The sequence below is a fragment of the Nelumbo lutea genome, chromosome 7 (assembly GCF_056320005.1).
Source record: "Nelumbo lutea isolate HS-2025 chromosome 7, American lotus-T2T, whole genome shotgun sequence".
NCBI lineage: Eukaryota > Viridiplantae > Streptophyta > Magnoliopsida > Proteales > Nelumbonaceae > Nelumbo > Nelumbo lutea.
Window position 1 is genome coordinate 56,854,718 of NC_142690.1, and position 144,179 is coordinate 56,998,896.

The 144,179-nt window shown below is 37.1% G+C and overlaps 2 protein-coding genes, 1 long non-coding RNA gene and 2 pseudogenes across 9 annotated transcripts in view; 3 read left to right on the forward strand and 2 right to left on the reverse strand.

Annotated features, from left to right (window-relative positions):
* Window positions 1–18,072: 18,072 nt before the first annotated feature.
* On the forward strand, window positions 18,073–80,708 carry OVA1 (methionyl-tRNA synthetase / methionine-tRNA ligase / MetRS (cpMetRS)). 6 transcript variants are annotated; one of them, XM_088954783.1, is made up of 14 exons: window positions 18,073–18,487; window positions 19,732–20,319; window positions 21,055–21,198; window positions 21,414–21,563; window positions 22,260–22,427; window positions 24,379–24,503; window positions 39,250–39,343; window positions 45,996–46,094; window positions 56,000–56,180; window positions 58,211–58,326; window positions 59,717–59,842; window positions 79,525–79,680; window positions 80,134–80,262; window positions 80,350–80,708. In XM_088954783.1, the coding sequence occupies exons 2-14, from the start codon at window positions 20,011–20,013 to the stop codon at window positions 80,515–80,517; spliced, it is 1,965 nt and encodes a 654-aa protein (XP_088810909.1). In that variant the 5' UTR covers window positions 18,073–18,487; window positions 19,732–20,010; the 3' UTR covers window positions 80,518–80,708. The 6 variants fall into 6 exon arrangements, with proteins under 6 accessions (XP_088810909.1, XP_088810911.1, XP_088810915.1 ...); XM_088954784.1 differs by having other exon boundaries at window positions 18,184–18,487; window positions 19,943–20,319; XM_088954787.1 differs by having other exon boundaries at window positions 18,184–18,487; window positions 20,166–20,319.
* Window positions 54,748–55,131, forward strand: LOC148846514 (nuclear transport factor 2B pseudogene; annotated as a pseudogene).
* Window positions 80,709–88,041: 7,333 nt separating the features above from the next.
* On the reverse strand, window positions 88,042–103,816 carry LOC148846515 (uncharacterized; annotated as a pseudogene). The gene is made up of 7 exons (XR_016101730.1): window positions 103,676–103,816; window positions 103,010–103,540; window positions 98,967–99,116; window positions 90,052–90,129; window positions 89,834–89,881; window positions 89,289–89,731; window positions 88,042–88,910 (listed from the first exon to the last, which is right to left on the reverse strand). The product of XR_016101730.1 is annotated as an uncharacterized LOC148846515 (transcript).
* Window positions 103,817–117,686: 13,870 nt separating this feature from the next.
* LOC148846516 (uncharacterized) lies at window positions 117,687–119,110 on the reverse strand. Its single transcript, XR_016101731.1, has 2 exons — window positions 118,784–119,110; window positions 117,687–118,087 (listed from the first exon to the last, which is right to left on the reverse strand). It is a non-coding gene; the product is annotated as an uncharacterized LOC148846516 (long non-coding RNA).
* Window positions 119,111–134,055: 14,945 nt separating this feature from the next.
* Window positions 134,056–144,179, forward strand: part of RH36 (RNA helicase 36) — an 11,757-nt gene continuing 1,633 nt past the window's right edge. Inside the window, exons 1-5 of the mRNA XM_088955517.1 lie at window positions 134,056–134,899; window positions 135,005–135,327; window positions 136,979–137,182; window positions 137,269–137,350; window positions 137,577–137,675. Of these exons, the coding sequence (XP_088811643.1) occupies window positions 134,291–134,899; window positions 135,005–135,327; window positions 136,979–137,182; window positions 137,269–137,350; window positions 137,577–137,675 (1,317 nt within the window). The 5' untranslated portion in view covers window positions 134,056–134,290. The remainder of the gene's footprint in view (window positions 134,900–135,004; window positions 135,328–136,978; window positions 137,183–137,268; window positions 137,351–137,576; window positions 137,676–144,179) is intronic.

Here is a 144,179-nt window from a genome sequence, read left to right on the forward strand (position 1 = left end):
ATCTAAACCCCATCAAAACCTCCTGATCAATGATCCATCACATTTCAGACCCTAAAATGACCATTTTACCCTTAGCTTAAAAAGATTTCAAATGGACCATCCTCATCGCCCGATACACCCCAAATTCAAGATCCATCACCATACATCATCTAACACCTCCAAACCCCATCAAAACCTCTTGATCATCGATCCGTTAAACCTCAAGCCTTAAAATTACCATTTTACCCTTCATCTATAAAGATTCCAAATCGATGACTCTCATTGGCCATTGCTCTCCTATTTCCAGATCGGCATTCTAGTACACCCTCCGATACACCTAGACCACATCATCATCTTCCTAGACACCGAATAAACCCTCCTCCATCTTTAGACCCAAAATTACCATTTTACCCTTCTATCAAGAAAAATCCTGATTTGACGACCCACATTGCTCAACACACTCCAAATCATGATTTCTCACTCTGATACACCTCTCAAGGCCATTAAACCCCATCATTTCCCTTTTCAGACACCTTAAAACCCCATTGGAAAATTTCATTACAAAATTTCCCATTTTACCCCTCCATCTACAAAGATTCCAATTCGTGTGATCTCGTTGGTTGAGAAAAACCCTAATATCTTGAATTTTAATCTCAGCCCTTGAATCCTCCACATTACACCCCTTGGACTTGCCCTCTCATTACAAAAAATCCCCTTTTTTGTTTTTAACTCAAGTCCCTTCACATTTCTAGAAATGACCCTAAAGCCTTCACTAAACCTAGAATCAATCCTAGACTTAGATTTGAGCCCCCCTTGCTTCTCCACCTTAGGATCGGCCTAACCATCATTTAGCACCCCAAAACCCTAGCCATCTTCCTTAAAAATTCGGCTTAGCCATTTTCAATTCAAAATTTGAAAACTCCCTTCATTCTAAGCATTTAAGGGAAGGAGACAAGGAGGAAAAAATCAAGTGAAGTTGTCTCCTTGCCTTAAATTCGGTCAAAAGACAAGAGATTAATAATGAAAAAAAATATAGGAAGCCACCATCCCTCATATTAGGATTGAACCATCCTAGCCTTCAATCTCTTTTGAAAACCAAGCCCAAAACCCTAACTTCTCACACCTAAACCCTAACCAAACTCTCCAAATTCGGTCCAAGTTTAACCAAACCCCAAACTAAACCCAATTCAGTTCTAATGGAACTAAACCACCCCAAAACCAAACTAGGACCCTTCCCACTTTTTTGAACCAAGAAAATCCAAAGAAAACTAAAAAATTAAAGAAAAAGAGGTCATAAGACCCAAATCCGAACCTAACATGGGGGGGTTTTTTCTGACTCTCTTTGAGACTCTTCTCCTTTCTCTAACACTCCTACCATTCTCCCTTCTCCCTCTCAAGAACCGAACTACACTCTCCTCCTCCTCCTCTCTCTCTCTCTCTCTCTACCTCCTTCCTCCACTACCGAATTCCCTCTCACTCATCTCTTCTCCTTTACACCCAACAACCAAAAACCCTAGCCTCCTCCTTTCTCTCCACCACCAAACTGATCATCACCCTCCATCTTCACCCAAGAAATGAGAGAAGAGGAAGAAAGAGCACCACCATTTAGTCACATGTCCAAGGGAGAAGAAGAAGAAGAGGGAACAAGGGAGAAGTAAGTGGAAGAAGATAGAACCCTCTCCCATTCGGCCAAAGGAAGCAAGGAAGAAGAAGAAGGAAGGAAGAGAAAGCCCTACTCCATTTTGGCCAAGTCAAGGAAGAAAGGAAAGAACAAAACCCCCATTACATCCTATCAAATTCGGACTGTCGTTGTTTTAGCATTTCAGCACCATCAATTTCAGCTCATCCCATCCATCACTAATTGTTTGTCAAAAGGCCACAAAGAGGTGAGCTTCTCATCTCATTCTTTTTTTTTTTTTCTTATTACATTCTTTTTTCTTGAACTTTGTAGGTATCCTAGGCATTCTCTAATTTTAGCATGTAACCCTTTTCTTCTAAGTGGCATTATGTAATTATTTTGAATAGTTTTCATGGTGATAAGATGTAAGAATCATTAGAACATGTTGTTAATCACTTTGAATGAATATGCCTTGTCTTATAGTGTTTATTTTGGGCTGAATTTGAATTTGTTTCAATGCTGAAATCTATTCACTTTCATGGTTTTTCAATTTGATTTAGTCTAGGTTAGTTATTTTTTTTCTTGAACTTTCATAGGGGATTGGAAGGGATTTTCATAGGGGATTGAGTCACTTGTGGAACCTTGGATAAAGAAGGGATTTTCATAGGGGATTGAATCACTTGTGGCTTTCCCTTTCCCATTTGCTTTGTAGGAGCGAGGGGAACCTTGGATAAAGAAAGAGAGTGGCATGTAGTTGCCAACTCCCTTATTCCTTTAAGGGTTTCCCACACCCGAATTGAGAATGAAAGGGTTATGTCATTTGAAAGAAGAATCATCTATGATAATCCCCATCTTTCATGCATAAAATCACTATCATTTTGTATACTTAATTCTTTCTAGTTTTTATTTTTATTTATTTTTTTCTTTTCACTAAATTAAGGGAATGGTACTACTTATCAATTGTGGGAGAGGGGTTCCTAATACCTTCCCTCTCTCCCCTAAAAATTACATAGATTAGCTTTGTTTTTGGGTGTGAGTCATTTCTTGTTGTTTTCTTGAACATGGGAAACCCATCACTTCTATGTTCTTTGCTTTGATGGGTGGCGGCTCCAATCTATTTTCAGCCATGAAGTGAACTTCAAACTCAATATGGATGTTCACACAGAGTGAAACTCTTTTTGGACTAAAATTACCCTTTATTTCTTTATTTGAGAAAAGTTATTTGATTATAGCTTTAATGCCAACTTTAGTGGCTACTAAAATGCTTGTATTTATGTATTTAGTCCACCTCCAATTGTAAGGTTGAAAATGTAACTTCAATTATTACTTTCCTCCTCATTTAGGTGGCATTTGATTGCACTTTCCATATGTTTGAATCTGAAAACGTTGCTTTTCAGACGCCACCAAGCGTTTGGTATACTCTCTTATTAGAGGTCTGAAATTGTATTTCAGATCTTAATTTCTAAGACATAGAGCTATTGCTTAATGGATCAGATGTAATTCATAGGTATTTAAAAAATATAAATAACCTCAAAAAAAATTTAATATTACATGTATTTTGTCCTTCGTGTACCTTGAATCAAACCTCGCTAGTCTGCAACCTAACGAAGCTCCATCGCCTGCCACCACCGCTACAACTTGCAGGGGCGGTTCCTTCTCTCTTTCTCGCACTTTCTCTCTCTCCCCTGCATTCCCGTCATCGCCGCTACAAGTTGCAGCGTGACAATTCCTTCTCTCTCGCTCTCTTTCTCTCCCCTTTGTCTTCTCGTCACTGCCATTGTAAGCGGTTCCTTCTCTCTCTCTATCTCTCTCCCCCATCTCTTGCCGTCACCGTCGTTGCAAGTTGCAACGGTGGTGGTTCTGTAGTTCCTTGTTTCTCTCTCGCTCTCGCTCTTGCTCTTTCTCTTTCTCTTGCCCTCTCTCTCTTTCTCCTATCTTCTCGCCATTGCAGCAGCAGTTCGGTGAATAGTAATAATATTATTATTATTAATTATTAATTATTTTAATATTTTTAATTAAACATTAAATATTTTTATTAATTATTAATATTTAATAATTATTTTTTTATTAAACGTTACTAATTATTAATTATTTTTATTAACTAGTAATTTTAATTATTTCATTAATTTTTATAAATCATTTTAATTTTAATTTTTATAAATTATAAATTATTTTAATATTTTATAGTCATTAATTATTATTTTTTAATTTTAATTGTTTCATTTAATGATTAGTAATTAGTAATTTTTAATTATTAATTTATTATTTTTTATTTGTATTGTTACAACATTATTTTGGGGTTGAAAATTATTTTTTTATGGGATAATGCGAATTGAATTCAACATTTCCAAATAGTATATTCTAGGGGTAAAATAATAGAACCAGTAAATTTCATATGATAAAGGGTTGATTGAATACAAATAAACTTGTGGATTCAGAGCCTCTAAAAAGTAGAAAAGCATCTATGCCTCTTTTCAGTTTTGAGACACTTTTAATATCTTTTTAACTTTTCAGACTTCAAATTTCAGATTTATCAAATGCCACGTTAATTCCCTCTCATTAAATTTGATACTTAAGGTATTAAATCCCATTTTTCTCCTATTAAATCCTATATTTAAGTTATTTTTCACTAATAAATGCTACTAATTAGATCTATGTCAATATTTTTAACAATATAAACCCATATATTTGAAAACTTAACTCAAAAAACAAAATTGTTCTTTATCCAAATCGTGGCTAAGTAATTAAACCATCTAAATCAAATTGATCAATCTATGAAGTCATAGTTAGGTAATAAAAATTTTAAAATAGAAATAAATATAAAAAATTATAAAAACATAGAAAAAATTAGACACATTTATGATACTTTTTATTAATCAAATTAAAAAATAAGTGTGATAAACAAGAATTATTTTTATTAACAATGAAAATGAAATACATAATTTAGAATTGGCTAAAAATGAAATATACAAATTAATAATAAATAGTTCAACTTTTGGGTTGAATGTGTTAACCTTTAATGTACAAATAAATAATAAAAATTAATAAAATATAAAAATGAAAAAATACATAGTTTTTGCAAAAGAAAGCATGCAAGCACATGTATAATATCATATGTTTATCACATTAAAAAAAAAGTAAGTGTGGCATATCATAATTATTTTTACACACAAAAATATAAAAAAATTTGAATACATCTATAATTATATATATACTAATAAAAAAATGAATAAGATTATGGAACTTCCTTTTGACTATAATATTCAATTTTGAATTTAGTCCCTATTTAATTGTAAGGTTTAAATTGCAAATTGAACTACTACTTTTTACCGCATTCAATTCCCTCTATTCATGTTTGGATAGACTTTTAAAAAGTACTTTTATACTTTTGAAAGTATAAAAGTATGAAAAACATGACATAGTGTTTGTATTGTGTGCTTTGTGTTTGGCAACATTACATTTATGTACTTACAAATGACAAAGAAACACATTTTCTTATGCATATTTACATTGATAATAAGATGTAAAAGTACATCAATAAAAAAAGAAGAAGTAAATTTGCATTCATGTGGGCTTTTGATAAAAAATGCAGATGTTTTATTGGAATTTGTGTTTGCATCCATTACAGCTAAAAGTTTGTTTGGTAAGAAGGTAAATGTGTCAATGCAAAATTAACCCAACTTTGCAATTTATATGGACCGATCTACATATTTGCATTTACACTTATTTGCATCGTTTCCTAACGCAGCCAAAAGCACGAAGTCAACTTTTTATACTTTGTGCTTTTGGCGAAATTGTGCTTTCATTTTCGCACACGTGACCACCCTTCAATAAAACTCTTAACCCTACCTCTACTCACCACTACTAGAATTGAACTACCGTTACCAGTCTCAAACCCCAAAACCACAAGAAACTGTCACCAAAAGTACAAATGGGTGATACTTTTGTTTTGGAAAGCATTTCTAAATTTTTTACCCAAATGGTTTTCAAAGCAAAAATACCAAAGGTTGCGTTTGGAAATGATACAAATAGAGTGTGAATGCAAATATGCAGTGTAAAACGGTTCATGCAAACACAACATTGGGTTAGTTTTGCATTGACAAATTTACCTTCTTACCAAACAGGTTTTTAGCTGCAATGGATGCAAACACCCAATAAAGTATATGCCTTTTTTTATCAAAAGCCCACTTCAATGCAAATTGACTTCTTTTTATTCATGTACTTTTACATCTCTTTATCGATGTAAACATGCATTGGAATTGTGTTTTCTATCATTTGTGAATGCATTAATGCATTGTTACCAAACACAGGCAAAATTGAACCAGAGTGTAGATGTACCCTAAACCGGGATTTACACTCCAATATATCATTTCCAAACACAACAAAAGTAAAAGTATTTTATGTACTTTATAGCTTGATAATTTTATAAGTACAAAAGTAAAAGTCTATCCAAACAATGCTAAATCTTATATTTTTTTAACAAATGAGTAAAACAAATTGTCAAATGTTTTCCAAACACAACAAAAGTAAAAGTATTTTATGTACTTTATACCTTGATATTTTTATAAGTACAAAAGTAAAAGTCTATCCAAACAATGCTAAATCTTATATTTTTTTAACAAATGAGTAAAACAAATTGTCAAATGTCCATTTTAACCCCACATATGAAAACTTTTGTCTATCGATGTAATTCAATAAAGAAACAAAATAAAAAATTATTATGATGATTAATAATTAATAATGAATTAATGATTTGATAGTAATCATTAATAATGATTAATTACAAAATCATAAAAATTAATGATAATTATTATAATAATAATAAATTAATTAATTAATAATTAATTTTAAGAATTATTATTGATTAATAATTACAAATAATCACCATAATAGCGAATAATTTATAATAATTATTATAATCATTAACAATTAATTAATCATCAATGATAATGAATAATTCTTATAATAATTATTAGTAACAAATAGTGAATTACCGATTCATTAGTAATTAATAATTCATACTAATTATTCTAAATAAATATTATTTATTAATTATGTAAAAGCTAATAGTTTTATAATGACTAATAATTAATTATTACCAATTAATAATTGACCAATTTTATATTACAATAATTATCATTAAATATAAATAATATTGTTGTTCTTAATTAAGAACAATTATATTATTATATTAGTTGTGAATACTAATATTATATTATAATACTATATTAATATTATATTATAATATTGATTAATATTTTCTTATTTTCTAAATATTAGAACATTAATTATCACAATATTAATATTGAATCATTTTTTTAATTTTATAATATTATATTATGGTCACTATAACAATATTATATTACCTATTATAGTTAATTAATTAATAATAGTATTATATTATTAATACTATTATGCTATAATAAAAAATGTACTATTGTAGCATCATTACTATTTTATTGCTATGATTAATATTATCATATTTAATTGCTATATTATAATATTAATTATTATGACAATATTACTATAATGTTAATACTTTTACAATATTAACTAATTACTAAAATTAATAATATTATTATTATAATTATTAAAAATGATTATTGTAATTGATATTTTAATTATTGAATTTATTAATCAGCACTTAGTTTTTGTGTTAAATTACCATTTTTCAAATAATTCTAACAACTTGATTGTTTCATTAATAGTTAATTGAATATATAGTTATTTCTAAAAGTACATATTTAAAAATTAAAAAAATTCCTAATTAATTACAACTTGTTATGTGTAAAGAGTATTTATTTAAGCAACTACCTACTAATTGTTTGATTATTTCAGAGAGTACCTTTTGCACTACAACATAAATAGTCTCCGATGCAACATTACTTTTTCCCTTAATTGTCTCATTTAAGGAAAATCATTATGATCAACATAAATAAAATGAGGACAATCAATATAAATTGTAACATTAAGCAAAAAAATGATCCAATAAGGTGCCAATTTCCAACAAACTAGTTGGTAAGGTCTTTGGTTAGTCGTAGAGGAGACTTGGAATCGAATCTCGCCTACACCTAAGTTGGCGAGGTTTTGGGTTGGGGGATGTGCTACCTCCTGTTATGTAACCCTTCGAAAAAGAAATTAAAAGAAAAATATTATCTGTGTGAAATCTAATTACCACCCCTTTGGACATTTTGCTTATTGATTTGTGATTGGTATTAAAGACCTCATAGCAATCCACTAAATAAAACCCTATATTTATCAAAAAATTGAAACCATGATTAGTAAGATGAAGAAGCACACGGATGTTCCTATTTTTAAAGAAGCGTAGTTTAGAATACATACAAATTTTATATGTGTGATACAAACTCTATTAAGATAAATATTATTGCACCTCTCATTGTTTAGACATCCAATGAACTTTTCTAGTATTTGGGTTGAATGCATCCCTAGGTGCTTTAATTAAAATCATGCATGTCTAATACTTGTACATCATATAATTATATTAGTGTTTCAACTGCGTTTGTTCTAATTGAACATGAAATTTTTCCTTTACGTGGACAACAACTTGTATCCAAAATTGTTTCCTCATAAATAGATAATGTCTACCATGTATTGTTACCTCTTATATATACTAATCCAAGAAGAATTGTACCGCACCATGGTAATACATAATACCATGATTATCATGTATTGTTACCTCTTATATACATTTGTCTAAGAAGAATTGTACCACACCATGGTTATACATAATACTATGATTACCATTGTTTATTTTTGTCACTCTACGAAAAGCAATAATGATTTAATGAATAAATGACAATAACATAATAGAACAAATAACTTTTAATATCGAATAAAACTAAAACAAAACACGCTTCTATGTCCATCAAGAATAGATCAATACACAATATTTAAGATAACTAATACGAACGAAATGATGGTTTGTTCAAAAAAAGAACAATTATATCAAAGTTTTATCATTGCTCAATATTAATATCCACAAGAAAGACGTAATGCCATATAATATTGGTGCACCATCATACCATCTACTACATTTGTTATTAATATTTTCACTAGGGGTGAACATTTGGTTTATTTAGTTAAAAACCGAACTGAATAAATCAAAATTTTAAAAATTAAACTAAAAAAAAAAAAATCTGAAACCAAAATTTAGAAAAACCAAAATAACTTAAACTAAAATTTTTGGTTCGATTTTTTGTTATTTTGGTTAAAATCAAATTTTAATAATATGTACTCTATTATATATATTATAACATATAATAGATATTATATATTATAAAATATATATTATGAAACAAAATTTCAGTATATTTTATATTAGTATATAATTATATTATATGTTACATATTATATATTATATATTATATGTTGCATATAATAACTGAATCCGAAATTCGAATTAACTAAAAGTCGAATTAATTGAGTTGATTTAATCAAAACCGAAACCGAAATTTTCGATTCGATTTTTTTGGTTTTAACTAAATAGTGCTCACCCCTAATTTTCATAAGCAGTATAGTATACCAATCTTCGTTAAGTGAAGATTAATTGTCTAGGTGGGAAGGCTTAATTTGTAAACATTACTTTTAAATATTGCAATTGAAGTAGAATGTTAACCAACATAATCCTAACATCTACTGTTAACATCTGTATTTTAAACATATGAGAAAATTGATAACGTGTTGCATGGTAATCACAATACAATTCGAATTGGCCTTGACTATTAATGAAATATAATTTGTTTACATTATTGTTTTAAATTCTGAAAAAACACAAAGGTACATAAGAACACTATTATACTTATATAAGCTAATTATTAAAATAATTAGTAATATTTTGAGATAAGTACTAATATTTTTTAGATAAAATAATTTAAAAGTTACAAGAAAAAAACAAATTCAACAAACACAAATGATAATAGATAAAACTAATGAAAAAAACCCATAAAAATAACCTTCAATCATAGGCATCCCTTATAATATGAAGAGTTTTCCCACCATTTATTGCAACCATGCGAGTTGCACATTTATAGGCACATTCCCATGTAGCCTTATCCATTTCATTTTATATTTCACATTCTCGACAAATAGCATGAATGGTGAAATATACTATGGGTGTGTTTCGAAGACTCCCAATTCCAATAATGCATATATACACTCCGCGACTATGGGTTGTGTTTCAATTTCATTTGGATGTGGGTTGTTTGAATAGGTATAAGAAATGGGGTTTCTGGCATAGGTTTCCTCAAAATATTTATTAAGTTGCTAATAGAATCATTAATGTTTTGGAGATCTTTAAACACTTTAGCAATTCTACTCGTTTAGACTTTTTCGTCTAATCAAAGATGGAGCAGATATAAATTATACTCACTCATCATGATTATCACTGGATTCATTTTTCTCATTCGTACATTCTATTGCCACACTAATATGGAAACCACTATTAGAAGGTGATGTTTTACTGGAAGTACTCTCCAAATTAGATAATGAATCTCATAGCATTAATCCTCATTTCCTTAGACTCCAATAGTCTTATCTAGTGATACAGACACCTCAGAATAATGCCCTACACTCATTAGCCCATTAGAGCCCTGAACGTTTAAACTACTTTGCACATGAGTGACTTTCTATTTATATGGTGTGGAGAATTAGAGAAAATTTTTAATGGATATCAAAATGTGAAAAAGATCAAATAATTATTGCCTATTACCTTTAAATAATCATTTCACTGTTCATCAGACCAATTCATTGTACTAATGACTGGATCAAAACCTTCACCTATCACAAATATTAAAAAAGACAAATTTTTATACTATTTCCTTAAATAATCATATTGGTTTTTGAGTTTTTGTTGTTCTAAAAAAACTTTGTAAACTCTTGTGTTTTTGAGATACACGTGGTTAAGATTGACATACCAGAGTGATTGATAGTGTTGACCTCATTTATACAGGCACCTAAGAATATCTTTACGAGTTTAGGATCTTAATTTGCCCTTACTTTATCGTTTAATGCCATTTATGCACCTATATTAAGAAACATATTGGCAATAATATATACAAAAACTTAACTATACATATTAAATTTGTAACATACTAAATCCAAAATGTTATATATTGACTTTCTAAATATATTAAAAAATTATAATATAAACCAACAAATGTACCGACCAGTCATACATGTAAATGGGTATATATTACATATATTAGTAATATACATACAAATATATACATTAAATGTATTATTATATTATGTTATATTATATTATATTATATTATATATGTAAATAATATATGTCACATTTGTACACATATATGATATTGGGAGAATGACGGTTCAGCCTAGGGTCATAATTTGTAGGCCCAAAGTACTGTTGGGGTAGGTGCCAACTCATAATTGATGCTAATTCACGGGTGGGCATTGGTGCATAGAGTGTGGGTTGTTGTCATTTTGAATGCTTATAGCTCTATAGTGGAAATCAGAAATCTGCATTAGGCCTGTCTGTACCTTTCTGTATAATATATTTATGTAATATATAATTATATATAAACTATTGTTAAAAAGAATAATAAATTAATAAAAGTATAAGAAAAACTAGTAATACAGGCTCTCAAACGAGATGGTTCTATGATAACAAAGAGAACGGATAAGATGGAAACGAACATAAGGTAGATGAAGAAGAAGGGGTATAGTCGAACACATCAGCCTTACGCTTATTTCGTTTTCAGAGGTTAAGGACTCGAGTGAGATTAGGATGGAAAGCAAAACGATGAAAGAGAGAGGAAGAGGAAGAAGCTAAAAATCGGATGAAGATGAATACACGAGGTTGGGAGAATCAACTCAAGGGCAACAACTCGAGGTGGAAGATGGTGAATGCGGAGTTGGTGGAACTCGAGGGTAAGAACTCGAATGATGGGAGGGAGACGGTGAATGTGGAGGAAGATGAAGAAGCTGAAAACAAAAATAAGTTAAGAACTCGAGGGGTATAGTTGGAATAAAAACTACCATTGATCGGAAGTGTTCGAGTTGGTGGAGCGAACGATAATTACATATTTATTAGCGGGAGCCAACACTCAAATAGCAAACCGTATAAGGCCATCGACCATTTTGATTTCTAAGGTGGAGTAATCGATAAAAACCCTTATAAAGTATGATCAAAATAAAATAAATAAATGAATAATCTATAATTTAATAAATTATATAAACATATATTATGTATTGCATATCTCATTATAAATTATATGTAGATAATATATGTGTGTGTATTAAATATGTAAATATATTAAATATTATAGATATATATCATACATATATACACATATAATGTAATATATGGCATTGATAGTCTAATGCTCATCACTTTTTAATAAAGATAAAATTAAGAGATGTCCCTATATCTTTAATTGGAAAATGATTATATTATTAATCATCATAAATACAAAGAAAATAAGAAGGCATCTCCGGTGGATGGGTTTGAATCTAAAATATTCATATTTCGCCTATATATAAAAAGGCCTCTTATTTTCTTAAGAGTGTCAAAAAAATATATTCAAATATGCATTTAGATTGTTAGAGTATTTATAAATTTTTGTTGTAAATAATCGTTTGTTTTATGTAAGAAAGTGTTTGTAAAAACCTTTATTGTTTAAGTTTGTTATTATGATACCCACCATAAGTTTTTCTTTAACATATAATAAAGTGTTTTTATTTACTTTTATAGCTATGTACCTCCAATATATTGTTATGTCTACATTGCATCATTTGGATCCTTAGTTTTAAATCTTATATTTAGAATCATAAAATTAAAAATTTGCTAAAATATAAACATTGATATGTATAGATATATATTTACACATATAATATACTATATAATATATATGTGTGCATACATATGTCTATTATATATTATATATATGTAAATATATTATATATTATACATATATATATATATATATTATTTACATATAATATATAATATAATATAGATGTAAATGTATTATATTTTATACATATAGGTTGCATTTGATTATGATGGAAAATGCTTTGATGTAAAAGTTAACCGATTTGTTTAAAATTCAAATAAATTGTTGAGAGAATTTTGATGTGGAATCGATATAAAAATACATCAATTTTATAATAGGAAAGTTGATTAATTATATGGTTTATATCGATTTTCAATGTAAATTTTATAGTGGGAACAAACGTTTAAAAAAGTGGATTAGGTGTGAAGTTTTACCTTAGTTTGCATTTGCATTGTAAACAAACACATAAATGCGAACTGATAGTGAAGTTTTATGTCGATTCATATTTATATTGCAATCAAACACAACTATATGTGTTTGTCTATATATATATATATATATATATATATATATATATATATATATATAGATATGTAATATGTGTACTATATATTTATGTAATATTTCTAATATTTATATTAGGAAGAGTAGTAGAATTTGCACAAATAAAATAAATAAAGAAATTATTATTTATTTTATCCATTTGTTTATTTTACATTTTTTCTATTATATCTCATATTACCAATTTTTCTAATAATTTTTTATTATTACCTGTTTTAATTTTTTATGTTGGTGTTCTTTTTAACAATAATAAATAAATACAATATTATATTATATGTTATATAATATTATATAATGTATATAATATAATACAATATAATTTATATATATTACAGTCATATATTTTATAATTATTTTAAGTTGAACCCAATAGGTTAAGACTAACTCGATTCAAATATTTGTTGTTTGAACTGAAATAAGTTGAATCAAATAATGTATTCAAATATTATTAAATAATATTTATTTTTTTCTCATTTATTCATAATTTGGTTGAACGGAAATAGGTTTTTTAAACAAACCTATTCAACTAATAATATTTCCCTTTGTATACATGAACCAACCACATCCAATATTACAAACTGGTCCTACTTGGTTCGATTAGAACAAACCATATTCCATCTTAAAAAAACCAAACATCGTCTTAGCACTGAAGAAACAACGGAGGTTGTCTTCAACCTCTTGATGCCCAGCAACCGATAGCTAATATCACACGCCGGCATTGCATCGGTCCAACAATGACCAGAGCAAGAGTTAGAAAAACACTGCTAGCAACCTTGCCACTCCCATTGCTTGAAATCTATTGTTTATTATGCTTTTCCAAAGAAAATGAAGTATATACTTATTTAGAGCAAACTTTGGCCAACTATCTAACGGAGAACACAATGATTTAGAGAAGCAACAATCTTCTTCCAACAACAACAAATCTTTTCCCTTCTGGTGGCAGCTTCAAACACTTTAGCAGTAGGTTAGCAAAAATGCAATGCATAACAATCGAGTGCTTTGTTGTATATTATTGGTTTGTATTTAATGAAGCCAAAGCTTTTACTATTTATCAAAGATTAAGTATTTATAAGTGCATTACTTTGTAATTTGGATTTTGTTTTAGATCCATTTTTCTCATGTTTAATGCATTTCCTACCATCTTATTCTTATGAAGGTTATTTGTCTTTTATTTATATGCTAATTGTTTCATCTTATAGTGATTGTCTAAGAGTTTTTCCTATATGTGTTATCAAATGAATTATTAATCCATTTTTTTATTTGTATTTGGATTTTGTTTTGTTTTTGTTTTTTGTTCTTTTTTATATTTAATGCATTGTCTACCATCTTATTCCCTTTATGGGTAATTATTCGTCAAATTTTAAGCTAATTTTTGAATCTTTTGGCCTTTTTTCTTGCAATAATTCTCTAAAAGTATTCATTATTTATGTTATTAAATAAATTGATACTATGTTTGTGGCTTGAGCCAATGATATTGATATCATTGTTTGCTTTTGCTATTGTTGACGAATATCCATTATTGTTTTAGAAATTCAGAGCTTGTATTGATGATGACATTGCAATGATTGATAGAACATTACAATAATATCGTTTTATTATAGAGTATTATTCTTGCCTATATATACATGGGTCTTGAATGTTTGTGCAAAATTTCTTCCAATTGTTCATTTGTTGGGGTATGCTCTTTAGTCAATGATTGTACTTCTATTTGAGGCAATGTCTCCTTGTGGTTGCAACCAAAGTTATTTTGTTAACATTACAACATTTTCCCTCTTTTGGGATTATTCTTTAAAATTAACTATGCAACCTCTTACAAGTGTGCCTATGATTACTTTTTTCCATACTTATAAACAAACTAATGAAAGTTGGACAATTCCTTGTTTTCCATCATGATATAAAGTTATAGTATTTACACTCATTGTTGCGATGTTGTTGCTTTTTTGAGGTTGATTATTGCATGTGTAATCATTACATTTTTGTTCTTATGTCTATACTAATTTATCTTGCTATATTTTGTTGATCTAATATTGTTGCATATGGTTATGTATGTATTAATGCTAATGGTAGAAATTGAGTGTATATTTGCAATTTTACATTTCAATTCATCAATTGCTTGTCTTTGGAGTATGGATATAAATGGAGCGAATCATGATCTAATCTGATTTAAAATATGATCATATTTTGTCGGATTTAGATATCCCCTTATCGGATTTTTGAATCGGACAGTAGGATATGATTAAAATTCAAATCACCCCCTATCCGATTTGAAAGAACCATGATATCCTATATATGTTATTTATATATTTATAAATATTTTCATGTTGCATTTTTTATTTTTTTTTATAAAAAAGACATGTATATATATGATGAAAATAGTTGAAAAAATACTTTCCTTTTAATAATTTGTTATTTTTTTTCAGAAATTAAATTGAATTGGATAAGATTTAGATATCCAACATCCTTACTAGATTCATATTCGAATCAATGTTTGTTAGATCCATTTGGATATTCGGATCTTATAGGATCTAAGATTTGTATTATCGAGTTAGATTCGGATATACCTCGATTCGAATCCAATATGTTCTGTTTGCATCCTTACCTTGGATGCCTTGTTCGACCACCCCTTACATAATCTTGGTCTTCTCTAGTGGATATTATTGGATTGCACGAGTAAAGAAATAACAATCCTTTTACGTGATATTTCTCTAATAATTAACAAGATAATCAATAATAAATAGTAGTAAGAACCATATGAATCCGTGCATATAGGTAATAAGTGGTTTACCAACTTTTAAGGACAAGAGAAAAATAGTTGGCTTGGATGGCGATGTGTTTCTAACACTCGAATGATGGCTTTATGCCCACAATATAATCACAATTGCCTATAGTCTAGGGGGTCACCAATCACCATGGGGGTATGAGATACGCATTGACCCTTGCATGCTACTTCCCATAACTTAATGCATTAATGTCTTTTTGAACCTAGTTTACAATGCCAAGAAATAAAAAAGTAAAATCTAATTATGCTCTATCACTCCACATGAAATGGATACTAATTATTGATATATAAAATAATACAAGTTTGGTAAAAAAAGTAAGCAAAATAAAAAATGAAAGAGATTAGAAACAAATGTATTAATCGTCTAGCCCATCATACATTTCTCATTTTGTTAGGTTACATAAATTGAAAATCCTTTTCAACCACATTCAACTATTTGAAAGTGAACTGAAGATCTTAATCAATTATTAGCATCGATTTGGAATAAAGTTTGGATCTTGTAAATTCAACAAATTTCATTACTAGTGTAAGAACTCAAGGTAGGGGAGGTGAGAAAAATTTCAATTAAAATGGGTTTGTAAGGGTCAATACTTAGTTACATCCTTTTTTCAACAATTATGGATTAACTAACAAAATAATATATTTATGTGAAAGCTAGAATCTGTGGTATATGTCGGTTATTGATAATATAGTAGAATATTATGTAAAGTCGAGTAAGATTAATAATTGGTAGGCTATGTTTATGACTAAATTGTCTTCATGGACCTAGAAAAAATATAAAAAAAATGGAATTAATCTGTAAAACTGGAAATGGAAATCAATAAAATGTGTGGATGGACAATTAGATTGGCAATAGGGTCCATTTGGTTTGCAGGTAGAACCCGAATTGGAATTAGAATGGTCTATTCCCCCTTCCGGGTTGGTTTAGATAGGAATTGGAATATGCGAGAATGGCATTATCATTCCCAAGGGAGGGGGAGGGAATGACCATTCTCTCAAATGGAAAATGTAATGGGAGTGGGATTCTAATTCTGCCCAAACGAATGGATTCTGATTATAGACCCTATTCCCATGAACTAAATAACCCATTAATTTGGTGGGATAAAATGCTGAAAAAAATGAATTGAAATTTCCTTTGCTATAGGAAAGAGTTAACTATAAAATGTGGTACCTTTGAAAAAATAGAAATGAAAAAACTTTTAAAAAATAAAATGTATAATCTGCAAGAGATTAAGGGCTTTCTTGTTTGCTTTGACAGTTGACATTTAAAAGTGCAATACTTACATTGAGAGGTATATTGGTATTGATGAACTTTTCTTTCCTTTGAACTCTAAGTGCAAAGAATGTTGTTCTGAATTTTGAAAATTGTCAAATGTCCATTTTAACCCCAATATGAGATATTTTGTTTGTCTATATAATCCAATAAAAATAATTAAAAATTATTATAATAATTAATAATTAATTAATAAAAATTATTATTTATTAAGAAATAATTTGTGTTAATTATTAATTAAATATAATAATTATTAATTAATATAATAGTTTATAATTAATTAACAACTAATAATTAATTTATTACTAATACTAATTATTATAATTATTAATTAATTAGTAGTAAATAATAATAATAATAATAATAATTAATTAATTATTATTTTTGTTGTAATTCAATAAATAAATAATATTAAAAATGTTATAATGATTAATAATTAATAATATTTAATAATAATGATTGTAATAATTAATAAATAATAAATAATTATTAATTATTAAAATAATACTAATTAATAATTATTAAAAACTAATAGTTAATAATTAATAATTAATTAAAATTTATGTTATAACTAATACTAATTATTATAATAATTAATATTTGTGAACTAATAATAATTATTAGATATTAATCTTCAATTCTGAATAATTAATTGTAATAATTGTTAATAATTAATAGTTAATAATAAATATTAACTAATGACTATTATTAATTAATTAATAATAGTTTGTAAGTATTAATTATTATTATTGCATATGAGGCCCTTTAGTTATAAGGAGGAAGAACTGTTTTGGGTGTTGGGAGTATCATTGAAAAACAAAAAAAAAAATATAAGATTTTCCTTTAAGAGATCAGTGATAAGAGAAAACAAACAATCCTTTTCCTCTTAAAGTTGCAAGATTCCTGATAAGGATTAGAGAGGAAACGGATAGACCCAAAGTTGCTCCATCAGCCTTAAAAGAGTAAACCTGTTCATGTGCTGGGCCCGGTTGAGCTTTTGCTAAAATTTGGATAGGCCTGGCCCAAAGATTGAACTCGAAACAGTGTAAAATGTTGTCTACTGCTTCTGTAGAGGCCCAGGCCCAGGCCCACAAGCTAGCTGCTCAGCAGGTCAGGTTCAGAATGCCTACATAACGATTGAAGGAGATTCCCTGATGATGATAAAAGCTCTGTTCGATGGTCGAAGAGTGTCAACGAATAGCTCAAAGGCTTCCTCAAAAGGATCAAGTTGGTTCACGTCCACCGGGAAGCGGGAAGGAAACTCTGCCACTGACTGGTTGGCGAACAAAGGACAACCTCAAGAGGAGAGCTACCTCCATGAGGTTCCCTGTGATTTAAGATTCATAGCTTTCTTGGATATGGCGGGGAGGGCTATGTCGCGCCTCTGTTAAGCTCTCTTCCATTGTATCAAAGAAAGAAAGCTCGAAGTCTGAACTGCTGTTGGTGATTACAACGAACTGGTGAGTCCTAATTCTTCTTATTCTTCTTCAGATTGGCGAACACTAGCACTGGCTGTGATTTATTTTCAACTTTCAAAGATTAGAGTTGGATTACGAACTTCTTGAATGTGAGAACCCCCCCTCCCCCAAATATCGTTTAGTTTTTGGAACCAACAGGATACGATGTCAAACACAAATCATTGGTTACGATGTTTTTCTTCTACGGTAGTTGGCTCTGGTTTGGATTTGTGTTGCACTATTGTTTGAAGTTTCTATGGACAAATTTGATATGTTTCTGCCTTTTCTTTTCAGTATAGGTTGGAAATGGATTCTTCTATTTTGTAGAAAATTCTATGAAAAGTGAACAGAAGGATAATTCCTGCTTGTGAACTTCACTTTGTCTTTTTAACATGTTATGCTTGCTTAACGTTTGATTTATCCAACCATTTCTCCGTTTCTATCCACGTTCCTTGTCATTTCAAGATTTTTTCCTTTTATTTTTAAATTTTTTTTGGTCGTTTATTTTTATTATCATAATTTGGAACATTGGTTCTGTTTTGTTGTCTATTTATATGGTCAATTTCAATATCCTTGATTGACTGGAGAATAAAGTGGTAGTAAACATGGAAATTCTATTTGTGTTTTGATAGATTTCACTTGCTACGAAGTTCCCTATATTAGCTTGGTTGAAAACATGGAAATTCTATTTATGTTTTGATAGATTTCACTTGTCACAAAGTCCCCTATATTAGCTTGGTTGTAAACATGGAAATTCTATTTATTTGTGTTTTGATATTTCACTTGTTACAAAGCCCCCTATATTAGCTTGGTTGTAAACATGGAAATTCTATTTGTGTTTCGATAGATTTCACTTGTTGCAAAGTTCCCTATATTAGCTTGGTTGTAAACATGGAAATTCATTGCATAAACGGATCTCTTCACCTCCCTGATCCCCGGGTTTGCATGAGAGTTGATTGGTTCAACTGCCCATTTTCTTTGTTTTTTGAATAGTGATTAGTGAACTGATCAATTAATCATGAATAGCAAATACCATTTTCCATTTAATTGATTATATTTCTTCAACAAAAAAAAATTCTGTTTTTTCATCTCTGTACTTTATTTTATCATTATGGTAGCATCTCTCCATGAATTTTATCATCTGAATTCTGTTTTATCAAAATGAAAAGGACTTTGCTTTATTTTTTTGTTACCTACTTGCCTTACACTGTTTTTTTTTTTTTTTTGTTTATCTTTGTGTTGCATAGGAACTCAAATTCAAGTCTTCAACCACAGGAACAATCAACAAGTCTTGTTATTAGACCTTTAATATATTAAATAAACCATACATAGTTACATAAAATTTCAGTTATTTGTTTTTTAATGTTATCATTATTTATGGATATGTCCATAATTTTTTAATTTTTTTTTTAAATTTGGGGCTGACACCTTGCCTCCCATCTGCCTTTACCCTTTTAGAACCTTGGTTCTAAGTGAATGATACTGTGAGAGGGAGAGAAATCTACCAAATTGAACAGGTGAAAAAAATGGCGGGGAGAGTACTCTTCTCGTTGCAGAATGGTGTCTGGTTATTCTCTCCTTTATCTTCTATGAATTCTAAAGGCAAACATCTCAGAAATCGGCTCCATTTCCATCAAAGTCCATTTTCTTCGCCATCATCCAAGTCAGTAATGTTTTGCAGTTGTAGAAGCCATCTTCAGAGCCAGAGTGGTGGAGAAGAACCCATTACTATTGAACCTTTCGTGCTCACCACCCCACTTTACTACGTAAACGCTCCTCCCCACATGGGAAGCGCTTATACCACCATCGCTGCTGATGCAATTGCTCGATTTCAGGTACTTTTGATCCTCCTTCCCATAAAGAGGAAGTTTGTTGGTTTGGATTGTGTCTGTCACAAATGTTTCTATGGTAGTCCTTGTTTAGTTCAAATGTGGTAGCAGTTTCAAATACAGATTGGAATGAAATCGATGATTGTAAAGAGTTATTGCAAATCATATTATCTCACTGGAGCAGTTATTAATTAAGAAGACAGAAGGAAAAGAACTTTAACATTTCTTCATTTTGAATACATTGTTTTTTATATTTATAACTATATTAGTGTGGATTGAAGCTTATAGATGGAATAATATGATTAGCGTTGTTTAACTACTTCTTTGATTCTTAGGATGGAATAATATGAAGTTCTTTCTTTTGAAACATGGTATGATTGTAGCTTTAAGTTAGTGTAAAATGTTCTCATTTTCCAAATTAGCTTTCATTTTGGGTATTCTCTTTGAAATTCTCTCATTTATATCTGGAGCAAAATGAATGTGGACTTAACATGGATTCAACTGGGAGTATATGCTCCATGAGTAATTTCTTAGTTCTTAACTCATTTGAATTTAGTAGTATCACTATGAGGTGTGAACATAGATATCCAATATTTTCACTTAACCTGCTTACGGAAGTGGATAAAATGAATACAAAACCCATAAAAAAATGCTGATAATTCCAAAATTTGATAGTTTTTGCATTCACTGTGTACAATATCTATTTTGTTTATTTTATTTTATTTTGATTTCTTATGCCAGAGACTGTTGGGGAAGAAGGTTATATTTGTTACTGGCACGGATGAACACGGTGAGAAAATTGCTACTGCCGCCACTGCCTGTGGTGCCAGCCCAAGTGAACACTGTGATACCATTTCTCATGCTTACAAGATGCTTTGGAAGGATGTACATCTCCTACTATAGAAACTTTTGTCTCAATTCATATCATTTTTTAAGGCTGTGTTTGGTTTGAAAGAAAAAGGTAGGGAAACCTCTACAAGGTTTGTATAGGTTTCCCTACCTTTCCCTTCCTTACCTTTTCTTCAAACCAAGCACAGGTTAAAGCTCAACTTCTATGCCAGTATACAATGGAAGTATGATTTATTTCCTTTTGGTTGTAGCTAGACGTATCTTATGACAAGTTCATTCGAACAACTGATCCAAGTCATGAAGCAATTGTCAAGGAATTTTACTCTAGAGTCCTCGGCAATGGTGACATTTACCGAGCTGATTACGAGGGCCTTTATTGTATCAACTGTGAGGAGTATAAGGTGGATGGTACCTTTTAATTGAACATAAGAATTTTAATTGCGATTCATCAATCTCTTGAATCCAAATGCATTTCATGACCATGCTGATGATCTAGCATAGAATAGAAGTTCATGCGAAGGTGAATCCATCATTCAATGCATTCTATTCAGGAATTCTGCTAAGGAAAAAGAGATGTTGACCTCATCAATGATTTTAACTGTCTTTTTTCTCTTCCTGAATCGTATTGCTATGAAACTTTTGAGTTGTGTGGAAGAATGTTTTGGATTGGTAGGTAAGAAAAAAAACCATCGAATAAAAATGGTAAGAAAACTATCGTATTAGTTGGATATTTATGGAGATATCATTTGTGGGGGGCTAATCAAATACTGAATTTCATATATTGATAACAAGTGTCGAGTTTCACCTCTTGTCTGCCTTCTGTAAGTGCTGAGATGTACTTGGTTATAACTGCCTTTATGGTAAATCTGCCATTGATAGTTGCATTTTCATGCACTCCCTACTCATTTTTATCATTTCATCGTGCATTCCCTCTAACTGTTTCTAGTTATTTTCAAAGAAATTAACTTTTTATAATTACAAGAACTTGGTAATCTACTTCATTATTTTTATTGGAGGATGGAGTTCTGTTTATATTTGCATTGTGGTAATCATCATCATTATTTACAATTTTCCTTTGCTATGGTTAAAACTGTTAGGATGAGAAGGAACTACTTGATAACAACTGTTGCCCAATACACCTCAAGCCTTGTGTTCAACGAAAGGAGGACAATTATTTTTTTGCTTTGTCAAAGTACCAAAAGTCATTGGAAGAGGTTTTGGCACACAACCCAGACTTCGTACAGCCTTCTTTTCGCTTGAATGAGGTGAGGCTGCAGGTTCCACCTTTTATCTATTATATTTTGTGTTTTTTCAATTTAATTCTAGAGTAACTGCTAAAAGAGAAATTATGAGTTTTATTTTGGGGTTATATTAGGGGCCATTACTTGGTGTAATGGTGAAATCTCGGGCTGTCAAGCATGAGAATATGGGTTCGAGTAATTTCTTAATGGTAAACTCCTGGGCCCAGTTTTAACAGGGTGATGGGATTCTTATTGTATTGGGTTTTAGTTTTAAAAACCTCTTGTTGCAATTTCTTTCTCTTTTAATTTTAATAAAAATTTTGTGTTGCTGATAAAAAAAGGAACATGGCTTCGAGTCTGAGTGGCAACTTTGTGCAAAAAATGCCAGAGGTTAGGACTGTATCCAGTCCACCCCTCCCAAGACCCCAGATAACTAGGACCAACATTGGGTAATGGCCTTTTTTATTTTTATTTTGGGACTATATTCTATAAGATCTAGGTAGCATCATCACTTATTATAATTATTGCAGAAACTGAAATATTGAGCCAATATTTAATTCTGCTATATGGTCGATAGATCCATATCTTATGAGTCAGTCCTTTCAAGGTTGACCTCATGTCTGCTTATTTGAATTTGTTTTTGAGAAAAATTTACCATCGAAGTTTACCTTGATGATCTAGGCCACTTCATAATAGGCTTTTGAGCAAACTCCTTTAGATGGTTAGCATTCTATGATGTTAGATTAACTTCAACTTGCATACAGCCAAGGATAAATTTCCTCGTATATAATTTACTCTTAAGTCTGATACCAAGTTCCAATATATATTTTTTCTATATCTTCATAAATTATAATAACCTGGTTATATATTTTTGATCTGCTTCCATTAACAGTTTTGAATAAGTATAATGCATTCACAACCATTACATGCCATAATCTATGAGCTTGTTTTGTTGAGTCTTGTCCAAGGTTTTAATAAACAAGCTTCTATGTTCTTTTTTGGCCATAATGAGAAAATATTAACTAAATTTTTGGATACCACCTTATTCTGTTTGTCATGCCAAAACGTATATTCTACTCAACTCAACCCAGTCTTAATCTGAAGTAATTGGTGCTATCAACATGAATCCTGTCCCACCATTGTGCCCTATCAAGAATCATGCTTTCTGGCAAATTATAAGTCCTTAAATCATTTTTTTGTATCATATAGACAATGCATTTTGTATTTGATAATTATACATGTAAAATCTTAATCTTTTTTCAAAATCTTGCTCTTTCTTTCAATAACCTTTACAAGATTGCATATAACAAATGAAGGCATATTTTCCATTTCCTTTCCTTTTTTCTTGATTAAGTTTTATCTGGAATCTATCTATAATCAGGATGAGGCTTTGGAATTTTGTCTAAAGTGAAGCCATCTTGGTATTGTTCTCCTCAAACAGAAGATGTTTTTGAAAACTTATGAAAATTTGACAGAGTTTTTGTTATTAAAGTTAGAAGTTTCAGTAGTTTGGAGGATCAATTGTGTAACTGTTTAAAAGGAAAAAAAATCTTCTAGAGAGTGATTTGTCACTAACACTGCCATTTTCAGAGACCTGATAGAGGAAGGGCAAGAAAACATTAGCCCTAGAAATTGTTGAAATTTGACACCTTGAATTGGGGAGTGGGGTTTACCCACTAAAAGAAGGTACAGGGTAAAATAGTTGTCCCATCCCAAAAAGGTTGGACTTCACTTGATAGATTCAAAGAAACCTGACTGTTCCCCTCGAAATGAAATTGTCTTTTCACTTTATTTACAAGAAAGCTGAAAACCTTCTCTAGCTATGGCATGATGATATGTTCTGAACATTAATTCATCCACAGAAATCATTTTTGTCTGAACTTAATTAATATCTTCCATGCATATATGAATGCAAATGCATCCTTAGAAACTATTCTCTTCCAAGGTTTCTTTTCTGATGCAAACAGTTCTTCAGGTGCAAAGTTGGGTTAGAAGTGGTCTGAGAGATTTCTCCATTTCCCGGGCATCTGTGGATTGGGGCATTCCTGTACCTAATGATAATAAGCAGACTATATATGTTTGGTTTGATGCTTTACTGGGGTACAGTCTTTCTTGCAGTTACCTTCAAATATTCCTCAACCCTTCGATATTACCTATTTATGGAAATTGTTTTTGTAATCTTTTCTTTAGTAAATATGTTGTAGGAACATGCTTTTGTATGAATGCTATTGGTCACTATGTCTGCAGGGTTTTCTTTCATTTCCTTTCATTCTTTAAAGAAGCAATAACAAGAAATCTCATAGAGGTGTATATTTGTATGTCATTGTCCATATGTCTGCACTTTTTTTACATGATGAATGCATTCTTCCATGTGAAGCATCTGTCTTGTGTACAATTTTGTTCTTTCATCTGGTTATTTGGATGTACAAACAGGTGATGTAGAATAAGGTGAGGTTTCTACAAATTTAATGGTGGGCTTTTTGGGGTGAAGGAGGGGCTTTGGGTGATTCAGGATGAAGAATAGGGATGGAGAAGCATGTGAACAGCTTGTTATCCACAAAAGAATGAACCAAAATTAGAAATGAAGATAAGAGCTCTTGCTGTGATGACAAACAACAAAGAGACAGCCACTTGGAGAATAAATAGTTGAGACAGAAGAAAAAGAAAAAAAAAAATTCCTGGAAACAACCGTAATTCACTAAACCAAACTTTATTTACTCTATTTATGAACTCATCATAAGAATTCGGATGTCCCTTCAGGCTCCAATTTGAACTCAAAAGTTGACCCAAGACAATTTTCAGTGCTTTAGAACAAAACAAACCCATGGGTAACCCATAAGGACACTCAAATAAGGACTCTTAACTCTTAAAGTAACTCTAATAATGCATTCCTAATCCAACTAAAACTAACTTAATGTAAAGAAACACGAAATTACTACAAATGGTAGATCACAATTATACTAATAGTAAGAACAGGACAGGTTCATGGAATATAAATATACAGTGGTCAGTGAGGTGAGGGAAATTGGAGGCTTGACAGAAGAACTGAGATCTATCTATAAATGAGCTCCAGTATTGGCCAATGGGCTGGCAGATAATCTAGCTAGACAAAGTGCCAATGGGAATTAGTTGTACCAGGGTTTGATGCTGTTAGTGTCGACAGTACAGGGGTATTTTAGTCTTTTGGTTTATCTAGTTGAAAGTGAAAGTTCTTCTTTATTCAGGTTAAAGTTATGTGTCCCATCACTTATTAGGGACAATACTGTCTTTTTGTAAATACAAAGTGGGTCGGCTAGAGTGATTTAACTTTTCCTTTACTGCCGAACCCTTCTTTTCTTCTTCTTCTTCTTCTTCTTCTTCATACTTCAAATCTGAACTGAATAAGATTGTTTTTTATATAGTATTGGAGCGAATATAACAAGTTCAGATCTGCTCATTTTTTTTTTTCTGATTTACCCAGTTTTTTTTTTTTTTTTTCTTTTTTCATCCTTTTCTCTAGGGTTTCACAGATTTCTCAAGAACCACTAGGAGATTAACGGAAAGGCTGCAAAGGAGTGATCGTTTTTCTTTGTAGGAGGCCTTCATGCCTCCGGTTTGTGGTGCGGTGGTTGTTTGTGGTGATTGGTAGGAAGCTCTCTATTTGATGGTATGAAGAGAGCAGGTTCGGGTGGAGAAGTGTTTAGTTGAGTACAGGTTGGTTCTGTAGTGTGCAGTATAGGTGTTTGATGTGATGGCTGATTGATTACAGCCCTTGTATTAGGTGTGTGATGTGTATTTGAAGAAGTCGGTGGTGCTGAAAATGAGTTGGGGTTTTGTGGTGGTGTGTGGAGTTGTGCTGAATAGTTGAAGGTGAATACTTTGTTTATAACAGTATTTGTTTTTGTTAAGTGAGGTGAATTAGTTAAGATGGCATCAACTGGAGATGGGAATGATAGTAAAACAGGTGTTATGATTTCTCCAAATTACCTAAATGTTCAAATGACATATATTAAGTTGAATGGTGAGAATTATGTGCCGTGGGCCAAATATGTGGAGGTGTTTTTAAAGGCCAAGAAAAAGGTAAAACATGTGAGAGAGGAGAAACCCTCCTCTGATTCTCTAGGGTTCAGTGATTGGGAACAGAAGGATGCACAAATCATGACCTGATTGTGGAATAGCATGGAACCTAAAATCAGTGTGAATTTTATGTTCCTAGATACATATCAGTTGTACCAAGAGTACTTTAATCTGAAGCAAGGTAACCAAAGCTTGGAGGAATACTATGCAAGCATGAGGAATATTAGAAATGAGCTTAATGTATATCATCCTCTGACTCCGGATGTTCAGGTTCAACAACAACAATGAGAGCAACTTGATGTGACAAGGTTCCTAATGGGTCTGAAGGTTGAATATGAACCTGTTCGGGCACAAATATTGGTGGGGTCAGCTCTTCCCTCACTTGAAGAAGTGTTTGCCCGCCTTCGGAGGACATCTGTTGAGTCTACAGAGTCTTCTTCTCTCCTAGACAGATCTGGTTTTGTGGTGACTAGAGGGGGAAGTCGCGAAAATAGAGGTGGAGGTGGTGGCTGTGGGTTTCCAGGAAACCGAGGTGGTTCTATGTTTAATTGTTCTAGTGGCCATAGTGGTGGTCGAGAGTCAGGGGGAGGTCGTGGTAGAGGAAGGAGTAATGCACCTAGAAAATGCACATACTGTGGATTAGAGGGGCACATTGTTAATTTCTGCTATGATTTACATGGTCCACCCAACACTTGGGCTAATCATGCTGTGATTGGTGGTAGTGGTACAGTTAGTGGAAATCAACAAACTGATCAGACTCCCTCCACGTCTACTTGTGCTTCTAGGAAGGAGATGGTGAGTATACCACATGAGGTATATGAGAAGTTCCTTCAGACATCCTCTCAGTAGAACACAACTACTCTTGCCCATTCAGGTATGGCTTGCTTGGCTTCCAAACCTTTACACTGGATCATTGACTCTAGAGCCTCGGATCATATGTCTGGGACTCCAAACGTGTTTTCTTCTCTTTCTCAGTCTTCCACATCCCAAACAGTTACCCTTATCTCTATCATCTATTTTATATGTTCCCAAATTCCCATTTAACCTTATGTCTGTTAGTAGATTAACTAAGTCACTTAATTGATTTATAACCTTTTATCCCTCTTCTTGTGTGTTTCAGGATCTCAAGACGGGGATGAAGATTGGTGGAGGGAATGAGGCAGGTGGGTTGCATTACCTTGATGATGGTGGCCAGCTAGTAGCATTTCAGTCGTCTCTTATTCCTCTCCAATGGCGCTACAAACTTGGTCATCCATATCTCAAGGCTCTAAAGTTGCTGGTTCCGTCCTTAAGTTATCTTTCGTCGTTGGATTGTGAATCGTGTTAGCTTGGGAAACACCATAGAATCTCTTTTAGTCCAAGAGTCGATAGTCGTGTCTTGAGTCATTTTTCTTTAGTTCATTCTGATGTTTGGGGTCCAAATAGAGTAGTGTCCTACAATGGTTATAAGTATTTTGTAATTTTTGTTGATGATTTTTCAAGGATGACATGGCTATATCTTATGAAAGATTGCAGTGAATTGTTCTCCATTTTAAAAAAAAATTTATGCTGAAATTCGTAATCAATTTGGAGTTCATATTAAAATTCTTCGCTCCAATAATGCAAAAGAGTACACCTCAACACCATTTCAGCAATGTTTAGAGCACCATGGAATAATTCCTCAAACTTCTTGTTCCTACACCCCACAACAAAACGGTGTGGCTGAATGCAAAAACCAACATCTACTTGAAACTGCTCAGTCCATTATGCTTAATATGAATGTTCCAAAGTGTTTTTGGAGTGATGCTGTCTTAACCTCATGTTTCCTCATCAATCGGATGCCCATGTCTATCCTTGGAAGTCAATCCCCCTTCTCAGTTTTGTTTCCCACTTTATCTCCATTTCCTCTTGTTCCAAGAATCTTTTGATGCATTTGTTTTGTTCAAAATTTGGGGCCTGGTTTAAACAAGTTAGATGCACGTGCTATTAAATGCATCTTCCTTGGATGTTTCAAGACTTAAAAATGGTATAAATGTTATAACCCTACCTCTCAGAAGTCATTTGTGTGTTCGGATGTCACTTTCTTTAAATCAGTCCCATTTTTCTTGAGTATTTAGGTCCCTCCTCCTTCCCCCATGGTCCCTCTTCCTGTTCCTTTTGAGGACCCCCTCCCCATGGTTTCTGTTCCAATGGTAGATGCCCCTCCTTCGGTTCCCGTTCCTTCATCTTCCTCTCCCATACAGGTTACTACTGAGCGGCCACCAATCCGACAAGTGTATACTCACAAAAGAGCACCGGCCTTGCCTCCAATTCAGTCCTCGTTGATAGATCCTGTGGTTGCACCTTCTCCTTCAGATCTTGGTCTTCCGATTGCTTTGCGGAAAGGTAAACGTAGTTGTACATCTCATCCCATCTCTCACTATGTTTCAGTTGCTCACCTTTTTGCTTCCCATTGCCATTTTATATCCTTGCTGTCCTCTGTTTCCACTCCCAAAACTGTCCAAGAAGCTCTTACCTCTCTAGGGTGGTGACTAGCTATGGAAGAGGAATTGTCTGCTTTACAGCACAATAACACGTGGGAACTTACTACTCTCCCTCCTGGTAAGCATGTTGTTGGATGTAAGTGGGTCTACATAGTGAAGTATCTTCCAGATGGCAGTGTGGAACGATTAAAGGCCGGGTTAGTGGCCAAGGGCTACTCTCAATTGTATGGTGTGGACTATATGGAGACATTTTCTCTTGTGGCTAAAGTTGGCTCAGTTTGGATATTGATTTCATTAGCAACAATGTATGGCTGGCCTCTCTTGCAACTTGACATAAAAAATGCTTTCCTGCATGGTAATCTAGTTGATGAGGTATATATGGAGCAACCACCGGGGTTTGTTGCTCAAGGGGAGGATGGTAAGGTTTGTCGACTTAAAAAGGCAATTTATGGGCTGAAATAATCTCCACGTACATGGTTTGGTAGATTCAATGAAGTAGTGAAGAATTTTGGGATGAAACAATGTTAGGTAGATCATTCCATGTTCATCCATGACTCAAAAGATGGGAAAATCTTGCTAGTGGTGTATGTGGATGATATTGTCATTACTAGGAGTGACAGTAATGGGATTGACAGGTTGAAGAACTTCCTTCAGGATCACTTCAACACAAAAGGTCTGGGTAAGCTGAAGTACTTCTTGGGAATAGAAGTTGCAAGGTCAAGGCATGGAATTAATCTATGTCAAAGGAAATGTCATTGACCTACTTGATGAAACAGGGCTGTTAGGTGCTAAACCAACCGAGACACCTATGGAACCAAATGATAAGTTGAGTGTGGATGCAGGTGAGGAATTTGATGATCCTAGAAGGTACATGAGGTTGGTGGAAAAGCTAAACTATATGACCATCACATAGCCATATATATCATTTGCTGTAAGTATGGTGAGTCAGTTTATGCAACATTCTCGGATTCCTCATTGGGAAGCAGTTCTAAGAATTGTTAGGTATCTGAAGGGTGCTCCAAGTCGTGGTCTACTATACAAGAGTGGAGGAACTCTTGAGATAGAAGGATATACATATGCTGATTGGGCTGGTTTTGTATCAGACAGGAGATCAACTACAGGATATTGTACTTTTCTTGGTGGCAATCTAGTAATTTGGAAGAGCAAGAAACAAACAGTGGTGGCAAGGAGCAATGCTGAAGTTGAGTACAGGGCTATGGCTCATACTACACGTGAACTAGTATGGTTGAATAACTTGATACAATAGATGGGATTCTCAGTTGACAAACCCATGAGATTATACTGTGATAATCAAACTGCTGTACACATCTTTTCTAATCTAGTCTTCCATGATAGAACAAAGCATATTGAAGTTGATTGCCACTTTGTAAGAGAAAAAGTGATTAGTGGAGTGATAACTACATCTCATGTGAGCTCAGGAAACCAGTGGGCAGATCTCTTTACAAAGGGACTGTCTTGGGGCAGAGTAGATTACATATGTGACAAGTTGGGACTATATGACATATACTCTTCGGATTGAGTGCCTTTTTGTAACTCAATCTATTCACTATAAATACAAAGTGGGTTGGCTAGAGTGATTAATTTTTCCTCTACTGCCGAACCCTTCTTCTTCTTCTTCTTCTTCTTCTTCTCATACTTTAAATCTGAACTGAATAAGATTGTTTTTACAGATGCCTCAAGAAAGCATGCCTTAAGGACCACAACTCATGGATTGTTGTTTTTGCTTTTTTTGATCAGTAAAAGAGAATTTCATTAAGGTGAGAAAAGAATACAGGTTATGAATTATAGATTATGAGTAGCCTCGGCTACCCCACTAAAACTTAAGATGCCACCTATCACTTTTGGTTTTTCATCCTTACAACTGAGCCCCAAAACACTGATCCCTGTTTGCCCGTTGTTTTGCCAGCTGATCTGCAAATCCATTTTCCACTCTCGGAGTCCACTGAAATAATAACAGCATGTCCTTGCCTCCTTGAAGAGGCTTTTAACCTTCTTGATATGATTTTGTAAACATGGATTATTGGCTGATGAAGGTGAAAGTGTTTATTTCTTGATCTTTAGCATGCCAGTTTTCTAGAACCCAAAGCAAGGTCCAACTTCCTGCAATGTGCATGTGGTTCAGCTGGGGAGAGAGTGATGGGGAGAGAGATCTTCATGGAATCAAGCGAAGGTGCTCTTGAGAGGGTGAGATGGGTCAGATCTGAGTGGAGCTTAAAAGAAGATGTTCAGGTGAGAAAGTTAAATGCAGGTTTCTTTCTTTTTATTTTCAGCAGTAAGGAAGAGGCAGATGAAGTCCTGGATCGAGAAACAACTAAGATTAGAATGCCAAATCTCAGGCTGGGTAGATGGAATCTGCTAGTGGAGGCAATACGAGAAGTGGGGAGTAAGAGCCTTGTTTGGATTAATGTCTTTGGGATTCTTCTCCATGCCTGGAATTTGAATATGTTTTGTGCCGTGGGAAACACTTGTGGTAGCTTCAGAAGAATTGATGCCCACACATACAAGTTAATGAATCTGGTTGCAGCAAGAATCCTGGTTGAAGTTGAGAACATACACTTGGTTCCTATGAGCCTGGCGTTAAACTTTGTAGGAGAGTGGTATGACTTGAGGTTGGTGATTGAAGGTTGCATACATACTGCTACATTGGCTTGAGGAGGATTTGGTGGTTATGCCAAATTTGAAGGGATGAGAGATCCATCCCATGGACACCCAAAGATTGCGGAATAAGGGGCGAATTTCAAAAATTTTTCTCTCCCTTCAACTGGGAATCACATTCCCTATTTAGAAAATCATATTTTTAAGGATCAATCTTGAACCTTAAACTGAACCAGATCTGAACCAAAAGGAATATGAGAGAATTATACCTGATACAGAAAAGTAATATCTCCCAACGAAGGTGTTCACGCCCAAGGAAGGATCCAAAGACTGCTCCCACTGAAGATGGCATAGTGCAGGATGGAGCAGAATCAGCAGTGTTCTTCCCCAAGAACTCTGTCCTTCGCAAGAATCAGTAGAATGGTACGTGAGCACAACTTCCTCTTCAATCCTTTCTCAAAGAACTGATGTCAAGATCCAATCTTGACTTCTCCCACAACTGGAGATCGAACTGGCAAACAGGGCGACAAGAACAGGGAGGCGGCAAGAGAGTATTCGCAGGGTGCAAAATTCTCTCTTCTTGATTTCAGCACTAAAGAGGATCCGATGTGTGTCTCTTCTCAAGGCTGCCGCCCCCTCCTTCTTTTTGTTAACTTAAAAGATCAGCTCCTAATCCCATTAGGAGGTGCTTATCCAAATCATATTTGGATCAGCCTTCTCTTCTAGTGATAAGGTTAAACCCTTATCTTATCTACAGATTAGATCAGCTTTCTCCTAATCCCATTAGGAGGTTTCTAGATCTGAATCACATTCAGATCTGGACTCTCTGAGTGGATAGGATTAAGACCCTATCCTATCTGCTAATCCATCTCAAAATTCGCCCCTTTAATTAACTAAATAAATAGCCCAGTTCGAAATGGGCTTTAGGCCCATTAAGCTTATGTGCTCACTCAACCTTCCTAACTACTGCCCAGTTGGGCTTCCTTGTATGGCGTGTGACCCAAGCATTGATCTACACATCAGCCACATGGGTTCGGCCCAGCCTTTGTTACAAGGCCTGGTTGAATACACTGTTAAAGACAGTGCACCCCCTGAAACCCATCAAATGGGCTCTATGGGCCCAACACTTACCCTAAGTGGTCCCTGGGCCAAGCCACCTTGTAACACCTAGGGACTGTGGGCAGATGCAAGATTAGCCCATCAGGTATTATCCTCAATGGTCTTACACTTAACCTCTCAGCCCTTAATGATCATACACTGCCCGACAAGAGAGGACCTCTCCCTCGGCTGCAAGGAACAGTGTTGCACTCTCTACTTATATGGATCCTGGGAATTAAAACCCTTTTGCAAACATTTTAGAAACCATAATATATACACTTTTATATCTCATATAAAATATACTTTGCAAAACAAATCTCAACGGTTGAAATCGGCTGCCGGCAGTCTTGGTTTCCAACAGTGAGAGTGCATCCCCGATCATTACCTTTGTCCGACAAAGGGGCTGATCCTGTCACTATGATCACCCACTCAGATGAATTCTCGGATTGTCCCAACATACCCAGGTTTTGACCCCCGCTAAGGATCTCACTGATTGGTACATCAAAGACATCCCGATCCGACACCTAGTGCAGTATCATAATCGAGTCTAGGGGTCGGGTGTAAGTTTCCAGTTTTGTCCATCAATCTCCAAGGTCCAGGGCAATACTGGAAATCTAGTCCAGTTCAAAGATTCAATTAATCCCACACTGTATGTGCCTAGGGTCTCACCCCGGTGGCTGAGACAAGCCACCCCAATCGACTTGGTGGCACCACAGTGTCAGCCTTGTCAGGATAGGTCTCCCCAGACCGACCCACTGGCTGTGAACATTCTAAACTAACACGAGTTTCAATAAGTGTCCAGTTTAAGGGTATTACACAGAAACATACCAAGGGAACATGAATCAAATATGCACTTTTATTCATTTACAATAAACTCATAAAGTACATCAATTTTGATTGAAGCTAAGGGCATACAAAACTGTCTAACAAAATTGAACTCAGGGGTTTGATTGTTTTGAAGAGGAAAAGGGGGAGTCATCTGAGTAGGAGACCAGGAGTCTGGAGGAGGAAAACAATGGGGTGTCGGATAGTATGAGAGGTCTTTAGTTGAGGAGGGACATGTGGTGGGAGATTTTAAGAAGGGGGCTGATTTCTAAAAGGTTAAAAACACCTTTTCAAGAATGAATTTGGAGCAGTTTAAGAGTGGGGCCCATGTGGTTCGAAGGTAAATGGTTTTGCCTTTGGGCAGTTTCCAAGTGGCAATAAAGAGGTCTTCGTATTTTAAAGGCAAGGCTTTAGGAGTGAAATATTAGGCCCATGTTAAAGGCGTGATGAAAGGTAAAGGGGGAGATTTGAGAGAAGAAAAAGAGGAGTTGGGCGGGTTTTAGATTTCATTGGAAGAACGTTTTAATTCCTGGCTCCCTGGAGGCTGCTGCTTCCAGTGTTCGAGTAAAAGGGCTTTTCTTGATGATTTGTGAAGCTGAATCGCATCCTAAGGAGCTTCTTCAATGTGAGTTGGGTGAGGTTACGTCCAATGCTCTACAACTTGAACCAGTTGAAGGTATGCAAGGTCAGAGCCCTGCTTCTTTTTCTGAGTTGAGATAGGAGAGTAGGGGTTTTGTTGCTGGTTATTAGGAGGGATTTTCAGAGAGGGAGTCGGGAGAAGGGGCTGTGAGTGAATTTAGGGTGTGGAAGTGGTGGAAGAGGGGGTGAATGATAAGATCAAGGACTGGGAGGAGGGAGGCGATAAGGAAGGAGGCAGCTTAGAAGAAGGTGAAGGTGTGGGTGAGAAGGTGAATGACTCAAAAAATCTAAATCAAGATGCTCTTCTTGGGAATGATTCCAATTATTTGGTATCTGAAGTGGTTGTTGGAAGACTAGGAGTTGATTTGGACTGAAAGGGCAAAGATACTAGTTTGGCTAGAAGCGGTGATGTTTTGGAGACTCCAAAGAAGTCCAGAGCTTCAAGCAAGCTCAATGTTGTTCATGTTATGAAGGTCTTTTCAAGGTTAAAAGATGGTCTGGTGGGAGTTGGGCCGACCAATAAGTATAAAAGGATCTATAAAAGAAGAGGGTTAAAACTCAGAACTCAGAGTCTTGAGAAACCTTGTACAGAATTGTCACTTTTATCCGAAGGGGCTGGAAAGTTACATTCCTCCGGTTGATTCTTAATGGGAGGAGTCGATAAAGTCTGACTTGTCAGAGAAAGCTAGTAGGGATGGAACTGTTTTGGAAGAGGTTTCTGTTGAGGTGATGCTGGAGGAAAGGGAAATGAAGAAAGGAAGAGTGGACTTGAAGACTAGTTGATAAATAGGTGGAAATTGGCAAGTCTTTAGGCTTGTTTTTCTTAGGATGAGAAAGCTTTGCTAGAAGAGCTTTTGAAGTGTTCGAGAGGAAGAGGAAGGAAGAAAACTTGAGAAAGGCTTCTGAAGCATTAGGGGGAGAAATTTGGGATGGAGGCCTGGAAGAGTTTGGTGAGGCGGAAGATTGATTTGAGCCTATTAGTTGCTTTGTTGGCATTGCAGTTGATGTGCAAGAGTGGTTTCATATACTGTTTTCTCTTCCCGTTTTCCCGTTCTAGGCGGTTAGTAGGAGTTGCTGGGTTTGGGGTGTTAACACGTGACCTGCCATTAGGTTGCATTCAGTATTTTCTTTTTTAATAAAATTTTCTTGTTACTTATCAATGTGTATATACATACATACATACATACATATACATACATATATATATATATATATCTCTCTCTCTCTCTCTCTCTATATATATATATATATATAAAATATGTGTGTGTTTGTAAAATAAAATAAAACAAGGCGTGCCATGTCAGCAATCTCAGCTACTACCAAAGCAGTGGAGCTGAAATGGAGCAAAGTGAGCAGAAGTGTGAAGTGCAAAATGATGAGAGATTATTCTGCCTTGCCGCAAGATGGAGAGAGGAAATGGTGATTGAAGCAAAGCTGCTACTGAAGGAAAATACAAAGGACAAATCTCGTTGAAAATCAGGGAAGCAGGAAGATCAAGTATTTACCTAATTGGCGAAGCTACACAATGGCTGAAAGGATTTATCGATGGGGTGGTGCTCTCTGTCAAGAAAATGGCTTGGAAGAGCTCTCTGGAAATGAACAGAAGGAGATACCAGGTCGAGCTGCGATGTAATCAAAAGGGGTGGTTTGTGGCAGTTTCAGAATTTTATGGTAATAATAAGCAGCAACTAGTTTGCTTCCTAGAAGGGAAGAGGGGTCGGGGAAGGATGATGGTGGGGGAAAAGCTAAAGGTTTGAGGCAATGCTGCATAGAATGGAAGGGCTCAAGAATACTCAAAGAAAAGTCGATAGAAATCTTGAGCATCACAGGGACCAGCAAAGAAGGGTCGATGGAAGGCATGCAAGTGGAAAAGGTGCAAGATTTTGCACTAATGAAATCCAACAGAATACAGAAGCTGTTCTAACAGGAAAACAAAGATGGTAAGGAAAAATCTTTGGTATGGAAAGAAGAGATGGGGGTGAATGACTGGGGAGTTATCCTGGAAGAAATTAAGAAGAAACTCAAAGTTGATGTTGAAGTCTCTGTTTTTCCTTTTGATGACAGGTGCACCCTTCTGACTGGCATAGATAAAGCAGTGGACATTTTCACTGTTGAATCTGAACTGGGTGTAACCTTTGTCTTGAGCTGGACTACATCCTGTAATAGCAAGGAATTGAGGGATGGTCCCTTTGCTATCAAATTGGTGGGACTTCCCTTTAATCTCTGGAAGAAGTCCTCGTTTGAGAAGATCACTGCCATGCTTGGAGGTGTTCTTATATCATCTGTTACTTCCAATCTCCGTGTAGTAGAGCTGACGATTGCTGAAGTGTGGGTGTTGACAGAACATGAAGTGTCTCTCTGGAGTGAGAGTTGAAAGGTTGAAGAAGGTGATGAGCTGGCACGAGATGAACCACGTGGCGATAGAAAAGAAGAAAAAATGAATGTGAGTTGTTTGAGCATCAGCTGTGAATACCCCTATGTACAATGGTTTATTGTACATGTTTATTGTCTTTTGTTATTGAAATTATGCTTTACCATTTCTCAAAAATACCAGTATCTCTATTACCAAAGATTTTGAAATTTGTATAGGAATTGGAAAACTGATTTATTTCTCCATGGATTCTTTCCTTTATTTTGTTCTATATCATTCTCCCTTGATTCAAAAGAACTCATACTTGAGTTTTGAAGTGGCAGACAATCAAGAACTGTTTCAAATCATGAGCTCTAAACTTGGTAATAAGAATTGCAAGGATGAAAAAATTAGCAATATAAAAGATCATCTCTTTATCTTTATGAATCACCATATCAGTGTGCTGAAGCCTTGGGAAAAATCAGAGGCAAGGGTGTTCTGTAGATTGACTAGTGATACAAGCAAGCTACTAAGGCAGTTTGAAGAGATTAAAATTGAGAAGTTCTATAGATAAGCAAACAAAGCATCTGACCATATGGAAAATTTGGGTCGCTCCTTCAGAAATGAAACATAGTGGTGGCCGGACGTTCCGGAATCCTTAAGGCAGATCCTGAAAGACAATATGGAAGGCAGATCGTGGCAGCGTGTTGATTGGTATTAGTTGGAGTCTTATTTTTAGTACAAAGGTGGGGGGAGGTAAACTCTCTTAACTCCCTCCAAAAAGATACAACATTACAATATAGCCCAAAGTAACCGATCTCTTCCCACCCCTTGTTTATCAAGTGCATCTGCATATGAATTGGCACATCTTTTGACCCATTGCACTCTCACATCCATACCCTGAGTTAGCCACACGAAGTGTCTTCGTTCATTAATGTATGTCCACAATCCATCATCTTCCTTCCCTAACCAATTTATTACCACCTTAGAATCTCCCTCAATGATCAGCTTGCTAACACTTGGCTCCTTAGCTCTTTTCACACCTTCTATCAAAGCCATAATTTCTGCACGCAATGAGTCCCCCACCCCAGTTGGTCTTGAGAACGCTATGGCAGAACCTTCCTTTGTCCTTAAAACTCCACCATTCCTTGATGGACAAGGGTTACCTTTACTGCTTCCATCAAAGTTTAGCTTAACAAAATCTGCATAAGGTGGAGACCGTAGAGGTAGCAACACTTCTGCTTGGAGCAGATGTTGCCACTTTCCCAGTAGAAAGTCCTTTGTTTCTTTGTACCCTTTGTTAGGTACAACCTGTGTTCTGGGATAGGGATGGAAAAGCAAATATTAGGAAGAAAGAGAACTCTTGCTGCTAGGATAAACTGCAAAGGGATAGATCACTTAGAAGAAGAAACAGGTGAGAAAGAGAAAATTTCCTTGCAAGAACAAGGCTTGACTAAATTAAACTTTATTTCATAAGATCAACTCTTTTTTTGTTATTATTTTTTATTTTTTTGATATCTTCTGAAGGGCTACACAACAGGGGTAGCCCATCCCCCAACCCAGGTGCAGGTGGGATTCGATCCCAAGTCTCCACTATGGCCAGCAGGAGACCTTACCAACCAACTCTTCATTTTTAAATCATGACTCTATTGATATACTTGATATAAGAACTCGGGTGTCCCTTTACAGACTCTAATTTGATCTCAAACACTAATTGAAAACAACTTTTAATTGCTAAAAGACTAAGGCAAACCCATAGGTAAACACATAAGGGCACTCAAGTAACAACTCTAATTCTGCTTACCTAATCCTACTAAAACTAAATGCAAAGAATCCAGAAACTACTAAGGATAGTACAAATCACAATTTTACTATAAATTGTAATTATTGGAATTGCTATAAATAGTAAGTCCAAAATTACCATAAATAACCACAATGATTTACTGATAATAGTAAGTTTCTCAAGACATTTCATAACTTTCTAGAAATCTGGACTATTGAGGGTCTGGACAGCAATGGAAGAATCATCTGGCACCTTCTACCTGCTGCTGTCCTATGATCAATTTAGATGGAGAGGAACTGCAGGGTTTTTGAGAACAAATCCTCTCAAATTGATGAAATTTGATGCAATGTAACTGTAAAGATCATATCTTGGGCTAGCACTTCAGCATAACTGCCGGCTCATTATTTTGTAACTATAATACTTTTGAAGTTTTATGATTCCATATATGATGTACAGTCACTCACTGTATTGGGAGTCTCTCCCATTTATACTCAATAATAGAAGTATACTTTGCATGTACTGAAAAAAAATCTAGAATACTTAATACCTTATTCTTAAAACACCTACAACTAGAAACTAAATTTAAAACTCAATTTTTTTAACTCAGTCTTGAAAATTTTGGGAACAGGAGTATCTAAAACCCTGTAAAAACTGCTTGGTCATGGTTGGAATGATCCAACTGGTAGGTTTGGTCCAGGTTTGAGAACATCATTTATGATGAGTTAAGATATTTCATGTATAAATTGTGGGTTTAGGAGATAGATGATGCTGTACATGATGAGTTGTTTGGATAAAAAAACCCAGATTAATTCTAAAGAGTCGATATTGTTAATTCTAGACATCTAGATTCTAGTAATTCTTTAGGTTTTAGACATGTCTTAGAAAAGTATAAATTAATTTCCTTTAAGTTAAATTATGTCACTCCTGTGTTTATTTATTTATTTATTTTATTTTATGCTTTATTGTGCTTGTGTAGTTATTGTGGTTTCTTTCAACACCTTTTTCTCTTTGTTGCAGATATATATCAGCATTATCAGAGAACAAAGAAAAACCTACTTTACAAGGTGCAGTTTCTTCAGGTTGGCCTGCGTCACTCCACTTAATTGGCAAGGTATGATGTCTTTGGTTCTTTTGCTTTGCATGGAGAATTATGTATGTTTATATTTTCATGATTTTTTGGTGAGATCTGCTCATCTCAGGAACCTGTTCAAGGGGTTCAACCTCCTGAAATGAGAGAGAGGAGAGAGAGAGAGAGAGAGAGAGAGAGAGAGAGTTGAAGGCAAATACTATTTATGTTTCATTATCTGTTGTAGCCCCCTTATATAGATGGTGGGCGGTACAAATATTCTAACTAACTGGCAGAACGGATAGTTGTCCTCAGATATCAGACTGGCTGACGTGGCCTGAGTGTTAACGGATGCATGGACCTGGCTCCTCTTCTTACGACCAAACACCAGCTTGATGGGAGGCTTGGGTCTAGCAGCGAAAGTCTGTAATGGGCCTGGTTCTGATTGGGCCGTTACTGGGTTCTCATCATCTCCCCCTCCTTCAGTACTACCTTGTCCTCGAGGTCGAGAGCAGGGAACTGGTTCTTGAGTTGCCAGTAGGGTCCCAGGTGGCGCGGCTGTGGGTAAACCTGTTCACTCAAACCATCTTTCCTACCTTCACCCATCGAAAGTCAGTGATGCGCGATGGTTGAGTGATGAGCTCACCGTCTTCTGTATTCACGGAGGCTGGGGCTGGTAATGGCCTCAGATCCAATGGCCTTTTTGAGCATAACCACATGAAATACGGGGTGCAATCTGGACGATGCTGTCAGTTCTAGGCAGTACGCGAGAGTGTCGATCATTTCCACTATCTTGAATGGGCCGAAGTATCTGTGGGCGAGCTTGGGCCAGCGTGACCTGCCTGTAGGGCTGAAGCTTGAGGTAAACAAAGTCCCCAACTTGGTATTCCACGAACCTGTGCCTCCTGTCATAGTGTTGTTTCATCCTTCTGCTGCGCCTTGTGGAGATTATCCCGGAGTAACCTTAGGATGTCATCGCGGACTGTCAGTTGGGCTTCGATTGTTGCCACAACAGTGGATCTGGGTTCATAAAGTGGGATGGCTGGGGGATCACGGCCATAGAGGGCCTTAAAGGGGGTCATCCCGGCAGTAGATTGAAAGGTGGAATTATAGTAGTATTCGGCTCAAGGAAGCCAGTCAGCCCACTGCCTTGGTTTTCCACTAGTGAAACACCGGAGATATGTCTCCAAACACCTGTTCACCACCTCCGTTTGACTGTCGGACTGGGGTGGTAGCCGGTAGATTGACTCAGCTTGGTCCCCTGTAGCCGAAAGTACTCCTTCCAGAACTGACTGAGAAAGGTGGGATCTCGATCCAAAACAATTGCCCAGGGGGTCCATGGAGTTTTGCCACCACTCTTACAGTGTGCTTGCCACCATGGCAGCGGTTTAGGGGTGGGGCAGCGTTGATAAATGGGCATATTTGCTCAGATGGTTGACTACGACCAAGATGACAGGCTTTCCCCGTGACTTCGGCAGCCCAGTAATTCTATAGAGGCTTCTTCCCAAACCAGCTCTGGAATTTTTAGGGGCTGCAATAGGCCAGGTGGTGCTTGAGAACTGTATTTGTGCTGCTGACAAATACAGCATGAGGCCACATACTGCTGGACCCTTTTCTTCATACTGGCCCAATAATAGTGAGAGGCGAGCCTCTTGTAGGTCCGCATGACTCTTGAGTGTCCCCCTTGGGCTGAATCATGGAAGAGCTGGAGCAGGGCTGTTATGTGGGCTGAGGTGGATAGGATTACAAACCACCCTTTGAAAAACAAATCTGGGCCCACTAGTTTACATCCATTAGTGTTAACGGGACCCTTCTGGCATTTAATCCTCCATGGCTCTTGCAATTCTGATTCTCGAGCTTCCTTTCTAATGGTCTTGAAGAGGGGGTACATGGGCTGGGAGACTACTAGTTGGTTCATTTCCGCCACCCATGAGAGGGCATCTGTCGCTTTGTTTGTCGGGCTAGGTTTGTGTTCTATAGTGTAATCATAGCCGAGCAATTTAGAGATCCATTTTTGCTGGTCCGTGGTGTGAACCCTCTGTTCTAACAGGTACTTGAGACTTCCCTGATCAGTTCGTATGATGAATCACTGGCCCAGGAGGTAGGCCTGCCATTTCTGAACCGCCAATACAATGGCCATGAGCTCCTTAATATAAGTAGATTGGGCCTGGCCATGGGCTGAAAGTGCCTTGCTGAAATAAGAGATGGGTTGCCCCCTTTGCATCAGTACGACTCCCAATCCTGTCCTGGACATGTCACATTCCAACATGAAGGTATCGTTGAAGTTGGAAAGGGCCAGAACTGGGGGTGTGGATACTGCCTTCTTCAAGGCTTGAAAGGCCTGTTGGGCTTCGGGCGTCGATGTAAAAGAGTCCTTCCTCAATAGCTGTGTGAGTAGGCTTGCTAAGCGGCTGTACCCTGCTATAAACCTCCGGTAATAGCCTGTTAAGCCCAGGATTCCCCTTAGAGCCTTCACTGATTGCGGTGTGGGCCATTCTTGCATGCACCTGATTTTCTTTGGGTCTGCCTTCACTAGCCCTGTAGAAACTATATGTTCGAGATAATGGACCTGGGTTTGTCCAAAGGTGCATTTGGACCTCTTGGCGAAGAACTGGTTTGTCTTGAGGATCTCCAAGGCTGTAGTCACCTGAGATGAGAATCCCAATCCTGGCTGTATGCAAGTATATCGTCAAAGAAGATCAGAATAAACCATCGTAAGTACAGGCAGAATAGATCATTCATAACAGCTTGAAAAGTGGAGGGGGTATTCGTCAACCCGAATGGCACAAACAGTGAACTCATAATGTCCGTCGTGTGTTCGGAAAGCTGTCTTGTGCACATCATCTTGGTGAACTTTTATCTGATGGTAGCTGGACCTCAGGTCCATTTTGGAGAATATCTTGGCCTGGCCCAACTCGTCCAGTAATTCGTCCATCATGGGGATTGGGAACCGATCCTTGACTGTGACTTGGTTCAGGGCCCTATAGTCAACACAGAATCTCCAGGATCCATCCTTTTTATTTACCAAAAGTACTGGGGAAGAAAATGGGCTGGTACTTGGTCGGATCAGCCCTTTTTCCAGAAGTTCCCCCACCATCTTTTCTATTTCGATTTTCTGGTAATGGGGGTAGTGGTAGGGGCATACATTGATTGGGTTACTCCCGGGCAGTAGGGGAATTCAGTGATCCTGGCTTCGGCCTGGGGGCAGCTGAATGGGTTCACCAAAGACTATGGTGTACTGGTCTAGAACCCCCTCAAGGGCTCTCATATCTTCTGGGCCCGACTGCTAGTCACCCTTAGTGGAGAGAGTGGGGTTCATGGGCTGTGGGTCCAATTGGAGCAAAATGGGTTGGGCTACGGTGCTGCACAGCTTTAGGAATGCCCAAGCCCTTTCATTTGTGGGTTCCTTGGGTTTATGGCCCTGTAGATGGCAGAGTTTACCCCCCCCCCCCCCCTCCATATAGAAATCCATTGTCATGGTGGTCCAATCATACAATGCTGGGCCTAACTACCAGGTCTGCCCCACTAAAGTCCAAGGGGTGCAGATCCAAGGTGAAAGTAATGCCCTGTATGTATATTCTTTCATCTTTACAAATGCCATCATAATTTATCTTACTACCATTGGCAACATGAACTGCAAAGGGAGAGGTATATAGGACTGTCATACCTAGTTGGTGAGCAAGCTCATGAGTTATAAAATTGAGGTAGCTCTTGCTGTCTATGAGGATTGATATGGTCCTACCTCTGAGCCTCCCAATGACCCTCATGGACTGAATTGAGGTCCCACCGGTCAGGGCTTGCAGTGATATCTCCAGCACCCCACTGTCAGTGGCCCCTTCCTCCTGCCCCTCTCCAACTGCATCTGCCTCCACTAGATCACCTTCTGGCTCGTCCATGTGAAGTAAAAAGAACTGCTGAGATTTGCACCTATGACCCGGGCCAAATTTTTAGTCACAGTTATAACACAATCCTTTCTCACGTCGGGCCTGCATCTTGGCCCAAGAAAGACGTTTTAAAGGGACATTAGGGCCTTACTGGGTTGTGGGTAGTGGTGGCAATTGGGCGGATTGGGTTTGGTTTGGTTTGGGTTGAGCTTCAACCCAACCCATCTAACCCGCCAACCCATTAATGACCCAATTATATAAAATTAAATGGGTTGGGTTCAACCCAAACCCGCTTTAACCCAATCCAACCCCTCCAAACCCATTAATCTTATATTTATGTACTTAAAAAAGAAACTCTCTCTTAACAAATTAGTTGGTCATAGCTTGGTGGTAATAGTAGTTGCTATTTGCACAAGTGGTGAAGGTTCAAATCACATTACATGCATGTTATTTTTACACAAGCGGCGAAGCCATTTGACTATGTTTGGATTTCGGGTTTGACCGAACCACCTAGGTTCAAACTAGTCAGACCAACTTGAACAATCTAATTGGATTGTCTTTGAGCTAATCTCATCAAGGGTGGTTGAGCTGTTTAGATCTAGATCAGTCCGGTCGGACTAGTTTAGCCAATGGTGGATTGACTTGGACTGGCCCATATCAGGTTTGTGCACGGGTTTGGGACCGGAGCGGGTCAAGAGAAGTAAATCGGGCCGATCCGGATTCGGGTCGGGTTGTGCGAATATTGGTCAGACCGGACGGTCCAAACCGGGCAAAGCAACCGGGTGTCGAACTATCCTGCATTGGCTTGTTTCGGATTCGGGTCGACCTGGATGACATGTACTATGTTGGGTCGGACCACTAACCAACTTGACCGAACCGAACCAAGGTGATCGGGTCTGTTCATATTTAGACCAAGTTGAGCTGGTCCGGACTCGAGTCAAGTTGATTTGGATTTATGTCGAATTGGGCGAAGTGTGTTGATTCGAGACAAAACTAAATTTAGTCAATAATTAATTGAAAATTAATGCATTAATTATAAATTATTTCATTCAAATGAAGAAAATTAAAAAAAAGGCTAAGGAATTAATACTTATTTTTGCAATGGTTAACCCAATGGTTATCCACAACCCTACCCAACCCAACCCATTTAAATGGGCGGGTTGGGTGATCAATCCATTTCCAACCCGCCAAGTAAATGGGTGGGTTCAGCGGGTTGGATGAAAAATTGCCACCCCTAGCTGTGGTCTCGGTGGTGGGTCTGTTCCCACCCGTTTCAGGTGCAGGCTTCGGCAACAACCCATCGGATCTAGGGGGGTCCTCAGGAGAGGTCCACTGGGTCGAATTGCTTTCCTTACCCGGTCCAACCTCTCTTCATGCAACCTTGCCAACCCTATCGCTGCTGTCTATGTCGTCGGGCGTAGGGCCTTCACTTCCAGACGAATATCATCCCTCAACCCATCCATGAAACTTCCAACCAGCGCATTCTCTGGCCACCCAAAAACCCTGGAGGCTAATTTCTTGAACTCTGACTGGTAATCCTGGACTGTGCTGGGTTGTTTTAGCTTCGACAAGACTTCATCACAGTTCTTGTAACCTGTTGGTCCGAAGTGGATGCATAGAGCATCGGTGAAATCAGACCAAGTGATTTGGCGGTGGGTTCAATGAAACCATTGATACCAGAGTATGGCATCACCATCTAAATGAATGGAAGCTATGGCTACGCTTTGGTGCCCCTGCACCTCATGATACTCAAAATACTGCTCAGCCTTGAAGATCCAAGGGATTGGATCTCCCCCAACGTAAGACGGGAAATTGATCTTGGTCGCCTGCGCTGACCATGGCTGTCCCCAATGGTGACTACCCCAACTCGACTTCTCTTGGTCAGCGTTTCTTCCTTCAGCCGCTAACTGTTCCCTCCGGGAGATTAGTACAGCCAGAGCCTCCTTCATCTCCTTCATGTCCGAGGCCATTTGATGAAGGCCAACCTCCAGACTATTCACCCTGTCATCGATGGACACTGAACGAATGTGGGGCATCTCTGCTTGATGACGACCTGGCTCTGATACCACAAATGGTGAGATCTGCTCACTGCAGGAACCTGTTCGAGGGGTTCAACCTCCTGAAATGAGAGAGAGAGAGAGAGAGAGAGAGAGAGTCGAAGGCAAATACTATTTATGTTTCATTGTCTGTTCTAACTAACTGGTAGAATGAACAGTTGTCCTTAGATATCAGATGTGGCTGATGTGGCCTGAGTGTTAACGGCTGCATGGGTGTGGCTCCTCTTCTTACGACCAAACACCAGCTCGATGGGAGGCCTGGGCCTAGCAGTGAAAGTCTGTAATGGGCCTGGTTCTGATTGGGCCGTTACCGGGTTCTCATCAATTTTTTCCTTCTTCCTGGGTTGGGTTTCATGGCTTAATTGCTGTTAGGAAAGAGAACACTAATTATATTTTGCTACTATTATTCTGTAATGCATTTCAACTTGCTAATTGCACTTTTCTATGCATATGTTCTTAGAACTGATGTTTATTTGAAGACTTCAATGCCCTTATGCGTGTAAAAGTTAAAGAAGAACACCAATACGATCATCCTGTTTTCATTTTTTTTTTCTTTTTCATAGAATTGTGCACAATAATCTCATTTTTTTTGTTCTCTTACAATTTATTTAAAATGATCTTGTGACTTGGGTTTAACTTTTCATTTATTTCCTGAAATTTTAGCAGGAGGGTGTCTCAGTTTTTTAAAGAATATTTCCCTATCTCATGTTGTATAGAAATATGCTTATCATTTTTCTTTTTTGTTTTATTCTGCAGGACATCCTACGGTTCCATGCAGTTTACTGGCCAGCTATGCTAATGTCAGCTGGGCTAAGTATTCCTAGGACGGTCTTTGGTCATGGATTTCTGACAAAGGTAGTTAACTCCATAAACGCCACACTGCATCAATGGTAGAGATTGTATTAACTAATTATGATGTATAATCCCTTGGACAGACCCTCTACTTAAAGATAATGTGGTATAATTTCTCATATTTCATGAGGATAATAGAGCTCTGGACCTCTTGGCCAGGTGAGCTCATCACATGATGGTTTTATTATGTGGTCTGTCAGGGCTTCTTTTGTTAGATGTATCGTGGTTTGGGCTTATTCCCTGTTTCATTTGTTACCTTTTACCAACTTAATAAAAAAAAGAAAGATGAACATCTTCAATGAACAGAAATCCAGAATAAGATGATAAAAAATATGGAATCACATTCAAAATGCATCATCTCTCATCATTCTAGGCTGCAAAGTGTAGTTAAAAACTATTGCTGCTAGGCATGGCATATCAACTGGCCTGTTTTTTTGATCTCTCTTAGGATGAAAGATCATTGGAATAATAATATGGAAGGTACTTTAGGCCGTAGGAATGATGTTATACAAAGATTGCACCTAGGGTTGCAATGGTGGGCTTGGGTTCAACAATTGTTAAGATTTGAATGGCTGTGGCCTAAGGGTTGATACAATGTAAATTCTTGGAATTAAGTACCCAACTTGACCTCTAATTTCATCTTGGGATTAGCATACCTACAATCTCTTCTTTAACTATTTATCTTCTACAAAGTTATGAGCACATGATGAAGGGATGAGAGATCCATCGTATGGACGCCCAAATCTTGCGGAATAAAGGGGCGAATTTCAAAAATTTTTCTCTCCCTTCAATTGGGAATCGCATTCCCTATTTAGAAAATCATATTTTTAAGGATCAATCTTGAACCATAAACTGAATCAGATCTGAACCAAAAGGAGTAGGAGAGGATTATACCTGATACGGAGAAATAGTATCTCCCAACGAAGGTGTTCACGCCCAAGGAAGGATCCAAAGACTGCTCCCATTGAAGATGGCGCAGTGTAGGATGGAGAAAAATCAGCAGTGTTCTTCTCTAAGAACTCTGTCCTTCACAAGAAACAGTAGGATGGCACGTGAGCCCAACTTCCTTTCAATTCTTTCATAAAGAAACGATGTCAAGATCGAATCTTGACTTCTCCCACAGAGTTGGAGATCGAATTGGATGTCTGGCGGTTGCAGGAAGGAGGCGGAAAGAAAGATCTTTGCAGGGATTGCAGAAATATTTCTTCTATGATTTCAGCTCTGAAGAGGATGTGAGTATTTCTTCTCTAAAGGCTGTTGCCGCCTCCTTATTTGTAACCCCAAAGGATCAGCTCCTAATCCAATTAGGAGTTGCTGATCCAAATCTTATTTGGATCAAAACATCTCTTTAGGTGATAAGGATAAACCCTTATCTTATCTGCAGATTGGATCAACCTTCTCCTAATCTTATTAGGAGGTTTCTAGATCCAAATCACATTTAGATCTGGACTCTCTTAGTGGATAGGGTTAAGGCCCTATTCTATCTGCTGATCCATCTCAGAATTCACCCATATTTAATTTATTAAATAAGTCCAGTTCGAAATGGGCTTTAGGCCCATTAAGCTTATGTGCTCACTTAGCCTTCCTAACTGTTGCCCAGTTGGGCTTCCTTGTATGGCGTGGGACTCAAGCATTGATCTACACATCAGCCACATGGGTTCAGCCTAGCCTTTGTCACAAGGCTTGGTCGAATACACTGTTATGGACGGTGCACTCCCTGAAACCCATTAAATGGGCTCTATGGTCTTACACTTAACCTCTCAACCCTTAATGATCATACACTGCCCGACAAGAGAGGACCTCTCCCTCGGCTGCAAGGAACAGTGTTGCACTCTCTACTTATATGGATCCCGGGAATTAAAACCCTTTTGCAAACATTTTAGAAATCATAATATATACACTTTTATATCTCATATAAAATATACTTTGCAAAACAAATCTCAACGGTTGAAATCGGCTGCCGGCAGTCTTGGTTTCCAACAGTGAGAGTGCATCCCGGATCATTACCTTTGTCCGACAAAGGGGCTGATCCTGTCACTATGATCACCCACTCAGATGAATTCTCGGATTGTCCCAACATACCCAGGTTTTGACCCCCGCTAAGGATCTCACTGATTGGTACATCAAAGACAACCCAATTCGACACCTTGTGCAGTATCATAATCTAGTCTAGAGGTCGGGTGTAAGTTTCCAGTTTTGTCCATTAATCTCCAAGGTCCAGGGCAATACTGGAAATCTGGTCCAGTTCAAAGATTCAATTAATTCTACACTGTGTGTGCCTAGGGTCTCACCCTGGTAGCTGAGACAGGCCACCCCAACCGACTTGGTGGCACCACAGTGTCAGCCTTATCAGGATAGGTCTCCCCAAACCGACCCACTGGCTGTGAACATTCTAAATTAACATGAGTCTCATTAAGTGTCAAGTTTAAGGGTATTACACAGAAACATACCGAGGGAACATGAATCAAATATGCACTTTTATTCATTTACAATAAACTCATAAAGTACATCATTTTGATTGAAGCTAAGGGCATACAAAACTGTCTAACACATGAATGTGGATTTCTTGGGTGAGTAATGAAAAGTGAGGATGTGGTTTTTCTATTTGCTAGCCACTTCAGTTGGGATGTTGGTGCTTGTGAAGGGGACCTGTCCACATTTTATTGGGTCATAATGGGATCATGTTAGAAATCACCGTATCACTAAAACCTCATCCTTTCATTTTTTGCCATAATTCCTTTTATCTTTTGAAATTTAAACTTGGTCCCTATACTGACCCGACCTGTCACCTTCATTTTCAACCTCTCACTACGACCTTTCCTCTCCCCTATCACCTTGAAAAAGCTTAAAATTTTCGTTAGCCTCATTCCCTTTAACTTTCACCTCTCCAACCTTATCAACTTCTGAGAAATATTGTGCCGCTTCCTGCCACTACAATACATAGTTCAATAACCACACCCAAGTAAATGAGATCTAACTGTCTAGGGATTGACTTGATATCCTCTGTTTCAATGAGGAGCTGTACAAATTGAGTCTGCTCCCATGTCCCATTGTGGTAATCAAAACGTTTGAACCTCCCGCATGCATTGCCTAACGCATTGAACGTCTCGTGCTCCAAGCTTGCAAAGGGACACTATAAGCATCTGTTATGAAACTTATTTATTAGTTCTCTGTTAGTTTGCTGTTAGTATGCTGTCAGCCTAGTCAACCTAGGTGCTGTCAGCTAGTTTTTTCTTTTCTTTCTTGTTATTTGTTTATTGTTAGGATTTGCCGCCCAGGGGCATTATTGTAACTTCTGATCTTCTAATTTTAAGTGAATATAAATAACAAGCTGGTAGCTGCCAGCCCTTGTCTTTGATTCTCAATCGAACCTCTCTCTCTCTCTCTCTCTCTTCTCTTCTCTCTCTCTCTCTCTCAGGAAAGATCGCATGGTATCAGAGCTATAATTCTGGGCTAAATTTCTTTTTTCTCATCTAAATCTCAGTTCTTTTTTTTTCTCTTGATCTCTTGGATGTGGAAAACCAAGAATTCTAATCGGACTGATCAGAGGTTCTTGCAACTGTTGTTCTTTGGGTTCTTCCTTGGTCGTAACACCAAGGAAACCCTAATAGAAGAGGGGCGATGCTGGAATGACTCTTCACTCTTAGTTCGATGCTGTGAAAATTTTTTTCTGGGTTTGCACCTTCGTACAGGTGCTGGACAGGGGTATGTCCCCTTTTTTCTCTGTGATCTATGCTGTGAAGGGCTCTGAAGGCCTTGGTTTTGAGGTTTACACCTTCGTATAGGCGTTGGACAGGGGTACACATTTTTTTTAATCATGTGCTGTGTCGAACTGTTAGTAGGCCTTTGTTAATGACTGCTTGTGGCCGAACTATTGCTGTTAGTAGACTGTTTTCAGTAGCCTGTTAGAAGACTAGTTTCTGGACTGATTATTGGGCTATTCTAAGGGCCAAACAATTGTTGGACTGATTTCAGCAGTATCTTTCTCATTCTGGAAGTGAAAATTCTTGGGAGTTTAGCATTCAGTTTGTGTGTTATCTGGTCTGATATATTTGTGACCCTTTTTTCTCAATGGCAAACTATGATTCATCATCATTTGGAGTTACACCAACTCGTAGTACAACTGGTATGGGGGGGTGAACACATGATGTTTCCTATGCCAATTACCCCTTTAAATGGCCTGAATTACCTGGAATGGGCTAAATGTGTGAAACTTTATGTAACAGCAAGGGAAAAAGCTGGTTATATAAATGGTAGAGTGAAAGAACCCAAGTGTGAGACATCTGAACATGATAGGTGGGACCAAGAAAACAGTATGGTGATGTCTTGGCTCCTTGCAGCCATGGAACCCGATGTTAATAACTTTATGTGGGCAGACACCGCTAGTGAGATTTGGGAACAGGCCAAAACCACCTATTTTGAGCAAAGGCATTATGCCAAGATTTACTAGTTGCAAGCTGAATCCTCAACTTGTAAACAGGGAAATCATAGTTTGTCTGCCTATCATTCAGCCCTGACTTCCGTATGGAAAGAATTGGATCATTATCAGGCTATAGAATGGAAACATGATGATGATGATGCTAAGGCCTATAAGAAGCTGGTTTCTCAGTAGTGGGTGTTTGCTTTCTTGTTGGGACTGAACCCTGCTTATGAACCCTTGAGAAAGTTCAGATCTTAGGAAGCAAAGAGTTGCCTTTGGTTCAAGAGGTATATTCCCTTGTTCAATCTGAAGAAAGTAGGCGGAGTGTGATGGTTACAACTGAGGGGGAGCAACAGGTAGCATTGGTTGCAATGGGTAATAGCAATATGGGGAAGAAAAGTGACTCCAACAAGGCTGATGATAAAGACAAGTTGTTTTGTACCCACTGTCGGCGCTCGTGACATACACGTGACACATGTTGGGAAATTCATGGGAAGCCCAAGTGGGCAGTGAAAAACCAAGAACAAGGTAAAGTGCAAGATCAGAAGAAGCTGAATACAACACATAATGCAACACATGTGGCAACCCAAGATACTTCGGTTGCTGGTACTACTCGAGACCATTTTACTAGTTTTGACCCCAAGGAAGATATCATGAATTCCTTCAGAGATCACTTGGAGTCATATGGTAGGGCTTTGTGACAAATGGATAGTTCAACTATTGGTACTACTTCATTTGCATCTACATCAGGTAATGCGGCTTCTGCATTCCATGTCACTATTACCACTGATTCCCCTTGGATCGTTGACTCAGGGGCCTCTAACCACATGACTGGTAAGCCAAATTTGTTTAAGATTTATAGCCTTTTGTCAGGAAGGGATAAAGTGAGGCTTGCAGATGAATCATTCTCCTCCATTGCAGGCCAAGGATCAATATCCCTTCCCCATGGCCTTAACCTAAATAGTGTGTTGCATGTTCCCCAACTTCTTATAAATTTGCTTTCAATCAGTAGCATCGCAAACTCTTTAAACTGTAGTGTAACATTTTTTCTTGGTTCATGTGTTTTTCAGAATCTAACTTCTGGGAGGATGATTGGTAGAGGAAGCCTAAAGGATGGTCTCTATATTCTCGACAACAAAGCTGGTCTCTCGGTGTCGCCCTCAGAGTCATATAGCAGTCAAATAAGAGTCAAACTTTTTTGTGGCATAGTCGGTTAGGTCATGTTTCATTTGAAATAGTGAAGTCTTTGTTTCCATTTTATTTTAAGTCATGTTCATTGTTCGATTTTCAGTGTCAAACATGTCAATTAAGCAAACAATGTAGACCAACTTTTCATTCAAGTAATAAAAGATCCAGTTTTCCTTTTCATATTGTGTATTTTGATGTATGGGGGCCTACTACTATAATCTCTGAGGGTGGGTATAAGTGCTTTATCACTTTGATTGATGATTTATCCTGCTATACATGGGTATTCCCGATGCGTAGTAGAGATGAAGTTCCAAAGATCGTGAAAGACTTCCAGAGGATGGTGTTTATGCAGTTCCATTTTGAAATACAGATCTTTCAATTAGATAATGCCAATGAATGTTTCCATGGTGAGCTTAATTATTTCTTTGCCTCCCATGGATCTATCCAAAAAGGTTTTGGATGGATGCTATACTTGCAGCTGCTTATGTCATCAATCGCATGCCCTCCAGAGTGCTGAACTACATGGCCCCTCATCAGTTGTTGTTCCCTCAGTCTCCTTTATTTTCCATTCTCATGAGAGTCTTTGGTTGTTGTGCCTTTGTCCATGATTTGTCTCTGTCTCGGGGTAAGTTAGACCCTTGGTCCATTCCTTGTATCTTTCTGGGGTATCTCTCCTCTCAAAAGGGGTATCGGTGCTTTGACCCCGTTAGTCATAATTTTTTTGTCTCTATGGATGTGTCCTTTGAGTCTGAACCGTTCTTCCCTACTTCTCCTTAGGGGGAGAGTAGTGTGGAAGAGGAGAAGCAGGTTCAGGTCTGCCAAGTCTCTCTTCCTTCTATTTCGGACTTGGCTCCCCTTTCGTGTCTTCCAACGTACACGCCGTAGAGATCAGCAATGTGACAAAGATGTGGAACTACCAAACACTAAGCATCCAAGATCGTCAGACTCCCAAGAGGTAAGTTCAAACCCTGCTACACCTATTGACACCCCTACTCCTACTGTGGATGACCTTGATATTCCTATTGCTCAAAGAAAGGGAGTTAGGTCATGCACTACCAAACACCCCATTACCTAGTATGTCTCCTATGATCACATTTCCCCCTCATACCGAGCCTTCCTATCTGCAGTTGATTGCATCCCTGTACCCAGAAAATGTTGCATAAGCCTTAAAATACCCTAAATGGACAGATGCTATGAAGGAGGAGATTAATGCCCTCCATAAAAATCAAACTTGGGAATTGGTGGATCTTTCAAGGGGGAAAGACCCAGTGGGGTGTAAGTGGGTGTTTATAGTTAAACACAAGGTGGACGGGACAATTGAAAGATATAAAGCAAGATTAGTAGCGAAGGGGTAAGCTCAAGTGTACGAAGTTGACTATGATGAGACATTTGCTCTGGTAGCTAAGATGAACTCAATCTGAGTTCTTTTATTATTAGCTGTGAATCTTGATTGGGAATTGAAAATAAGGTGTGTAAGCTAAGAAAGTCTCTCTATGGTTTGAAACAATCTCCTGGGGCTTGGTTCAGTAAGTTTCATATGGCAGTTCAGCAAGTAGGGTTCAAGCAATGTCAATCCAATCACACACTCTTTGTGAAGAGATGTTAGGAACAAGTTGCTGTTTTGATAGTATATGTGGATGATATCATCATTACAGGAAATTGGAGTTCAGAAATACAATAGTTGAAACAATTCCTTGCATCTAAATTTGAAGTGAAGGATCTAGGTCCTCTAAAGTATTTTCCTGGAATTGAAGTTGCCCGCTCAAAAAGGGGTATCTTCATTTCTCAAAGGAAGTACACTCTTGATCTGTTACAAGAGATAGGCAAGTTAGGTGCAAGGCCAGCAGATACTCCTATGGATGTTGATCATAAATTGGGTAACTGTGATGGTGAACCTCTGAAAGATGTAAAACAGTTCCAAAGGTAGTGGGGAAGTTGATTTATTTGTCCATGACTCATCCAGACATTGCCTATTTGGTTGAGGTCCTAAGCCAATTCTGCACTCTCCTAAGAAACCTCATTTGGAGGCAGCAGAGAGAGTTCTTAGATACTTAAAAAGGTATCCAGGAACATGTCTACTATTTAGTAAGCATAATCATCTGAAGGTGGAAGTCTTTACAGATGCTGATTGGGCAGGTGCTGTGGATGACAGAAAGTCTACAAGTGGGTATTGCACATTTGTGGAAGGAAACCTAGTGACATGGAAAAACAAGAAACAAAGTGTGGTAACAAGGTCAAGTGCTAAAGCGGAGTATAGAGTTATGGCACATGAGGTGGCTGGAGTTCTTTGGCTAAAAAATCTTCTAGGGGAGCTTGGATTTTCTGTTCATAATCCTATGTCTCTTTACTGTGACGACAAGAGAGGACCAAGTACATTGAAGTGGACAAACACTTCATAAGGGAAAAATTGGAAAAAAAGGGAAATTCGCATCCCTTATGTCAACTCTAAGGAACAACTTGGTGATGTCCTCACAAAAGAACTTCCATACTCGCGATACAATGAGTTGTGTGACAAGTTGGGCATGATAAACATATAAAACCCAACTTGAGGGGGGAGTGTTGTGAAACTTATTTATTAGTTCTCTGTTAGTATGCTGCCAGCCTAGTCAACCTAGGTGCTGTCAGCTAGTTTTTTCTTTTCTTTCTTGTTATTTGTTTAGTGTTAGGATTTGCCGCCAGGGGCATTATTGTAACTACTGATCTTCTTATTTTAAGTGAATATAAATAACAAGCTGGTAGCCACCAGCCCTTGTCTTTGATTATCAATTGAACCTCTCTCTCTCTCTTCTCTTCTCCTCTTCATTCTCTTCTCCTCTCTCTCTCTTTTATCTTCTCTCTCTCTCTCTCTCTCTCTCTCTCTCAGGAAAGATCACAACATCAATCCAAACATAGTTTTGTCTGCAACCTTTTTGTGCTGGCTGCCCGCAGCTGCAAAACCAAAGCTAAGAGACTATAAGACTATAAGGGAGAGAGAGACGAACAAGAGAGAGAGAGAGAGGGAAGTAAGAAGGTGAGCGGCCGTGGAGTGGATTACGATTAACAGCGAAGATGGATCCGGATTTAGTAGCGAAGGCATTTGTGGAGCACTACTACTCCACATTCGATGCGAACCAGGCAGGGCTGGCTAACTTGTATCAGGAGGGATCAATGCTCACATTCGAGGGCCAGAAGATCCAAGGCACTCAGAATATTGTAATCCACCTCACCGGCCTCCCCTTCCAGCAGTGCCAGCACAGCATCTCCACCAACGACTGCTAGCCCTGTGGCCCTGCTGGTGGCATGCTCCTCTTCGTTAGTGGTAATCTCCAGCTCGCTAGTGAACAACACACTCTCAAATTCAGTCAGATGTTCCATTTGATGCCAACCCCACAGAGAAGCTTTTATGTGCTGAATGACATTTTCTGGTTGAACTATGCTTGAATTTGAGGATGATCACCTGGGAACTGGGGACATGGGGGGATTGGGAGGTGTTTGGTTGGTTGGGATGTTTGGGACTAGAATCAGTTTGTTTGATTCGGTTTAGTTTTTTAGACTTTGTGAGATTATTGGGGAGTTTTCCATGGTTTCTTGCTTGTTCTGTGTTCATTCTTTCCAATATTTTACATTTTGTTATCAGGAACTGTGGCCCTTGGTGTTCTGTTGCAATCGAACCAAATGCCACCAGATTTAATCATTCAAAAAATAAAAAAAAAACAATTCGCTCTAACAATGGCCGATGGCATCTTCCTATCCAACCTTATTTCTGGATTTCTTAAAACCTAATTTCTCTTTCAAGAGCTGTTTCCATATCCTTCTTTCTTCTGAAGCTAAACAGAAACAAACAAGCTCACAACCTTCTAACACAAGAAAAACTAAATCTCCTCCATCCTGAACTTGCCCAGTGCTCCATGTAGGAATTGCAATCTCCCTTTCAACCTCCCCACCTCTTTAACTACTACTCCCTTCAACATTTTCAACTACAATTTCCACCCAAAATCAACTTGAACCAGAAAGTCTATTCTTCAAGGTCTTCAATAAATATTGTGCAACACTTGTAAATCTCTTTGTTAGTTTGGTTTTTCATCCTTGGTGTTTTGATTTATTTTATTTTATTTTTTTTTTTGTGATAAAAAAAGCTTTTAGGGCCATATGCAAGCAAAAATTATGATCATGTTGTCTCTCATCTGTTGTACATTCTACAATGCAATTTGTGTTTACTCAACTTATAATGACATTAAATATCTGAGTGGCAAGTTCTGATATTATATCTTATATATATTTTCATTTCATGTAGCTATGCTTTTCATTTTGAAAATTTTAGGATGGCATGAAGATGGGGAAGTCACTTGGTAACACACTTGATCCAAAGGATTTGGTGAACAGATTTGGATCTGATGCAGTAAGGTATTTCTTCCTCAGGGAAGTGGAATTTGGAAGTGATGGAGACTACTCAGAGGATCGTTTCATCAATATTGTCAATGCACATCTTGCCAATACAATTGGTAGATCTAACTTTATTATTCTTACTTTGATGGTTAAGGTTACTTTTGCTACTGATTGCTCAGATTAATTTTATGCTGTGTTCATTTGCAGACTATTTATTTGCAGTTGTTTGGAAAAGTTCATTATTCTATATTTAGGACCTTGTGTCATGTATGCTAAAGCCCATTAAACACTGTCTGATTTTGCAAAACTAATTAGCCAAGCAAGTCTCTTTAGATTTTATCCTATGTAACGAGTTATGAAAGAAGCAAATTGTAGACCTGGTAGAAACATTGTGAAATATGCAAAATTATAGAACACTATTTTATGTAATGATAAAAGATGCATAGGTAGACCCTTTTAAGTTGTTATCTTGTTCCAAATCCTCAAAATGGCATGATGAAGTTCAAGCATAATTCAAACTCATAGAAATTGCAAATGATTCTAATAGATCAACCGGATAATTTATTATACAATAAAAACTAATATTTAAATTGATGTTTGAAAAGAATTTCAAGCTGGCTCAAAGTTTTGGTCATGTCTATTAGGTGGGCAATAACACTATTACTCTGCATATCTAAAACATTGTTACCAACTGATTTGGTCAGTGTGGGAAGAGGGAAATACCAGAATTTTCCAAGAGAAGGAGAGAAGCCTAGAAGAGCTGAAGGAGTGCATCCTAAATAGGGTGATCTTGTGGCTAAAATCATTGGACCTATTCCATCAATTCTCATTTAATGATATTTGGAGCAATTGGTTAACAGTGGCAAATTGTTCTAGAGTGAGTATGGGTTGGGACCCCTCCCCCCCCTGAAGGCTTCTTGAAGCTGAATTTTGATGGTTGTAGTCTTGGAAATCCAGGTCGGTCAGGGGTGGGAGGGGTACTAAGGAATGAGTTTGGGAATACAACTAGTAGTGCAGATAGGTGTTGATATAGGATCAGCTCAGTTCTAGTCCTTAGAGAATGTTGAATGGTGGGAATCACTCACCATAGCTAGCAAAGGCTGAAGAAAATAAACTTCATTACCGTTGTGTAAAACGTCCATACATATTTATAGACTCTAACTCATAGTAATCCTAGGAGTCAAACTGTTAGACTCAAAAAAGTCTTAGGAGTCAAACTGTTAGACTCAATAATCCTAGTTGGGCTCAAACTAAGCTGTCCTTATCCTATTTCAATTCAAAGAAGATTCAATAACTCTAATGCTACTTATGCAATGACTCTGAAATTTTAAACACAAACAAACTATAACTAGACAATCAAACCCTATTATTAGACCCCACAGAAATTTGCAAAAGTGACAAAAATACCCTTATTGTCCAAAAATACAGAAATACATAAAATATCATATAATTCCAATTTTGAGTCTTCAGCTCCTGCATCAGGTGTGGAACAGTTGCTAATAGAAGGGGACTCCAAAGTGGTAGTGGGTTGGCTACAAAACCCAGATTCTCTAGTGTGGTGCTTTAAGAATGAAATTAAAAAATTCAATTGGCTAATAAGGAGCTTGACAGTGAGAATACAATGGGTGGGGAGATCAGCAAACGCTATGGCTGATGGTCTTGCAAAGAAAGGGGTAAATAGGGAACGATTGTATTGGACTCAACTGTAAACTGAATCTGTTTTCTATTTCTTCCTTTTTTCCTGATGTTAGGTGAGGATGCAGGTTGCGCCTCTCCATGGGAAGCTTGTAACTGCTTTATTCTTCTATTAATGAAATCTTAATTTACTTATCAAAAATATTATCTCTTGTAGTCCACATAGCACTAGTAGCTTTCATTGGGAAATATGTTGTTTCAGTAATATTTTGTGTTGGCACCCATGGAAATGGAAATACACCATGGAAATATTAAGAAATTTATGGACATTTTCAAGTGTATTCTTAAATTTGCGATGCATTGGAACTTCTATAAATGCCAAGTATGCTGCTAGATCAATTGGTTTGTCCTTAACGCTTAATGTCTGTTTTAAGAGGACAAATAATTTTATGTTGTTGTTTTAAGATATGTAGGCATTGCTTTACAACATTCATTGGCTTACGTTTTGCAGGAAATCTTCTTAACCGTACACTTGGGCTTCTTAAGAAGAATTGTCAGTCAACTTTGGCAGTTGATTCAACTATTGCTGCTAAAGGAAATGCATTCAAGGGCACTGTAGAGAAGTTGGTAAAGTTTATACAAACACTTCATTTAATTTCATGAGCCATTAGCAACTTCTATCAATTTAATAGATTTATTTTCTGCATGCAATTGTTAGTGTTATACTAAAGGGAAAAATGGGGTCAACATACATTAGATGTATTTGAGAGTAGTACAACTGCACTGGAGGAATTTCTTATTTAGTTATTGTGAAGTGCTTACTAAAGGTCTTTTGATTCCTTCTGTGCAAGATTTTAAACTTTGGTTCATGTTGAAGTGAACAAAATCATGGAAGTTTATGGCAATGGCACAGAAACATCATAAAAGCATAGAAACCATAAGAGAACTATGAAAATATTGGGATTTACAATATACTTTTAGAGAAGAGATAGAATAAACATCACTACACACTTGGGACCCATTATGCAACTAAATTAACAATTTAAAATAGGAAGATACATGTCTGATATTCATAACATAAAAACAATACTTAAACAAATCAAAGCTGTAACCTTAAGGTAATTCATCTTTTATCACAAAAAATACAAAATCGATTTATGCTTATTTGAGGCATCAAATGCTTTTGTTTTGGCATGTTGGTTTTTCTTAAAGTTTTAAGAGAACCTATTCTTTTTTATTATTTTTTATGCAAGAACTCTTCTTTCTCTACTATGTTTCTTTTTAAATGTTTTAGTTGGTACTCTTTCTTGTTTCAACTGATATTATGTGTAGAGTTAGTTAGCATGTTATTTATGTTGCTGTTAGCATATTATTTATGTTGCTGTTATCATGTTAGTACCGTCAGTAAGTTAGTTATTTCAGTTATTTTTCAGCTGCTGTTTATTTGTGTTAACAGTAGGGGCAATATTGCAAGTTTACTATGTTTTAAGCTATTAATATAAATAGCTGAGTGGGGCGGCAATGTTAGTTGACCCACATTCTTTTCTGAATTCTCCTCTCTTCAATTTCTCTCTCTTCTTCTTCTTCTTCTTCTTCTTCTCCTCTCTCTCTCTCTCTCTCTCTCTCTCTCTCTTCCTCTTCTATTCTCTGAACTTTTCTTATTGAATTCTCATCTAGAGTAGGACTGATTACAGTCTCTACAAGACAAGTTGGTATCAGAGTCAACCTAGGGTTTCCCATGTGAGTCTAATCAGGCCAACTGCATGAGAACTTCCTAGGGTTGGAAGTTTTAGCAAGAATGGTCCATCGGCTGGTTCCTGGAGATTACTGGTAGAGTGCGGCAGCTTTTCAAGGGATTGTAGAGCCTTGGAAAGTCTCTGGTGATCAGGAAGAATTAGAGGGAAGTCTCCTTGTCCTTAGTTTTGCATGTTCCTAAACTTAGTACTAACCTGCTTTTAGTTAGTAGCATCACTAAAAATGTTCAATGACTTTCTTTCTTGATCGGTGTGTTTTTCAGGATCTGGAGACAAGGAAGGTGATTGGGATTGGCCGTAAGACGAATGGAATCTACCTGTTTGGAGGGCATTCACATGGGGAAGATAAAGAAGTGGGGATGCCATTAGTTTCTCAATCTGTGAGCCAGGTTATGCTTTGGCATAATCGGTTAGGTCATTTGTCATTTAGGTCTTTGAAGAGTTTATTTCCCAGTTTTTTTGAGTCAGTTCAAATGTCTAGTTTAAAACGTGAAAGTTGTGAACTTGCAAAGCATTATAGAACAACCTATTCTTTGAGCAATAGAAGTAGTATTCCTTTTGAAATTGTGCATACTGATGTTTGGGGACCATATCACATCACTACTATGGGGGGGATACAGATATTATTTTTGTTGTTTGTTGATGACTACACCAGTGTTTTAAAAGCGCAAGGCGCAAAAAAGGCACAAGGGCCAATTTGCGCTTGAGGTGCAAGGCGCAAGGCGAGGCACACACCTTTTTAAGAAAGGCGCAAAACTACAAAAAAAAAGATAAAAAAAAAGTCAGAAAATTCAAACAAGAATGCTAAAAAAAATTTTAAAATGCAAAAAATTCAAAAAATATTAAACATAGTGTTAATAAAAATTATAAACATAAATTTTAAAATAAATGTTTTAGAAAACCAATTATCTAAAATTAAAATACATAAACATAACATGTAAAGCATATTCAAATGAAATTTAAAAATAAAAGCAAACATATAAAGCATTTTCAAGCATGTAAAACCCACAATCTCTGTTTTTTCCTTAATTGCATTGCTTCAAATTGCTAATGTGATGTAAAACATATAGCACTCTTGATTCTATGAGTCGCCTTTGTACCATGCTCCTTGAGGCAAGCCCGAACAAGTCCATGTTAGGGTCTGAAAATTCTTATTTCTCACATGAAAAATAATGATTTTATAACTTTAATTTTCTTTTAAGAAGGTATCTTATTAGAATGAATGAATGAACAACATTAGCAAATAGGGGGTTCTCGGAACAGTTAATAATGCTACTAACTGAAAGCAGGTTAGTACTAAGTTTAGGAACATGCAAAACTGAGGATAAGGAGATGGCATTAGACAGTCTAATGTCTCCTTTGCCAGAGATGGGAACAAGGGAGCTATCAGCAATAGACACTTTGTCTCTGCCATAAGGGATTGGAATAGGTAATGGAATTTCTGATGAATGTGACCCCATCTCACTACTACTTATTGCTTATCCTCTGGCAGAGACAAAGTGTCTATTTGTTGATAGCTCCCTTGTTCCCATCTCTGGCAAGGGAGACATTAGACTATCTAATGCCATCTCCTTGTCCTCAGTTTTGCATGTTTCTAAACTTAGTACTAACCTGCTTTTAGTTAGTAGCATTACTGAAAAATCAAAACTACTCAATGACTTTCTTTCCTGATCGGTTTGTTTTTTAGGGTCTAGAGACAAGGAAGGTGATTAATATTGGTCGTGAGACGAATGGAATTACCTTCTTGGAGGGCATTCACATGGGGAAGATAAGAAGTGGGGAGGTCATTAGTTTCTCAGTCTGTGAGTCAGGTTATGCTCTGGCATAATCAGTTAGGTCATTTGTCGTTCAGGTCTTTGAAGAGTTTATTTCCTAGTTTGTTTGAGTCAGGCCAAGTGTCTAGTTTAAAGTGTAAAAGTTGTGAACTTTCAAAGCATTGTAGAACAACCTATTCTTTGAGCAATAAAAGTAGTATTCCTTTTTAGATTGTGCATACTGATGTTTGGGGACCATATCACATCACTGCCATGGGGGGATATGGATATTTTCTGCTATTTCTTGATGACTACACTCGTTTCTCATGGGCAAGGTTTAAAGTGTCGGTGTTGATGGAAATGTCGCTTACCAAAATATAGGATATATGTCAGAAATATCAGAAATGTCGAGGGGAAATATTGTAAAATTATTTCACACTAGTAAATAGAAATGCATTTATTATAAATTCTAATATATTGTAAAATTAGAGACGTTGTGGAAATATTATGAAATATGTGGAAATATGCAATGATATTTTGTAAAATTATAAAAGAAGCATTAATACATATTTCTAGACTATTATCTTATTCCCAACCATTATATAAAGCTAAGAAACTGAGATCATTAACATATCAATAAATGACGATTTACTGATTTATTATGCATTTTGATGTTTTTACAAGGTTATCTGATATTTTCTTTTCTTATTTTTAATTCTGGTTTATTATAAATTCTAATATATTTATTTCACACTAGTAAATAGAAATGCATTTATTCTGATTTTTTAAATATTAAAGTTATAATACATTATGTTTTTTTATAAATTTAATAAACTGATTCTCCTTTTTGTAGTATTAACATTATGATAAATTCTGATTTCTTATAAAACTTAATGAATTTATTATGATTTTTAATACTAAACTTATAATAAATTATGATTTAGTATAAAATTTTATAAATTTATTCTATTTTTTATATTAAAGGTAGAATATGATTTATTATAAAATTTAATAAACATTTTCTGGTTTTAATAAATATTTTAAAAAATACTAACTAGTTAATATTTTATTACTTGAAAAATATTTTATGTTTTATATTATAAAGTAATTAATTTATTCTTTTGTTTTTATATTTTGTTAATTCTTCTTTATAAATATTTTATTTGAAATATTAAATAGAAATTGTTAATGGAATAATTTATATTAATATACTGTATTATAATAATATAATATACTAATATATTATATTATTAATGTACATTAGTCGACATCCTTTCGACATAATAGCAAAAACTGTCTTTGTTTTTGGTTATTTGGACCGATTTGGTCAACATTTCTGAAATAGAGGAAATGTCGACCGAAATAATGTAATTTTTATATTACCATCCATTTTCATGTTGGTGAGCCTCGACATCGACATATGTCGGGCGACATTAGTGACATTTCGTGACATTTGAAACCATGCTCATGGATTTGTCTTATGTGCTCTCAAGATGAGGTCCCTACCCTGACTCGGATTTTCCATCAGATGGTTTTGACCCAATTTAGGGTCAAAATAAAAAATTTCAGATCCAATAATGCTAAGAGTATTTTGCAAAATCATTGGCTTCATATTTCCTTGACCATGGGGTTATCCATCAGAGCACCTTCCCCCCTTCCCCCCAATACATCTCAGCAAAATGGGGTTGTTGAGAGGAAAAATAGGCATATATTGGAAGTAGCCGGAAGCATTATGCTAAACTCCAATGTTCCCACACGTTTTTGGAGGGATACTATCCACACTGCTGTGTACCTCATCAACCGAATTCCTTCATGGGTCCTATACATGAAAATTCCATTTAACCTATTATATCCCGATAAGGACCTATTTGTTATTCCCTTTAAGACCTTTGGATGCACTTGCTTTGTTCAAATCCTTGGGCCTCATCGCTCCAAATTTGATCCTAAAGCTTCAAAATGTATTTTTATTGGGTATGCACAAAATCAAAAAGGATATTGCTGCTATGAACCTATTTCTAGGAAACGGTTTGTTTCTATGCATGTCACATTCTTTAAGGATGTACCTTATTATCATAGAGTTTCTTCTCATGGGGAGAGTAGTGAGACGGGGTCTCATTCATTAGAAATTCCATTACTTGCCCCAATCTTTGAAGGGGAATATAGTGAGGAGGGTTGTCAAAGATGCCAAGATTTGAGGGTGTATCACAAGCGGTGGAGGTAGGTTGATTTTGGTCATCAGCAGTCCAGGCCAACTCCAATTTCCTCTACGACTCCAGATCCAAGTACCACAGTTCTTTTATCTCCTACTACAGATGAGATGCCTCCCATTGTTGAGCCTTCTCCTCTAGATAATCTTTATCTTCCAATTGCAGTTCATAAAGAGAAGCATCGTTGTACCTCATCTATAGCACATTGTATTTCCTAGTTTGTCTTATGATCATTTGTCTCCATCCTATAAGTCTTTTTTGGCCTCTATTACTGCTATTTTCATTCCTAGAACAGTGTAGGAAGCCTTGTCAATACTTGAGTGGAAGGATGCAATGTAGGTAGAGATGAATGCTCTTCTAAAGAATAATACATGGGAGTTAGTTGATCAACCTAAAGGAAAGAAACTGGTTGGGTGTAGATGGGTAGTTACAGTGAAACATAATGCTGATGGTTCTATTGAAAAATATAAGGCTAGATTAGTTGCATAGGGGTTTACACAAACATATGGCATAGACTATCTGGAGACTTTTGCACCAGTGGCCAAGATGAATACTATCAGAGTTTTACTATCCATTGCAGCAAATTTCTCATGGCCGTTGTTTCATATGGATGTCAAAAATTCCTTCCTCAGTGGTGATTTGCAAGAAGAGGTGTTTATGGAGTTACCTCCTGGATTCTATAGTATAGAAGCGGGGAAGAAGGTCTGCCAGCCAAATAAAGATTTATAAAGAACAAAACAGTCTCCAAGAACATGGTTTGATGGCCCTTGAAAAATTCGGCTATGTTCAAGCTCAATCAAATCACACCCTTTTCATTAAGAAAAGGGATTCCTCCTCTATTTGTTGTATATGTGGATGATATTGTGGTGACAGGGAGTGATACCCGTGAGATTAACTCTCTTAAAGATGGGATTAAGACCAATAAAAAATAGTAAAAATATTTCAGATTATAGCAGAAGAGGAAGAGAGGAAGAAGACAAGAAGAAGAAGGAAGAATGGAGAAGAAGGGAGAAAGGAGTTCAATAATCTCCTCTTTCTCCACTCTAATCTTTTGTTAATCTTACAAAGATTACATAAATTACAAGTTTGCCCTTAAGTGGGTGTCTACCTCATCAACATACTTAGAAAACATAAAAGGAATTAAAGGCCCATAAAGAACAAATAACAAGAAAGAACTAATCAATAAGATAGTAATGGGCTAGAGCCCATTCAGCCTAATCTCTCTACACTCCTTCTCAAGCTGAGCATAGATATCAATCATGCCCACCTTGCTTATATAGTGAACCTGCTTTCCTTTAGGAACACCTTTTGTCAAAACATCAACCTATTCTTCAAAAGCAATAAATGGCAAACAGACTTCTCCTGAAGCAACTCTCTCCCGTATAAAGTGCCTGTCAACTTCTATGTGCTTAGTTTTTTCATGCTGAACAGGATTATGTGCAATGTTGATAGCGGTCTGGTTGTCACAATATAACATCATTAGCTTCTCACAGTCTATACCCAATTATTCTAAAAGTGATTTCAACCACAAAAGTTCTGAAACTCCATGTGCCATTGCCCCGTACTCTGCATCAATGTATGCTTTCAGCTTCATGTGCCCATGCTTCGCAAACAAGATACCTTTCCTTGGAGTCCCTTTTAGATAGCACAAAACCCTCTCAGTAGTTGCTAAATGCGTATCTCTAGGAGAATGCATGAACTGGATAATTACACTAATTGCATAGGAAATATCTAGTCGATTCATGTAAAGATATAATAACTTCCCAACCAGTCTCTGGAACACTCCCCTATCAGTCAACAGTTCACCATCAATAGCTGACAACTTATGATTAGGTCTATAGGAGTGGAAGCTGGTCGAGCACCTAGTTTTCTAGTCTCTACAAGAAGATCAAGAACATACTTACGTTAAGAAATATAGATACTATCCTTAGACCTGGCAACTTCAATTCCCAAGAAATATCTAAGTTCACCTAAGTCTTTAATCTCAAACTCAGTGTTAAGAAATATTTTGAGATAAGTAAATTCGTAAGTGTCATTACCAGTAACCACAATATCATCAACGTAGATAATCAGAAGGGTCACTAAGGAATCTCTCTTCTTAACAAATAGGGTATGATCTGGCTGAGTCTGTGTGTACCCAAAAATAACAAGGGCAGCTCAAAGTCTGTCAAACCAGGCTCTATGAGGTTGCTTAAGGCCATAAAGGGACTTCTTCAGTTTACAAACCTTCCCTTGCATCTCCTTCCCATACACCCCTGGAGGTAAAGACATATAGACCTCTTCATGTAGGTCCCCATTCAAGAAAGCATTTTTAACATCGAATTGATGAAGTGGCCAATCAAAAGTAGCAGCTAAGATAGCAAAACTTGAACTGAAGTCATTTTGGCCACTGGGGCAAAAGGCTCCAGGTAAACAATACCATACATCTGAGTGTATCTTTTAGCAACCAAACGGCCTTAAATCTTTCAATAGTACTATCTGAATGATACTTGATACTGAACACCCACTTACAGCCAATCGGTTCCTTTCCCTCAGGCAAATCCACAATTTCCTAGGTATTGTTCTTATGCAAAGCATCTAATTCAGTCATCATAGCATCCCTCCATTCTGGTTTGGATAAAGCTTCTGGGACAAATTTGGGAGTCACATGTGTGGAAATAGTGGCAAGAAAGGAATACTAGGAAGGGGAAATAAGGTTGTAGGACAGGTGTTTGGAAATGTAATGAGCTATACATTTCCGTTTGCCTTTGCAAAGAGCAATAGGGAAATCAAGGTTAGGAAAGGTATCAAAAGTGGTAGAAGAGGGCTGACCTGTTACCTCAGTAGTGATGGGAGGTGCAAGAGGCTCATATGAAGGTGTGGAAACAACTTGCACATCCCTGAGTCTTTATCTCCGGTACCACCTTTGGACAATAGGATGGGAAGAAAATGTGGGAGGATGAGCGGGAACATGAGAAGAAGACCCAATAGAAGACTCAATGAGAGGAGACTCAATAGAAGTCTCAATGGGGATTGGAAGAGGGACAGATGGTGACATCACAAACAACTCCTCTGAATGCTCCCCCTCAGGAGAAGTACCAAAGAAAGGAATAAACTCAGCAAATGTGACATCTCTAGAAACAAAGAGAATGCCACGAACTGGACCAAAACAGCAATACCCCTTTTGTGTGGAGGCATATCCCAAGAAGTCACACTTGTGTGCTTTAGGCTCAAACTTATGTCTCTGATGACTGTGAACATGAACATTAACAAGTGCACCCAAACACTCGAAAAGGAAGAGAGAAGAGATCCTCATTTGGAAATAGGAGGCTAAAGGGGGTTTTAAAACTCAGAACTCGGGAAGGCATCCAGTTTATCAGGTATGTAGCTGTATGGACAACATCCCCCCAAAACTTAACAGGAACATGAGAAGCAAAAAGGAGGCTTCTCGCAACCTCAACCACATGTCAGTTCTTCCTTTCCACCACTCCATTTTGTTGTGGAGTGTAGGAACAAGAACTCTGATGAATAACTCCAAAGGTATCAAAGCAAGAGGAAAGGCTCTTCTCAAAATATTCCTTTGCATTATCAGATTGGAATATTTTGATCCGAGTATTAAACTAGGTAAGAATAAGTTCATGAAATTTTTGTACAATATTTGGGACTTCATCCTGGAATCTCATAAGGTAAATCTAGTTGTAACGAGAGAAATCATCAATGAAAAGGATGAAATACTTGTAACCCCCCATAGTAGATAAATTATATGGCCCCCACACATCAGAGTGCATAATATGGAAAGGAGAAACTAATCTTTTATTACTCACTGAGAAAGATTGTCTACAATGTTTTGCAAGTTCACATGACTCACAATGAAGACTCATTAGGGATATTCCCTTAAACATTTCTGGAAACAAATGACAAAGCTAAAAAAAACAAATGACCAAATATCAAATGACATAACATGACTCTATCAATTGACTCTGATGAGATAGACTTCAAAGCTACTACACTAGGTGGTCTAGGACTTCGATCAAAGATATCCAACAAATATATTCCATTCACCTCATGGCCACTCTTAATTGTCCTCTGAGTTTTCTGGTCCTGAAAAACACAATGAGTAGGAAAGAATGTTACATTGCAATTCATTGATTTTGTTAAGCTACTAACAGATAAAAGGTTAGTGCTAAGTTTGGGAACATGAAGGATAGAGGACAAAACAAGGGAATCAGAGGCTTTAATATCCCATTTTTTAGAGATGGGAGCGAGAGGCCCTTCGACAAGGGAAAACTTCTCTCTACCAGAGAGGAGCTGGTATGAACAGAAAAGGTTAGATATGCTTGTTGTAATCTGAAGAGCTATACTCGAAGTAGCAAGGAAGAGAAGAGAACCACAGAACTGAAGAAAATGTCGAACTGTACTATCCAGTCGACCAGTCCTTTATTTATAGATGAATATAGTACAAGGTACAAGAAATTACTGGGATGCCCCTGATTAGTGATGGGACACCCAGATGACTTAAATCATTAAACAGGATTAGGCCCATTAACACAAGCCCAGTTACAAGATAAGTTAAACATAAGAATGGGCTAATAAGAACTCTTATCAGCCGAACATCACTCTAACATTCTAACACTCCCCCTCAAGCTAAGCATGAATATCAATCATGTTTAGCTTGCCAAGTATGTCCCTGAACTTCGTTGATGCCAACCCTTTAGTTAATACATCTGCAATCCGCATCTCTGATGGAGTATAAGGCACACAAAGTTCTCCTGAAATAATTCTCTCTGACAAAGTGTCGATCAATTTCAATATGTTTTGTCCTGTCATGCTGCACAGGATTGTTGGCAATGTTGATAGCAGCTTTATTATCACAATACAACTTGAGAGGACCCTCAGTCTTGATACCAAGCTCATTAAGGAGAGTCCTGAGCCATAAGAGTTCAGCAACCCCGTGTGCCATAGCCCGGTATTCTGCTTCTGCACTCGATCTAGCTACAACATTCTGCTTCTTACTACGCCATGTGACTAGGTTTCCTCCCAAGAATGTACAGTAACCTGAGGTTGATTTTCTGTCTCCAACGGGCCCAGCCCAATCAGCATCAGTGTAGGCTTCAATTTCAAGTTTGCTGTTTTTTCTGAATAGAATTCCTTTCCCTGGGCAAGTCTTCAAGTATCTGAGGATTCTTTCCGCTGCTCTCATATGAGGGGTCTTTGGTGAGTGCATGAATTGACTGACAACATGCACTGCATAGGCAATGTCTGGCCGAGTAAGGGATAAGTATATCAGTTTTCCTACCAAATTTTGGTACCTTTCCTTATCACAGTATTCCTCACCCATTGATTCTTGTAATCCATGGCTTGGTTCTATTGGAGTGTCTGCTGGCCTGCACCCCATCATGCCTGTTTCCTCTAGGAGATCTAGCACATACTTTCTTTGACATATGTAGATTCCTTCTCTTGATCTAGCAACTTCAATTCCAAGAAAGTATCTCAGATTTCCCAGGTCTTTGATCTCAAATTCTGAAGCTAAGAACTCTTTCAGCCTCTTCATCTCTTTCACATCATTTCCAGTAATCACCATATCATCCACATACACAATGAGTGTTGTAAGTTTGTCATCCTGTATCCTTGTAAACAATGTATGATCTGCACTGCTCTGAGTGTACCCTACTTTCTTCATGGCCAAACAAAGTCTCTCAAACCATGCCCGGGGAGATTGCTTCAAACCATATAATGCTTTCCTTAGTTTACATACCTTCTTTCCAACATCATATCCAGGTGGGGGTTCCATGAATACCTCTTCATGAAGATCACCATTTAGGAAGGCATTCTTCACATCCAACTGATGAAGTTCCCAAGAGAATTTTGCTACTAGTGACAGTAGAACCCTGATTGTGTTGAGCTTTGCTACTGGGGCAAAGGTTTCCTTGTAGTCAATTCCTTCCTTTTGTGTAAATCCCTTTGCCACAAGTCTGGCCTTGTACCTCTCAATTGACTCATCTTCCCTGTGCTTTACTGTGAATACCCACTTGCACCCAACAGTGCCTTTCCCTTCTGGCAGGTCCACCAATTCCCATGTCCTTGCTTTCATTAGGGCTTTCATCTCCTCATTCATGGCTTCTTTCCACCTTGGATCAGATGCCGCCTCTAAATACCTGGAAGGGACACATACAGAGGAAAGAGCAGACACAAAGGAATGATAGGCAGGGGATAAGTGTGAGTAAGAAACATAATCGGCTATGGGATGCCGAGTGGTACAAGAACGAACAGGCTTACGGAGAGCAATAGGAAGATCCAAATCTGAATTGAGTGAATCAGAATTACCTTGGATTGCAAAGACAGATTGATCTGAGTTCAACTGGTTGCAATCATGAGGTTGAGGGGCCTTCTTCCTTCTACTGTATGTAAGTATCTCTTTCTCTTGTTTACTGGAACCTTCAGAAGCATCAGTCGAATCTGGAGAAGCAACTGGCACAGTGGAAGTCTCACTAGGTTGACCCAGAATGTTACAACTAGTAGTAGTGGAAGGTGATGAAATGGGAACAAAAAAGAAGGGAGAATGAGAATCCTCTTCCAACCCACTACTCTCCCCCTGAAGAGGATTCTGAGAAGACTGGAAATAGGGTTGAGACTCAAAAAAGACTACATCCCTAGTGACATATTTTTTCTTGGAGACAGGATCATAACACTTATACCCCTTCTGCGTAGGAGAGTACCCCAAAAATATTCCCTTTGTAGCCTTAGGATCCAGCTTGGTCTTCTTTGGATCTTTCACATGTATGAAGCATGTACAACCAAAAACCCGCGGGGGGAAGAGGAAATTTTGGAAGAGTGGGACACAAAACATAGAAAGGGGTCTTCATTCCCAGTACCTTAGATGGCATCCGATTTATCAGGTATGGTGCAGTGAGAACAGCTTGAGACCAATATTGCTTGGGCACATTGTGCTGGAAAAGAAGGGCTCGAGCTGTCTCCAATAGATGCCTGTTCTTGCGCTCAGCAACCCCATTTTGCTGAGGGGTGTAAGCACATGATGATTGATGTAACATGCCTGCATCTTCCATGAATGAGTTCAGGGATCTTTCAAAGTATTCAACTGCATTGTCTGAACGGAATTGCTTGATCTTTTTATCAAATTGTGTTTCAACCATCTTGCAAAACATCATAGTTATCCGGGGAACTTCTTCACGTCCTTTCAACAGATAAATCCAAGTGCACCGAGAATAATGGTCAATAAAACTGATAAAGTAACGGAAGCCATCAATGGAAACAATGGGTGAAGGACCCCAAACATCAGAATGAACCAAATCAAAAGGGGTTTGAATTTCATTATTAGAAATTGGATACATTGATCTACATTGTTTTGACATTCTACACACATCACAAATTAAACTCTGACTCGGAATGCCCTTACATAATTCGGGAAACAACATTGCTAAGGAAGAAAATGACAAATGACCTACCCTAGCATGCCACAAGTGCAGCCTAGCTATTGACTCCACACTTTCCGGACTAGTAGTAGAAGCTTGCAAGGCTGAGCTGACATCTTCATCAAAATAGTAGAGGCCCCCATACTCATGACCACTCCCAATCGTTCTCCTCGTCAATCTGTCCTGGAAGACACAATGAGAAGGAAAGAAAGTTATACTGTAGTTCAAGTTTTTTGTAAGCTTTGAAACAGACAACAGATTTGAGGTAAGACTAGGAACATGTAGGACTAATTTAAGAGAGAGATCCTTGCTTAGGTCAACCACCCCCTTTCCAGAGATGGTGGAGAGGGACCCATCAGCTACTCTCATCTTATCCTGGCCAGACAACAAATGATATGTGGAGAATAAGGAGGACATATGTGCCATATGGTCAGTGGCTCCGGAATCAATCACCCAAGAGGTAGAATTAATGGAACTAGATGCACTAAATGCAAAGGTTGTACCTGATTTGGCAAGAGAGGTGGAAGCTAAAGAATTGTTCTTCAGACGGGCTAATGCCCGACTGAGAACCTCTACCTCACTAGCTGTGAAGCCCAAAGTACTTGGTCCAGAGGAGTCGGCTGCCTGCCTTGCGGTGGAAGATGACACTGTCTGAATACTCTGTAAGTTGTCACTACTGTTGTTGGTGGCAAGATTCCCACTTGCTGTGTGGCCCTTATGTTGCCTTTTGTCCTTTCTCAGAGCAGCTGGCTTCAGATGAGGGTACAGGACCCAACATTTCTCCTTTGTGTGTTTCTCACCACCACAATGTGTACACTTGAGGGACTTCTTGTCTGAAAATCTATTCCCCTTAGTGGAGACTAAGGCTGAATGTTCTCCAGGTAGTTCTGTTGACTGTGTCTAGGAGTCAACTTGCATCTCCTTTCTCATTACTTCTTCATTCCTAACCAGGTAGTAGACATGGTGAAGCTCAGGTAATTCATCTCTCCCTAGAATCTGTGACCTTATACCTTCATATACAGGGTCAAAACCCGCCAGAAACTTGAAGGCTCTGCCCTCCTCAATCTGCTTATCATGCCTCCCCTTATCATTAGCATTTTCCCAATCCAAAATCAAATGGTGGTCAAGCTCTTCCCAGAGGCCTTCCAGTGTTGCAAAGTAGGTTGCCACGGACATGTCTCCTTGCCTTAGGGCTGCAATGTCTTGGTTCAGCCTGTAGATTCTAGCATTGTTCTTTTTCTGGCCATATGTCTTAGGTACTTTCTCCCAAATTTTAGCAGCTGTGGGGAAGTGATGAACAGTTCTGGCCACCCTAGGAGTCATAGAGGCCAGCAACCAAGACATGACTGTGGCATTTTCCTTGCGCCACACAGTGTATTCAGGACTGCCAATTTCTGGTTGTTTCTTGTCTCCATCCAAATAGCCCGTGAGCTCACGAGAAGTAATGAACAGCATTGCTGAGACAGACCACTCTCTGAAGTTATACTCATCTAGCAGCACACTTGTAATCTGCAAGCTATGCAGATTAGGGTTTTCCAGGTTTGAGGACCTTGTAGCAGGCCTGTTATCTCTAGAGGAAACTTCACCGGATAGTGAGGACATCTTGACTTCAGTCCAAGAGTTGTTCACAGTGTTGTAGGTGGTTCTGTTTAGGATTGGCCGAAGTGGTCACAATGTTCACAGTGCTGGTAGAAGTGTTCACAGTTCGGGTACTGTGCAGTGCTGTTTAGGACTGGTCGAAGTAACTGAACCAGTTCACAGTGCTAGTAACTGAAGTTACTTCAATTAGGGCTTGTTCTGCAACCTGAAGTAACTGTGCAGTGCAGTAACTGAAGTTCACAAAGTAGGACTGATAACCGACCTGAAGAGAATCTGTAACTGAAGTTACCACAGTTCTGCCCAAGTCTTGCTGGGGCACGAAGCTGCAACTGTAGAGAAGGCTAAGTCTTTACCACTTGTTCTGCGCAAGTCTTGCTGGAGCACGAAGCTGCAACTGTAGAGGATTCTCTCCCCCTTTCGTCTAGTGCTAGGACTGCTGAAATCAGTCCTCAACTAGGTCTGTCCTATACAGACCTCTCTTAGTAGTCCTTTCTCAGAGCAGTTGGCTTCCCTTGAGTCCTACAACCAAGAGAAACCCTAGGTTTGAACTTGCTTTACTCTCTTACACTCCTAGGTCTTCACTGCAGCAACCCAAAAAAGGAAGAGAGAAGATGAAAAGACAGCAAGAGAAAAGAGTGCGCCTGCTGAAACCAGGAAGGAGCTAATGCTCTGATACCTTGTAATCTGAAGAGCTATACTCGAAGTAGCAAGGAAGAGAAGAGAACCACAGAACTGAAGAGAATGTTGAACTATACTATCCAGTCGACCAGTCCTTTATTTATAGATGAATATAGTACAAGGTACAAGAAATTACTGGGATGCCCCTGATTAGTGATGGGACACCCAGATGACTTAAATCATTAAACAGGATTAGGCCCATTAACACAAACCCAGTTACAAGATAAGTTAAACATAAGAATGGGCTAATAAGAACTCTTATCAGCCGAACATCACTCTAACATTCTAACACTTGTCATATGGTCTAATGCACCAGAACCTATAATCCAAGGAATTCTACAATTACCTGAGGCTGTAGCATGATTTGTAGAAGTACGAATACCTGAATGGGAAAATGTGGATGAAGAGGTGTTGCCTGAGAAGGAAGATGCAATAGTAGTCTCCAAGTGATTAATTAAACTCCAATATCTATCAAATTCTGCCTTCACTGTTGCTAGCTGCTCCACAACATTTTTCTTCACTTTCTCTATTTCCACCTTCAGATGTTGTAGCAACATTTGCATTCTTGGGCTTTCTAGACTGACCACCTTTCTTAAAGTTGTTGTTCCGAAACCTATCTTGAAGAAGATCTGGATGAATTTTCGAACAAGTATCCTTAGTATGTTTCGGTTTCTTGCAATATTCACATATCACCTCTTTCTTCTCAGCTGACCCCTTTGGTTGTATTCCAGCATGTGCAAAATGTTCTAAAGGTGGTGGACCCTATAACTGTACTTGTTGCCTGCTCTCTTCATTGCTCACCGTAGAATATGCCTGAGCAAGTGTTACTTCATCCTTGGCTAGAATATTCTGTCTCGTAATGTCAAATTCAGGGTTAAGTCTTGTAAGAAACTCAAACACCCTGTTTCTTTCCACAAATATCTTAAACGTCTCTGCATCCTTGGTGCTTTCCCATACAATTGCTTCGGTAACATCAATCTCCTACCATAGTGACTTCAACATTGAGTAGTAGACAACTACACTCCTCTCCCCTTGTTTCAGATTTTTCACATCATTTTTCAGTTTGTAGGCCCTTGCAACATTCAATTTATGAGAATATGTTTCTATAACACTACCCCAAATCTCCTTGGCTGAAGTCATCCAAAGATAATGTTGATTTATGTGGGGTTGCACAAAATTTACCAACCAACAAATAACTGTGTAGTTATCCTACATCCATTTCTCATATGTAGGATCAGTCTCTTCCGGTTTCTCCTTACTACCTGTGAGAAACCCTAGTTTACCTCTACTGCATACATGAATCTTTATAGATTGTGCCCAAGCTAAATAATTTGTTCCATCAAGTTTGATTGTAGTCACTTTTGTCAAAATGGAATCTACAGGACCAACCCCCGACACCAAGATCTACTTCATCTCACTTTTAGATTGCTCCATTGATTAAATGAAAATAAAAATACAAGGTTTTCAAGCTTTATAGACCTAACTGAGGTCAGTCCAACACTTAAAAATCCCAAAACTAGGGTTTCACTGTACCTGGCCTCCGGAGAGAAAGAGAGAAGTAGCATCTCCAACTAGAGCTTACCAAACCTCTTCCAACTGTAACCGCCCACTTTTGGAGATCAAAAGGAACCCTCCAAGCCTTGAGCGCCCACACCCAAACAGTCTCTTTAACCTGTAACTGGAAAATCTCTAGTCGGCTAGGGTTTTGGGCAAAAAATCAGCAGCCCCACTTTCTCTGCAATCTACAACTAGATTTTGACTTTCCAAACCCTTTACCAACTAGGCATATAAGCTCTCTGAATAATTAGCAACTTATCTCTCCATACACCTTTCGATTAGAAGAGCGTATGGGAAAAGAAAAGAAAGATAAAAGAGAAGGGAGACCTGCTCTAATACCAAGATGCGATTCAAATCAATAAAAAATAGTAAAAATATTTTAGGTTATGGCAGAAGAGGAAGAGAAGAAGAAGACAAGAAGAAGAAGAAGGAAGAATGGAGAAGAAGGGAGAAAGGAGTTCGATAATCTCCTCTTTCTCCACTCTAATCTTTTATTAATCTTACTAAGATTACATAAGTTACAAGTCTTCCCTTAAGTGGGCGTTCACCTCATCAGCATACTTAGAAAACATAAAAAGAATTAAAGGCTTATTAATAACAAATAACAAGAAAAAGCTAATCAATACAATAGTAATGGGCTAGAGCCCATTCGGCCCAGTCTCTCTACACTTAAGCAATTGCTTCACCAAAAATTTGAGGTCAAAGATTTGGGAGAACTACGGTATTTCTTGGGCATTGAGGTAGCACGGTTTAAATATGAAATTTTTGTTTCCCAAATGAAGTATGTTCTCGACCTTTTGGAAGAAACTAGGAAGCTAGGTGTTAAACTTGTTGGCGCACCTATTGAACAAAATCATAGGATAAGTGTAGAAAGTGGAGAGCCCCTTGAAGACAAGGTTATGCTTCAATGATTGGTTGGGAAACTCCTTTATCTTTGTCTCACATGATCAGACATTTCTTATGCAGCCAGTGTTGTTAGCTAGTATATGCATTCCCCAAGAATCACTCACCTTCTTGTAGTTGAGAGAATCCTTGCTTATCTGAAGAGATGTCCAGGTAGAGCCATACTCTTCAAAGATAATGGCTACATGAAAATAGAAGTCTACATAGATGCTGATTGGGCTGGGTATGTTGATGATAGGAGATCTACCTCTGGGTATTGTGCTTTTGTTGGAGGAAATATTGTCTCTTGGAGAAGCAAGAGACAAAATGTTGTTGCTTGTTGGTGTGGCTGAAGTATTATGGTTGAGATCCCTATTTGAGGAATTGGGCATTGCTTATGAGAAGCCCTTGATGCTTTATTGTGATAATTAGGCCGCTATTAACATTGCCCATAATCCGATTCAACATGACAGAACTAAGCATATTTAAGTGGATTGTCACTTTATCAAAGAGAGAGTTGCTTCTCAAGAAGTGTGCCTTCCATATATTGCCTCTAACATGTAGCTTGCTGATCTCTTCACTAAGGTAGTCCCAAAGACCAAGTTGGAGACAGATTTACGCAAGTTGGGAATGATTGATATCTACTCCAACTTGAGGGGGAGTGTAGAGGTAGTTAGAATGCTATTTATGTTGCTGTTGTCATGTTAGCTGTTAGCATGTTAGTAGTGTCAGTTAGTTATTTTAGTTAAGTTGGGAATGATTGATATCTACTCCCAACTTGAGGGGGACTGTAGAGTTAGTTAGAATGTTATTTATGCTGCTGTTAGCATATTATTTATGTTGCTGTTATCATGTTAGCTGTTAGCATGTTGGTAGTGTCAGTTATTTTAGTTATTTTTCAGCTTCTGTTAATTTGTGTTAACAGTAGGGGCAGTATTGTAAGTTTACTATGTTTTAAGCTATTAATATAAATAGCTGAGTGGGGAGAGGGGGGGGGGCAATGTTAATTGACCCACACTCTTTTCTGAATTCTCCCCTCTTCGATTTCTCTCTTTCTCTCTCTCTCTCTCTCTCTAAACTTTTCTTATTGAACTCTCATCTAGAGTAGGACTGATTACAGTCTCTACAAGACAAGTTTATGTATTTCTTTTTGTACTATTGTCTAATATTTTGACTGGAATGATTAAACTTTATGAAATTTGACCAGAAGTTGTTGAAGTTTGATTTAAAATTTGACTATGCAAGTTTCGCATCAGTTGGTAGTGAAGTTCTTTAATGGAAGTTTAGGCCCCACATTCGTTCCTCTATTACTGATACTTAATTTTTTATCTGATAAATGGTTGGAAAATTCTCATTACTTAAAACAGGAAAAAGGGAGAAGTTTACTTATATGAGATTCAACTACATAGGATTTCAAAGAGCAATTAGAAGCAACATTTACAAATTCCCCTTAAAGGACAACCTGTTTAGTCAAAGATGATGCGATCCCACTGCTTCCTAAAATAAACTTGCTATACTCCAGAAAATTCTTTAATTACCCTAGACCATGTTATGATAATGTTCTCAATCTTGCCAATGATCAATCCCACTGTGGCACTTTTCTAATTGAAAATCTTATTGTTCTTTCCTACCACATTACTTAGCAAAGAGCAAAAGGCAAAATGTTCCAAAGGATCTTGCCTCTCATGTTTAATCCAATCAAAAGGCCAAGAGGATAGACATGCCATTTTCTGCAGAACCACCCAATGGTGATTGAAAAGTCTCAAGAAATGAGCGTCAGATTTCATGGCCAACCTTGCAATTGATAAGCCAATGCCAATATCACATTGCCTTCCTCCTATCCACATAGCAAAAATTACCAATGTTCAATCTGTTTACAATCAGGTGATCCTTTACAAGAATTTTGTGAAGACTTATTGCGTACATAGAGAAGGAAAACCTTGGATAGAACATGAAACCTCCAAAATCTGCTTCCAAGGAAAGATTGAGGGCTAGCACCCTCCATCTTAGAGAAAAGGATTTGATTGTAAAATAGTCTGATCTTTCCGCCATCCATTCTCTACCATCCTGACTTCCAAGGTGGACAATGCACGGACTAAACTGAAGGTTTTTCAGCAGGAAATATTATAAAAAATTGGAAAGAAGTGGCTTACTCATCTTCCATTAAATCTGTGACTATTCCACTTTGGTCCCCTCCAGCTATTGGCTTCACAAAACTGAATTTTAATGAAAGTAGTGAAGGCAACTCAGGCCCGTCTGGTATAGGAAGAATTTTTAGGGATATGGAAGGTAAAATTCTTGCTATGTTTTCCGGTCCCATTGCTGTAGGGATTCTTTAAGAGCTGAGGTCTTGGCGGTTCTGGAAGGGATAATGAGAGGAAAGGAAATAAACATCAGACAATTGATTGTAGAAGGTGACTCAATGTTGGCCATTGACTGGCTTCAAAAGGAAGAGAATGGGTTCTGGAAGTTTTCAAATGAGAAAAAGTTGCATAAAAGGTTAACTCAATGACATGGAAATTAAGCTTCGCTTCAGTGGAGTAAAGGAAGTGCTAACTTCTTTGTGGATGAACTTGCAAAACAAGGGGTGGGAAGAGCTAATATGTTTCAGGCAATGCTGTAATACAATATTTATCTTGGGGAGGGTTAAGTGATTTTACCCCTCTCCTTGTTCTGTTGTATTTATTCTTTTTATTTTCCTGATAAAATTTCAGTTACCAAAAAAATGCGCTGACTAAACTTACAATTGAGTTAATAAAGATCTATTTCCGAATTATTGATGATGCATCTAAACTGAGGCACCCAAATCACATTATGGCCCAATGGCATGAATTGGGAACAATGGCATGGCCTTAACAATCCAAACTACCACATTTCTTTTGGGCAATCTGGAAATATTATGCCATCTACAGGGGAAAGGACAATACATAAGATGCCTAGTACCATCAAATTACATATACATGGCATTTTGTAAGACAGCTTGCATCATATTATTGTATTTTATTTTGTAGGCCCATTAGTACAAACTATGCATGTAGTGGAATCGTATATAATATAATATTAATTATTAGCTTAGATATACTATACCCTTGGATATACACTTGGAAATCATATATAATAAACAACTCGTTAGTTTACACAATACTATACACTTGGATTTATCCTCCTCTTGCTCACCTTCCTCAGATATTAATGAGTTGTTTTTCACTCAACCTGCTTCTTGCCACACAAACAAGGTTCAAAATATCGATACAGTTTTTTGTTTATTGGCCTGTATCGGTACTGTTTTTTGTTTTATTTTTTATTTTTGAATCTGGCTCAGAGGAGCCAGTTTACCCCCCTGAACCACTCGCTGACCCAAAACACCCTCTGTAGGGGTGTATCGGGAAGGCTCCAATACAATACGTATCGGCCGATATGTGACGATATTTTGAACCTTGCACAGAAAAAAAGAGAAATTATGTTGTTGCACTCAACCATCTTGTGGAATATTTTGGGATAATGGAATGCTAGGAATTTTTTAGAAAAAAAAAAAAAAAAAGCTAAAGATACAAACTCAGTTGATCTCTAAGGTGAGAACCATTTATTGGGTTTTGGCCTGTGAAGAGTTCAAGGAGGTTTCAATGGATTATCTGTTAAGGGGTTGGCAGACAGTTGCAAGTGTTTTATCAGGGACAACACAAAGAATGGTAGAGTGGAAGGGCCTAGAAACAGGTAAACTAAAGTTGAACTTTTACTTCTCTGATTTTTGTCCTGCTGGTCAGCATTATTGCTGTTCTTTATTTGTACATAGTTTCATCCAGATCCTTGAGAATCTGGTTCTTTTAGCTTGCGATAATAGCAGTATATTATGTTGCTTATAAAAAATACTATATATGCATGTTTCCTTCTGATTGAAGCAGGTTGCTTTAATTTGGTATCAAATCTACATTCAACTGATGGCCTTTTCTTGTTCTTAATGTCTTTTGGCTATTTTACTTTTCAGGTCGAGAAAGCAAGGATTCACTATGAATCCCTTTCACTCTCATCAGCTTGTGAAGCTGTACTAGAGATTGGTAATGCTGGGAACTTGTACATGGATGATCATGCACCGTGGTCTCTTTTCAAGAAAGGGGGTGCTGCTTCAGAAGCTGCTGCGAAGGTTTCTTGTTTGACTCACTAATCATCTTGGATCCTCAATTTTCTTTTTCATAACCATGACATGAGAGACAAGTAGGAAGAGAAAAAGGGGGAAGGTAGGAATAAAATGAAAGATGATTAGGGTGAGTAAATTAAGTGTGGTTCATAACTAGCACATATTCAATAAACCACTTCCCCCACCTCTGCCCCCGTTCCCCCAATTATTTTTTAACAACTTCATTTCCTTATTTTTCCCCATTAAAGAAAAGAAATAAATTTTGCACTGGATCAGTCTTAGGAAACCAAATAGTGGCATTGGTTATAGAAGGTTAACCCAAGTAATATGATTCCCCTTTCTTTTCTCCAAAATAATTACAGTTTGCATCTGATAACTGATCATCCATGTGAAGCAGGGCTACTTTTGAAGTTCTTACTGATAACTGATTCCTTTTATTATTGTGGGTCTTTTGTTCAGGATCTTGTTACCATATTGGAAGCTATGAGGATCATAGCCATTGCATTATCTCCTATTGCTCCAAGTTTAAGTTTAAGGATATATGCACAGCTTGGCTATTCAAAGGATCAATTTGATGCTACAACCTGGGTTTGTTTTTCCCTGCAGTTATATCAAGTTTAAAATCTAGGTTATAGGTTTCAATAATTGGATTGATTGTTTTCATGTTCTTTGCAGAGTGATACCAAATGGGGTGGGCTAAAGCAGGGCCAGGTCATGGCTCAGCCCAAGCCTGTCTTTGCAAGGATCGAAAATCTAGTGGAAGGGGATAACAGAGAAGCAAGTGAAAAGCTAGTCAAAGATAAATCAAGGGTACCACAAACTCAGAGGTTTGCAGAAGCTTAGATCTATCTGGTTGCGGCTCAATAATGTTTATCCACATCAATTATAGTTTGATTTAATTAATTATTGGGTAGAAAATATATATTTGAAATATATTTTCGTAGCAGGTAGAAATTCTTTCTCGTCTGCTAACTCTATTGATTTAACAGCAAAGCTCAAGTTTGTTTTGGGGAATGGGGATTTATTTTGTATCAGTTTGTTTATGGCATTATGGAAGGCAATGGGGCAGGGATGAATTTGAGAATTGAAATGCACGGTAGGGAATGGCAATGGGGCAGGGATCATATTCCCCATCCCCAACCCCAATTTTGGAATAAATCTCCATTCCCGACCCCTATCCTTGTTGGGGATAAAAAGTTGTCCTCCATCCCCAATCCTCGATTTCCTCGTGGGGACCCGAATCCCTAAATTTTTTTAGTTAATAGTATTTTTTGAAAAAAAAAAATACTTAAAATAAATAAAATTTTTAAAATATCAATAATATCATATATATATATATATATATATATATATAATAATACTATAGATTTAATATATACTCGGGGTTGGGTCGGGTTGAGGTGGGGCCCTCATTCCCCATTCCCAACCCCGATGATCCTTATTAATCCCCATCCCTGACCCTATTGGGGATGGGGAAAATTGCCATCCCTACAGTACGGCCGATCCTTGGTTTGGGTCCTAGCCTTGGATTAGTCCAAGTGTCTGGGATTGTCCTGGTATGCACTGAACTAGCCAAGTGGTGTGCCACACATTTTCTTACTATCACCAACCTTCAGCCATTACCACCATCCGTCCCCTCCCTTGTGAGATTTGCCATTTCGACGACTCTAATCCCCAAGATTGGATCTTCCAAGCCGAACGATATTTTAACTTCCATCATACTCCTGACGAGAAGAGGATTGATATAGCATCCTTTTACATGATCGGCAAGGCTCTGAGCTGGTTCTAGTGGATGCACAAGAATTGGCAGCTCTCTACCTAGAAGAACCTCACAATAGCCATCGAAGAAAGATTTGGTCCATCCTCCGTCGTCGACCACGAAGCCTCCCTATTCAAGCTCACCCAAACTTCTACCGTCTCTGAATACCAATCTTAATTTGAGACCATCACCAACAGGATCGATGGGTTGCCTGCTACAACCATTTTGAATTATTTCCTCTCGGGTCTTAAAACAGAGATTCAGAGAGAATTAGCCGTCATGAACCCTGCCTCAATCTCGTCGGCTATTGCATTGGCAAAGTTGATCGAAGATAAGCTCCAGCATTGTCCACCTCCAACCCACCCTCCTTCCACCACCCTCGACCACCGCCACTATCCATAACTCTACTCCCTTCCACCAGCTCTGGTCTGACCAAACCTTCCCACAAACCACTGTTGTTGACCCTACCTCCACCTCCGAAGCTTCCCCTGCATATCCGTCATCTTACCCCATCAGAGCAGCAAGCTCGTCAGCACAAGGCTTGTGCTTCAATTGCTACGAGAAATACCGCCTAGGAATCCAATGGTTAGAAACTCTTGGCCCCGTTACAACGGAACATAAGGCCCTCACCATGTCCTTCCATCTCCAAGGAAACTAGATCAAACTACATGGCATCACTTCTTCTAGTCCCACCCTGATTTCTCACAATCAGCTCCATCAATTGGTTTCAACCGACGTGGCAGCTGCTTTCTACCATATCGACTATCGAGGTGCAACATGAGCCCTCCATTTTTCCACCACCCTCCCAGGCCAAATTCCCATGGACACCCCACCAGACTTTCGAGCCTTGATCCTTAAATTCTCCCCTGTTTTTGACTCAACAACTCAACTACGACCCCATTGCCCAATTGAGCACCGTATTTCCCTCATACCACAATCCTCCCCTGTCAACGTTTGCCCATACTGCTGCCCCCTAGAAAGAAGAAATCGAGCGTCAGGTGAAGGAAATTTTAAGAGCCCAACTCATCCGCTATAGTACCAGTGCCTTCTCCTCACCAGTCTTTCTAGTAAAGAAGAAAGATGGCTCATGGCGATTCTGTGTCGACTATAGAGACTTGAATGCAGTAACTACCAAAGATCAATTTCCGATCGCGACAGTAGAGTTGCTCAACAAGTAAGATGGGGCTGCCTATTTTTCGAAAATTGATCTACGCTCCGGCTATTTCCAAACCCGAGTACATGAATCAGATGTGCCAAAAATGACTTTCTCAACAGACGAGGGCCATTACGAATTTCTCGTAATGCCTTTCGGCTTGTCGAATATGGTCTGGATACCTTTCAGGTTACAATGAACTCAATTTTCTGACGTATCTACGAAGGTATGCTTTGGTGTTTTTCGACGACATACTGGTTTACAGTTCCTCTTGAACCAACCATCTGCAGCACCTTGAGACGGTCAAGACTCTTTCGGACCACAAGTTTTATGCTAAGCTATCTAAATATTCTTTTGGGAGGCGCGAGGTTGAGTATCTGGGGCATCTAATCTCTCAAGAGGGGGTTAAGGCCGATCCTCAGAAGATTTTGGCAATGGTTTCATGGCCTCAACCGACCACCATATCAGCACTCCGTGGTTTCCTTGGGTTATTACCACAGGTTTTTCTGACACCATGCCACTATTGCAGCTCCTCTCACTGATCTCCTCAAACGGGATCATTTTTATTGGTCTCCAGCTGCTGCAGAAGCCTTTCATGCTCTCAAATCCACTATGGTATCTGTCCTTGTGTTGGTATTACCCAACTTTTCCATCCCCTTCACGGTGGAAACAGATGCATCGTCGACTGCTGTTGGAGCAATTCTCTCGCAGAACCACCACCCAATAGCTTATTTCAGCGCAAAATTGGGACCTCCGCTTCAGCAAGCTTCCACATATATTAAGGAGAAGGCAATCACAGCTGTCGTCCATAAATGGCGGCAATACCTCCTTTATTAAGAGAATACCGGTTGAAGCAATTTGCGATGAGTTTTACTCTCGCAATGAAATTTGTTATAAAGTCAGTTATGAATCGATTTTGGTAAATGCCACGCCAGCCTCCTTTGATTCCTTCCTTGTAATAAACGCCAATATATTTGATAAGTTTAATGAAGGAAATACAACTTTTTCTTCGCCATTGTTCCGCTTCCGGTTTTATATGGTATTAGACCTCCAGGCTCTTACCGAATAGATTTCCTCTTCAAATGATCAGGATTTACGTTTCTACCTTCATCCTTTTGATAGCCCTACTATAGTGGGAAGGGATGAGAGATTTATCATATGGATGGCCGAACCTTCTAAAAAGATTGAGCGGAATTTTAAAATTTTATCTATTTTCCAACTAGGAATCACATTCCCTATTTTAGAAAATTGCATTTTCAATGATCATTCTTGAAACAAAACTAGACCAGATCTGAAACCATTAGGAAGTAAGGGATATATCTGATACGAAGTAGTAGTAACTCCCAATGAAGGTGTTCACACCCAAGGAGAAAACCAAAACCCGCTAAATATGACACAATGCGTGTTGAAGCAGGATGACTCTTCAGCAAGAACCAAGATTTTTCAGCAAGAATCGAGCAAGGGCTGGTGAGCACGACTTTAAATTGCTTCTTCTGCCAAGAAGCAATACCAAGAATACTTCTTGATCACTTCCACAATTGGAGATCGAACTGGGTAGGGGCGGCAAGAACAGAGAACTCTATAGATTGTTGTGTCTTGAAACTGAGGAATTCGCCCCCTATTTATAGTTTTCTCAGGATCAACCTCCTAATCTAATTAGGAGAGAGTTTCTTGATCCAAATCTGATATTTGGATCTGGACTCTTGAATGGACAAGACTTATCTTATCCTTTAGCTAATCCTAATCAGATTATAAATTATATCTTGCCTCTTTTAATTAACTAACTTGCTCAGTTCGAATTGGGTTTTAGGCCCATTAAGCTTATGTGCCCGTTTACTCCTTAACTTGCTGTCCAGTTGGCTCTCTTTGTATGGCGTGGGGCCCTTACATTGATCTACACATCAGTCACATGGGTTCAGCCCAATCTTTGTTACAAGGCCTGACCAAATTCATTGTAGGAGACAGTGAACCCCTGAGTCCATCGCCATGAGCTCTTAATAGGCCCAACATTTATACTAGTGACATGGACATTATCACTTTGCCAACTCCTGAACCTGCTATTCCTAGCCCACCAACCTCACATAACCATCGTCCACTTCGCTCCAAGAGACCTCCTCCACACCTGGTTGATTATATTTGTCCAACAATTTAGTCACAAATTGACTCATGCAACACTCACTACCCAATCTCCAATTTAATAATTATGACTTCAATCCCCTCTACACAATCCGAGCCTTCTTGTTATAATGAAGCCAACAAGCATGACTGTTGGAAGCAAGCTATGTCAACCGAACTAGTTGTAGTTAAGTGGACTCATACCTGGACATTAACTGACTTACCACTGGGAAAGACTCCCATTGGGTATTGTTGGGTCTACAAAGTCAAGTTTAAGTCTGATGGAACTGTTGAGCATTACAAAGCCCGCTTGGTAGAAAAAGGCTACACTCAAACTAAAGGCATTGATTATACAAAGACATATGCCCCAGTTGCTAAGCTTGTAACAGTACGTTGCCTCTTAGCTTTGGTTGCAACCCGAAATTGGGGACTACATCAGATGGATGTGGACAATGTGTTCCTCCATGGCACTCCATGAAGAAACATACATGGTTCCTCCACTTGGACTTCTACCTCCTAGGGATCAGCGTGTATGTCGCTTGAACAAATCCATTTATGGTCTCAAGCAAGCCTCACGTAATTGGTTTGAAACTCTAGCTCATGCTCTTCACCAACGGGGTTTCAAGCAATCAGTTGTTGATAATACCCTTTTTTACTTCAGTACAATCAGGCAGCATTCTTGTTATACTTGAATATGTTGATGACTTGGTGATTGCCAGAAATGACCTAGCTCGTATTTCTGCACTCAAGGATTACCTACGACAGTGCTTTCCAATTAAGGACCTCGAAGCCCTTCGATATTTTCTTGGAATTGAGATCTCCCAGTCTTCTTCCGGCATTTTTCTCAATCAATGAAAATATACCCTTGACATCCTTAAGGATGCATGCATGCTAGGTTGCAAACCTAGTATGTACAGGCGACTTGCTTAACCTAGTATGCTAGGTTGCAAACCTAAGTCAGTTTATGAGTGATCCTAGACAACAACATTTAGATACTGGAATTCATGTACTTTGATACTTAAAGGCTACACCCGAGCAAGGAATATTCCTTTCGGTTGATTGTGATCTTCAATTGCGAGCTTACTGTGACTCGGATTGGGCTAATTGCCCAACCACTCGGAAATCCGTCACCAGCTATCTCACAACTCTAGGACACTCTCCTTTGTCATGGAAGAGTAAGAAGCAAGCAACAATTGCACACTCTTCTGTTGTAGCCAAATATCGTGCAATGGCAGCTGCCACAAGTGAACTGTTGTGGCTGAAGCAACTCTTCTCTGATCTTTGTCTCTCTCATCCACAACCCATGAAATTATACTGTGACAACAAGGCAACACTCTATATAACTACTAATCCAGTATTCCATAAGCATATCAAACATATTGAAATAAATTGCCACTTCATACGAGAGCACCTTCAGTCTAAAGCTATTACTACTGCTCATCTTCCTACATCAGCTCATCTTGCAGATATCTTTACCAAAATTGTTGGCCTAGATAGGTTTGCTTCTTTATTACCTAAGTTGGGCATTTTTAATCCTCATGCTCCAACTTGAAGGGGAGTATTAGGAGAATACCAGTTGAAGCAAGTTGTGATGAGTTTTACTCTCGCAATGAAGTTTGTTATAAAGTCGGTTATGAATCTGTTTTGGTAAGTGCCACGTTAGCCTCCTCCAGCTCCTTGTAATAAATGCCTATATGATAAGTTTAATGAAGGAAATACAACTTTTCTTGGCCATTGTCCTGTTGCCAGTTTTACATCCTTGGCCGACCTTTTGTTATTCTCACAGACACAGAAGTCTCTACGAGCTTCTTCATTAGACCATTCAAACGCCAAGCCAACATAAATGGCCTGTGAAATTGCTCGGGTTTGAGTTCTCCATACAATATAAATCTGGGTCTGCTAAAGTCGCCTCTGATGCCCTGTCACAATGGTCCCAACCAGCACTCTCCCTGTTTCTCTCTCGCTCTCGGTCAGTACTAGAAATTTTCGATGAAATTCGACAATCGTACATTACTGACCCCAAGACCCTTGAGCTTTTACAGTTGGTTGTCGAATGGCTAGAACAATTTCCCAACCATATGGTTCGGAATGGATTATTATTTTTTCATGGAAGAACTTACATTCCTTCTTTAGATGAATTTCAAATTTAAAAGTAGTATTGAAGTTATTAACCTTCTTTATCTTTTTTAATGGAATTTAAACTATTTTTTAAAATTAAATTTAAAATAATAACTTTTCAATTTTTAATATGTTATATTATTTTAAGTGAAATGTAGGTGGATAACTCAATTAAGTTAACTATGTTAATTCAATTAAGCTATGTTATTAAAATTAAATAAATTCAATCAATTAAATAAGTTAAGATAATAAAGTCAATTGTGTCCATCAAGTTAAGTTAATTAGGTTAATTAAGTCAAATTAGTTAATTATGTTAAGCTGAATCATTTATTTAAGCATTAAGTCATTTGAGTTAATTAAGTTGCTTATTTGGTCAATTAATAAATAAATTAAGTGAATTATGTCCATTGGATGTCTTGACACCCAACCTTATAGGGTTGGGTTAGGATCATGTTTCTTTGGATGTAAGGTTGGGATAGGGTTTTGATGATTCAATACATGTCAAGTTTGGATTTCATTGACCATATACTAGCCAGGTCATAATTCCCCTACATAGAGGGTCTTCTTGTAATTTGGTATGACTTAAATTTTAACCTGTCCCCATAAATTTGAAGTTTATGATTTTTAACCGAAAGGGTCAGAATTTATGATTATTTGTTTGGGTTCTTTCATCATAGAAGAAGCAACACCTTGGAATCCATAAAACATTCATTAAAAAAAAAAAAACATAAACCAAATTCCAGCTTAAATTAATGGCTATTGGGTTTAAAGATAGCAATGGGGTTTATTGACCCAATATATACTGATACCACGGGTGTATCAATATGCATGTCATTAAAATCCCTTAATTTACTCTATACTATAACCCCATAACTTTTATGGCATAAAAAGGCAACAAATTCACCACCACACCATGCTTCAACCTGTCATAATCACAAGGGTTCTGAATTTTTACTTTTAGATATTTTCCCTTTTTGGTGCATATCTGTCAAAAATAAGAGAAAAAACAATTCATTACTAAAACTTATATACTCACAAATATTAACAATAATCATATTGGTTTTCTAATAATTTTCCCTGCATATCCAAAGCTTATATCTCTTAAAATTGTCTTTCTAACATAATTTGTATTTCCTATACTTCCAACTTTGCTTAAAGGTATTATGATAATAAATTTTAAAATTGTTTATATAATAATGAATAATATTGATTTACCACAAAGTTGGGAAGAGGGGAAAACCATAATGAATTTATAATTGCAACCATGAACAATTTTATTACAAAGACCGTCTTGAATACAATTCAAGTACTTATATACACAAATTTAACATAGACTTGCATGAAATAAGGACACAGAAATACATGATGTATGGTATCTACTGTAAACAAATTTATGTTACACACTGAATTTATGGTGGGAAAAATGATTGATTGTTTATCTATGATCCAAATGCTTCGGTCTGGCATTGGCATTATCTAGTAAAGCATGTGTTTACCTGGTCTGTAGAAAATGCCAAATCCATGTGTAGAGTGGATAATATCCATGAAAAGAGGAAACTGTAGCAAAGCAAACATGGTGACTGGAACACAAGCCAGTATGGCAATTGGAATGGCAATCCAATCAAATCGACTGCTAAGAACAATAAAAAGGGTTGCACTAAAAGCTATCAACATAGTAGCTATGGATACGAAAAGGGTTGTAAGACCAAGAACCATCCTCCTGGGTAATGTCTCCAGGAAATCCTCTGCTGCATATCTTGAAGTCAAGGTAGATAAGAACATTAACACTGAGGTGATGGATGAGAATAGGGCTAATGCATCTGATATGGCAAAAACTATAAAGGACCTGACTTCAAGAAAAACAGGAATGCCCTTATCATCATAGTTTCCACCTGGAACGGTAAAGGCTGCAGCAAACACTACAGTGGAAATTAGTGTTGCTACAACCATGCATGATGATGCTGTATCCTTCATTCGCTTCTCGCCTTCCTTAACCAAGTTTGCATGCTTCTCTGTAAACAACATGCGGGGCGTTTTCCCTTCTGAGTTCTTCATCTCCATGTACAATGGTTGCATGACCTTTTCCACTTCCTACCAGAGAATGTTACAGAAAAGGGATAGAATTGAGTATATGATCTAATTACCTTATACAAAAAAGCAAGAAACAAACAATTGTGTTTGGATAAACTTTTGGGCTTTGGAAAACAAAATTGAGCCAAAAAGCGTTTTGAGCATTTGGGAAGAGTTACTTTCAAAAACATTATGATCTGAAGCCAAAACACCTTTAAGCCCCAAAGTGTAAAGCCTAAAATTGTGGCTTTGTGCTTTTGGGCATTGAAAGCACAAATGCTGAGCTTATCCAAATGCAACATAAACTAAGGGTCATGCATAGCATAATCATCTCAAACATTTATTTGAATCCCGAGCATATCTCTGCAATAAGAAACCAAGTAAAGGGGATTGAAAAACCTTGAACCATTGGTGTTCTCACTGCATCTGAAGTGCAGCACCTGAAATTGCGTTGAGTCGAGACGAAGGAGCTAAGTTTCCAGCCAGATGTAGCATGTTATTGTTGTTGCCATCTACATAAGAAGTTATCAAATCCTTGAGTGCACCAATATCATGTATGACGTTGAAGATTTTTTCTTGATGATGGGCAACTGCTGTATGAAATATGCTTTGATTATCACTGTTAACTTTCCAAAGTAGATCGGGATAGTCACGAAGAAGCACAGCTATGAATTCAACAATCCCCAGCTCTGCTGCAACAAAGAGTGGTCGTGAAGGCTCTCTTAGTAATGCTGATATATTTTTGTCATCCAATTTCAGAACTTCACGCCAAAGCACTTTGACTACCTCTATTGCTTGAAAATGCATCACTTTGGTATCGTACACCTGCTTTATATATGGAACTGGAGAAAGATCAAGCTTCAGATTCAATTCTCCAAGAAAAAGATGAGTCACATCAGAACAAAATAATATTGATCACATTAGAACTTAGAAGTATTGTTTACCTATTGCCTTTAAGCTATTCCAAAGTAGTGCATTGAATCCATGGACAGCTACATTCAGAAAGTTTACACAAATATCAGTAATACAAGGTGGAAAGTAGTAAGCATATAGCCAATCTGGCAAAGGGCCACAGAGTTTCATGGAAAATATAGGTGGAGGCTGGAGTCTCCTCATGGGTTGCCTCTACTTTATCAGCTTTCATCAGAGAGAGAAAGCTCACTTGCTGTGATCATATGAGCCATGCAGATCTCTTTGTCTTCCTTTGAAAAGGTAAAGGTAGGTAATTCCACATGAATACCTTTAGGAGAGAAAAAAAGACAGTAGTGGTCAATTTGCTTCTAAAAAAAGTGATCAGTTCAAAGCGAAATTTATTGATTGTGTTGAGGGAAAAAAGAAAGGAAGTTAAGAGTTTGGATTAGCTGCACTTGATGACTGTGTTAAGGGCAGTTTAACCACTAATAACGCCCCATGTCAGCCATCAAGAGTATATGCTGCACAACTGCTCACAACCTCTCACTTTGCATGCATGGCTGACGTGGGGTGTTATTATTGGCTAAACACCCTAACAAGCCATCAAGTGCAGCAAATCCGGATTTGAGTTGGTAGAAGATGATTGAAGTTGGATGACAATCACACCATGCTGGCTCTCACTCCGCATGCATCGTTGATGTGAGGTGTTTTATTGGTTAAACACCATAACACAGCTATCAAGTGTGGCTAATCTGGATTTGAGTTTGCAGGAGATGATAAGTTGGATGACAATCACACTATGCTGGTTCTCGCTTCACATGCATGGCTGACGTGGGGTATTATTATTGGCTAAACACCCTAACACAGCCATCAAGTGCAGATAATATGGATTTGAGTTGGTGGGAGATGATAGAAGTTGGATGACAATCACACTATGCTGGTTAAAGAATAATTATAATGTTGTTTTTATGGGGAGCCAATTAGTTTCTCTCTCTCTCTCTCTCTAAAAATTGGAGGCATTTATAGATTGATCAAGGCCAAACTGTTATCTTCATCATTTCAATCTATAAAATGGGCAGCTCAGTGCATGAGGCTCCCTGCACATACAGGGAGGCTGTTTCCAAGATTTGAACTCTGGTCACCCAGGTCGCAATGGAGCAACCCAACTGTTCGCGCCAAGGTGCACCCTCCATCATTTCAATCTCTAGGAGAAATAATATTGCCAGAGATGGAAGAATGAATGGGAAAATGAAAGGGAAAAATATATATAACACCTTTTAGAGATTTAAAGATATTCGACGGAAAACAGATCGAATGGTCCTCAATAATTCTAGAAGGTCCCTTAGGGTAAAAATCACTTAGTATATAACAAACCATTTTACTTTTAAGATACTTATCCAGCACTAAACAAACCAGATGATCTCCAACAAATCTAGATGACCCCTTATGGTAAACACTATTGGTATACTTGATCAGATTGTTTTTTAAAGACTAAAAGACATCTGATATAAAACAGACTGCATGGCCTTAACATTTTAAGAAAGCCTCTTCTAGTACAAATCACTCGGTGTACAAGAGACCAGATGGTATATGAAAATCCAGAAGTTGTCATTGCATTAAAATCATCTAGTATGTAATATATCTGATTGTTTTCTTGAGACTTAGACGTATCCAATACAAAAAAGAAGGTTTGGATGAGGAGGTAGAGAGGGAGGAAGAATGGAAACGGAGTGGGAGATAAATAATTCTTCAATTTTCAATTTTTTTCAAAACAAGGGAAATTTGGTCCCAAAAAAAAAATATTTTTCTTCCTTACTTTTCTTTGTTCTTATTTCAAAAACATCACTAAATTTTCCAATTGAATAGACAAGAGTTCATCATCTAGTTTGAATAAAGCCCTACTTTTATGCAATTTACTAATGATTTATAATCTCAAAGCCATTTTCAGTTCATTCAATTTATTTATTAGCGATAAATAGATGTATAGAAAAAAAAAAAACTAGAAAGATAAATAATAATTGTTCAAAAAGAATATGGGAAGCCAGAAATCTCATGTGGCATGATAAACAAGCAATGGATCCAGCAAAATTAGTAGATCCAATAGTTTTCAAGGCGCCAAGGTGAAGCTAGGCAAGGGGGGACAGGGGGAGTGCCTTGTCGCCTAATGATGGATGCTTAAGTTTTGCTTAGGCAATGAGTTTTTTAATATATATCCTAGGGTAGTTCCCTGGGTTTCATAGTAATAAATAGTAAGCTTTAACTAATAATTACCATAATCCTTAAGAAATAAGTATAAACCCCATATCAAAAGATAGAAAACCAACATATTTATAAGAAGAAAAATAATAAAGGAAAGAAAACATACAAAACATAATGGTCCTTGAAAGAAAAAGAAGATGAAGAAGAAAAAAGTCCAGTTGACTGTTCTTGTGTGTCAATTGAATAAAATCTTCGAAGTTATTTCTTACTTATCAATTTGGGTTTTAAAGTCCTAAAGGGTTCAAGATTGTCTTTGACTTGTGCATCGATTGAACCCAAACAAATACAAAGATAAAAATAATATTAGTACAAGAATAATAATATTAATTCTATAAACCTGCAATATCAATAATTTAGTCTAATAGTGTCTATTATACTACTATTAATAACATAAAATGAAAATATAATGTGCTATCTTACATATAAGTTTGTAGGCGTTTGGACGAGGCAACCGTCCAAGAACACCTTATCACTAGGTGTCACCTTGATGACTATGAGTAGATCACGTGAATTTCCTTACAAGTAAGGACACACAACAGTCAAGTTAAGGTTTGTGGTGGTGAGGACTGGATAACTCCTAATCAATAACTCTGCCCAACTGTCTGATTTATATGCAACTATAGATGCGCTCTATGAGATATCCAAATTCAGTTATTGCTAGGACAGGTTTTGTGATATACTAATTCTGACTCACAAAATGGAATTACTTGCAGCAGCAGAATAAAGGTTGTATGGCCTTTGGAAGTAGTGAAACCAAGCTTCAGACAATGATATCAGGTGTACAATAAACAACAAACAAGAAGGCATGTGGAAAATTTGTATCTCATGGACTGAACAGGGTGGAATGGTGGAACAGGATTCATGTAATTGATCCAATATCACTGGGACAAGTCTTAGATGGTGTGTCGGCAAGATATGATTTGCGGCAAATTAAGAAAGATATGATTTGCTGCAAATTTAGAAAGATTTGATTTGATTGATTACAGATTTGAATAAAATTAGGAAAGTCATATCTTGGGATTAAGGGAAAGATTTAATCAATCCCTAATTGAGAGAGATCCTAGGAGTTTGTCTCTCCTATCTTTTCCTATTTAAGTTGTATGCTCAACATGTTTTTTCAACACATTATCAATACAAAAGTATTTCTTCTTCTCTTCCTCTTTATTTTGCCACTTGGTATCAGAGCTTTAGGGTCCGATCATGAATTTTAAGGCCACCATGGTTGGCTCTGGTTCAGCCTCTTCGGATGCTACCAGTGGTGTGACATCTTCGGAGGGAGGTATTCAGTTAGTGGCCACCTCTCTTTCTGAGAATTCTCTTCAAATTACCATTCACAAATTGAATGGAAAGAATTATCTTGAGTGGTCTCAGTCCGTGCGGTTGGTGATCGACGGCAAAGGGAAACTTAGCTATTTGAATAGCGAAGTGAAACCGCCAACCACTGATGATCCAAAGTACAAGCAGTGGCGTTCTGAAAATTCAATGGTTACTGCCTGGTTGATCAACTCTATGAATCATGTGATTAGAAAACCATTCATGCTCCTGCCAACTGCTCATGATGTGTGGGAAGCTATTAGGGAAACCTATTCAGATCTGGACAATCATTCACAACTGTTTGAATATAATACCCGAATGTGAAAGATGTAGCAAGGTAAGCGTGAAATAACTGCTTATTATAATGAGATGATGGCTGTTTGGCAGGAGCTGGATCTATTTGAAGAAGAAGAATGGGAAAGTCCGAGTGACAGTGCTCGGTGCAAAAAGAAGATAGAAAGAGGTCGGGTCTTTGTCTTCTTGGCTGGTTTGAATAAAGAACTCGATGAGGTTCGGGGACGTATCTTAGGGCGAAAGCCCTTGCCTACTATAAGAGAAGTTTTTTCAGAAGTGCGTAGAGAAGAAGCACGGTGGCAAGTGATGTTGAAGAATGTTAATGAAACAAAAATTGAGAATGAAGGATCCGCTCTTGTGGCCCAAGGTGCAGACATAGACGGAGATAAACGAGGAGGAAAGCAAAGGCCTTGGTGTGATCATTGTAAAAAGCCATGGCATACTCGGGAAACCTGCTGGAAGCTGCACGGGAAACCAGCAGGTTGGAAGAAAAAATCAGACAGTGACAACAAGTCAGGGGGAGATGTCCACGCGCTTCAAGTAAGCAATTCGAATCCAGGGCAGTAATCATCCTCAGAGTCTCTTCCTTTCACAAAGGAACAAATAGAGCACTTATATAACCCATCCTGCTCTCTAGCCCAGTCAGGTAATTTTTTCACTGCAGCCATTGCTTGTACCAAATCTAATGGTTCCTGGATATTAGATTCAGGTGCCACTGATCATATGACCGGCACTTCACAATTCTTCACTTCATATACACCCTGTGTAGGGAATCAAAAGGTTAAAATTGCATATGGTTCCTTTGCTGCTGTTGTTGGGAAAGGAACTGTGTCTATTTCTCCTTCTCTAAACCTTAAAGATGTTCTACATGTTCCGAACCTATCATACAATCTCTTATCTACCAGCAAACTAACCCTTGATCATAATTGTCGGGTTAATTTTTTATATTCTTGTTGTGAATTTCAGGATTTAAACTCGAGGAAGATGATTGGGGGTGCTAAACTGGATGGTGGTCTCTACCTCTTTAATAAAGGATCAACCTTTGGAAGGCAAGACCGACAGACTTGTTTCAGCTCTATCTCTGTTTCTAGTGACAGTGAAGTTTTGTTATGGCATCATCGATTAGGATATCCGAGCTTTCAATATTTAAAGCATCTATTTCCCAAGTTATTCATGAATAAAAATCATTCATGTTTTAAGTGTGAATCTTGTGAATTAGCAAAACATCATTGTGCTGTTTTTTCGTCCCAACCATATAAAAAATCAAAACCATTTACCATGATTCACAGTGATGTTTGGGGCCCTTCTAGAGTAACAACTCTTTCTAGAAAGTGTTGGTTCATTACTTTTATTGATGATCATACTAGGGTTACTTGGGTTTTCCTTTTAAAAGAGAAATCAGATGCTGAAACTGTGTTTAAAACTTTCTATAACATGGTTCAAACACAATTTCAGACTCGGATTAAAATTTTTTGAAGTGATAATGGAAAGGAATTTTTTAACAATGTGTTAGGGAATTTTTTTGTTGAGAAAGGAATTGTACACCAAAGTTTGTGCAATAATACACCTCAACAAAATGGGGTGGCTGAAAGGAAAAACAAACATCTCCTTGAAGTTGCTAGAGCCCTAAGTTTTCAAACTAAGATTCCTAAGTATCTTTGGGGAGAAGCCGTTTTAACAGCCACTTATTTGATTAACATACTGCCTACATGAATTTTGGAATTTAAAACACCCATACAAGTTTTCATTGACTGTTTTCCAAACTCTCGGCTAGTGACAAACATTCCCTTAAAAATTTTTGGAAGTGTGGCCTTTGTTCATAACCATGATCCTAAACGTTCAAAACTTGATCCAAAAGCACATAAATGTATTTTTGTAGGCTATCCCACTAATCAGAGAGGTTACAAATCCTTTGATCCAGTTTTGAAAAGGATGTTTGAGACTATGGATATCACATTCTTTGAAGGAACCTCATACTATAAACACTCCCATCTTCAAGGGGAGAGCACACTAGTGAAGATGGTCTTTTAGATGATTATGATTTAATGTTTGAATTTGTCCATAATGATGTTCCTCACAACCAGTCACCGAAAGAAAGTGAGGCAAAAAATACAAAATCAATGGAAACAAATGAATTAAATATTGAAAATGAACAACCTTCGGTGATGCCATCTCAAAATGAAAAAGCCGAAACAATAGAGATGCGTGCGAAACAGTATAAAGGCCTTGTATATTCAAGGGAACATCTAGCACTAAAAAGGAGAGGCACTATTCCGCAGCATCAACAAGGATCTGATCTAAGGGTGGATCATGAAATTCATGATAATTCTCCAAAAATAGTTGAAAATATTCCTCCAGGTAATTCTAATTCTTCCAGTCAGCTTGATCTTCCCATTGCTTTTAGGAAAGGTGTTAGAACTTGTACAAATCATCCTCTGTCAAATTTTGTATCTTACAAAAATATTGTGCCTTTATTTCATAAGTGTCTAGTGTATCCATTCCTAACAGTATCTAGGAGGCTCTAAATGTTCCCGAGTGAAAAGAAGTTGTTTTTGAGGAGATGAGAGCTTTGGAAAAGAATGCTACTTGGGAGAAAGTGGATCTGCCGGATGGAAAGACAGTTGTTGGTTGTAAATGGGTGTTCTCTCTGAAGTACAACTCAGATGGATCCTTGGAGAGATAAAAAGCTCGCCTAATATCTAAAGGCTTTACTCAGACATATGGAAGGGACTACTCTGAGACCTTTTCTCCAATGGCGAAACTAAATATAGTTCGAGTACTCTTATCTGTTGCAGCTAATCTTGACTAGCCACTGAATCAGCTGGATGTGAAGAATGCCTTCTTGAATGAAAACTTGGAAGAAGTATATATGGAGCCTCCACCTGGTTTCACTGAGAAGTTTGGAACTAAGGTATGCAAGCTAAAAAAGTCTCTATATGGACTTAAACAGTCTCCTAGAGCCTGGTTTGAAAGATTCACAAGGTTCGTTAAAAGTCAAGGATATAGTCAAGGACAATCTGATCATACTCTTTTCACAAAAAGATCCACCAAAGACAAGGTATCGGTTCTGATTGTCTATGTTGATGACATAATCTTGATTGGAGATTATATTGAAGAGATGAGCAGACTAAAGCAGAGCTTAGCCAAGGAATTCGAGATTAAAGACTTAGGACAGCTAAGGTACTTTCTTGGAATGGAAGTGGCTAGATCAAAGAAGGGCATTGTGGTTCCGCAACGAAAATATATTCTAGACCTTTTGAAAGAAACTGGAATGAGTGGATGCAAACCTTCAAACACTCCGATAGAAGTTAAGGCTAAGCTCGGAGAAGTTAAAGATGGGGTTCCAGTAGATGCAGGTAGATACCAAAGGCTGGTAGGAAGATTGATTTACTTGTCACATACACGTCCTGACATTGCCTTTGCTGTGAGCATGGTGAGTCAATTTATGCACTCCCCATACAAAGAACATCTTGAAGTTGTCTATTGAATTCTTAAGTATCTAAAAGGCACACCAAGAAAAGGACTCTTCTTCAAGAAAAATGAGAAGAGAGGGGTTGAAGTGTATACAGATGCGGATTGGGCAGGCTCGATCACTGATAGAAGGTCAACTTCGGGGTACTGCACATTTCTTTGGGGTGATTTAGTTACTTGGAGAAGCGAGAAGCAAAGTGTAGTTGCTAGAAATAGTGCTGAGGCTGAGGCTGAATTCAGATCAATGGCTCAAGGAGTGTGTGAGGCTCTTTGGCTAAAGAGGGTGCTAGAAGATCTTAAGATACCAGTGAGTTTTCCTATGAAACTGTATTGTGATAACAAGGCAGCTATCAGCATTGCTCATAATCCGGTTCTACATGACAAGACTAAACATGTTGAGATTGACAGACACTTTATAAAGGAGAAGCTTGAAGAAGGAATAATTTGCACTCCGTTTGTACCAACCACGCAGCAAGTTGCAGATGTTTTGACTATGGGCTTGTTGAGACAGCCATTTGAACTTCAAGTTAGCAAGTTGGGCATGATAGATATCTTTGCACCAACTTGAGGGGGAGTGTCGGCAAGATATGATTTGCGGCAAATTAAGAAAGATATGATTTGCTGCAAATTTAGAAAGATTTGATTTGATTGATTACAGATTTGTATAAATTTAGGAAAGATTATATTTGAATAAAACTAGGAAAGTCATATCCTAGGATTAAGGGAAGGATTTAATCAATTCCTAATTGAGAGAGATTCTAGGAGTAATTGAGAGAGATCCTAGGAGTTTGTCTCTCCTATCTTTTCCTATTTAAGTTGTATGCTCAACATGTTTTTTAAACACATTATCAATACAGAAGTATTTCTTCTTCTCTTCCTCTTTATTTTGCCACATGGTGATTGAAGTTTGGAATCTGTTTTAGCATGTACTAGTGTAGGGGCATGTGCAGAAGTGTGTAAAGATAAAAGCACAAAAAGACAAAAAAAATATTTAAATTTGAAATTTTTTGTACTGTATTTAAATGTCTTAATTCAGTGGTTAGATTAAGAATGAGAAGCAATAGTCTAATAATGTTATTTATTTTGTAGGCCAAACTTTTAATACATAATTTAGGAATACGATACCAAATTATATGACAGTGCACATCTGTTCTGACCGTGGTTGCAGAACTCCCTTATGACCCCCTCAATGAAATGCGGGCGTCCCAGTTATGTGAATAAAACAAAAATATCACATGAATGGCTTTCCTATCTTCACCTCTGGCATGCTTGTGTTTCATTGAAGGCCACATAGGACTGCTGCAACCACAGTTACAGCAGATGTACTCTCATTAAATGGTACAGCATAGATAATAGAATCTAATTTACCATTTGCTTTTAAGATAAAATTGAAATACCATGTATAAGAGGGCAATCAAACATTAAATTATTAAATGGGATGGGTAAAACAGTTCTCAAAGAGACCAAGAAAACTTATTTTTCCATCAACTAGAAGAATTGACACGTGAAATAAAATAAGTTATAGCTGAAGATAGAGTTGGACTACCTTTTCTCAGATACTAGTTATTTTCACCTTTGATGGACATTTAATTGGCCCCGTTAATCCAATATTTGTATGTGTATGTATAGATATAATTGAATATTGTAGTGCCATATCTAGGTAAAAATGTCATGAGTTTGGGTCCAAAGCCAGTCTTAGTGGACTGGATTAGCTTTAGGCCCTGGCATAGAAATTTTACCTGATCCAAATATCCAATCTATATAGTTTTGTTAGCTCTAGATTAAAATCAAAGAAATAGAAAAAGATGAGATGTCAAGGACACCTACATGAATAGAGAAATCTCTTCCAAATCCCAAAGTTGCATCCGCTTGCAAAGGCAGAAGGTTTCCGGGCCAATACATGTAAAGCAGTCTCTTCATTTTCATCTCGAACTATTGCCAATGAAGGACACTTTGAGAGGATCTCCAAGGCCACATCTGTCAAGAATAAATTAGCAATAATTAAGATATTAGAAGGGACCCACATGATGCATGGATTGGTGTTAGAAGATGTCCCTACTAGGTAAATGGTTATGGAGATTTTCCTTTGAGAGAGAAAGGCTGTGATACATATAGTAAGCATTCATGGGTTGGAAGGTAACAGTTGGGATGGTAAAGTTGCTCCCTACTCTTCTTCAGCTTCTCCTTGGAAAGCAATTCATGAAGTCTACCCAATCTTTCTTACTCCAATGGGGGTATGATGTGGTAAGGGGTGAAAAAATACGTTTCTAGGAGGATCTATGGTTGGGCTGTTCCCCACTCAAAGACCAATTTGCTGAACTCTTTGCCATTTATCAGTTTAAAGGTGAGGCCATATCCAGAATGGGAGCACCTTCTCCAACTGGTTTAAACTTGGGGTTTAGAAGGGGATTAAGGGAAAATGAGTGTTCTTTTTCAATCCACTTACTTGATACTTTAAGGTAGGCTTCTTTGGATTTTACCCTTGAGGACTCTAGTATTTGTCCGGTTTCCAAATGGCCTCTTTGCTTGTTCCTCCTTTAAATCCCTTGCTGGGTCTAACACTCAAGGGGTGGACTTCCTAGTGAAAGAAATTTGAAGTAGGCCTTTTGCACTTAAAATTCAAGCTTTCTGCTGGGAATTTTTTCTTGGTAAGGTAAATACTTGTGACATGCGGCAAAAAAGGCCTTTTATTTACCCCTCTCCTCAAATGTGCTTCTTATGTAGGGGTAGTGGTGAGACCTTATCTCATTTACTAATCTCTTGTTCTTTAGTGCATAGAATGATAGAATTTGGGAGTTTTTTAGTCTCTCTTCAGGTACAGGTGGGACCCCTTCAAGATGCAGTGAATCTTTTCAACCCTAACTTCTTGAGGCAACCAAAGAAAAGGGGGAACGTGCACTGGGGAGCCACTAAGGCAACAATTTGGGTGATGTGGGAAAAGATGAATAGTAGAATCTTCTTGGAAAAGAGTAGGACTCTGGAGGAAGTAATAGACAAGATAAAAATAAAGGTAGTAGTATTGGCAAAGACCTTGGACACCTTCAAAACCTTCTCGGTAACTGGCTTCTTTAGGGCTTGGACTGAAATGTCGCAATCATCGAAAGCAAGAGATAGAGTGAGGATGGATCTTGGCAATGTTTTCAGGGCCAATTGGTTTGGGAAACTCTTTTAAGGCTGAACTGTTGGCTTTACTGCAAGGCCTCAGGTTAGCTAAACAGCTAGGATTTAGAATGATTGAGGCGGAAGAAGACTCACAAGTAGTTATTTTATGGGCTAAATCCAACAGGCGTATTCCTCGGATCCTTCAACATGTGCCAAGGGAAGTGGAAAAGCTTGCAAAAGAAATAGTGGTCGAATTCAAGTAGGTTAGAACTTAGAAGCAAATGGGTTAGCTGACTCCTTAGCTAAATAAGGGGCAATGAGGCAACAATTGTCTTGGGCATCCATGTAATTTGGGTTTGTAAGTAAGGATTGACACTCGGGTCAAACAAGTTGTATTAATCACTTTTACATTCCAAGTAATATAATAAAATCATTTTTTACTAATAAAAAATATAAAACTATTAGCTTTGACTCCAAATATAAATTTGAAGTTGACAAAAGTACTCTCATTTATAAACATTCAATATGGTTGTATTATCTCAAATTTTAATCTTATTTTAATTTTTCTAGATCTGTCAGCAACTTTTTATTCTCAATTTAATGTTATGATTGGAAAAGCTTATCCCTTAAAGTATAATTCTTTTTTTAGGTAATCAAGAAAGCACCTGCAATAAGTATAAAACAGGGTATTTATGCTCATAAAAGCTATAAATGTCACAAGAGCACTTCTAGTCACCAAAACAACAGCATGTTAGTGGAGTACAACAGATAATTTAACCCCAAACTATAAAGTAATACCAAGAAAAAAGAACAAAACAAACATAAGAAGTGAGGAAGTTAGAGATAAACTCAACGGGAGGTGGTGATCAATCCATACCTTATAAGATCTACTCTTGTAAGAAGGCCAGAAAACAGGTTTTGATTTGGCATGGGGAAAACTCTTGGCAATTTGACTGATCTGTTCAGGGGCATTTTCGTCATTTTGGACAGGCCATGTGGGTCTGGCCCATAGTAGTTTAGTAGGGTTTATATTTTAATTTCCGTTTAATTGCATTAGTAGGTAGAAAGTTATTGAGTTTCTTAATGCACAAGATAGGCATGGCATTTTGTTAATTATGAAGAACAATAGTCACGCCCACACAATTCACTATATAAATAGATGTATTCTCTTCCTTTTGAAGCTAATGAAGATTTCTTTACAGTTCTTTTGCAAGCTTACTGTATGGATTATTCCTACAAATTCTAAAGTGAGTCTAGGTCCCTTGGGGTTTCTCTCTCTCTCTCTCTCTCTCTCTCTCTCTCTCTCTCTCTCTCACCTTTTCCTCTCTCTATACTTATTAAAATCACTCAACTCAAAGCATTCTATGTTTCAGTGACCCCAAAAACTGATACATGATGTACGACATGCATCAAATTGTTGCAATATTTTGAACCTTGCATTCTATTTGTAGGGGTCCCTTAAATATAGATCTAACCTTCAGCATTTTTTGCACAAAATGGCTTATCAGCATCCTTCCACGTGCTCCATAGACCACATTAGAAGGGGATTGAAGATACATTAACAAGAGCCACTCAGCTCTAATTCTCCAAAGTGCTGCAAAAAGAGTCTAGCATATTTTGTTTGCTATGAAATTAGACTCCAAAACTTCTTGCCTAAATACAAGGCCTCAGCCCTTGGTCATGGCAACTGGATTCCAAATTTTGAATATGATGACTGACAGAATACACAAATAATAGAGACTGCCTTATAAAATTTCATATAATAATAAAGGTAAATTACTTATGCTTCCCTAGAATTTCAGTTATTATTTATTCCATCCTTAAGTTTAATAGCCCCTTTTGTCAAATGACCCTAAACAATAAACATATTAGCTTTGCCTCCAAAATATATATTTTAAAATTAACAAAAAGGCCTCCCATTTATAAACATTAAATTCTGTTTTACCAAATCGAGTTTTTACTTTTTTTAATTTTCTCAATCCTGTTTTTAGCTTTTCATTCATGACTTAACACTATAGCTCTAAAATATATAAATAAAGATATTTTTGTTTGTATAATTGAACACATTAAGGGGATGTTTGGTACCATGGCTGTTTCTACTTGAAAAATTGCCACATCGGCACCACTCAAGTGTTTTGAGTTCAGTGGTCAATTTTCTGTTTGGTTGATACTGTTTTGAGTTAAAACTGTAATAAAATGTTGTGGGAGCCAAAGCCTCAATGCCCTGACTGTTTTGTGTTGATGTGGTGCTGACATGGATCAAAAACACATATTTCTCACTAAACAGGATTCAAATAGAAATAGTGGTCTTTGTGTTTCAAGTATAAATGGCATTTCAACTTAAAAACAGTGTTGGTTGAAACACAAATGTTACCAAACACAACCTAAGTTCTAAATGCAAATTGAACACATTCCATCCTAGAACTGTGGGCATGTTAATGGAGGGATGAAGTAACTTAACCCCAACCTAAAAGGGATGAGTAAGTGCATTGGTAAACAGAAGGGGAGGTCTTCTCTTATCATATTCATCCACTGACGTTTAAAAGTTTATCAAATCATAGACCCACCGACCCCCACCCTGCAAGAATTTAATGAATTTCCATTGGTTAGAGTAATGGCAAAGTGTACGAGATCTGGACTCAGTCGTGGCATAAATAATTTACTTGTCAGAAGATGAGGTCCTGCTCATCTTGCAAGGAGGAGGAGGAGGAGGAGATGGAAGAACAAGAACAAGAACAAGAACAAGAAGGAGGAGGACTGTTGCTTACAGAATAAATTGGTTGTGACGGTAGCAATTAGAAGCTTGACAAGGTCGTGCTCTGTCAAAAAATTCTTAGAGACAGAGTAAAGATACCAAACCATGTCCCTATGGCCTAGCAAAGTGGCCACATAAAGTGGTGTCGCTCCTTTATTACCCCTAATTCCTGGCAATTTTGGATTCTTTGCTACCATTACCTTTGCAATCTGGGTAATTCCTGAAGCTGCTGCAAAACAGAGAGCTGTATTGTCATCCTTGTTTTTCAGTTCTAGGTCTTCTCGATGCATCAACTTAAATAATTCCTCTACAAAGTGTACTCGTCTCGCTCCAGCTGCAATGTGCAGAGCAGTCTCTGAAGCATTTGTGATTCTAGCAGTTACAATACTTCTGTAATCGTATATGAGGGCACTATTTGGCCCATAATGTTGACATATCTCTTTTTGCTGCTCTTGAAGAAACTTTTCTGCTCTTTCCCAATCACCTTTAAGTGCTGCTTGATACAGGGGGACGTATCCGACAAGATATGCATGTGGAGTTATTGCTGCAAACATTTAGCAATAAACAAGTAAAAAATCAAACTATTTAAAGATGAACAATTCTACGATAAGTAAATTTTTAAGTATGCAAAGTGCAACATGAGCTGCAAAAGTTGCTTAATGTGTACTGTACCACAGACCCATAGGGAGCTGGATCTGCTGTGTCTGCTATGCTGTGAAATAGGCTGTCTCCAATATGATCTAGACAGGTTTAAAGACATCACTCTAAACAATCTTCTAAGAGAATGGAAAGCTGTTGCAGATTTCCAAATCAGAAAACCTGAAAGAACCGTTAGATGGTGCGAACCAATAGAGCACAAGAGTAAGTTCAACTTTGACGGATGCAGCCTCAGGAACCCTGGAGATTCACGTATTAGAGTTGTTTGGGACTAAATGGGCAGATTTTACTCAACTTTTCTGGTCCAATAGGTTTTGGAAACTCTCTTAGAGCTGAGATGCATGCTCTTCTTCAGGGTTTAGAACTGATGATTGCATGGAGCATGAGAGAAATAGAGATGGAAGGAAATTGCCAAACTATAATATGTTGGATGAGATCACAAGGCATAATGCCTTTGGAGTTTAGGCCAATGGTAAGACAGGCAAAACCATGACTGCCACTTTGAATAGCTCATTCAACTGGGTGCCTAGGAGTCCCGATGGCATAGAAGACACTTTAGCAAGGGCTGGGGTGGCAAAAGATTATTTAGAATGGGGTTGCCCTGGACCAGGAAGCAATCCATAAAAAGCAAATAGTTGGAATTTTATTTATTTTCTGGTTGTTTTCTTTTTGGAAAAGGTAAAGTAATTTTATTCAACTCAAAAACTTATAAACTGGGATCAGGCCCAGAAGGGCAGCCTGAAGACTAAAGCAGTTACACTTTCCACCAGAAATCAGAACAATTAAAAGAAGGTAAATTCAGATTTTTAAATTCCTCAGATACGATATCCAAGAAATCAGTTTGCCCACAGCTCTTTGAATGGTATCTTCAGGACTTTTGCCTTTCTTACTGAAGATTCTACTGTTCCTCTCAGCCCAAATGGACCATAAGACAGCAGCAGGAATAGTCCTCCACACCAGGCTCCCTTTCTTACTAAGGCTTCTCACCTTCCAACAACCGAGGATATCTTAACCGATCTGGGCATTACCCAACTGAACTCCAAGACTCTGAGAAAGTATCCCCAAATCTGAGAGGAAAATGGACAATGAATCCATAAATGATCTGCCAATTCAGCATGTTGCCACAACCTATATTGGAGTAAGCTTTTGTAGTCTTGGTCTGCTGCTGTTTGGGAGCAAACAGGTTTTTCTTCTATTAATGAATTACTACTACTGTTTCTTATAAAAAAAAAATATTACTACCTTTGAGGCTTTTTAACAAAAAACCTATAGAGCATATATCAGTAGGGCACTTGTCACCTACAAAAGGGAGCCAGGATTTATATGGAGGGTGCCCACAGATGCAGTGAGATAAGGCATTGCAGCGCAAGCAAGGCAGCCCCACCAAGTGTGTGCATATCCAATTCAAAGTGTTGGATAAATCAATCACATAAAATAGCAAGTATAAGAACTTTGAATTTCTTATAAATGATAGTGGAATATAAAAGAAATAAAAATGAATGAAGGCAACCGTTCATTTCTTTTGAACCAAAATGCCTTCATTAATGGTTCTCTCCTCTTTCTCATTCTTAGACTACACTAAATGGGGAAGTAGTGTAGCAAAAAATACAAGAGGATCTATCAAAAAAATTACAAGAGGGATCATCCCTTAAATAGAACCTCATCTTAATCCTTATCCATCAAGGATTGAGAAATCATAACTTGATTATTACCATTTCTTACGCATACAATTCTATTCCTATCAAACAGGTTTGTTACTGTATGTTTGATTTGTCAAACAGGTAAGGAATTTCACAAATTTTGTTAAGAACTTTCACTCAATTTTCTGTTTCCCTTTAAGTTCCTCCAAATTGTGTTAATTACATTAGAGTGAAAACATAAAAAATGTCATTACTATAAATATATTGATATGACAACTTTTTTGATAAAGAGGCATATGTGATATATTAGCATTTGAATCATGATGATGAAGATGATGGTGATAGTGGCAACACTTAGGAAGAATATTGGCTGTTGCTGTAACACGTGTCTCTGTGATACGAGGGCAATTTGGTGGTGCTGCAACACTTGTGCCCATTATATGAAGGCCATTGGGTGGTGCTGCATTAACACATTAGGGTGAACATAAAAATTGTCATTAGTATAAATATATTGATATTACAACTATTTTTCTAAAGAGGCATAACCAGTATTTGAATCATGATGATGAAGAAGATGATGGTGACAATAACAACACTTACGAAGAATATTGGCTGTTGCTGTAACATGTGTCTCCATGATATGAGGACTCTTGAGTGATGCTGCAGCATAATTGGGACTTGCAACTGCAGGAAAGCATGATCCAATAGAAACAAAATTTCTAGGAACAACCGATCCCTTTCCTCCTTGCATGGTCACCTTCTCCTTAACTTCTGAACGTAAAACAAGCATTACTTTGTAAGGAAGAAAACCACTAAGAAAAGGATCATTTATGTAAAAAGAAAAAAAGTATCATTTTCAACCTGTTGAACCAAACAGTCAACATATAACCCATCACTCCAAGGCCAAGATGGTTTGGTTTACTCCAAACCCACCAGTAGACAAAAAACAATTGACTTAGTAAAAAAAAAAAAACACATTTAACCATATGTTTCAACCACTGAACTGTTCAATCTGGTCTATATGATTTTTTTTATCATTAAAAAGAGATTTTATTAATATCAAGTTCAAGTATTACAAATAGATGGGTTTTTCATGTGGAAGTGCATTAGGACTGTTGTATGCTGATCATTATGGGAAGAAAGAAATTCAAGAATCTTCTCAGACAAGGAGAGAAGCATTGAGAACATAATAGAGCTGATCCATGTAAGGGTGGTACAATGGTGAAATCCTCGGACTAATTCATAGATTTTACCTTGGACGACTTGCTGAGAAATTGGAAAAAGATAGCAAATTCTGCCCAGATTAAGAGGGTTCCAAGTCCTTCTTAGATCTCTCCCCCCTCTTGCTTCATAAAACTGAATTTTGATTGCAACAGCATTAGGAATCCAGGGCTATCTGGTATTGGGGGAGTGTTCAGGAATGAAGTAGGGAATGTTTTAGCCATTTTCTCAGGCCCAATTGGAGAAGGTGACTCTCTTAGAGATGAGATCTTTGCGGCCTTGGAAGGAATCCAAAGATCAAGAGAATTGAACATTAAGAGGCTGGTAATTGAAGGTGACTCGGAGGTGGTGGTGAGCTGGTTAAAGGAAGACAAGCCCGAAATGTGGAACTACAGCAATGAAAAGAAAAATTCAAATGGTTGGCTGACATTGAGATAAAATGCAACTGGGTGAAGAGAATTGCTAACTCATTTGCTGATGGGTTAGCCAAGCAAGAGGTGAATAGGGATTCTTTGTTATGGGCTCATTTCTAATCTTTTTTTCTTCTTTTTTTTTTGCTTGTGGGGGAGTTAAGATAGTTTTCCTCCCCCTACTTGTACTCGGTGATTTAAAAACTTGTGGGGGAGTTAAGATAGTTAAGATAGTTTTCCTCCAGCGTTCTGCTTTTATTATTGAAGAGGTGATTGTTTCTTTCATCCCAAATGCCCCACAACATTGCATGAAGCAATGATAGCCAAAATACTTTACCCCTTTTACTTGAACCTGTTCCTTGCCATTGGTGCAATATGTCCATAATGTGTTTTGGGAAAGCCCAGCTATAACCTGCCATTTTCAAGAAGTGGGACCATATCCTTTGGGTAAATCTGCAGTGAAGAAAGATGTGATCTGCAGATTCACCCTCGCTGAGGCATAGAATACAAACATGGGGAGAAATGGAGCGTCTGCCTAAGAGTTTTTTTTCTGAAGGAGATCGCAGGTATTAACTTTCTGCAGGCAAGCTTCCCAAACAAAGAAGCAAATTCTTGTAGGTATGTGGCTACACCAGATTTTCTTATAAGGAAAAGAGGAATGATGTTCCTCAGCAATCAAAGCCCTGAACATAGACTTAGAAGAGTGTTGAGTTGATCCGAGTTGTTTTTTATTTAGTTAGGAAGTTGTTGGGCTTTAGGCCCATTAGTTTATGTTTTTTTAAGTTGTGATTGTTCAGCTATATTAGTAGTCACCCTACTAAGGGCATCCTTGTAATATCTCATCCTTTAAGTTAAGTATAAATATAATGAGAGGTAGGTGGCTAGGGTTAATTTTACAATCCTGGTTGACTTCCTACTCTTTTCTTCTTCTCCTTTCTTCTCTACTGCTGAAATCTTCATCTTCCCCCTCTTTCCTTTCACAAGAAACTCGATTAAATCTGCAATTAGTGATTTCTACTTATTCATAAAAAAATAAAAATAAAAAAAAATTAGTGATTTCTACTTGTTATCAGAGCGAGCCAAAGGTTCCTTGAAGTTGTTCTCTCATGCAGCCCTAGATCGGCCGACTGCATGGTGATTTAAGAGGCTGATCGAAGCTCTCAGGTAAGCCCAGTTTTTGGATTTATTTTTTGTGGATCTATGTGCCCTGTAGCTGGTCTAGGGTTTCTCATCAAAATCAGGAAAAACTGGAGAAAGAGGAAGAGTCTTGTTTCTGTTAGACTCTTCAATTTTGAGCTAGGAAGTGGCGCCCTAATTTTTTAGGGTTCCTTGGAGTTTTTTGTAAGGGGCGATTCAAGTCCTGCCCGATTTGGAGGCTTCTAGAGAGAGTGGCTGCTTCTTTTCTCTCTTCTCCCGTCCCACAGAAAAGGAATCTTTTGTGGGAAGAAAGTCTAGGACACCAGAAAGGTGTTGTTGGTTCCAAAAAATGTTTTGTTTGATCTTGTTGCAAATTTCAGTTATTTTCTTTACATTTTTTTAGAAGCATGGAGGGCCACAGAGTTGAAAATAAGCCCGGGAGTGAAATGAGACCAGTGGGAGGAGGTACTGGAGACCCTTTCGGGGTTAGGACCATTACTATAGTTAGGTTGCATGGTGCAAATTACTTAGAATGGTCACAATCTGCAAAGATGGTCATTGGTGCTCGTGGGAAATTAAGGTATATCACTGGTGAAGAGGTGAAACCCGATACTAGCAACTCCCGGTGGGTACAGGAGAATTATATGGTGATGACTTGGTTGTGTAATTCCATGTTGCCCCATATAAGTAAAAATTTTTTATGAGCAAATACAACTAAGGAAATATGGGATGGAGTTGCAGAAACCTATTCACAGAGGGAAAATGTTGCTAGGGCTTATCAGTTGAGAAATCAGATTATTTCTACAAGGCAAGGAGATAGACCTGTTGCAGCCTATTTTTCAGCCCGTAAAACCCTGTGGCGGGAGATTGACCATTTAGAGACATTTGCTTGGGAAACCACTAAGGATGCAGCTACCTATCATAAACATCTAGAGAAGTATAGGGTGTTTGAATTTCTTGCTAGCCTAAATCCTAAGTATGATATTGCACGACAAACCTTCTTTCCAGGGACAGTGTTACTCTCTCTCAAGCATATGCCTTTGTGTCAGGGGAGGAGTGCAGGAGAGATGTGATGATGAAAAATCTTATTCCTGATCAGTCTTCCATGGTAAGTGTTGTGAAACCTAAACAAAGTGGAGATTGGAGTGGTAGTGAAATCAAGAAGGAAGATAAAAGAGATTTGATCTATGACTACTGTAAGAAGCCTAAACACACAAGAGATGCTTACTGGAAGCTTCACCCACATCTTGTGCCAACTAGATTGAAAAATAAGAAGGGAAATGCACACATGGAAGTTATTGATGACATTCCGGCCCCTCCTACTACAGCTGCTCTGGAGTTTGTTGCAGTTGTTGCAGTAAGGGCCGAACTTGAGAGGTATGGGCTACTTCTGAACCAGCGAGATACAGCCAGTTCCAGTTCAGCCGCAAGCAGATAGCAAGGTACAGGTGGCACTTGTGGAGTCCACTCTACTTCCTTTGCTCACACAGGTAGTTCACACTTCATTGCAAATTATGTTTCTACTTCAGGTAAGGAGGGACCTCCTTGGATTAGTGATTCTATTTCTCTACCCTCTATCCTTCATGTTCCCAAATTGAGCACTAATTTGTTATCTGTTAGTAATTTGACTAAGAACCTGAACTGCTCAGTAATTTTTTCTCCTGGTCATTGTATTTTGCAGGATCTAGATTTAAAGAGGACGATTGGGAGTGGTCGTGAAGTGAATGGAATCTACCTCCTGGATGTACTTCCTCCTCATCAGAGTCATCATGTCAGCAGGGACAGTGAGTCAGGGTCTGTGGGTCAAATTATGCTTTGGCATAATTGTTTGGGCCATTTACCTTTTTCTTCTTTGAGTTTTTTGTTTCCAAAACTTTTTGAGTCTGTTAGTTTGTCAAGTTTGGAGTGTGAAGGTTGTCAACTTGGAAAGCATTGCAGACATTCATTTAAACGTAGTAATAAAAAATATTCTTCTTCTTTTGATGTTATTCATTCGGATGTGTGGGGCCCTTACCATGTTCCTTCTATGGGAAGCTATCGATATTTTCTCTTATTTGTGGATGATTTCTCACGATACTCTTGGATTTTCCTGATGAGATCCCGCGATGAAGTACCATCCTTGGTGAGGCAATTTCATCAGATGATACTAACACAGTTTAGAACAATAATAAAGGTGTTCAGATCCGACAATGCCAGGGAATATTTTGAAAGACACCTTACCTCATATCTGTTAGAATATGGTGTTGTCCATCAGAGCAGTTGTCCCTACAGTCCACAGCAAACTGGTGTTGCAGAAGGAAGAACAAACACATTGTTGAGATTGCAAGAAGCATGATGATCACATCTACAGTTCCAGTTCGGTTTTGGGGTGATGCAGTTCTCACGGCAGTATATCTGATTAATAGGGTGCCCTCTCATATACTTGGATTCAGCACCCCATTCAGTCTCCTTTTTCCTCAGGGGAAGATTATTATATTCCTCTCAGGGTGTTTGGGTGTGTCTGCTTTGCACATATCCTTGGTCCTCACCGCTCGAAGCTTGATTCCAAGGCAAAGAAGTGTGTCTTTCTTGGATATGTAGAGAATCAGAAAAGGTATTGTTGCTATGATCCTGTCTCTGGGAGTCGGTATGTTACCATGGATGTCACCTTTTTTGAATCCACACACTTCTTCTCAAAGAATCCTTCTCAGGGGGAGTGTTTTGGAGAAGTGAGTCAGCAGTCTATTCCTCCCCCAGTTCCAGTCCCCGTGTCTACTCCTGTGCTTGACCACCACCCTGTATCACCTACCTTGCCACCTCCTTTGCGTTCTGCTTCTCAGCATTACTTACGACAGAGACTTCACAAGGAGGTTGATTCCACTACAATAGAACTCACATCACTTCCTACCGATTCCTTGGAGACTCCAGATTCGGCTGACATGGACTCAGGTATTCCTCTTGGTCCTGCTATTGTTCCAGTTCCCATTGATTCTACTAACATTGTTACAGATAACCTTGATCTCCTATTGCTCTCAGAAAAGGAAAGAGAAAGTGTACTGCTCATTGAATTTCATAGTACTTATCCTACAGTGGACTTTCTCCTTCCTACCGTGCTTTTCTTTCCTCTCTTGATTCAGTGTCTATACCTAAGGGTGTTAGTGAGGCTCTCTCCAAACCTGAGTGGAAGATAGCTATACAGGAAGATATGGCAGCTTTGATTAAGAATCAGACATGGGACATTGTGGATCTACCAGAAGGCAAGGAGACAGTTGGATGCAGATGGGTTTACACAGTAAAATATAAGGCAGATGGAAGTATAGAAAGGTACAAGGCAAGACTTGTTGCAAAAGGGTACACACAGACCTATGGCATTGATTACTTAGAGACCTTTGCACCAGTTGCAAAGATGACCTCTGTTCGGATACTTCTTTCTCTTATTGCCTCATACTCTTGGCCCTTATTTCAACTTGAGGAAATTATAGAGGCAGATTCTTTCACTGTACATAATTTCCCAAAAGGTACCAATTTAGCTAAACCATCAGCTATAGAATTTAGTTCTCTGGGAATTTAGATTAGATTTTACAGTCATGGTGTTTAGAATATCTCTAGCCTCGACCAAGTAGTGAGCTAGTCTCCAAGGACCTCACTCCTCCCCTAACCATCTTATTGTGTTTGCAGAGTCTCCTTTTAGAGTTAGTGCAGACCAGCTCTTCTCTTTATCAATTTGAAGACCTAAGACTGCAGCCAAGATTTCTGCTTTCGAAGAATCAGCAACCCTGATTGGGCCACTATATGCCCAGATAATGCTTTCCTCCCTCCTTAAAACTCCACCAATTCCAGAAAGTCCAGGGTTTCCCAAAGCACTTCCATCAAAATTTAAAGTCAGCTCTAATGCCAACCTTGCAGGAATAGCAATTGACCTGCTAGAAGGTATTGGTGAAGAGAACAGGATTTCCCCCAAATTTCTTTAAAAATCATTTAAAGATAAGCCTTTGGACTCTGCAGAAATAGAGACCCATAGATTGCCCAAGAAAGTAATGTGGGAGAGTAAATCTTCAATAGTTCTGGTTTTGTTTTCAAAAAGGCAATTGTTTCTTTCTTCCCAAGCACACCATAATACTGCTTGGGAAATTGTGCACCAATAAATTTTCCCCGTACTTCCAAGACCATTGCCCCTCCATTGTCATATGAAATTAATTAAACTTATAGGAAATATTAAATTGTACCCTACAAGATTAAGGAGTAGTACCAGAGTTTCCTAGTTTCTGGGCAGTGAAGAAAGAGGTGATCAGTGGAATCACCTTCTTTCAGACATAAAGGGCAAGGAGCAGGAAGATAAACAATCTTCCTTTATTCTTCTTCTCAAGAAAGTCATAAGTGTTTATTTTGTGGAGACAGGCCTCCCAAACAAAGAAAGAGAATCTAGGGGAATTTTGGAACACCAGACCCTCTTGTGGGGAAAACTAGAGTTGGAGGATTCCATAACCAAGGCTCTAAAGAAGGACTTAGTTAAGAATTTGCCATCAAGTTGAAGTTTCCAAACGCGTTGGTCTGGGTTTGTTGAGGAAATGTAAACCTCACTTAGAGAACTTAAAAGGTTTGATGTCTTATCAATCTCTAAGTTTCTTAATGGTCTTCTGAAGTTTAAGTTCCTATTTAAAACCATAGAGTGAGAATTGGATACAGAAGTTGATAGTGGCATCTTTGGAAAGAGATAGGTTGAACATGCGAGGAAAAGTGTTTGCCAAGGTATCTGCCCCCATTGATTTTCAGCCCATTATCCACTTTATATCTGGTGAAAGAAAGGAAATAGGAGAAAGTTGAAGAGATACCTTTCCACGGGTTGAAGCTTTTACCCGATTCAACTGCACTTTGCTATCCCAACCATTGGTGTGCCTTCCATACTTACTGCCGATGATAGAAGTCCACACAGTATTTGTCTCAACTGGGAATCTCCATAGCCACTTCCCTAAAAGGGCTTGGTTCCTTTCCTTGATGTGTCCTAGGACAATACCCCTAATTTCCTTGGGATTGCAAACCTAATCCCAACCAACTAGATGATTCTTTCTCTCATCACCACCCCCTCCCACAAAAAATCATGTTGAAGCTTTTCAATTCTGTTTGTAATCTTTGCCGGGACTAAGAACATTGAAAGATAATAGATGGACATATAAGCCAAAGAAGCCTTGATTAAAGTTAGACTACCACCCTTTGACAGTTAATTCTTCTTCAATGTGGCTAGTCTTTTTTCACACTTCTCTATTACCGGATACCAAAAGCTTTCATTTCTAGGGTTTCCTCCAAGGGGCATCCCCAAAAAAAGAATAGGCCAATTTTCAACTTCGCACCTAGAGATTCCTTGAAGCTTTCCATCAGAGAATCACTTATGTTTACTCCCACTAAACTTCTCTTTGAGAAACTCACTTTAAGTCCTGACACCATTTCAAAGCAAGTTAGAATCTGCTTTAGATTTTTTATTATCTCCAATCAGAGCATCCAAGAAAAGGAGAATATCGTCCGCAAAAAATAGATGGGAGACGTGAATTGATGGTAGAGTGTCCATAGGCCCTCATTTGATCCTCAACATGTTGGAACATCCAATGGCCATGTAACAAGCCACATGTTGATGGAGGATGATTATTTTATGGTTATCTCTATGCAACACTCTCACACACAATCATTCATTTTAAATTCTTACCTATTTATTTATTTTCTATAAAAAGAAATTTATTTGATTGTTTATTTGAAAATGTTTTTATGCATGGAGATATCAATATTGTTGGATTATTCTGGATCCTAGTTCCAGCTCTTATTGGGTCAAAGGATATCCATTTGATCCAGTCTAGACTGGATGACCAAGTGGTTAGATCCTTGGTCTGTATGAGACAGTTGTCTCAATCTGGAGAGTCTTTAACTTGCTCTTCCCCCCAAACGTTCAAGTTGGTTAAGTTCCCTCCTCAAAACAAGGGAACGTTGGGCAGACCTATAAATATGGCTAGCATAAAGATAGCAATGTGTGAAAGAAAAGTTATCTTGGTAGGTCAAGTAACTTCCAAATTTTCGGCCCCATCCAGATTTAGCAGTTCTCCCTTGAACTTTGTTTGAGAGATAGGTGTCTCGGATCCCATATTGTGTGGCAGATGCTCTTTTTTCTTGTATGCAGGTTTGCAGTGCCCAAGTATCTGCCGTCTATCTCTGCATCTCCACAGTTCTTCACAAATTGCTTCTCTACCTATACTTCAAAACCCTTCAGAAAAATTAGACTTTTTGCTCTTTCGAAGAAGCAGCTTAAAACATCAATAACTAGGGTGAATAAAAAGGCGGAGAGGGGACAACCTTGTCTAAGGCCTTTGCCTAGCCTTAAAATAACCTTTAGGCACTCTGTTCACCAATACCGAGAACAAAGAAGAACAAATAGAACCTTTTATCTACCACACTCAACTAGGGCCAAAACCTTTTAACTTCAGAATCTCTAGGAGGCAGTTCCAATCAATTTTCACCACAACTCCCGGGAAGTTTTTTTGTCTTCTTTCTTCTAAACATTCGTTGGCCAATAGAATACAGTCAACTCTTTGCCTACCTTTCACAAATGCAAACTGATTTTTGGAAAATAAATCCCCCAAGACCTCTTTCAGCCTATTTGCCAAGAACTTGGCCAAAATTTTGTATATGATTCCAACCAAACTGATGGAACTGAACTCTTTTACTTCCAAGATGCCCTTTTTTTTGGAATTAGGACTGTAAAGGTTGAGTTGTTTCCCTTGTTTACGATAGCTGATGGTAGAAATCATTAAATGCCTACATTAAGTCCAATTTGATTGTGCCCCAGCAAATTTAAAAGAAAAACATGGGGAAGCCATCCGGCACAGGAGCATGATCTCCATCCATATCAATAGCCGCCTTAATCTCTTGTTCCTCAAATTCATCCTCTAACCAGGTCCTCTTCTCCTCTGATAAGGTGTGGCCATCCAAAGAAGTCAATAAGTGTTTTCTTGGTGAGACCATAGTAAACACTTCCTTGAAATGCTTCAAGATGTTCTCTACAATTTCCTCTTGATCCTCCATATCTCTCTGTCCAACCTTCAATTTAGAAATGTGACTTTTCTTGGAAATGTGGAAACCAGCCCAACATTCTACCCTGCATTCCTCCCACCAAGATGTCACCTTTTGGTGAGAATCTTTGCTAAAAATCAACTCCTCCTCCATTCTGAATGGGGACCTCCCTTTTTTCAAAAACTCATTATGCAAAATGACTGACCAATGGTCTGCTGCAAAATCTCTTTCTTGCAAGTTACACCGTGTGAATTTCCCATTGTGGAGAGGAAGATCTCGGAGATTGTGCCTAGCAATGAACTCAGAGAAATCCTTCATACTTCTGGTCAACTTTCTGTTGTTTGAGTTCTCCTTGCAAAACCTAGTATGGTGAAATTGTAAACCGCATTATCATAACAAAACAAAAGAATTTAAAACTCTAAACTAACTAAATAACACCACTACAAATTATATGATCAATATGATCAGAAATGAGAAATTAATAATTATTGAATAAAGCAAGAAACCAGCACAATGATACTTATATATTTAGTCATTCCTCTGGTACCATAGCCAAAATTTCCACCAACAGTATTAGATTTCATGGTGAGCCTTAGTGATGGGTATTTGTCTGACATCCTCAAAAGGTGATGAAAAAAACAACTTTTATCCTCTCCAAACTTCTTTTACCCATGATACAAAGTACTGAGAAATGCTACATGTTACTCCTTTACCAAAATAACATCCAAGTCATAGGTGCCAAAGAAACTCCATCTAACAAAATTCCCTTTCCAACAGTTAGCAAGCAGGTATAGTTATGGAACATAAGTGGTTGATTCATACGCCCCTTACCAAAACATGAGAAACCACCTTCTGTATCTTCAAAGGGACCAACCCTCTTGCCTTTACTCTGCACAATCCAGCATGTGTCTAGGTTATAATTTCTAATATTAATCATCCAAAACTGATAATAGTAAGAAATAAACCTCAGGTTGTGCCCATGTACCACACAGTTGGATCCAAGATACAGTTCCTTCTGAACAGCATACAAATCTGGGTCATTAAGATGAGACAAATCTTGTCACCTGAATGAACTAGGAAAACTGTTGCCAACACTTAATCTATTATCCACTTCTGACACTCTATGAAGAACTGAGAATGTCTTAGGATGGACGTCGAAGCAATCAGCTACAGCCGGACTCCCCATGTTAGGAGCTTCATATCCAACCTTGCTACAGTATTCCCATGAGACTATAGACAATCTGAAGTCTGAGTTTCTCATACCAGGATCTCCCACAATGGAATATTCAGGTCCTGACCACTCATAACCATCTAGTTGCCTGATGGAAACAGTGAATGAACCTATTGAGAGGATGGAAAGAATAGCTAACACAACAGTCATAAACATAGCCATTAATTATTATAGAGATTGTTTGTCGTAGATGCTTCTATAGATGAACAAAACAGAAGATAAAGGACTACATGGTGTGTGTGTGTGTGTGCGCACATGCACAAACGTAAAAATCAACAATTTTTAAGAACAAGGGTAATATTTTTCTTTCTTTTTTTTTTGCCTGCAATTGAATAAGTTTTTCAGGTATCATAGATTCAACCCCAAAATTTACTCCAGGTGTAGGGGTAGCCACCTTAAAATTTTATTAATAAATCAGATAGAAAACAGGGGAGGACATAGCCCGCCTTGCCCCTGAAACCCAAGTACATAAAACTCTCCCTAAGACACTCAACCCAACCCCATGAAAGAAAAAACAATACAAAACAACAATTTGTTGAGAAACAAAATAAACTAGTTCAAGTAGATAAACCAATTTACCAAATACAGTTGGGGTGGAGGTGATTACATAAGCAAGACCAGGTAAAAGTAAATTTTTCAGTAGTTGAACATTATCTCATTGTATAAGTAACCTCTTACATTAGTTTGGCAAAATAATCACAGCATTGATGGTTTAGAACCTTGGTTTCAAGCTAGCAAATTCAAATTATTTGGTCCATTTGTCCAAATTTTCTACACAAGAGGAATTGTCATTCCTCTTATCTCCTATGTTAGAGATGGATGCTTGTATGTCTAGCAGCACAAATGCAGTTTGGGCCAGGTTGGGTTGAATTTTGTCAAAAAGGGCATAAACAGGGAAAACAAGAGTTTCAAATAAGGAAGAAAAAGAGAGAGTGGCCCAATTGTTGGGGCTACGCAGCTATAGGGAATGGCCCATTCCCTATCCGCAAAATCCCCCAACCGAGGTGAAGGTTTTAATTGATCCTAAATCTTCACCATACAAGGAGGAATTTTCACGAGGTCATCTATCCTATTACTACTCTTCCTCAAGCATACTTTGGAATTCTGATAAGATATTAGTGTAATAGTGCTGATATATCAAGTCTTGTTTTGGAGCATTTAAACTTTAAATAAAGAAGTTCAAAATGAATTGTTTTTCCTCATCGCTAAAACAAAATTCTTTAAGATGACCTATGGCTCAGTTAAAGAAGAATTATTCTACTCGCACACTGCCTGCAAGAAAGATGTAGATACAACATATATACTAATTGAAGATATTTATGTCAGATAAGCAATTTCACAAGACATTTATAATTCAAGGAGTGGTGTATGAGAATCTGACAAATCCACAGATCGACTTAATACAGAAACTAACAAGTAGCAAAACAGATCAGCAACTGGAGAGAGAAAATTTAAACAACCCAACAAAAGGCCGAATCACTTGAATTTTCCAGCTTGGAACCAAGAGATCTAAACCACCTATGCTGTTATTAGTCCACCAGGCTAACGTAAGAGGTAACCCATACAATAATATGATATTCAACTACCGGAAGGTAGATCGCGCCTGGTCTTCTTAGTAATTTACAGTTGAAGGGGGGTAATCACAATGCTGCTCATGTTTTTTGGCTTCTGCCTTGTCTGCAGCTTCGTGCTTCAAGCCCCACTTTGCTTGTTGCCCAGTTGCATCTTTGGGTGCATCTTTCTTCTTAGACCTAGTTGCATCTCTGTACATGAAAAACAATTGAGGGTAAGAAAATGGCAACTCATACTTTTGACTCCTCATTTTAACAATATAACTTTGAAGAAGGAAAGGAGAATATCAAGCATTTACACCCATTTGCCATTGTTTTGCTATTACAGGTAACAATCATCAGATAGAACACAACGGATATAACTAGGGTTAGTACCGTTCTTATATTGGAATTAGTAATTACCCAAATCATCTCTCATCAGTATAAGGTATATGACTCCTGAAACATGTTTTATAACATGCCTACCACGACTTATGAAAAAGCAGAACATATTCTTAAAAGAATGAAACATTGCGACGTTTCAGAAACTCATGAGCTAATAAGAGACTTCACATGGCCTAAAATGCTGCCCATCTCTCCTAATAAAGGGAAGTGTCATGTATATGTGATCTTTTTTTTTTCTTTTTACCTTTCTTTAAAGAAAAGAAACAAACAGCGGCGGTGGCGATTCAGGGTGGATGAAAAATCAGGGGGAGAAAGAAAGAAAGAAAGAAAGAAAGAAAGAAAAGAGAGAAAGAACGAGGAGCAGGGAGATTGGTCGCCGCCGGGACAATGAAAATAAAACAAAGAAGAGAAAAGAAGAAGAAGAACAGATATCACTGCATGTAATGGTAAATACAACGAAGAACATGCACGAAGAAAAAGAGAGAGAAGGAAGAAGAGTCTTACCGTAATCACTATTCACTAAGGAAGATGTTCTCAGTGTTGATGATGCATGCTGTATGCGAATGAGAAGCAGGCAGAGCATATCTATTTATAGTAAAGAACCAAGGATAAAGTCCTAGTTGGAGTAGGATTTGAAGTACTAATAGGAGTTGCAGTGAAAACTGTTGAGAACAAGCGGCAATCTCGTCTGTATTTTCACTTCATTTATGTTTTAGATTTCCGCGTAAAAATCGCTGCTGGAGTGGAATTCTGTTAACCGACAGATGAAACCGATTGACACGGCAAGATCACGAAAACAGGTCTTGACCTGCAAAAGTATTGGCGTCGTCCAAACCAAAAGCTCACCATTAACGGCTGCTTTTTTATGGCGGTTACTAACGCCTACCAACTGCCAAGGTTTTAAAAATCGACCAGGAACCGGAACCGGAACCGGATTGGCCACTTTATAGGTTGATGGTTTGACCATCCGGTTTGAATAGACGGCCCATTTCAACTTAAAAAATAATTAAAATAAAAAATGTCTAAATGAATCGACAATTCGATTACTCAGATGCGGGCATCACATATAAACGTTTAATTCTAAGGGGCATTGAAGTCCTGAACAGATCTAGGATTTCTCTCTTTATGGTGGAGACAAGTTCATTTTTTATTTTTATTTTTTATATCAAGATAGCCTTGGCTAATATATTTACTTTGTTTAAACTTTCTTCTTTGCTTTAGGATGAGCTGCGAATTGGGAGCTGAAGCCCTTGGGTTGAACCCTCATTTATTATTATCTTCTGCAAATGGATGCAATGCATAAGGTATTTGTTCTTGTCCTCCTCATCCTTACTGTCGATCCAAGTGAAGGAAATAGGTGTAGTGAACCACTGTAACATAGCATCTAACATTTTCGTTTATGAATCTAAGGTCTAAGTGTCACAGCAGTCATATGGCATTTCAATGGCCTTTTATATGTAATACCATTCAGCCACCTATCTTCTTCCGTAATTACAGTTGAAGATGTAGGGTCCCTTGTCATAAAGGCTGCTGTAATATTTGTTGTGGCTGTTTGGATGCTATTACCAATCTTTAAGTCTCAGTTTGGGAAGAGTAGAAATACAAATATGTTTAGTGCATAACTTTGTATACAAATATGCTTATGTTTAATTTGGCATCTCTGCCAGAGTCGCTTGGAAACCTCACATCTTTTCATTCTCTTAGTATCACTTCTCTCTTTAATTTGGCATGTCTCTATATCTGTATACGAAGTTTGTATTTCCAACTGCCTAACCCCATTTTGTGGCATGCAGTCTCATAAGGATACTGACAAATTCAGTGCAAACATCCATTTGAGTTTCTCACTGTTTATCAAGTGAATGATATACACTAGGATACTCAAATGGATGTTTACACTGAGGGCATGGGGTTAGTCACTTGGAAATACAAACTTTGTATAAAAATATAGAGACATGACAATATAAGATGTTGAAGAAATGTGAGGACATAATGGCAATGTTAAGGCGGGACATAAAGAAGAAGGGCCTGTAACCCCAGACAATTTCCATGGAAATGGGGCTGGTCCATCACGTATGCCTAAGAAAAAAGACAACCAAAGATGCAACTGGGAAACACTCAAAATGGGCCTTGAAGTGCGAAGCTTCAGACAAAGAAGCAGCCAAAAAACATCAACAGCATTGGGTGAGGTTGGGGGCACAAGTAATTACCTATCTCCAACTGTAAATTACTAAGAAGAAGAGGTGCAATCAACCTTCCAATAGTGAACATCATATCATTGTATGGGTTACCTCTTACATTAGCCTGATGGAGTAATAACAGCATAGGTGGTATTGAACTCTTGGTTTCAAGCTGGCAAGTTCAAGTGATTTGGCCTTCTGTTGGATTGTTGAAATTTTATATTTCCAGTTGCTGATCTGTTTTCCTACTTGTTAATTTCTGAATTAAGTTGAACCGTGGGCTTGTCAGTTTCTCAACAAATTGTTGTTCTGTATTGTTTTTTTCTTTCATGGGGTTGGGTTGAGTGTCTTAGGGAGTGTTTTATGTAATTGGGTTTCAGGGGCAAGGCGGGCTATGTCCTCCCCTGGAATAAATTTTGGGGTTAAATCTATGATACCTGAAAAACTTAAAAATTGTTAGCCATGTACTTGAAAATTATTGATTTTTACATACACACACACACACTACATGTAGTCATTTATCTTCTGATCTGTTCATCTATAGGTGCATCTACAACAAACAATCCATATAATAATTAATGGCTATATTTATGACTACCATTTTAGCTATTATTTCCATCCTCTCAATAGGTTCATTCACTGTTTCTGCCAAGCAACTAGATGATTATGAGTGGCCTGGATCTGAATACTCTGTTGTGGGAAGTCCTGGTATGAGAAACTCTAACCTCAGATTGGCCATAGACTCGTAACAAGGTTGGATTATGAAGCTCCTAACATGGGGAGCCCGGCTGTAGCTGATTGCTTCAATGTCCATCCTAAGACATTCTCATTTCCTCATAGAGTGTCGGAAGCGGATAATAGATCAAGTGTTGGCAACAGTTTTCCTAGTTCATTCAGGGGACAAGATTTGTCTCATCTTAATGACCCAGATTTGTATGCTGTTCAGAAGGATCCGTATCTTGGATCAAACTGTGTGGTACATGGGCACAACCTGAGGTTTATTTCTTACTATTACCAGTTTTGGATGATTAATATTAGAAATTGTAACATAGACAAACATGCTGGGTTGCGCCAGAGTAAAGGCAAGAGGGTTGGTCCCTTTGAAGATACAGAAGGTGGATTCTCATGTTTTGGAATGGGGCGTATGAATCAACCACTTATGTTCCATAACTATACCTTCTTGCAAACTGTTGGAAAGAGAATTTTCTTAGATGGAGTTTCTTTGGAACCTATGACTTGGATGCTGATTTTGGTAAAGGAGTAATATGTAACATTTCTCACTACTTTGTATCATGGGTAAAAGAAGTTTAGAGAGGATCGAAGTTGTTTTTTCATCACTTTTTGAGGACATCAGATAAATACCCATCACTAATGCTCACCCTGAAATCTAGTACTGTTGGTGGAAAATTTGGCTATGGTACCAGAGGAATGATCATATTGATTATATTGATTATATAATTTGTATGGTGTTATTTAGTTAGTTGAGAGTTTAAATTTCTTTTGGTTTGTTATGATATTGCATCTTACAATTTCACCATACTAGGTTTTGCAAGGAGAACTCAAACAACAAAAGGTTGACCAGAAGTATGAAGGATTTCTCAGAGTTCGTTGCTGGGCACGATCTCCGAGATTTTCCTCTCTACAATAGGCAATTCACATGGTCTAACTTGCAAGAAAGCGATTTGCAGCAGACCATTGGTCGGTCATTTTGCAAAATGAGTTTTTGAAAAAAGGGAAGTCCCCTTTCAGAATGGAGAAGGTGTTGATTTTTCACAAAGATTTTCACAAAAGGTGACATCTTGGTGGGAGGAATGCAGGGTAGAAGGTTGGGCTGGTTTCCAATTTCCAGGAAAAATCACATTTCTAAATTGAAGGTTGGACAGAGAGATATGGAGAATCAAGAGGAAATTGTAGAGAACTTCTTGAAGCATCTAAATGGGCGAGATCTCTGCCTTCGTTTCCAACCATTCTTCCATCATCCTCAGCAGAGTCATCTAAATTGGCGACGATCCAGAACAGCTTCTGATGTTTGCAACGATGTCTTGGTACGTACCGTTCATCACAGTTGAAACATTAACCTTTTTCCCTCCGCTCCTTGGCTTCGGCGAGAGTCAGCCTCTGGATCTTTGGCGGTGTACGCTTCTTTCCTTCCATGAAGTTATTTAGTAGGGGTGCGGATGATCGAATTGGTGGTCGGCTTCTAGGTAGCTCAGCTTGCATGGCTCTCCTGCGAACATTCCACTCCTCCTCCAGTAAAGATTGCTTAACGTTCAAGGTTTTGGTTTAACGATTTCTTTTGATTAGGTTGGATCAATGAAAAAATTCTCATATTTGTTAGTCTAAAATATTTTATATTATAAGTTTTATTTTTAAAGTAAATCTTTTTAAACTGACCAAACCGAAAAAATGACCCAACAACTATAACTCAAGTTGTTCGGTTTTCACTAACGGCCAGTCAGCTTCGGGTGACCAACTCCCCAACCTGACCAAATTGATTTGGTTGGCCAAACAACCTACAACCAAACAGAACCAAACCATTAGCACTCATAATTTCAGATAAATTAATAATTTAATATATTTCTAATAAGTAATAATAGTTTAATCTCTCATAATTATTGAAAAATTATTGTGAAAATACACAATTAATAAAAATATATTGATAATGAAAATACAATAATAACAAAAATACAATAAATACTAAAAAATATACTAAATTAGTCAATAAATAGTGTAAATCTCAAACAATAGTTTAATCTCTAATAAATATTAATAAAAAAATAATAACAAGAATACAATAAATACAATAAGTACAATAAATTAAACTTAAAAAGTTAAACAATAGTAGTTTAATATCCAATAATTATTGAAAACATATTTATCACAAAAAATTAATTAATTAATTAAAATAAAACAAATATTAATTTTAGTATATATTAATACATAATAAATAAAGATTATGATTTTAAAATTATTATGAATAAATGTTATTTTTTTGAAAGTTATTTTCTAGAATTGTTAATTAATATAAGAGAAAATAGTTATTTACAATATTATTGAGTTATTTAAATAATCTCATTATTTAAACTTGAAAATATTAATTATTTATTGAATTTAATAATCCATAAAATTATAATTCACACTATTATTACATAATTTCGTTATTAATTTTGTAAAATATTAAAGTACTATTAATTTGATTATTATATTATAATTATTTTTCTAGTTTTAAGAAAAATTTAAAATTTATTACATAATTTCATTATTTCAATTGTTTAAAATATAGTTATGTTATATTTCGTTAGTTAAAATATTTAGTTATTTATATTTTTTATTATTTTAGTTTTATTTCTATTAAATTTATTACATAATATTAAATATTTATTTTTAGGACATTTAGTTTTTTAAGTATTTAAATAATATTTCCTTTTTATTGTTAAATTTTTATTATTTTAATAACATTTAAATTGAATAATCTGGAAAACCTTTATTTATATTATTAGTACATAATTCCGTGATGTATTTTATTAATTTTTACATTATTATTTATTTATTTAAATAATATTATTTAAATTTTAAATTATTAATTACTTATTGAATTTAATAATCCATAAAATTATAATGTATACTATTATTACATAATTTCTTTATTAATTTTGTAAAATATTAAATTGAATATTATGTTATAATTAATTTTCTACTTTTTAGAATTTTTAAAATTTATTACATAATTTTGTTATTTTAACTATTTAAAATCTAGTTATGCTAAATATTTTGTTATTTGCAATATTTAGGTATTGAAATATTTAAACAATATATAAAATATTTAAATTTTTTTTTTATATATTTGAATTTTATTTATTTTAAAGTTATTGCATAATATTAAATATTTTGTTATATAATTATTTAGATATTTTAATGTTTTTATTTAAGATAATTAGTTACTGAAATATTTAAATGATATTTTATTTTTTAATGTTAAATTTTATTATTTGAATAACTTTTAAATTGAATAATCTAGAAAATCATAATTTATATTGTTAGTACATAATTTCATAATTTTGTAAAAATACAAAATTATTAATAATTTGACTATTATTAAATCTATTATAGCTATTTTTTGTTTTTAATAAATATTTGTGTTATTATATAAATTCATTAGAATATTTAAATAATTATTAAATTTTTTAATTCAAACTTTCTTTAGATAGATATAGATAAAAGGTAAAATATAAAAGTATTAATAAGACTATTAGTAAATATATTATAATTATTTTTTTGTGTTTTTAATAAATATTTTAATGTTATTATATAATTTTGTTAGAAATTTAAATAATTTTTAATTTTTTTAATTCAAACTTTCTTTAGATAGGTATAGATAAAAAGTAAGGGAGAGGATAAATAGGAATTAGAGATAATTTAGGAGAAAGTGGAGAATAGTGGGGGAGGGAAAAACTTTAGTTGTTCTGGGCCAACAGCCTATGCTATTGAGAGAATTTCTGGAAATGCCATGTTACCATGAGAATGGGTAAATTAGTAATTGCATTTTAATTTATTTTGACTAAAAACCAAAGCATGGTTGTGAATATGTGAACTACCTAGAACGTGCCCAGCCCAGAGACGATCTCAACAGCCTATGCTATTGGGCCCCAATAACCAAAGTTAACCCATAGGGGAGGTAGCTTGGGAGAAATTTTAGGAGAGGATATTATTTAGGTTATTGGGAACGTGTGGGGGAGAGAGAGAGAAAGAGAGAGAGATTTTAGGTAATTTTTTATGGGAAGGAAGAGCATCTCATTGGTTGTTTCAAAAATGGCATGGAATAAAAAATCAAAAAAAAAGGAGAAAATTATTGTGGAATTCAATGTGTTTTTGCAAAAAATCTATAGTAAATAACAACACGTTGTGGAATCCAATGTTTCAAAACTAGACCATACCAAATGGTTGAACAAAAAAAAAAACCAGGAATTGGTCACCTTTTCACCCCCATAATCGTTTTTTGGCCAAAAATCATTGATTTGGTTAGCAAACCATTGACCCGGGCGGTCGAATTGTCAAATTGTCGACCTGGACAATGGTTTTTAGTAATTTTTACTTTTTTTGTCGGAACGGGCCATTTATTCGGTTCGAACAATTGGACCATTCGACTTAAGAACCAAACCCAAAACAATTCCCTGTCTAGTTTGGTTTCAAAAACCTTGGTGGAATCATAGCTTGCTGGTTTGCATGCACTCCATTCTTGTGTTGTCTTCATATCTATACTACTTTAAAAACCACGGATGGCTTCAAGAATTTTTCTGCAATTTTCTAAGGACAAAATATACCACTCTATATTTAAATTTATTGATAAAAAATAAGGGCAAAGAGGGTAATCAGTGCTTGATATTAAATGAGTTGAAAATATGTAATTTTAAGATATTCAATGCATTCAATTATCTCTCATTAAATCCAACATTTAAGTTATTAAATTGCATTCATATTCATTGAATCGTATATTTAAGTCATTTTTGTTTCTTCTCATCATTAAGTTATATTAATTAAATCCATACTTAATAAACTAATAATTTCAATAACATAAAAGCTTACACATTTAAAATCTACCTAGCAAAAATAATATTTTCATTTACATGCTGGTAAGGAATTAAGTCGTTTTGGGTTAAATGGGTTAAGTCATGTTCCCATGATTAAATAATAAAATGAAAAAATAGAAATTAAAAAATTAGAAACATTTTTAACATACATATTAAACAATAATAAGTATAATAAATAAGAAATGTTTTTATTAATGATGGAAGTGGAATGTAAAATTTAAAATCAATTAGAAATAAAAATATTTTCCTATTCTCTCTCATTAAATCCTATATTTAAGATATATTTTTCTCATCATTAAATTATAGTAATTAAATCTATAATATTAATTTTAATAGTATAAAAATAAATATTTTGAAAAGTAATTTGAAAACAAAACCATTTTCTTCCCTCCTGGTGGTGGGCAAACAGTTCGACCATTTGGGGTCAAATGTATTAATAAATAATACCATAATGTCATAATAAAAAATTAAAATAAATAACTATAAAATGTAAGAAGTATTTTTATTAATGATGAAAATGGAATGCCAAATTCAAAATCTACCTAGAAATGAAATGATGCCATAGTCAAATAATAAATTTTTAATAATAAAAAATACAAAGAATCACAAAAAAAAAGATAGAGAAAATTTTGGGCACATATCTAATGTTATATATTTATAAAAAAATAAAATATTGGGTACATCTTTAATATTATGCATTCATTATATTGAACAAAAATAAGTTTTATACATAAGAAATAAATTTTATCAATGGTAAAAATGTAATACAAAATTTAATGCCAATCTATAAATCAAACTAATTTTCTTTTAGATGGTGGGTTAGTGGTTTTAGTCAAATGATACTATAGACAAACAAAAATTAAGTGTGATAAGTAAAAAATATTTTATATAATGTAAATAAAATATATAATTTAAAGGAAAACTTATAATCAAAGCCGGTTGTACATTTTAAATTAGGTTGCAAGTTTGTCTAAAAATCAACAAAACTTTGACAACCAGCTCTACATTTCAAATTATGAAAACCCTTGCCACATCATCAGAGGCTTATGTTGTTGTTGCCAACATGGGACTCTTAGTCCATGTTAGACACAACAAAAAGCATATATTGAAAATAGGTTTTCAATTCCTCTACCACTCTCTCTATCTCTCAATCTCCCTCCCTTCTCTCTCACTCTCACAATCATCTCTTGATCTCCCATTCCCTCCATCTCTCCAACTCTCTCAGCTTTAGTCTGTAACCAAATCATCTCCTCTCTCTCTCTCTCTCTCTCTCTCTCTCTCTCTCTTTATATAGATATAGATATATATATATATATATATATATATATATATATATATATATATATATCGTTCTCTCTCAATCTCTCTCATTTTCCCCCTCACTCTCCCTCTCCGTCAATCTCCTTCCTCAATCTCTATCGTTTTTCAATCAGTGCAAATTTCATAGCCAAGAGTTTCTTGTGTTTTTTTTTATCAAATTGGTGTAATGATTTTTGAACCATACCAAGTTGGTCTTATGTTCTTTTTATATGATCTAATTAATATCATATAAGTGTGTAAGAAAATAAAAAAAGAGAGAGGGAGCGAGAGAGAAACTGAGGGAAAATGATAAAAATTATGGGAGAATGAGAGATCAGTTGAGAAAGAGAATGAGAGAGATTGAGGGAGAATGATAAGTAGAGAGAGAGATTGAGGAATAATGATAGGTAGAGAGAGAGAATGAGAGATTGAGGGAGAGTGATAGGTAGAGAGAGAAAATGAGAGAAATTGATATAGAGAGTAGATAAAGATGACTCTGAGAGTGAGAGTGTGTGTGTAGGGAGAGAGAGAGAGAGAGAGAGAGAGAGACTAAAAACCTTTTTTTTTTTCCAATCACCCAACATTAAAGGGGCAATTTTGGTATAAGTTTTTATTGTATCCAACATGGATTAAGAGTCTCATATTGGCAATAGCCACATAAGCCTCCGATGACATGGCGAGGATTTTTGTAATTTGAAATGTAGAGCCGATTGTCAAAGTTTAGTTGGTTTATGGACCAACTTGCAGCCTAATGTTAAATGTACAATTGACTCCGACTATAATTTTCCCTAATTTAAAATTAATCGAAAAGCAAAGATATTTTTTTATCTAGATGGTGGGTCAACAATCTAACTTTTCAAAGAAACCCATTGTGTCATAATTGAATAATAAATATTCAAAAAAAGATAGAACACCAAAAATGAAAATGCATAGAATTTTGTCGAAAACATTTGAAGACATTTTTTATGTTATATATTCATCATATTAAATAAAAATAATTGTCAAAATAAAAGTTATTTTTATTTATGATCAAAATGCAATACAAAATTTAAGTTTATTTTAATCATATTGTTACTTTTGTTAATTTTCAACTTCTCATATGTATCGGCTGATGCAGGCCGATACGTGTCAATACTTTGAACCTTGAGCTATTCCCATTCCGTCCAGGGAGGAAGAGCTATTCCCATGGTTTAGAAACCTAACCTAAAAGGGTTCTTCACTATTAAAGCGACATGCAATCTTTTCAAGAAGGATTTAACTCTAGATAATATGGCCATGAGACTGAGAAAGATTTGGAAGCTTAGATGCCCCCAAAGATCCACTACTTCATATATCTAGTTTTGAAGGGTAAGATCCTAATGGGGTCTAATGAGTGATGGTAATTGCCCTTTTTAGTGGGAAGTGGAAGACATTAATCACCTATTCCTCCTATGTGAGGAATAGCACAACATTTGGTTAAATTTAAACAATATTGTTCCAATGCCTCAACAAAATGAACTCACCAACTAGTGGGTCAATATTGCAACATCAGGAGGGGAAATAAGCCAAAACCACATATTGGGAATGGTGGGGGTCACTATTTGACATATAGGAGAGAAGAAACGAGAAAATCTTTAAAAGTAACTATATCCCAAATCATGGATGAGTAGCAGTGGAAGCTATCGATGAGTGTGGAGACTGGAGAGTATATAAAAACTAGTCATCTATACATGGTTGAGAGTCATCCAGAAAACTCGAAATTTCTCATCAAATGGATTCACCGTGAAATAGGAGAAGTGAAGATTAACTTTGACGCTTCGTAGAGGATTGATGGTAAAACTGCAATTGGAGTCATTATGAGAGATGTATTTGGGAGGACAAAATGGGTTAGCTATACAAAGATATTGGTGTATGTTCAATGAATGGAGTGGAGGCTTGGGTGGCTCTAGAAGCCCAAAGTGACAATTTGGTCCCTAAATTTTAAAATGTGACAATTTAATATCTAAACTTTTAAAATATAACAATCAAGTACTCAAACTTTCAAAATGTGACAATCCAATATATGCCATTAATTAATCCATTAATCGGCCGTTAAGTGACATTTGAAAAGTTAAAAATGCCCTTCAAATGTCATCTAGTTCTCTTTATCATCCATCCAAACATTGACAATAAAATGAACAGTCCCAAATTCTAGATTCTTCTAAATAGTCATCAACTTTTTTTGAATAGAAGAGGCTGAGATTTGGGATTGTTCAGTTTTTTTGTCAATGTTTGTATGGTTGTTAAAGAGAATTAGATAGCATTCGAAAGGTATTTTTGACTTTTCAAATATCACTTAACGGCTGATTAACGGCATGGTTAACGACATGTACTGAATTGTCACATTTTGAAAGTTTGGGTACTGAATTGTCGCATTTTAAAGTTCGGGGACCAAATTGTCACTCAAACCAAAGCATAGGATATTGATTAAGAATTTTCCCTTTTTTGATGAAAATTAAAAGCCCCAAGGGGATAGCACATCCCAAGAATTAGCAAAACAAATTAGAGAGAGATTTGAGGGGAGGCTACATGGATTCAAATTAAGAAAATCCAAACTATTCTCCAAAGCTAGATGAGTGAAGAGGTCCGTCGCTAGATTTGCTTTCCGATAGACATGCTGGTATGAAATCTTCAGATTGAACTAGTCCACAAGTTCAAAAACAACTTGAAATTAAACTCCTTAATCGCCATGACAGCATGGTGCTTCGCTGAAGGCAGGAGACGACCAACTTTGAGTATGTGATGATGAAGCAACTGAACAATTGCCTCTCATGCATGAGGCATTGAAATTTATTTTAATGAATCCCTCCTTAGGACATTTCTAGAGAACGTATTTCCAAGACGTGCTTAGGATTTTACTTTACTTCCTCGTTATGTTGTTCCAGAATTCAGAACAACGCGCAAAGGCTCTGACACCCTGTCGATTATTACATGGGGGGGTGTAAGGGTGTCAATGGTATTCGAAAATCCGATTTTAAATTTGAGATTCAACAATGAATTGGATTCAGATAATTCGAATATCTAATCGGTCAAATTTGGATATTCTATTCATACTGAATAGGTAATCAGATTTGAATTAGGATACTTTCTGATTTGATTTGATAAATATTCGAATTCAACCGATTATTTAATTCTTATATATAATATATAAAATATTTAAATGTTTAATATAATTTATATATATAATAATTAAATTATATGAATAATTTATATATTTATATACTTTATATAAATAACATATTTATTTTATATATTTATTAATTACAAAAAATAATTAATTAATCAAATCGAATCAAATATACAAATATTTAATCAGATTCGAATTCGAATATTAATTTTCAAAATCCTTCGGATATCGAATTTTCTAATCTGATTCGAATTCAAATATTGTTTGATTCTATTTGAATTTGATCCGTTTGCACCCCTAATGGAGAGGTTTTGAAGTGTTACCAAAGGTTTTTTTATTCATGTTTTTCCAAATAACCCATAGAATAAAGGCATTCTTTTCGAGAGCTTGATTCTTAATGCAAACTTGGTACCCATTTAAGCTACACCACCATTCCCAAACACTAGATTCTGAAGTAGTGGGACTTTTAATCTCTGAGGGAACCAACCGCAATATTTGTTTAACAATCTCATACCTTCCAAATAGGCCGACTTAGATGTCAAGCATGGTTTTCAAAATCAGATTCGGTCGGACGGTCGGACTGGAAACATCGGGAACTAGTCAGGTGACTAATTCCATTTTACTTCAGAACCGTTATTTTGCCAAAAAGTGCTGATTTGGTCAGCAAACTATTGACCCAGGTGGTCAAATCGTTTGAACCGTCCAATGATTTTAGATGCTTTTTTAAATTTTTTATTTTTTATCAGAATAAACCATCCATTCGTTTCGAAAGGTCAAATCGTTCGACCCAAAAACCGAACCCCTGACCAATATGTTGTCCGATTCGATTTTAAAAACCTTGACGTAAAGTTACCGCTAGGACTGAGCCTCCAAATCACTTTGTCTTTAACCGAATTAGCTTGGATGAAGATAGTTTTAATCGAGCGCCATACTTGAGTGGGGACTAGAAGCGGATGGTGCCCTCTTTCCAGCACCCCCTTTCATGGTCACTAACATCAGCAACTCTCAAGTTAGAGTTCTAAACATCATTCCTTCGACTTGTTTTATACAATGGGCTTTCATTGGCCCAATTGTCTTTCCAAAAGCTGATATCCTCCCCATTCTCAACTATCCAACCAGTTCCCTTTTTTAACAAATCCCTAGCTGAAAGGACACCTCTCCAGGCCCAAGAAATGCTTTTCTTGGCCTTAACATTCTAAAAATCCTCAATTTTCAAATATTTATCCTTTACAATTATTACCCACAAATTGTTTTGCACATAATGAATTTTCCAGCTTATTTTAGCCAAACTAGCTTCATTCCTCCATTGCAAGTTTCTAAGGCCCATATCACCCCCATTTTTTGGGTGTACAAACTCTTCTCCAATTGATGAGGTGCATTGGCTTCTTACACTTTGAATTGGTCCACAATAACTATTTCTTAATCCTATTAACATCATCAATAACATTACTAGGAATTTTGAAAGATCTCATAATGAACTGAGGCATTGCACTTATGGTTGAGCTGATCAAAGTTAGCCTACCAGCAAGCGAAAGGGAGTTTATTCCAACTTGAAAGCTTTGAAATGATTTTCTCATTTAAAATTTTAAAAGATTCCTTTGTGACCCTGCCATTAGTCACAGGGGCCCCCAGATATTGGGAGGGAATACTACGGATTCTAGATAGAATTTTTCAGAGTTTAGAAGGAATATTCTTGAAGAAGCAGACCACTGAATTTGCATAATTTGGAGATTGCTCGAAAACCCTTGCAAAACTAGAAAGAATCCCTTTGATTTTAATACAGGCCGAAATGGTTGATTTAGAGAAAATGAGACAATCATCTGCAAATTGAAGTATAGGGATAGAGGGACTTACCTTATAAATTTTATAGCCTATGGGGTTGCCCAACTCTTCTCACTCTCTAATCAGCTTCCTAGTGAGAGCCTATGTTAGTATTCTAAGATCGCATTTGGCATTCCTTATTTTTTGGATAAATTAATACCTTGTATTTCAGGGATGATGAAAAATAGGTACCTTGAACTTTTAAAAATAGACACATGAGTCCATCCATTAGTATTCCGTCAGTTAAACATCACATAATGTCAAAATACCCTTTTCATGTATTTTTGAGATCATTCTCATGTAACCAAACCTCCTGACAATCACGTTCTCACATTGATAATAAATAACATATTCAAATTTTCTTATGATGGCATTCATTGGTAATGATTTTACATTGTAGAATTATCTAAAAAATACACACAGAAGGTATTTTTGACATTATGTAATATTTAACTGATGGAATACTAACAGATGGACCTAAATGTTTATTTTTGAAAGTTCAAGATTCTCAAGTGTTGCAATTGAAAGTTGAGTACCTATCTATCACCACCCAAAGAGATAAGTCCTTAAAGTAGGCAATGTCAGCATAAAGGCGTGACTAGGGCGTAAACGGATTGAATTTGAATCGGATGAGGCAATACTTGAATTTGAATTGAATTAGAAAATCCGATATCCGACGGATATTGAAAATTAATATCCACATTCGAATCCGATTAAATATTCGAATATTAGATTCAATTCGAATTTGATTAATTAATTATTTTAGATAATTAATAAATATATAAAATAAATATTTTATTGATATAAAGTATATAGATATATATAAACTATTTATATAACTTAATTATTATACACAAATTATATAAATTATTTTATATATTATATATAAAAATTAAATAATCGATTGAATTCAGATATTTATCAAATCGAATCAAGTCATATCCGAAATCGAATTTGATTAACTATTCGATAAAAAATAAAATATCCGAATTCAACCGATTAGATATCAAAATTATCCGAATTCAATTCGATTATGTCAAATATCAAATTCAAAATTAGATTTTCGAATACGGTTGACACCCCTAAGTGTGCTGAATTCCTCATGGCCTCAAAGCTGGATACCATGTTTTGTTCGCATGCCTTTTTGCTTTCTGAAGGTATCTCCTACCCACACAGTCTTCCCACAACCTAGACACTGTAGGTGAGTATTAGACCTGTTCATGGGCTGGGCTGGGCCAGGCTTTTACTCATCGTTAATGGAAATACGCTAGGCCCGAGTCCGAGCCCGGCCCGACCAACAGGCCTATAACTTGGGCCCGAGCCCGTTCCTGATAAAAAGCCCGAAGCCTGACCTAATAAAAAAATTACAATTTTCCCTATTCAAATTAGAGTTAAAAAGTCAGATTTTTTTTCCTATTTAAATGAACAATGGGCCTACGAGATGGTTTTTTTTCCCTTTCTTTTACATTTTAAACACAGTTTTACATTCTTAAATAAAAAAAATTTATTCAAATGGACATAATCACATAACCCATTTTAAGTCTAATTTTAGGTCGGTCTGATCCAGTCTATTTTGACAAAACCCAAGCCCAGTTCGAATTTATTGCGGGCCAGGCTTTTTGGCTTGAATTTAAGCCTGCGAACCTATAAGCATATTCAAGCCCGTCTGGGGGCCGGGCCGGCCCGTCGGGCCACCCGGCCCATGAACAGGTCCAGTGAACATTGTAAATGTCACTCTTCTCATCAATGCAGAGTTGTTCCAACTACACGGCGGTAGTGTCCTGTGGGCAGGGATTTGTGAAAAAGCTTGTACTTTGTAGGTCTCCTTCTATCGTTAATCGTTTTAAAACCCTACACACTCTTTCATCGTCTCTCTTCGAGCCTTGGGACTTAGGTTTATCAAACGATCAATTCTTTAAAGTTGCCGGCAAACTATCATCAACAGGAAACCCTCGAGGATTTTCCAAAATTTCAACAAAGAATGGTTGAAGAAGCAGGGACGGAAGCTCTAGTTGATGAAGATTTCCCTCTTTTCTCCCGAAATTTCACTCCCAAATCCTCTAAACAACAACCCTCTTCTGTCACCGAAAACCCTCAACTTCATTCTCACAAACTAGAGAAATCAACAAATCCCCAAAGCACTTCCTGCAGTTTCTCCGATCTGGGTCTTGCCGAATGGGCTGTTCAGACCTGCAAGGAGCTCGGGATGAAGAAACCGACTCCAGTTCAACAACACTGCATTCCTCGAATTCTCGCTGGGGAGGATGTTCTGGGTTTAGCACAGACTGGTAGTGGAAAGACGGCAGCTTTTGCATTGCCGATACTGCATCGGCTTGGAGAGGATCCGTATGGCGTGTTTGCATTGGTGCTGACGCCGACGAGGGAGCTGGCGTACCAGTTAGCCGAGCAATTCAGAGCTCTTGGGTCGTGCTTGCACCTCCGTTGTTCTGTGGTAGTTGGTGGAATGGACATGCTTAATCAGGCGCAGAAGCTGATGCAGCGGCCACATGTCGTGATTGCGACGCCGGGGAGGATTAAAGTCCTGCTTGAGGAGAATTCGGATCTTCCTGCAGTGTTCTCCAAGACCAAGGTAATAAATTGTTCTTAACTTTCTTTGCTTTCTTCAGCAGTTAATAGTTCATTGAAGGTATTATAGAAATCTTTGAATGTTTGCTTCTATTTTGATTTTCCTCAGTTTCTAGTTTTGGACGAGGCAGATAGAGTTTTGGATGTCGGTTTTGAAGAAGATTTGAAAGTGGTATTCCAATGCTTGCCCAAAGCTCGGCAGACGCTCCTGTTTTCTGCAACAATGACTAGCAACTTAGAAACATTACTGGAGGTTTCTGCAAATAAGGCATATTTTTATGAGGCATATGAGGGTTTTAAGACGGTTGAATCTCTCAAACAACAGTACTTATTTATGCCCAAAAATGTGAAAGATGTTTATCTCCTGCACATTTTGTCAAAAATGGAGGAGATAGGTATCCGTTCCGCCATCATATTTGTTTCCACCTGCAGGTACTACTAATCTTTTATAGTTTAATATTAATATTAATGCTAGTGCTAGTTTCTGCTGCTGTTGCTGTTGTTGTCATTGTTTAAACATTTTGTTCTACCATTTATTTTGTCTAAATCATGTCTTAATGCTTATAATGATAAATCTTATTTGTGGCTCTTGATATGATTGAATATCACACCTAGGTTTTTCCGCCTTCGCCTTCCATTCTGTGGGCCATTATTTTACTCTTTTGGAGGATAAGTTGGTCCTTGGCAAGAACTCTAACTTCATGCATTAGTGATGTACTTTCATGTTTATACCCATTGACCTGTTGTTAAATGATGTGAACAAGTTCACCACGAAGACATGGAATAAGATAATCTCTATATACATGAGAACATACAAACTGCTTCTATGATTATTGGCTTCATGCCATGCAATCTTAGTATCCCAAAAAACAAAGGACTCTAGACAACACTTAATCTGCAGAATTTGTACTCATACTTTCCATAACAATGTCTTCAATGATCTTACTCAAATTGGAGTAGATTACCACTTCCTAATGTTATGCTTTTTTCCAGATGAAACAATTCAGAATGGTTTTTCAGCCTGTATGTATTCTGATTTTTGAAAACTCTCCCATTTAATTCTTGGAGATATAATTTGCAGTTTTCAGCTTCTTTATCTACTAGTAACAGTTTTTCTGTTGGTTCTGGAAATTGCAAGAAAGACAGAAACCTGAAATGTACCACCTGTGTATTGGTAACTGTAAAAAAGGGAAAATTTTATAGTATGTCTAGTTTAGAAAGAAAAAGGAAGCTGTAAACAGAAATAGGAAGTGCAGTATCATGACACCAGTATGACTTGTGTGTATGTGTGAGAGGGGAGGTTCCTTTATTATGTCAAGAAAGTGGTTGCCATCATTTAAGGGCCGTTACCCAATATTGGTCTCCCATCTGTCCAGTATCTAGGGATGGATTGGATACAGATGATAACCTTGGCATTTTCTTGCATGAAGTGACTGCTCCCAGACCCAAACCTGCATACTCACATTTGTCAGCCCAAGATATTACTATTTGCTTGGTGCAATGACCCCTTATGTCACCATATATAAAGTAATCACACCTCGCAAATTTCAGATGATGTATTGGATGCTTGGGATGCATGTTATATTCTTTAATATTAACTTCATGTTATCATGCCAATGACCCAGTAGTCAAGATGGTCACTTGGTGTCACTCCAAGAGAGGAAACTTGTGAGCAATCCTGTGGAACTGCAGGCTCTCTCTGGCATGACCAATAGGCCTCATGTGCACGCTGTTCTGTCCCCAACCAAATTCCTATAATTTGTACTGACCCAACTATCTTAATACCAAAAATAGGTCACCATAAATCCTGCTGCCGGGCTGACTTTTAGATTGAATAATTGAATGGACACAATTCTGGAATTTGCTCAGTGGTTGAGGCAGAATAAAGACACAATAAAATAGGCAGTATAATTGGTGAAAATAGAAGAATCTATTTGCTCAAAACATCTATTTTTGCCTTTTTTTTTGTGATAAACAGGATTGCAGTTAATTTGGTCAGGGCAATAAAAATTAGTGATAGAGTTTTAAATTGTGAAATAGTTTTAATGATAAATTTCAATTCATCATTATAATGTGTAACCAGGAGTTGTCACCTACTGAGTTTATTATTGGAAGAGCTTGAAAAGACAGCTTCAACTTTGCATTCATTCAAGTCGCAGTCTCTAAGGCTTGCTGCACTACATAAATTCAAGTCTGGTCAGGTTCCTATTTTGCTGGCAACAGATGTAGCTAGCCGTGGTTTGGACATTCCAACAGTTGATCTTGTTATCAACTATGATATTCCAAGGTTTTATCTTCTAATGGGCCCTTTTTTTAGTTAAAAAATTCTTTGTAAAGATGATTCTGTGATAGAACTTGTTCTTTTTACTACAGGTATCCACAGGACTACATTCATCGTGTGGGACGTACTGCAAGAGCTGGCAGAGGTGGGCTAGCTGTAAGCTTTGTTACTCAGGTTTGTAGAAAGAAGATGCCTGATTATATCTTTTGATGCATCCGAACATGGGAGAAGTTCCTTTTAGTATTTTTTTAGGCATTGTAAAATATGAAGAGCATTATAAGAATAAAGAGTTATATACATTAGGGGGAAGTAAAATGGTACTTCATAGTAGTATTTGTGGATATGGATGTACTGATATTTGTATAATTAGTATCTCACTTTTGAGACCTCTAATTTGCAGAGCGACATAGAACTTATTCATGAAATAGAGGCCGTCATTGGTAAACAACTGGAGCTGTTTGAATGTAAAGAGAATGAAGTGCTTGCTAATATCACAGAGGTAAGATCTTTACTGGATGGTAGCTAAAATATTTTCTGGAGAGTTGTTAGGTGATATTGATAAATCTCGGTCTGACTTGATTCTCTCTCTCGATCTCTTGATGAATCATGTTTTCATTAATTGTGTAACATCAAGAATATATAGGTACAGCCCATTTATGGTAAGTAAATATGCAATGAGAAAAATATAACTTGATACATATAAACAAACTTAAAAACGTACACCAAATCAGTGATTTAAAAGGTGCGCCTAGGCGCACAGGCGAGGTGCATTTTAGGGTATGTGCCTCACCCAAGTCCTAGGTGCACCCCTTTCAAAAGGCACACGCCTGATTCGGTGATTTAAAAGGCATGCCTAGGCACAACCCTTTCAAAAGGCGCATGCCTGGTGCCCTAGGTGTGTGCTTGATGTGCCTTGCACCTCAGCCCAGGCATGCACCTTTTGAAAATTTCACGCTTATTTGCTGCTTTTGAACCTAGCGGCTGGGCTGGGGGCTTTGCCCCTAGACTCCCATGCCACACCCCTCAAGGTAACGAGAACCCCTTATTTGCTAATGTTGTTCATTCATTCATTCATTGTAATAAAATATTTTCTTAAAAGGCAATTAAAGTTACAAAATCATTATTTATGGTGTGAAAACTAAGAATTTAAGACTCTAACACGGACTTGTTTGAGCTTGCCTCGAGGGGTGTGGTACAAAGGCGACCCAGAATAAAAATGCAATATGATTTGCATCACATTAGCTACTTGAAGTAATGCAATTAAGAAAAAAAGAAATTGTGGGTTTTACATGCTTAAAAAATGCTTTATATGTTTGCTTTTATTTTTAAAATTTCACTTGAATATGCTTTACATGTTATGTTTATGTATTTAATTTTAGATAATAAGTTTTTAAAACATTTATTTTAAAATTTAAGTTTATATTTTTTATTAACATTATGCTTATTTTTTTTATTAACATTATGCTTATTTTTTTTTAATTTTTTTTGCTTATTTTGTTTTTAAAATTTTGGCTTTTTTTTTGAATTTTCTGACATTTTTTTTATTTTTTAGCGTTTTTTTGGTATTTTTGTACCTTTCTTCAAAAAGGCACGTGCCTCATCTTGTGCCTTGCACCTCAGGCGCAAATTGGCCCTTGCGCTTTTAAAACACTGCACCAAATACCAATAAAAAAGCCTTAAGGAAACACATAAACAAGAAAAAAATGATAGAAGAATGCATAAACTATAAACAAATTAAAAGAAAAATGCCATTCTCCTTGCAAAAAAAGAGGATCATAAATTAAATTTGATTGTTGCTTCACTCTGTTGAAGCCCATATGTATTGATAATTTGATATCCAGGAGTGCTTTGTAGCCACAATCTTCTGAAAACCAAGCCCCATGGTCAAGGCCTTTAATATGTAAGTATCCATAAATTAAATTCCTCTAATATGTCCGGCTGTTAGCATATCTATCGTTGAGCTTGGGAACACCAACTGATCGAAGATAGATTGAGTAAATAACCCTGAATTATATAGACAAAGGGACAATGCAGGAATAAATTATTTTCTGACTCATTTGATTTTAGCAAAGCACAAAATTGGTGGTCCGAATCTCCATTCCTTTCCTAATTGGATAGCCCCTGGCGAGGTATTTTCCCAGTGCAAGTATCTACTCTATAAAAGCAACTTTAGAGAGGAAGTCTGATGCTAAGCACCCAAAGGATTACAGATCTATTAGTTTAGTGACTAGTATTTATAAAATTCTAGTATCTAGCTGAAGTCTTGCCATTGAGAATTACAGTACTTCCTTATATAATCAGCCCATTTCAAGGGTCCTTTTTACAAGGCAGACAAATAACTGACCAAATTTTGATATCCAATGAATGCATGGAAGAGATGAGGAGATCTAGGTGGGAAGGTTTTGTTTGTAAATTGGATATGTAGAAAGCCTATGACTTGGCGGTCCTTCCTAGAAGAGGTGATGAGAATGTATGGTTTTGGGGAGAGGGTGCAATTGGGTGATTTGCTGCCTTTTCTCTTGTCACTATTCTGTTTTGGTTAATAGAGTGGTTAAGGGTTTCTTTCCAGCTTGTAGAGGCTTAAGGCAAGGTGACCCTCTTTTACCTTTCCTTTTCACTTTGGTAGCTGATATGCTTAGTAGATTAATCCTTAAAGCAGATAGGGAAGATGAGATAAGGGGTTGGAGAGTAGGGCAGTAAGCAGAAACAATGTTCCGGTTACCCACCTTTCAGTCTGCAGATGATAACATAATATCTTGGGGAGTGGGGAGAGATATTAGGAAGGTAAGTGAATTAAAGGAATTGATAAAAAAAAGTTCAAATTGATATCTTATTTGAAATCAACTTTGAAAAGAGTTGCATTGCGGGAATCAATATGGAGGAGTGTGAGATCTGTAAACCTGTTTCTCAAGGTAGGTTGGGGATCAGAAAGGTGAAGTTGTTTAACTTGGCACTTTTGGGGAGATGGTTCTGGAGATTTTTTAATGAACCACTCAACCATAGGAATTATGGAGAAGGTTAATTGCTGAAAAATATGGTTTCAGCAACAATGGATGGGATGCAGGTGGCTCACTTTGTCTCATGGGTGCAGTATTTGGAAAGGCATGTACAGGGTATACCCCCATTTCATCAAAGGTATTTCTTATAAAATTGAAAATGGAAGCAGGTTGAGGTTTTGGGTCGACCCATGGTGTGGTGACATTCCATTAAAAGAAAGGTTCCTTTGTTTATTATGGCCGAAGATATTCAGGCTTCTGTTGCTGATTGCTTTGTACAGGAGGGCAACAGAATAGTTGGTCTCCTGCTTTCAGGAGAAATTTCAATGATTGGGAGTTGGACCAAGTGGTAGAACCCCTTTCTTTGTTTAGGAACCAGCACCCAAACTTGAGGACTCTAGATGCTGGAAGTGGGCAAATTCTGGTAGCTTCTCAGTTAGGTCCTGCTATTTGGGTCTCCTTGTAGATGTTCAGCAGCTGTTTCCCTTCAAGGCCATATGAAGAGTATCAGCTCCCTTAAAAGTCATTTTTTTCTTGGGTGGTTACCAAGGAGAAGTGCCTCACCAAAGAGATGTTGCTGAGAAGAGGTTTTACCTTACCAGACTTGCTTTGTAAGGCAATTAATCTAAGCTGTTGCTGGCTGGAGCCAGTCTCTTCCTTGTCATATGGGTGGAAAATCCCAGGCATGTCTTAAAAAAGGAAAGCAAGTATGGTCTGTTATTCCCTGTGCAATTGGGTCTTTATGGATTGATAGGAACAATTGAGTCTTTGAGCAAAAAGCTAAGTCTGAGACTGGGGTTATCAACTTTATAGTGGAAGAGCTTAAGCGCTGGTTGATCTCGTCTGATGTATTTAAAGATGAGGTTTTTTTTATACCTTTTTGAGGGTAGACTTATTTATTTATTTATTATTTTTTTCGGGGGGGGGGGAAGTCCTAATACTGGTTATACTTGTACAACTTCTCATTGTACAGGACCTTATACTTATGATACTAATACAATTCTACCACCTCTTGGCCTTTAATCTATTTAGGTCTTCTCCTAGATGCCAACCCTAAGGAGAGTAGATTTTGGAAAGAATTATATCTCTTTGGGAGGCAGGGTTACCTTTGATAAAATCCACGCTAACTAACTAACCTACTGGTTTATTTTCTGTCAGTGTTTAGGATCCCAACTAGGGAAGCCAAAAAGATAGAGAAAGTGATGAGGGATTTTCTTTAGGAGCCAGAGAGGGTAAAAAGACCTTTTAATTAAGTGGGAGTTAGTGTGCAGAAGGGGGGTGGTTTGAGTCTTGGGAATGTGGTTAATAAGAATGTTACACTTTTAGGGAAATGGCTATGGAGATGGCCTTTGGAGAGGAGTGATTGTGGCATGAGATGGTGGCAAGCATTCGTGGTATTTCTGAGAGTGGTTGGGATGTTGGTGTATAATGTTAGGCTACGTTGTAAGTACCTTGGAAGGCTATTCATGGTATTCTTCCTTAATTTCTCCACGTCACCAAGTGTGATGTGCGCTTAGGAAATTCTGTTTGCTTCTAGGAGGATGTTTGGGTTTGTAATGTTGCCCTTAAGGATCTTTATCCCTCTTTGTATTCTATTTCTTTGTATAAAAAGGATTGTATCTTGCTTATTAAAAAAAGGGTTGCATTTTCATTCCTCACAGTTGTTTCTCCTACAGGTTTGAATTGGGATTTTGGTTATTGCAGAGGGTTGAGGGATGAGAAGTCTGCTTCAGTGGCTGGGCTTTTGTTTACTCTTGGTAATGTTTATTTGGAGCCCCCTAAGCCAGACAGAATATTTGGTTCCCCCGCCCTAAAGGTTTCTTTTCTTGTGGCTCCCTTTTTAAGTCCCTTTGTCAGCCCCTAAATCCTCAATGTTTCCCTATTAAGGAGGTGTGGAGTAGGCCTATCCCCCCTAAAATCAATGCATTCTGTTGGGAAGTGTCCTATAGGAAAGTAAACACCTTGGAAATGTTACAAAAGAGAAGACCGTTTCTTTGTATCTCCCTGAACTGGTGTATACTTTGCAAATCTAATGGAGATGATTGCTACCACTTACTACTCTCTTGCCCTTTTGTTGCAACTATTTGGGATTGGTTCTTTTATTTGTTTGGATGCAGGTGGAATCTGCCAACGGAGGTAAAACTTTTATTTTACTCCTCAACCTTTGTTTGGCCCAAGAAAAGAGGAAGCGTAATGTGGTGGTGTACAAGAGCAGTGGTGATTTGGACCCTTTGGGAAGAAGAAATGCAAGAATCTTCTCATAGAAGGAGAGAAGTAGAGGGGAAGTTTGGAACTGTGTAATGACAAGGGTAATATATTGGCTATAGACTTTGGGCACTTTCACCAATTCTCATTTGATGATATTTGGAGGAAATGGTCGGTGGTGGCTGGTGGCAAGCAACTCCTCTAAAAAGGACAGGTGAAACTTTAATGGGAGTTGTCAAGGCAACCCATGCTCCTCTAGAATTGGAGGGGTTCTTAGAATTAAGGATGGCATTTTTTTTTACCTTATTCTTGGGTCTTGTTGGAGTAGGAGATTCAATAAGGGCTGAATTACTCCCTGCAGTACAAGGAATCCAAATTGCAAATGAGCTAAGAGTAGAAAATTTGGTTATTGAAGGTGATTCTAACTTTTAAGGTGGTGGTGGTGAGATGGCTGATGGACCCTGAGTCTCTCTCTTGGTTCTACAGGAATGAAATCAATAAGTTCAAGTGGTTAACAAGAAACATGAATGTGAGATTACAATGGGTGGGGATATCAGCTAATACTGTCTGATTACTTAGACAAGCAAGGGGCGGAAAGGGATAAGCTGTATTGGGCTCAATTGTGATTTGTTTTCTTCAGTTGTGATTTATTTTTCTGTCTCTTTATTTTCCTATTTAGGAGAGGTTGCAGCTCACACCTCTCAAAGAGCTGTTTATAATGCTTGATTCTATTGATATTAATAAATTCCTATTTTAACTATAAAAAAAGCAACTTTGTAGGGCATAAGTAATTCTAGGAACTCTTTGTAAATAAAGCTTGGGATTTTTGCATCCTAAATAATGATTTGACTGAGAGGATCCTACTTCAATTTTTATTAGTAAGTGTAAACTTTATTAATGATGATAAAAGAATGAGTTGCAAGTTGATATGTCAAGCATGAGCATCCCTCAATCTATGCTATCATCTGCCTCCTAACTGTTTGCATAACTTGTTCTTACAACCCCCCCTGAACAATTTGATCCCTAGCTTGGGCAAAGCATCCGCCAAGAAGTTAGCTGCTCTTGGAACATAAGATGTGTTGTTGAAAGCTGAAATAGGTGTAGTACTGCAAAGGCTGAAAATGGCCGTGGCACTTGGAAACTTATTGATGGAAGAGCTAGGTTCAATAGGCCAAGGTGATTTGTTGAAAGCTGGATGGTACTACAAGAGCTGAATATGGCCAAAGCGCTTAACCTGGAAAACTTTTATTGATGAAGGGAGGTTGATGGTGGGATGGATGAAGAACAACATGGAGGGGACATAGAACTAAAGATGTGTAATGAGGGAGACTAGACAACTAGCAAATGGTTTGGCCAATGGTCTAGCTGAAGGATCAACAGGGCAGAACTGTATTGTGCTTAGTTGTAATCTGGTTTGTTTAAAACAAAGTAAATGGATTACGGGTGTGGACACCCTGCTCTTAAGGGGTACTGAGTACATTATAAATATCTAATTCTTTTACTACATATTAATTAACTCTTTCAGTTATCCATATAAAAGAATAAATTGCTGGCCAGTTTCTTGCTAAGCTTTGGATTTCCTTCATAATGTATCCATCGTGCCACAATTCATCACCGTAAAAAATGGGATGGAAAAGTTTCTCCAATCTAGATGGAGTGCGTTTTTTCTTTGATTCAGAAGATAGTTTGATCTGTTATGATCAAGATTACCAGGGGAGGAAAAGAGGAAGAAGGTTTAAGGGAAGGTAGTGTGTTAAAAGGAGGATCTATGAGGGTAGTTGAAAGGGTTGAGGGAACTCTGG

What these genes read in the sequence shown, in the direction of transcription:
- OVA1 (XM_088954783.1), top strand. Translation starts at nt 20,011, where the DNA reads ATGGCGGGGAGAGTACTCTTCTCGTTGCAGAATGGTGTCTGGTTATTC. An exon ending in GTCATGGATTTCTGACAAAG is followed by an intron (nt 46,095 to 55,999) that starts GTAGTTAACTCC and finishes TGAAAATTTTAG; the next exon opens with GATGGCATGAAGATGGGGAA. An exon ending in AATTTGATGCTACAACCTGG is followed by an intron (nt 80,263 to 80,349) that starts GTTTGTTTTTCC and finishes TGTTCTTTGCAG; the next exon opens with AGTGATACCAAATGGGGTGG.